The sequence below is a fragment of the Protopterus annectens genome, chromosome 5.part0 (assembly GCF_019279795.1).
Source record: "Protopterus annectens isolate FY-2018-M chromosome 5.part0, PAN1.0, whole genome shotgun sequence".
Lineage (NCBI taxonomy): Eukaryota > Metazoa > Chordata > Ceratodontiformes > Protopteridae > Protopterus > Protopterus annectens.
The window spans coordinates 1,442,645,784-1,442,789,962 of record NC_056735.1 but is presented as its reverse complement, the minus strand read 5'-3'; positions in this window follow the sequence as shown (position 1 = coordinate 1,442,789,962).

Genomic DNA, 144,179 nt, shown 5'->3' with positions numbered 1-144,179 from the left:
CAAAATATATAAATTGTTCCCTAATAGTGTACTCCGTGGCATATCTGGTATGCAGTGTGTCTGTCAATGCTAGTAAAGCAGAACAGAGTTATCAGAGATGATAGAGATCAATGCCTCTGGGCTTAGATGTAATACGAACCCTCGATATTGCAGTGATCTGTGATTAAGGAGAATATTAGACTTCAGGGACTTTATGTTGATTAACCAATATTAAATCAGCTTTGCTTGCTTTTAACACATTTTTCCATCACCACTTCACAACACTCTGTACTTAATTTTGAGATGATATGTTAGAAACTGACTGGGTTTATATATCCTAATAGTGGCAAACAGCCCTGTTACAGGCAACATGCCAACTGTTCTTCTGCCAATGTAATCTATATTATTGACTTTTCATGTAAATCTGTTTATGTGGATAAGAATTTTAGAATGTTTACAATTCATATTAAATAACTTCAATGTAACAGTTGTATTAATACAATGGAACCAACATTGCAAGTGATATTTGTAGTTGGATGATGTGTAATTTAAAATTTCTTGTATTAAATGTTGTGCAGCGTAATGTATTAGGCAGCAATTTATTCCTTGTAAAGAGAGTCACTGGTTGATGAGACTGGCTACAGATAAACACTGCTTTTTAAATTTTTTATTAAAAACAAAACATGCAAGCTTTTATCAATAAAATAGTTTTATTGGTGCTTATTTTGAGTTTTTTTAAATGCATTTATTTGTAGCTGTGTGTTTTTCCTTCATTTTATTTCTGAAACAGTATACTTGATGAAGGTTTACATTTATGAAGCATTTCTTAACTTTGTATCCGAACCTTGGCCGAGTTATTATTGGTGTTGGGTCAGCAGTATTCCACACAGCAGTACTTTTGCTGATTTTCTTGTTTATGGACTGTCTTAATATATATACATATGCATGGGTTTAGATATATTTATGTGTCTCGTGTGTGTGTGTGTGTGTGTGTGCATGTGTGTGTGTGTGTGTGTGTGTGTGTGTGTGTGTGTGTGGGTGCGTGGGTGCGTGGATGCGTGTGTGTGTGTGTGTGTGTGTGTGTGTGTGTGTGTGTGTGTGTGTGTGTGTGTGTGTGTGTGCATTTTTGAAATTAATACATACTGTATGAATGTAATACATATATCTGTGTGTATGTGCACTACCTGTATATGTATATGTGGTTGTAAGTCATTTATTGACTATCAGATTATGACATATGAAATTAGCTTCACATCTTGACGAATGCTTAAATTGTTGATTTTTGTACAAGAGAAGCTTTCACTTGGGCTGATTGTACTGCATGGTGGTTGTGCACCCACTGAGTATATAAAAAGGGTTGAGGGAGCAAAGCCCCCCCCCAATTTAAAGGTAGTTTTTGTAGGTTCATACTAGGCTAACTGCCCTGAAATACATTTTAAGCCAAGCCAATAACTCTAGATAAGAATCACAAAGCTGCTTCCAGTTTAGCTCAAGCTCTACACATATCTTTTAGTAGCTTTTTAAAGTTTACCTTGTGCTATGAAGTGAAGACTTGAACCATTATGCCAAACCTTCCACTCCCATTAATCCTAGCCAGTTATCCCATTTACAAATCAAACCCTGCACTTCATGGCTGTAAACAGCTCAACCACTTGGATTTGTGCATGTGTTTCTGTTTTTAATGATTTCTAATGCAAGTGTTGGCTCAAAAGTTCTGCCTTTACCTTGCTACACTTTCCTGTAAGTTAAGCTTCATAGCCACTTTTAATTTTAAGATATTTATATCCTTTCTTTTTCTTGGCTTTACTGTTGTAATTAGTTTTCATGACCTCTTCCAGTCTGTGTCATATCTCTCAACTGTACAGATTTTTGAACAATGTCCACATTTTTGTTGTATATTTTTGTTCCATTTTTCATAAAATTGTTTTTTTTCTGGCAAATCATTAAAGATTGAAGTCAGAAAATAATGACAGATATCTGAGTTTCAGATTTCATACTTTTCAGAAAATCCATGCTAATGCAAAACCTGTTAGTCTATAAGCATTCTAAGTTTGTAAGAGCAATATTTAAAAACTGTCCCTAATTTTGGGTCTTTGTCCACCCCCCCCCCCCCATTATTTATGGCTTTGTGCAGATTTCCTGTTCTAAGAGGATGAGAGGTATTGTCTGTCTTGCTCCTTTTATATTTCCTTATATGACATGAGGGTTTGAAATGAATGCAGAACACAGTAATTGCACAGTGTAGTACGACATGATATAGTATAGTTCATTGCCATTCAGTTACGCACAATTTACTAATTTTTCTATTGCTTCTGACTTACTGTGTGTTCAGCTAGCCATGGTTTAAACATACCCAAGTCTGTCTCAGATACACCTTTGTCAATCCTTCTAGTGTTATCTGAAACAAGGAGCCTTGCTTTTCTGGCATGGTTTGTTTTATTATTCTTATTCCTTCTTGCATTTGTGTTAAAAAAATCACTTGACCAAAATACATTTTGTCTCTTTTCTTTGTGGGAAAACTGACAAATATTTACTACTACAAGAATTTTGCCAAAGTAAGTTCCTTTTTGCCTGAGTTGTTTTACTGCAAAGAAGAAAATGCCTCTAATTTCAAAGTTTATTCTCACACCTGTTTTTGCTTACCTTTTAGACTGCCATAGCATAAAATGCTGAATACGATTTTTGCTCAATTTGGTGAACATTTTCAGTCTGCTGTTCAGTGGATTTATGGTAATGTTTAACTTCAGTGACATCTACCTAGAAAAAAACTGCATCATGAAGTATGTCAGAAATATTGTACGAAAATGTAATTGAAAAGGAGGGAATCAGCTGATTAATTATCAAGGGATGACCCACAAAGAGGGCTGCTAATTAGCATTCTTACTGTATGGAAGTACAGTTAGCCAAATGATCTCAGGTCACAGTACGTATAGCTACTTGGACAGACCAAAAGTTCTGTCCCTCTTGTCAGTATCATACAGACTCCTGCAGGGTGCTCTCTGCTTAGCTATCTGTTTTATGAATGCTCAAACACTCTCTGAACTCCTTCCCTGAACAGAAATGCTCACTGTAGAGTCTTAAACCTACATCCAGAATAAGAGATGATATGGCAGGTACCCAATCCAGAATATTCTTCGCTTCTGAAATAAGCTGTCTTGCATATCAAGCAGAATAATTCCCTAGAAATCTTTAAAATGACTCAGGATAATTGAATGGTTGATCAAAAGGTTTCATATAGATATACGGGGAATATCTGCTAATGTGGGGCATTATTAGTCTCTCACAAGTACTGGGTGATGTGGCTGAGAACTGCTTAATACTGGACATTGTTAGCCTCCCACCCATATTGTGTAATGTAGCTGAGTTTCTCAATAGCCTCCTTGTTCATGAGCTTAGCAAGAATCTATGAACCTATGAACCTATGTGTGTGTTACGATTATAGTATAGGTAAGATCAGGTTTATTACAAACTTTTTTTTTCATTGTCAAATTCATTTTCGCTCTTAGTGCTCCCTACAAGCCAAGCCAGATGCTCGGCTTAGCTCTGATGTAGCTCATCATCATCATGAACCCCTTTTTCCCATTTTTCTACATGGGGTTGGGGTGTCGTGTTAACTGTCGCCATCTCTCTCAATTCAATGTCATACTCCTGGCTTCTTCAACACTCATGCCTGACTGCCGCAGATTTGTTTACCATCAAATGGTCGACAGTAAAATGCTCGACAGCCACCTGCTCGACCATGGTAGGAGTGACTGTAGGAAAGTCGACGTTCATTTGTATGTCCATTTAAAAAGACATACACAGGCAGGGAGTTTCAGCATGTATGTCAATGGGAGAGTTCCACCTTAAGGTTGACAAAATTTGTCGACGTTGTTGCGTCGATCATACAACCTACTTCATATTCATGAGTCAGCGTTATTTGTCATGGAAATCACCGTTCGTGGACATGATTTTTGTCCTTTTGATAGTAAACCTTGCAGATCTTCCCTCACACAATCCTTCCACCTCTTTGCTGGGTGCCCTCATTTCCTCTTACCTTCTTTTTGTCTGTCCCAAATCTTTAAAAATCCAAGGCTTGCCACCAGGTACAAAAGTTATGCAGTTGTCATAACAACAGAGCTGGAAGAGCAGGCTCATTGTCTGTAACATTCCCTTGCTCCTTTCCTCACCTCAGGCTTGAACCTCAGCATTTCCAGTGCTGACACTCTGCAGCTTGGCTCAGATCTGGAAAGATTAAGCACCATTGTGCATTATGGGAAAGAAAGTGGGTCTTCAGCAGCCTGGAAACATTTTACCTGCTGAGGGATTCTAATGCCTGTGGCTTTACTCCTACTGTTTACAGGGATTGGATCTATGGTCTAGACTCTATCATTATGTTAAGTATCTAATTTCAATTTAAAGAAAATGTATGTTTACTTGTTCTTTGTTTTCTTGTATGATGGAAGTTTGCTTAGGATAGAATCACAGTTTATTGTTTCAGATAAAGCTGACATTGCAGTAATAAGACAGGCTTGTAAGTAATCTTGTTGTCTCTCCAAGGTGTGGTATTCCTTAATTTTCATGTCTAAGAAATAGAGTTGTATTAATAACATTTTAATGATAAATAATGTGCTGTTTTACTGTAAAGAATGCTTATGTTTATCCTGAATACTGTTACTAGGACCGTGTGAAGAGTAACTGATAAATATAACACATTGCACTTGATAAAATTATTACAAACAAAACAAGAAAGTGTAAGATGCTTGCTTCATTTTCTGCCTTCCTGATGGGTAAAGTATAGTAAACTGCTGATGAGCATTTTTCTGTGGTATCCACCTTCTCCATATGATTCTTTGCTTCCTGACTTGTACTTCATTGGAGTCAGTTTTAATATCTATGGCTACATATTTGGATACCCTGCATCAGCAGGCATGAACATGCAGTCTGACTCCCTGGTTTAGCTCTTAGCTGTCTGTTTTAATGTACTCTATACTCTTGATCTTCCTATGTGTTGACTTTGAATGCAGATTCTCCAGCAGCTGCATGTTCACACTGCTGGACTATCTAGTCACACAGCAATGTGTTAGCAGCAGTCGCTGCTGCTTGGAATGGTATTTGCAGCTTGAGGCAGCCCACGGGATCTGATTTAGGCCCAAATATCTTGACATGTTACTTCTGCACTCTGACATTATTCCTTGTAGCAAGTGGTATGATGAAGGGCTTACTTGCAACAACAGATTGACTCAACTACTTACCGACTTACTTCCCTCTGACGGCCAGCTGAGCAAAACTAGGGTTACTACTCCAGAGTCAAACTTAAACTTAACAAGTGCTATAAAACGACTGCTGTATGTCACCTTTGGGGTTCATGTGCTTGATGAAGGTGTGAACTAATGACCAAGTGTTCACTAGACAAATGCCCATAATGGAGCTTTAGAAGTGGCTGAATTTCTGGTTAAATAGTCTTTGAACACAGCATTTTCTAATAGGTACTTTGCTACCTTATGACAAAAGATAATGCAGACTGCAGTCCACTGGAAAAGACTTTTTTTTGGCTGCTCTTAGCCTTTCTCTTCCCATTGCAAAGGAGAGAAATAGCTGTTTCATCTTCCTAAAGTCAAGTACTTGTTTCTGGTAAAACATAAGCTGGAAATAGTGCCCAGAATCTGAAGGTCTCTCTTTTTTCCATGGTCTGCCCCCATGAAGGAAATCAAATGATGAATGAACTGGTTTAGGTATAGGTCTGACACAAATTTTGTAATGAGACATAGGCTGGTCCTAATCAAATCCTTACATAAGATGAAATGTGGCTCTGCTCAGATCAGGATCTGCAAATCTGAGATCCGATGGGCAGATGTGATGGCCATCAGATAAGTGCTTTCCTAAACAGCAACTATACATTCATACTAGTGGCTTTAGATGGGGGTGGTGGTCTCCCCTTTAGATCATGATCTTCATGCCTCAATGAGAGGGTTACTTCAAAGGCATAGCTTAAGCTGATTTAAGGGGAGCCTTGTTCTCAGGATGGAGCACTTCTTTTAAACTTTTGAAGAATTATATTAGACTCTAAACCCTATTAATGAAGCATTCATCATCAGGACTTATGGATTTGGTTGCAAAAAAAGTAGATGCACCTTTAGACTGGTGAAGGTTGTCTACTTTTCTAGGGCTCTGTGTAAAGACTGATACAGGAAATGAACCACTAGTTTGTGGTTGCTCTGTACCCACTGCCATCTCACATACCCAGTCTCAGACATGTAAAAGTTGCCATGAAGATCATGGTGGTTATTAGGCCCAAAAGATGCTGGAGGCCTCAATCCTGTACAGCCTGCAACAGTTTCAAATAGGCTGCCAGAGACAACTTTCTGGATTCTGTCCATGCCCAGGAATGACAGGCAAATAAACAGTACTTTGACAAGTTTCTTTTTGGCTTACAATACCATTTTAAGCTTCACCAAGTAGATAAGTCTAGGTTTAAATGTATTTTAATGTAACCAGGTCTGCCCCCATAAAGAAATTCAAAAGATGAACAAACTGGTTTAGGTACAGGATGAAAATGGACTTCTATGTTCTGGTCCACCACCTTGTAATCTAAATTAAATAAAAAAAATGATACTTTGGCCTGCAGAAAGGCACATTAAGTAAGAGATATCCACAGCTTCATTGTGTGAAAAGGCAGTATGGCTACAGTGGGTTAATGGGGACAAATGCACTCTGATGTATGCAGAAAGCTGTAAGGAAATTCACCCCAGGAATTTAATGTCTAAGGAATGTGAAGTCTTAAAATGTGAGATACCTACATCTCCTGTAAAATATTAAGATACAGGTAACAGAGGAAGCCATGGCTTCTTTGAATGTCTTGGTTGCAGATATCCCCCATCACCATCATGTTTAATTAGTTGTTTATTATTAATACAAAGTAATGATCAAGATAATATACGCACTGTTTCAGCATTTTTACTGAATAATTTGCTATACATCTGTTGACAAGCACAGAGGAAATTCTTTTTCACTAACTTAATTACATCTTGAGTGCATGGTTGATTGTCACTTACTGTAATAAACAGCTGCAAGTGCAAGCAGGGCACCTATCAAAGCCCTAGACAGTGATGAAAGGGACCCTTTTAAAGCCCTAGACAGTGATGAAAGGGACCCTTTTAAAGCCCTAGACAGTGATGAAAGGGACCCTTTTAAAGCCCTAGACAGTGATGAAAGGGACCCTTTTAAAGCCTAGACAGTGATGAAAGGGACCCTTTTAAAGCCCTAGACAGTGATGAAAAGGACCCTTTTATGCACACATCAGGATATGTCCACCAAATAGGTCCTGCATTGTGATAGTTTAGGGTTTAACTGAGGCTGCTATAGAAAGGTTTGTTTGACCCTGGAGACTGAGATGCACAGGTGCACAAGTGAATAATGGATGAGTAAGAAGAAATGAAGGCAATCAAGTAAAAACTTTCAGGTGCAGATCTGCAATGTTCTTATAGCTGCAAAATGTACTTTATTGCCTTCACATTGACCTCACACTCTTCATTTCTTCAGTAGGAGCTGTAAAGATATTGATGGCCTTCTTGGGTGATGTGTCTGCTGTTACTTGATCTTAAAAAACAGCATACTGGTGGAACACACGACCATAAAAAACATCTCTCCACCCTGGTCAAAATCAGCCACAGCACCCTGGAGATATAAAAGTTCACAGTCCAGTGTAATAAAATAAGTATTCATTCCCTGAACATAGTCCGACAAATGGCAACAAACACTAGTACGTAGTTCAATGAATAGCAACAATAAATGGTAAGTGCTTTCGTCCACGTAAATCATGGACTTTGTCAAACCAAAGTGCTTCACCATTGTGACTGTTTAAATGTTGTTGTGCCATTTGGCTTTTCCCTGTTAGGGGTCGCCACAGCGGGACTCTGGTCCGCTAATGATTGGCAGTAGATTTTTTACATGCCGAGTTGCCGGCCCTGATGCACAACCTTCAATGAAGGTATGCCCATTCACGCATGTCTCCACACACAGAAGACGTTCTAGCTGAGAATCAAGCAGGACAACGTCTTACTTTGAGGTGACAATGCTACCGCAGCACCACCACCACAGTCTAACACCCCTATTTAACACATTCAATTAAAATCAACTAGTGTTGATTAAGCCATTACCATTAGATTACCATTTATTGTTGCTCTTCATCGGACTACGTTTGTTGCCATTTGTTGGACTATATTCTGGGAAAAAATACTTATTTTATTACACTGGACTGTGGACTTTTACATCTCCAGGGTGCTGTGGCTAATTTTGACAGGGGTGGAAAGTTGTTTTTTATGTTTGTTACTTGATCTCAGATAAATTAGAACTCTCTCCTTTTCACACGTTCAACAGCTAGTATGAGATATTACTGTCAGGTGTAGTATTATTATAGCAATAACCCACGCCTGGGTGTGGGTAATGCTAAATTTACCCACGGTTGGCGGGGTTTGGTCCTGAGGGCGAAGCCCGAGGGACCAAACAAAGCCAACCGTGGGTAAATTTAGCATTACCCACACCCAGAAGTGGGTTATTGCTATTATACCATGACATTATTTAAGAAAAGAAACTATTCCTTTTCTTAAATAATGGCATAGTATAATGCCTGTTTACTGCCCTTCCGCAGATGTCTGGCATCCACGGCAGTTCTGATGTACTGCGCGCCTGTGCAGTACATCAGAGCTGTGGGCAAAACAGCGGAGAAAGCAAGATCTCCGTTGCTTTTTAGTGTCTCGCTATGTTAAATGAGTTTAACATAGCGAGACAGTTTTAAAATAAGCAACGGACATCTCCGTTGCTTATTTTAAAACTGTCTCGCTATGTTAAACTCATTTAACATAGCGAGACACTAAAAAAGCAATGGAGATCCTGCTTCCCCCGTTGCTTTTTCTTAAACAGTGCCTCGCTATGTTAAATGGGTTTAACATATCGAGACAGCTTTAAAATAAGCAACGGAGATCTCTGTTGCTTATTTTAAAGCTGTCTCGCTATGTTAAGCCCATTTAACATAGCGAGACAGTGTTTTAAAAAACCGAGTTATACTAATGGAAAAAAGTCCGGGCGACCGGACCTTTTTCCATTAGTATAACTCGATTTACAACGGGCACGCTGGCCAATCAGCGTGCACGTTTTGGGGGGATCATGGTATAATATTATTATCAGGTATAGCTCCTATAGCATTTATTTCAAAAATGGCTTTATAATGTGGTTGGCTCACATAGAACTAAAAAACTTCAAAGCATGGCTTGAATTGTACTTCCAAGTGTTTTGTGAGACTGGGAATTTTACTGTAAAAGAATATGACTAGGATTTTCTTTTGTCTAAGCACTTTTTCAAAAAATTCATTCCTACTAAATCCATGCTGGTAGAATTGTGTATATGCAGGGGTGCTTGTTTATGGTTGCACAAGGTAAACTAACAAAGAAGCTACTTAAAGATTTGTTCTCAAACTAGTGGATCAGAAATTTGCTGTATTTAATAAGATTCCTTTATCACCATTAAAGAGTGTGTATGAGACTATGTTTTAAAGGTGGCTTGTAGCACATCTTGCTGTGTGTGTGTGGATCATTATACATTAGTGCCACTGTCCTCACAATACAGAACATCTGTGATTATGGAGGTGAATATGAAATTGCTGTGCGGTAACACAGTCCTGATTGGCAGGTGAGGAAGTAGGCAAGGAATCCATTGGCTGTATATAAAGCAGCATGTGATACTGCATGAGATGATGTTTTGTAACCATCCTTTGGATCTTATATACCCTCCCATGTATAACTGGCATTATTTCATGTGTCCTCCCTCCCTACATCACTGCAATCCCCACACCACTTTCTGTGATGTAGATGTTTAAGTCCCTTCAAAAAAAATAAATAATACTAATAACAGGAGAGAAGGCAAAAGAAAGGTATAAGTTTACAGCAGTTTATTTATTTTGGATGTTAATGGAAACACAGGTGTGTTCTGCTCAAAAGCATGCAAAGGGTTTCACAGACATTCAAATTAATAACTCTCCCGTTATGTTCCAGGCATGGTTACAGTTGTTCTGAACTCTGAAATTCCTTGTGGCAGACACATAAACCAGCAAATCTGTCTGTTGCTTAGCTCTATTAATGTAATTTTAACCACTGCTTTGGCAACACTGAATGCACCAGAGATGTGATAAAATAAAAGATTTCTTCTCATGGCTTTAACCTGCCAGGACGCAGACCAGAATAACTTTGGTGACAGAAGTTTAATCACTATGTGCTTCAGTATGACTATAAGGATTTTGCTGATGTTTTAGTAAGAAAAATATCTTACTGCGAATCAGGCTGCATATGAAAGAAGTAACATAGAAAATGTATGATGTCCATGGGAAACCATCAGATATAGTCAACAGTTTCTACCTATACCTTTCATCTTCTTTGATTAAGAATTCAAGACAAAGACAAAGATATTTGGGGGAGAAATACCCAAAATCATGGACAGATTTTTAATATTGCTGTTATCATATCAGAGGTTGCAAAAAATTTTTCATTAGCATGAAGTTTCTCTAGACTATGAAGTCTGTGAAATTCAAATATCTTGTTAATATTTAGTGACTTCAGTCCTTGTTGTTTTGTCAGAAAACCACAAATTGAGCAACAAACCAAAAATACGAAGAAAAATCTTGACATTCTGCAAAATTCTGGTCAGTTGAGAAGTAAGCTTCTACAAGCTCGAGCATAATTCCAGACAAATGCAACACCAGTCAAAGTGTATTAATGCAGGATTTATGCATTGGCCTGAGTGGTACAGACAGTTTAATTAAAAAAATTAATTAGTAAAATAATGAAACATCGCTGTAAAAATACCCAAGGAAAGCAGGAAGCCAAGCTAGATCCACAAATGTGTTTATTTAGCGCTTTCGTCAACAAATAACACTGGACTTCATCAGAATAACATCCTCACTCATTCCATGAATTTTATATAGTAAAATACAATTAAAAGTCCCTCTCCAACAAGCTCCAAAATTACACAAGCGCAAGCAAATTCCATTTCAATTAAAGAATCTGTCCTACCTAAATACCTTATGTTTTTAAACAAACAACCAAATGTCAGGCAATCATGCAAAACATTACATATAAAAGTACAAATAATGGCATACAAACAACTATCTATGAACACCATGCATTTAAATTTTAACTTAAAACCACTCATTTTAAAAAAATATGCTGCTTTTAATTTCAGGAAGCTACTTAAAGGCAGAGCTTCATTAAGACCTGGACTAGCTGTGGCATTAAGGTTTAACTGCCATTTGAGCTCCATAAATTCAAGGAACTCATCACAAGGACCCCCTCTTTCATCAAGATCTACTTGGTCTATGGCAGTAAATCTAAACTCATGCTGTGGATTATCTTTCCCTGGGTGTTTTTACAGCATTGTTTCTGTGTTTTTTTTTTTTAATGAAACATCTGAACTGTGGGCTTAATCATTTTAAAATATTGTTTCTCAGAGTTGTGTATGCTAAATCAAAAGGTATATTAATGATAAGAGAAACAGATAAAAGCAAGTATTTTTATATATCTGTTTATTTATCGATGTACACATAACTGCTTGATCTACAACTGCAGAATGATCCGTGTAGACTCTTTCTTTCCTTTTGTTTTATATTGGCACTACAAAATCATTAAGTAGAAGGCCTGGCACTCAAATTGCTAGGTTAATACAAAACAACTCAACTTCTGACGCAAACATTTTTGATCATGGGGACACAGCTACACTCGCTAAATCTCAGTCATTCGGGTGTAGCGCGGCATATTCGACTTATCAGTTTTCTGAGGAGGGTATTACCTAAATCTACTCTGAGGAGGGCAATACTAAAACCTACTCTGTTGGTAAACCAATGTATTGACTTACACAGACTCAGCAAGCCAGCATAAAAACACAAATCTAAAACACATTAGACGAAGGTATTGTGTGTAAGGTGCAGTGATTATGTTTTCATGTTTGTAGAAGTATGAAACGTAAGTTCTTCTTTATATGCACCATAATCTGATTTCCTAAAACAATTTCTTTGTACTGATGTTCAGCTATTACAACTGCTCACTACTAAAAACATTCCATGCGTTTTGTTAGTAGGAATAATTACCATATGCTGAAAACATGGAAGCTATGGTTTGCTTATTATATACTTTATAGCATTTTACTCCATTTATTTAAACTTTCTAGCATGACCTAGGCTTTATCATGTAAAAATGCACTGCATATACAGGGATCATAACACAATATGATAATTTAATCAAGCACATGAAAAAAATAATTACAGTGTTTGCCTTTCCCTTCGAAGATGTTTCCCAGAACTTCTAGGATAGGAAATGTTATTTACTTAATACGCATTTTCTGAAACAAGCCATATATCGATAAAATTAGTGAATTGCTCATTTTAAATATTTGTTTTTAGAGAAGTATTATAACCTTTATTATCAGTTTTTCGGCTGCTGGAAACACGGTACATGTTTTTGTATTCAATGCTGAGCATTTTACTAATGTTTACTAATGTTTATTAATTGTTTGCAGGCTTTTCAAAATTCCCAAAAGCCTAGTAATCAGGGATTCTCTGTCTGCGACATTGCTTAATACTAGCATGTTACATGTTACGTGCAGACAGAATGCCAACTAGACTGCCCCTATTAAGCTATAAATCAATGTTAACTCTCATTTGTGTTTGACAGCCTTTTCCATTCATTATATTAACCAGTTAGGAAATAAGTTGTATAAAAAAGTTTTATATTTACAAGTATTTACTAATATATTAATATAAAATGCATATCAAATTCCATAGTAATGCTAATGCTTACTTTGGATACAAGAAAAATCTGCACCATTAATCTTACGAAGACAGCCTGACACAATTGTAGCTGCTCATTTATTTAAATACTGTGCCGAGCTGATCGAAGATGCATTTAGCTTTATTAAATGAGTTCTTCCCTCCATAATGTTCATGTCAGACAAAGGAAATGGAGACCCTGAAATAAACTGTATCAAAAAGAAATAAAGACAACTTGTGACTGATGTAAGATTTGATCTTAGCTTTGAGTTTTTCATGTTTCGCTACTCCAAACAACAGAAACACTGTGCAAGCAGGCAGCCATACACAAGACAAACAAATACTTCATGTCATCTAGATGTCCATAAAATTACTGACCGTTAAGTACATGTTTTGTAACAACATACACATCTTTCACTGTGCTTCAAAATATATAATGGAACTGTAGTTTATGGTGGTTTTAGCCTTTATTTATTCACAAATGAGGGTAATTTCGACAACAGTAACAGGCTGAAAGGCTATAGCATGATTTTCTTAAGCATAAGATTTTTTTCAGTATTAGTTCAGCTGCACAAAAGTATTGTCTGAATCTTTTAAAATGGTCTGCAATTTGTTAGTGTGACCAAAGCTGACTGGATGTTCAAAGGAGGACAAAGGCATCAGAAGGCATGGAACCTGTGGAAATCTTATGTTTGCTAGCTCTGCTTCATAGCCTTAGTGTCTCAGTAAAATGTGAAGAACCGTGAAAAGAAAATGGGACTGATTACACTGTTACTCTAGTTTCTGATGTGGTAGGGCACAGAGAAGGAAAGCGGCCATGCAGAAAAAGGAGAAAAACTAAGCCTACAGCATGACTCCTGAGTAACCTTGGTAGTATGTACAACAGCTTGCTGTCTTTTAGTTAGAACCAGCAATGACCTTATCATATAACTGATGCTGCCTGCGTAGCTGTCTGTTGCGATATAGTCCCAAGCTGTAATACATATACTGACAGTCATACCAATTGGAACCATTTTGTGAGGCTGTGATGCTGTGATGGAGTACAGGAAGAACTTTACAGAGTCAGTAATGTACTGAGTAATGCTCATGGCTACAGTACTCCCACCCGCAAGACAACACAGTGAATATGCTCATTGCAAAGGGGTCCTGCTCCCACCCCATCCCTTAGACCAAAGTGAGTATTATTATTACGCAGTGTCTATAGGCAGACAGTCTGACCAACTAATTCTTAGATTAAAAATAAAAGTCCTTGTTGTCAAGAGTGGCTTCCCTCTTTCTTAGAATACATTTTGGTCTCCTCATTGCTCAGGGACCCCACTTCCCATTCCCCACTTTAGATATTGTGTTACATCTTTGATACAGCAGGCCTTGAAGTCAAGCATCTGGGCAGTTTATGCAAACACTGCTTATGCAGCAATTGTCCATGCAATTTAAATTTTGTCAGCTCAGCTCAGCTCAGCTCAGTGTATATATGTGACATTAAAGCCACGTATGCATTTACAGACCTGCGAGAGGCAAGACAGAGCAATGCATTTACACCTGTCTGCAAGAGGGGTAATAGAATTGCACACAATAACATACGCCCTTCTCAGATATAGCATCATGTATGCCACTTTGACTGGAAGAGAGGCTAGGATAAGGCTGTAGCCCCATCAGAGTCCCAGGTGCCGCTGTGTTATGGAATGACCTTCAGAATTCCAAAGTCAGCAGGATGAGATGTTCGTGAGTTAGACATTCTCAGCCTTCTTTATGTAGCACAGCACAATAAGGTATAACGGTGTCTTGCTTTATCAATCTATAAGCAAAATGTTGATAAATTCCACCTTATGACTTTAAACAGTAAATGTTTTACTCTGGCAGAAAACAGCATTGTATAAAAATGCAACACAATGCTTAGCATACGGGTATCAATTTGCTGATCTCAAACACATTTCACCGCAAAGGGTAAGACCTATTGGGGTCTATCTAATCCATAAAGTAAATTTGAATAAAATCACTTCAGGAATAGTACATTGATCTACTTTCATTTTGTTGTCAAATTAATCTTTTTTTGATGGATGTGTTACATATGTCACTTTTTATGAACTTACTAGATATCATAGTAAAAACTGGACCTGTCCCAGCAATTTAAAAGTATACCAGTAGTTTAACTTGACAACAAAATGATTAAAAATAGTAAACATTGTGGGAAAATCCACCTAGAAGTTAAAAAACACAATAGAGAAATGCATTCTGATACACAAGTTATCAAATTTCAAATTGATATCTTCATTATTGAAGGACATTATCAATGTGTTTATCGATCTTTTCTAAATATATTAGAACCTGATAAGATGCATATACTTAATGCTGACTGAATGATTTATGACTTTACTGTTGATTAGAAACTAAATGACAGGCAAATTACTTACATCTGTTAATTTAAGGAATACTCAAATGGATTAAAAAGGCTATTAAGTAGTTGAGGATTGTTAATGTAAATACCCAATGAGTTAGTTTTGTAATCATTTTAATAATAAAATCCACAGATTTGATACAAGAATATTTGTTGTACCTCCCTATGGCTGGTCCTTTTGAGTAGCGCAGGAGAGCAGGATTCTCTGTGGTTTTGTTGCTTTGAACTGTATCTAAAACATGCTTTTTCTTTTTTATGTATACAGTTCAAAGTGTTATGTTTTGTGAAATATTGTTTATGTGTTATATATACTGCAGAAAAGATGTGAATTTCATTTTACCTAACATGCTGCTTCGTGAGAGAGGAAGTCACTGACTAGTGGGTGTAACTTTCCTTACATTTTAACTGATTTCTGGGCTCATTTGTAGAACAAAATGGATACAGTTTCTCAAAAGACTCTCACACTGTGTTGTGGAAAAAAATAAATATTTTTTTCATAAAATGGGTTTAGAATAATTTTCTCCTCTGAAGGAGACACAATGAAATTCAACTAAGGGAACTGAATAAGTATGTCTTCTTTCTATCTGACATGTTTTTTGATTTTTATTTCTACAGTGTTCTTTCTCCTTTCTGCATGCTGCCAGGCACATTGTTACTTCCACTCCTATCAGCATTTGACAGAGTTGGTAATATTCTAGTGATTAGTCACACAATGACCTAGCTGCAGGGAAAAGTATTGTTTTCCTAGTACTCCATGTGTGTAAGATTTATAGCTCAATTGCTTCCAACGAATAATTACAGTGAAATTCAGCTTTTAGCCTTTTATCAATGGACAATCATTTATGTTAAGTACATTCCAAGTCTGTGCACTTTCTGAAGTTAACATAAATGAAAACATTTTAAAGTTCATGCCACCCTTTCTCAAGCATTGTTATAATTATCTGATTCTTAACAAAGCATATGAATTGCTTGAGTTAATTTTGTTTATTGAGTATGTCCAGTAAGGGCAGAAGACTTGTACATTTGTGACCTAGAGTTAACTGTAATATGGAGTGCTAGCCATTGTGATCAGCAATTAGACTTCTATCTGCTGTCTCAGCAGCCTTTGTTTGGAATTAGACCGGGGTGTTTGGATGTTATCTTGAGGAGACAAGAACTTAGTACTGGAAGGATAATTGTTGATTATTATGTAGTCAGAAAAAGGTATAATCCATTATAGTAAAAGGTTTGGACAAGCATTATCAACTGTGACATCAGTTAGAGCAATGACATCACACAACATTAATGCACATTCCTTCTATGAAAATGACAAAGCAGTCATTTAGTTCAGCTCATCAGCTACTTCTTCCATCCATCCACAACCACTTTTCCATTTTTACACAGGGGGTCGACATGTCCCATCAAAGTACTCATTGGCAAATTAATAGTCGTTACACTGTTGTCAGCCTTGCAGAGTACAATTGCCATCCAGTTTAACCGCTGATATGCCAGTACTGAAGATGCAGGTAACAGTAGCATTTTTTCAGGGAATGAAGGAATTTCACCCACATTGAGCAGAAGGGGGATCCTATGGGATTGACACACTAGCATTAAAAAAGCAGCAGTTGTGCACGGCAGAGGCACATTGTAGCAGGTAGAAGATGCATGTGTTACCTGAAACAATAATGAGACAGAGCAATCATTGTGAAAGTAAAGAACAGAAGGGAGAAAACAGATGGGAACAGTAATGTAGAGTAATAACAGATGTACAAAATACAAGGCATAAGCTACTGCTGAGGGTAAACACATCCGCTGTCTCTTATTTTTCAGGTAAATGTAAGCTGATTAGATACAGAAGAATTGCAGTCCTTACTGATGACATTAATTTGCTCCAGGAAATGATGATAGAAGGCAAATCTAAGGAGAAAGTGCTGCTTAAATGCATAGAAGATGGAAAAGGACTGCTAACTGTGTCAGCGGTAACAAAAGTTTAAGCATCGCTCTTGAGGTGAATTTCTTGGCATCCATATCTGGAACACATAATACGCAGGTTATGATCAGTGGCCCAATCATGTTCCTTTATAATAATAATAATAATAATAATAATTAATAATAAATCCATTTTTAAAATCTGGCAATACTCATTTTCTGGAGCACTACATGGGAAATATTTAGAAAATAATTGTGTCACAGAGTAATAACAGAGAAAGTCTTTAACACTGCTTTCTAATAACATTTAACAACAACATCACTCGTAGCAATCTTTCTCAACATCTTCTGAACTTAAAATGACTGACCAGGCACTAGAAGAGAGAGAGAGAATGGTGATGCTTTCCAATCAAGCGGAGCAATTTTGTACTGATTATCAGTATTTTAGCTTGTGTGCTGCCTCAGCTGCTTTAAATATACAGTTTTAATCAGATGGGATGGGTCACATGGCTGACCAAATCAATTTCAAGCTGTTGATTGAATAGATGTTGTCCTTCAAGCTAAAATGCTGTCAAAAGAAAAAACGAAAGGAGGTGGAATAAAGACAGTATTCTCTTTAGGATTATCTTTTAAAATGTGAAAATGTAAGACCTGTAAGGTGCCTTAATGGACACACCAAATGTTGACATATAAAATATGACATGAACATATGTAGGACATTTCAAGTTAATACTGTTCCAGATTTTTGTTTATATAGAAAACCTAATCACTGAAAAAAAGACATTAAACCCAACTTGTATTTTATGTTAATGTACAAATCCAGTCATCGTTAGCTTATATGTGATAATTATGTACATAAGATAAGAAAGTAAAATGTGTGGAATGTTTTTCTTGAACTGCATTAATTTAATTTTATATGGTAACTTTGATGATTGGGCACAACTTAATGGTTAGTTTCTCAGTGTTGTAGTTATAGTTTCTAATCATAACATTCTTACTTTATAAAAACGTTTATCACTTCTAGAAATAATATTGGCTTTCATACTAAAAAGTATTACATCTCTTTATAACCCATTTAATTGTATTTTCCATTTTTATTTTTGCTCATAACTTTGCACAATGTATATACAAATCTCTCAGTGTCTCTAGATACAGATGATATTAATTGCTCCTCATAGCTACTGTAAAAATAATTTTCAGAATCACAGGTGGAAAAATAAGAACAGCAGAATTTTTCTCAGTTTATTACCAGCATGGTGGTACCTTTCGTGAAATGCTGTCACTGTACATTTCTGACTAGTAGTTCTTCATTCTCCCAACAACCAATACAGCTGGAGTGTAATGTAGCAGTTGTTATCTCAAAGACAGTACGACCAACATAGGTATGTGGAGCATTAGTGGCAAGGCACTGATGGATACTACAGTTAGGTGTCTGTTTACTGTTCAAAGGATCTGAAGACAGAAACCAGGGACTATAAGAACTCTGCCCCATCTTAGTTGTCTTAATTCTGTGCACTTTTTCCATCTGTAATTTTACTCAGAGCTATTAGAAGTTAATGAAAAATACATTTTTTTTCTTGTTGCAAAAGTATGGGAGTTAATTTTCTCATGTATATAAGCTCCTCAGTTAGCAGAGTGCAGCTAGTCACCAACGTGTATAGGAACAATTGTTATCTTCTTGCTGTAAGATAAATTAAAAAAAAAAGAATGTCTAATTCTTAGCAGCTTATCAGCTCAGTGGCATGCATCAGATCTCCAACTGCAGTTACTGAAAGAGTATTACCCCAGGGCATTTTTTTTAATGAGCTATGTTTAAAAATTAGTAGTTAGCTTGTTACTGATCCATTGCACTAGAGGATCATCTGAAAGAAGGAAGGGTGGGTCCAAATGTTAGTTATTCCTCATGTTGAATGGTCAGTACTGTTTAAATCAGGAGGAGCTCTACTGTAGTAGCTTTAAACACTTACTTTGTGAATTGTGAGGATTAAGGCATATTAGAATATGGCATCAAAATAATTCCATAAATATATCAGCAATAACATTTTATTTTATTATGGAAGAATGGAAAAAACACTTGTTGGAAAAACCACTTTAATACAGAGCAAAGCTTTCGGGCAGAACCCTTCTTCAATACTAATACATTCAAGTCTAAAAACTGAAAGCTTATATATAGGTCTAGAATCACATGACCAGCAGCCAAATGAAATCATGTGATATCAAAAACATAATAAAATACTTATAATGCAGATAACATATAAAATATAAAAATAAAAATGCAAAATATACAATAACAAACTCAACCTATTTTAGTGTTACGTAATTTAACTAATATAGGTTTTAAGCTAACCATGCTGTTAAGACCAGGAGGTGAATCAGCAGCCAACCTCAGAATCCATTCAAATTCCTTAGTTTCTAGATAATTATTAATATCCCCACCCCTAGCATTAGGGCAAATTATGTCAATAGCTCTAAACTTAAAAGAGTGCTCATGACCACAAGTACTAATATGCTTAAATAATGCATTCTTATCGCAACATATCCTAATTTCGGAGTTATGATCAATAATACGTTCTTTTAACTTACATGTGGTTTTACCCACGTAAAACGAAGTACAAGATTTACATGTGGCCAAATAAACAATAAATGGGGTGTTACATGTAGCTGAAATTTTAAAATTAAAGATTTTGCCATTAGTAGGGTGTATAAAAACATCACTACCATTACCAAAAATCTGCGTACAAACGACACAGTTAAAACACTGGAAAGTACCATGCTTAACAGCTGTAGTCATATGCCTAGGTTTATGAAAGTCTTTAAAACATAATAAACTCTTAATGGTCTTCATATTTCTATATGAGAAATGAGGTTTGTCACCCAATATGGCCTTCAGTTCATCCAAGGCCATTAAAATTAAATAATTCCTTGAAATAATTTGTTTTACTGAATTAGATCTTCTATTATAGGTTGTAATATACCTAATCAAAGACAATTCTTTGTCCATATTATTACTCAAAGGAATTGGAGAACTATCCATATCTTCAGGAAAGGTAGGTTTCAGAGAAGTCTGCCTTGCTTCCGCTATATCCAGTTTTTATATTCCCGTTGTATATTTCAGTTTTTAGACTTGAATGTATTAGTATTGAAGAAGCTTTCTGCCCGTAAGCTTTGCTCTGTATTAAAGTGGTTTTTCCAACAAGTGTTTTTTCTATTACTCAACGTTCTGCAGTTAGTTTATTCATCTACTATTGTTGCTGTTATTGGGACTACCTACTTTTAGATCTACCTCGCAGCCTTTAGTCTTTATATGGCAGTACAAATGGATTTGGGTTCTCTCAGATCCTTTATTAACGTGGAGACTAATTCTTTATTGAACTATACAGGAACAGTAAATACTGTGACTGAACTTGCTGTTGACTCAGAGAATATAGCTGAATTCCACAGAATATTACAACTACTAGAAAGAAAGGTAACTGCCTTTAAGCGGTTGCAATGGCAACGTTTCAGCTTTTTAGCCTATATTGAGAAAGGTATTGCTTCACGTGGACTCAGAATTCTTAAAATGCCTTCATATGGCAATACCTTTCCTGAACTGCTTAAATCATGGCAACAACTCAATATTAAGTTATCCCTGGACTATATGTCCCTAATGAATGATTTTTTCATCAAAGTGGAAGAAGATTATAAAAGTGAGATTTTTACTTTGGAGAGTTCTATTATGGAAATGAGTGTGTTTCCTAAAGTTACCTCTATATATCAGCGAATGCTTGACAGACTACAAGCTTTTGAAGCAAGAATGGAAGCTACAAAAAACGGAAGCTTCAACGCGATATTGGCGACTTCCAGAGAGGACATATCTTCTCATGGCCTAAAATAGAGAATTTTTCTATTGCTAAATATCGTAAAAATCCTGAGAGAGAGGCGCTAGACACCTTAGACACCTTTAATAATGAAACACCAACTATGAACCTTCCATTAACACCGATAGTAAATGAAGCTCCCCTAATTTTGGCAACAAATGAGTCACACCAGCTGATGTCAAGCTCTTTAGCTAAGAGCGCATGCGCGCCTAACGGAACTAGGAGTAAGCATGATGGCGGTGACTGTGCTACTGCTGTCGGCACAAAGAAAACGCAACAACTTACTTTAAACTTAATGCATAAGCATTTTCAATTGGAACATCCTGAAACTGTTGTGAACAGGCCGCTGAAGTCCAGAGGATCGCTAACAACACAGGCTTCACAAGTAAACAAGCGCAAAAATGACAGCCCTTTAGGGTGCAACAAAGTAAGTCGTAAATAAATGTGGCATTGAATTTATCCGCATTTGAGTTAGAACCTGCTCATTTCTCCCTTTTTAGTAAGGGACTTAAATTTGTACCTTCTTGCAGTGACGATGTTGTTTCTGCTCTGACTGATTTGAAGCTATTTGTTCGTAATTTGAACTTGAGACTTCTTTTTGGCAACTCCAGTATTCTTGGGGACAATTTAAAATGCAGTAGCATCTTTATTCCAGTTAGTGTTCCAGTATTGAATGCTTTTCATGAAGTATGTGAGCTACAGATAAGAGAACTTTATTCACGACCTTTAAAGAATAAAAACTATAATCTGAGTTTTGCTGAATACAAAGCACTTAAAAGCTTACAGGTTTCTAATGATATTGTAATAAAGCAAGCGGACAAAGGGGGTATCCCTGTCATTATGGATCATGAAAAATATCTATCAGCTGTTTCTCTGTTACTCGATGATAAGATTGCATTTAAAACTATTACCCCTTTAGATGTAAAAAAATGTGTGAGTTATGTTAACATGGTAATATATGATCTTCAGCTTAATGGTGATATTGATTTAGATCTTTTTCATTTTTTAACTGTATCATGCCCCTTGATACCCCACCTATATGGTATTCCTAAAGTACATAAATCTTTGGACAACCCACCGATGAGACCTATTGTATCTGGTAGAGGTTGGGTTACAGAGCCAATTTCTGTTTATTTGCATAAACAGCTGCAATCATACCTGTCTAACTGTAACACTATTTCAAAAGATACTTATGATTTGTTATCCAAGTTACATCGATGGTGTAGTAGTGTGAAAACTGAGATAAAAACTAAGGTACATTATTTGGTTACACTTGATATTGTATCTCTGTTTACAGTCATCCCTAATGATGTTGGATTAGAGCTTCTGAGAGAATTTTTATCATCACAACCTAATCCTGACCATAAATTTATTGGCAATATCTGCTGCCTTATGGATGTTGTATTAAATAACAATGTCTTTATGTTTAATGACACCTTGTTTCTTCAACTCACAGGGGTAGCTATGGGCACTTCTGTAGCAAATACATATGCCAACTTAGTTCTTTATCAATGGGAACAGAATTATTTGTTTAATAATAGGAATTTGTTTGCCCATAATATTAGCTTTTACCAACGGTTTGTGGATGATTGTTTCCTTATATGGAATGGCACACTACATGACTTGGATGCTTTCGTTGATTATTTAAATTCTACAACTAATTTTTTGAAGTTTAAGATGCAAGTGTCTGAAAACATGATCTGTTTTTTAGATGTTAAACTCCAACTAAAAGATGGATTATTGAATACTAGTATTTATAGGAAGAAAGTCAGTTGTTGTAGATACCTACATCATAGTAGTATGCACGCACCACACATCTTTAAAGGCGTGGTAAAATCTCAATTTACTAGGGTCAGTAGACTGAATACGGATAATGAAGTTTTTGTGTCACAGCTTAATGATATGATAGGTGATTTTATTTCTAGTGGCTATGATGCCCAATTACTCTCTAAACTCAAATCGGATATAGCGGAAGCAAGGCAGACTTCTCTGAAACCTACCTTTCTTGAAGATATGGATAGTTCTCCAATTCCTTTGAGTAATAATATGGACAAAGAATTGTCTTTGATTAGGTATATTACAACCTATAATAGAAGATCTAATTCAGTAAAACAAATTATTTCAAGGAATTGGTTAATTTTAATGGCCTTGGATGAAATGAAGGCCATATTGGGTGACAAACCTCATTTCTCATATAGAAATATGAAGACCATTAAGAGTTTATTATGTTTTAAAGACTTTTATAAATCTAGGCATATGACTACAGCTGTTAAGCATGGTACTTTCCAGTGTTTTAACTGTGTCGTTTGTACGCAGATTTTTGGTAATGATAGTGATGTTTTTATACACCCTACTAATGGCAAAATCTTTAATTTTAAAATTTCAGCTACATGTAACACCCCATTTATTGTTTATTTGGCCACATGTAAATCTTGTACTTCGTTTTACGTGGGTAAAACCACACGTAAGTTAAAAGAACGTATTATTGATCATAACTCCGAAATTAGGAGATGTTGCGATAAGAATGCATTATTTAAGCATATTAGTACTTGTGGTCATGAGCACTCTTTTAAGTTTAGAGCTATTGACATAATTTGCCCTAATGCTAGGGGTGGGGATATTAATAATTATCTAGAAACTAAGGAATTTGAATGGATTCTGAGGTTGGCTGCTGATTCACCTCCTGGTCTTAACAGCATGGTTAGCTTAAAACCTATATTAGTTAAATTACATAACATTAAAATAGGTTGAGTTTGTTATTGTATATTTTGCATTTTTATTTTTATATTTTATATGTTATCTGCATTATAAGTATTTTATTATGTTTTTGTTATCACATGATTTCATTTGGCTGTTGGTCATGTGATTCTAGACCTATATATAAGCTTTCAGTTTTTAGACTTGAATGTATTAGTATTGAAGAAGGGTTCTGCCTGAAAGCTTTGCTCTGTATTAAAGTGGTTTTTCCAACAAGTGTTTTTTTCTATTACTCACCGTTCTGCAGTTAGTTTATTCATCTACTATTATGGAAGAATGGCTGTTTGCAAATGAATGATGACATTTGTAAATGCAAGTAAAATTTAAACTGAAAAATTTGTTGACCACTTCAGGAATGTTTTAGACTACTATTTTAGCTGTTACTATATTGCATAAGTATAATCCATAATATTTCATAAAAATCAAAATTCATACCAACCCCAAACTTGTACTGAACACAAATCCAGATAAAAACATCAGTACAAGGCAACAGAATTAAGCAAACCCTTTCATTTAATTAATTTAGGAATTTGTCTGAATAATCCTGGACTTTCTCAGAATACTGAGCACCACAAGAGAATTGTATTTTAAAATATTTGTGCATTTATTCACTGCCTCTTTAAATGTATTGTATTCTCACTAGTTGTCATGATTTCTTTAGTATTTAATTGTCATATGGTGCTCAGTAGATTTCATTCTGAAGTCTAGGATTGTTTAGATGAGAGCGGTAAATAAAAACTGAATTTGCCTTATTCTGCTGCCTTGGACTGACATATAGGTTCATAGGTTCATAGGTTAGTACTAAGCTAACTGCCCTTGCGAGCCATTGTAAGCCTAGGCAATTATCCCTTGTGAGACTCAAACCCTGCACCTTGTGTTTGTAAGGCAAACACCTTAACCATTAGGCCACCCTCTCATCCCTCATACAATATTGTATGAGAATACAATACAATATTTTCATCTATATGTGTGTAGTCTTTCGGCTTTTCCCGGTTAGGGGTCGCCACAGCAGAACTCCGGTCCACTCATGATTGGCAGTGGATTTTTACGGTGCCGAGCTGCCAGCCCGACGCCCAACCTTCAACAAAGGCACGCCCATTTACGCTCACACCTACCTGAATGTCTTTAGCGTCACTCAACTGCGGGGAGGACATGCAGACCCCACACAGAAGGTGCTCCAGCCGAGAATCAAACGGGAGAACCTCTTGCTGTGAGGCAACAACGCTAACTGCTGTACCACCACGGCAATGTTTTCATCTGTATAATTTTGCATAAAGTGTGACATCAATGCAATGCGTTTATCAAACACTTTGTCCAATTTTACTATTTTAACTTGAGTTGCGTTGTATCCCTGTCTCTGCTGCAATTTTATTTGTACCTACAAGTAATCATTTATGGTATGATGTAGGTGGTAGGAAAGAATAGCTGTCCAGAAAGGAAAAACGTAATGATTGTGTTTACACTTAAGGTCACCTTTCTTCTCGTCACATTAAATAGAATGATTGTGATACAAATGTTAATTTATAAGAAGTTAGCTGAAAGTAGTTAACTTATGTTCTTTTAGGCATTGCTTTTTGTATTTTTAAACCTCCTTTCCAACCACAGTTTCATCACACCAGGTCACCATGGATTCACAAAGCACTCTTGAAGTTCTACACATTGCGTCTAACTACAGTGATAGATACTCAACAGAAGAAATATTTCTGGATTTCTCAAAAGCTTTCACTGTTATGGACTATTACCCTAACACCAAAAAACTGAAGGTAACTGGCTGCAGTGAAACAGTTATACCTTGGATAAAATATTATGTTCAGCACAGAACATCGCTGGCATAATGCACCCTCTGCAACATTCACAAAATAATGGTAAGGCATAGGGAAAAGTATCAGGATAACTCCCCCTTGTAATCTTCATAAACAGTATGCATAAACATTATCAATGAGAAAAAAAGTTATCTCCAGAAAAATAAAACTCAGTCACACACCAAGTAAGTCTCATATTAAAAGGTAATAAAATCAATATAGAAGTCATACTCTAACTAAAATACCTTGCTGTCTATATATTAACATATCAGTACTATGATAAGGAAAACTTGAAAAGAAAAAAACCTCTTCTAGGTAAGACCTGCTCTTCATCCAACACCCAAAACAAAACTGGCAGAAACTTTACTGTGAAAACTGTCATGTGGATCTATTGCTGTGGGAGTTCTAAAACACGTATTAACTTCAGCTTGTCATCAATTAACCAGATTTGTCAGAAACAAACTTGGCCAGTCTCACCACAGTGATGCTTAAGTGGATGTCCCTAGAAAATAAAAATAAATACTTACAGGGTATGATCACCCAGAAACTACATTTCCAAAACCTTTTCCTTGACGTACAAACTATACTCTCCTGATACTCTAATACATGGGACCTAATGTCCACTGACCAGCAACTACTAATACTAGTAGCAGAGCTTGGAATCGCACCCTTAGAGCTTAATTACCTACCAAAGACTCTGAATTAGCTACCCCCCACCACATTCACAGAAACCAAGCAGTTTCCACATGTAAATCTCAATATCAGACACTGTCCCAGTCACACCTGAACTGTAAGTCACGCTCTTTAACATAATCAAACTAGCACATTCATCTCAAATGTTCAACATGCACACATGGAGACGTCAAAGCACTTTGACTGCTTCTATATTCTTATGAACAAAACATCTCTTTGCAATGGATGACTTGCTGAAAATCAGTGATTTGTTTGCTATCCTATTTCACCTTTTGCTTATGAAAAATATGTAACACTGTTTGTATACTGCTTCATGATCATGCTTTCTCTCTTCTTATTTATTTATGCATTTATTGAATTACTTATTTACTCAAGTATTTACGTATTTATTGCATCAGTTGTGTTATCCCCCTCTCCTTGCATTCTCATATCTTTGGTTTCTTATTCGTCCGAACTAATTATAGAGACTCTGTTGTTGTTGTTGTATCCATTGTCATTATAATCACATAAAGTCTTTGAGGTGTCTCTCCCCCTGGCACTGCTATGAAAACAGGCCTGCACCTAGTAATGACAATCATAAAACATTTAATAATTAAATAAATTCAGTTATGTTACATGAATAAATAAAATGTATAAAGCAATGAAACTGTAATCTGGTCATTTAAAACACGTTTACTTCATTATCTGATAATCTACTTAATGCAGTACAAGTTTGTAGGGAAACCCGGTCCCATCCCTGCACTCTGTGAATGCAAAGCAGAGAAACAGCTCCCGAGTGGGCCTCATCCCTTTGCAAGATGCACACACACTTGCTCACCTACAGGCATTATGGAGGATCACTGATTTGCCTACAGTACATCTCTGTGATGTATTAGAAAACTGAAGCATCTGGTAAAAACCTATGTTAACATTACATAGAAGCTCTGCACAGAAGTATTCCCAGCCAAGAATCAAACTGCAGAACCAAGTGTTGTGAGGTCACACTGTTAACTGCCGAGTAATGAGCCTCCTACTTTTTCTTTTCTAGTCATAGCGCAACAACTATTATAAATTAATAGATACTCCAAGACCACCGAGTATTATGACCATTTATGCCTCGTCTGTACCCCTCCTTAGGTCAAACCTCCTTTCTCCAGGAGCCAGAGATCTTCCCTCAAACGGCTGTAAGACGCTGAATGAAGGGCTAGAACATACAGACTGTCTTGGCAGCTCAGGGACATTTGACATTGGTTTCTAGGTCCCTAACTATATTTTCATTTGGTAGTGGTGTATACCTATACAGTATGATGGGGGAGGGGTTTTCTACCAAAAGCGATGATACTACACTTTTTAGCATTTAGGTAAGCCTGTTTTTGGGACACTAAGAGTTGACTAGGGACAGGGTGCCAGAAAGTGACTTAACAATGCCCCCCCACCCCCCAGTTTGTAATCATCTGCAAACCTTGCTAGTTAGAGTTCTGGGGTCTTTGCTTGGAGATATGAAAAGAATGGCCAAAGAGAGATCCCAGCACCAAGCCATGAGGGGCACTGATGGTCAATTTCATATTTTCTGATGACTCACACTATGGGGGGGGGGGGTCTGTTTTTTTCAGCCAGTTTGCTGTCCCTCAACACATATGGATCAATTTTGAAAGCATTTAGCATTTCATGCTGGCTTGCGGAATGCTGTTGAACGCCTTGGCCATGTCAAATTATACCATCTATAGACATTAACCAAAGTCATTAATCAGCATGTCTGTTTCACTGTGTCAGAATGAAACATGTCTTCCGAGTTTTTTTTTTTCTTTTTTTTTTTCGCTTAGCCTGATATGGCCATGTCATAAGTGCATGAAGTGCCATTTGGGTATGACAAATAAATTTCACAAACATGCTTTGGTTGGACATTTGCCAAGTAAGGGCCACCTTTTTCTTTTTCTCAAAAAGACCTATGATGTCTTGGCATCTTACAATGAGCATTTATAACAGCATTCCCATGCATGTGCTCTGTATGCCATACCAGTACCTGGTTTACAACATTTATCAGTCATACAGTGGTTCCATACATCCTACCATGTGTTTGGATACATGAGGTAGATGTGTACAATTTAACTGTCCACATGTCATCTGAGTCATTGGTGACCTGTGCAAACTTCTGATCATAGTTCACTGTAACACAGAAAACTATCATGTTTGTGCCACTAGACCAGTGAATCTAATATTTGGGGTAGAAGTTTCACTGATCTTCTGGCATAAACATGATAGTCTGCTGTGCTGATGAAAAGTGCTATATATGGCATAGAACTGTAGTTTTACTTATAAGTATAGTAGAAGAAGAATTTGATAAAACACATTGTTGAATATTGTTGTGGTTTGCCTTTCCCTCTTTAAGTTACCAAGATATTTTTGTTTCAAGTTATAAAGGCAGTTTTATAGTTCCTGGTAATATTAATTTTAGCAAGGAATGTAGTTTCTTCTTTGTAATGTGCATATTTTAAGAAATCTTGAGGACCATGGTTTTAATAAGAAATAGCAGAGCTTTGTATTTGAGATGTATATCTTACCAAGCAGAACTAATTCATGTATTTATACTTTGGGACGTACTAAGTAGCCGTCTGTATAAATTATTCTGTAAAAAGTTTCTGCAACTGCAGTTAACAATGTGATTATTTGGAATGATTTACATGATTTTTGAATTAGCATGTAGAATTTAATAAAATGTTATGACTAAAAATTATACTGTTCTTGGTTATAGAGCTGACTCACATAAAGAAAAATTGGGACGACAGCTGTGCACTCTTGCCAGGATTTCAGGGTCATTCTGTATCTAGTTTTTGCTGAACTAGTGATCCTGGATCTACAGTCATCTCATTGGATAACTAGCATTACTCATAGGTAAAAACTAGGCCATCAGCCAAGCCAATAACCAGAGGCCAGAATCAAACCCTGCACCTTATATCTATGAGGCAACCATTATGCCAACCTCTATTGAATGATCAGCAATAAATCTTGCTAAATTAAAGCTTTTTATAGACCATTGAATCAAGATGTGAAACAGTCCAGTTTTAAGAAAAAAACAGAATATTATACCATGGTCCACAAAAATAAAAGCATCTTGAATGGCTAAATCACACACTTCATCCATTATCTATTCCTTAGTCTGTCATGAGAAGAGCACTAAAGGAAAGAAAAAAATCAGTGCTTTTAGTATGCAAATATAAAGATGGCTATTTGTATTTCTTTGCTAAGTTGCATATTTAAAATAACCAGTAATACCACAGCAGTGTGCTAATTCACAGCTAACAGAATATCTGCATATGTCAAAATTTGCTTTCCAAAACTAAGTCAGTCTTTGAAGAAAGAGTAGTTCCAGCTCCATAGACTAGGGGGAATAAATCCCTGACTGTAACCCTGATTACCTTGGAACTATTAGCAAACTGGGTGCTGGATAATGTGCAGGAAGGAGATGTGAGAAGCTGATGCTGGATCACAATCCTCTGGGGAGAGATGGCAACTCTGCTGTAAAACTGACCCCAAAGGAGACTGTATGTCCTAACAAATACACCATAAGGATTTGTAACACATGCCAACCAGGCATAGGGTAGACCAAATAGCATGCAATGCTGGATGGTTGCAGAAGCACGCATGCAAAAAGGGGCCTGCATTACGGCACATCTGTTGCTCAGGCTGCAATGATGGGTTGTAGTGCACAGCAAAAAAAAAATATTCTGGTAATTATCTAAGTGATAACTTGTCATGACTAGATGTTGCACACAAAGAATGAGCCAGTAGGGAAAAGCAGGGGTTAAGGGTCATGATGTGGGGAGGGAGAGAAAGACCTGATTAAAAAAGAATAGTAAGTGCTTTCTTACTCCCATTTCTTGATTACACATATGCACCATTGTTTCTTCTACATTGGTCAGTGAATTAGCAGCGCATCTCTGCAAAATACAACATTTGCTAAACTATTTCCTGCAGGAAGAATTCTTATCCTCCACACAACACAGCTTCCCTCCCTCCCACAGTACTAACACTGCATTTCTAACCTTTATAGATACTATTGATAAAGCTAGAGATGACTGCAGTCTAGTCTCTTCCTTATTTCTAGACTTGTCTAAAGCCCGTGACACAGTTTCTCATAGCAGACTTCTACTTCAAATGTCTTCAGTAGGTCTGTTGAAGCCCAATCTTTAATGGTTGAAAGGTTACTTGTCCAATAGGTATCATTCAGTAAAATGGCACTCTGTCATCTCTCCATACCTCCCAGTCACCACCGGTGTAACACAAGTGTCTATCCTTGGTCCCCTCCTCTTTGAGATTCCCACCAACACTATCCACAAATCCATATAACAGGCCTTCTAATACAATACGCAGATGACTCCACACCCATTTGTACATCAGACAACCTGGCACATTTCAAAAAGAAAAACAATACTCAGGAAGCTTTAACAACCACTGCAAAATGGCTTAGTAACTCACAGCTCATGTTCAACCCCCCCCCCCCAAAAAAATTATTTTTTCCTTCAAATCCCTCTCATAAAAAGACATTTAAAATCCTCTGTCTTAGTAATACATTGAAGTCACTTTTATAGCAAATTATTAGGGATGATAGTGTTAAATTCAACCTGCATATACAAAATTGAACAAAGAATCAGTAAAAATAGGGATGCTTTATACAGCCAAAATGTTTCTCACCAGCACATCTAAAACTGCACCTGTCAGTCCTTACCTCCTCCTCTCACTACTTTTTGGCTTCTCCATCCTTCCTAACCTCCAGGCATCACAAAAAACAAAACTTGAACAATGCTATAGTAAAATGGCTAAATTTGAAGGAAATGCTTCTTTTAGAAGCCACCACTGTATAACACAAAAACGCCTAAATTTGTAAGAACTACCCCATCAACTAACATATATATACAGCTTCTTACCACCTATAAAATTGTCCAGCATCCATCTGCTTGCTCAGCACTAACTACCATTCTACACAACTATGTTCCCCCTTAGTCATTACGATCCAGTCAATTAAAAATTCTCTGTCCACAAACCTATCAGATCTGCTGGGCATGATCTGTACTTACACCATGTTGCGAACTTCTTACCTATGTCTATCAGGTCAATACCCTCCTTCCAGTTTTTTAAAACCATTCCAGAAGACTTCCTAGCCAAAATCTGTCTCTGTTCTTGCTCAACGCCAGGATAAGCTATATCCCTATGTGTGAACAAGTACCTAATCATACCTTACAGCTTCTTACTCTTCCTGTTTGACTCACTTTCTGACTTCAATCAGTTTCTCTCCCCTGGCTCTCTATCAAAATGTGCCATAATCCTGTTTTTTCTCTCTCTTTATAAGGCAATTCCTGCTTGTATTTTACTAACTTATTCTTAATTTCTGTCATATAAGTTTCATTTATTTTAACCAATGTTGCCACATTATGTCTACTTTGGTATAATTATTTTAACTGTAGATGGGTTGTATTATTTTTGAAGATTATACAAATATTATTCTTAAAATCTTGTTGTAATACTTCAGAGGTATTCTTCTCGGGCTTCCACTGAAAATGGCCACCTACCCATTTATACTTTCCTGGTAACCAAATGTCAGTAAATAAACATATGCACACACTACAACGGGAACTCAACAACTGGATGACTGAGAATACTGATAATGCTTAAGATTGAGGAGACTGTAAGGATTTTTCAACAGCCTCAGAATCTGCAAACGCTGAGTTAAAATCTAATGCCCCAACATAATTATTACAAAAATAATTTTTTACAGCACCCCAAGGTAGAGACTACTCCCCACATACACCTTAAGCATAATCCACATTATACTTTTCTCTTTACTCCTTTCAAACATGCACAACAGTTTTATTAACTATGACTTACTCTATTGCCCTGTGCTGGTATTAGCTGAACAGAGCCCTGGTTTGTTAGAGAATAGTTGTATTAAACAAAAGAATAAATAATAACTTATTGATTTCTTATTCTTTGTTTATTTATTATTGTATTTATTTTATTTTACATTTGTTGACAGGGAAAGTCCGACTGGATACATGTTCATTTTAGCGGAGGCCCGGGGAAGAAAAGCTCCACAAATCAATTACAGTATTATGTGGTAGCTATGAGCTGTTGCATACCTCGTTCTGATACCACTCCCCTTTTATGAGCTGTCGCATACCTCGTTTTGATACCACTCCCCTTTTATGAGCTCTCGCATACCTCGTTCTGATACCACTCCCCTTTTATGAGCTCTTGCATACCTCGTTCTGATACCACTCCCCTTTTATGAGCTGTCGCATACCTCGTTTTGATACCACTCCCCTTTTATGAGCTCTCGCATACCTCGTTCTGATACCACTCCCCTTTTATGAGCTCTTGCATACCTCGTTCTGATACCACTCCCCTTTTATGAGCTCTCGCATACCTCGTTCTGATACCACTCCCCTTTTATGAGCTCTTGCATACCTCGTTCTGATACCACTCCCCTTTTATGAGCTGTTGCATACCTCGTTGTGATACTGCTCCCCTTTTATTTGGCAGTCTTTTCTTTCTTCTTTCACAGATCTTTTCATTGTTTTATGTTACGTGTATTGTTTTTTGCTAATTGCATAATCCGTTTTAATTGACCAAATCTGATTTTATTTCTCATCATCTTGTGGTATTTGATCTCATTGTATTGTAGTTTTTATTATGTTCTTTAGTGCCTTCCCTCTACATATAAGAACATACCAGCATGGAAAAATACCTTTTCTTTTTATTTGAAAACATAGAAGATTTATAACATTATTTGAGCTGTTCCTTGTGGATGCAGATATGCAGTGAGTGTCAGAATCAGGGATTACAATGTAAAGTGGGGGAGTGAAAACTGAAGATTTTAGTGGATTAATTAGCCTGAACATTTTTTTTTTTACATTTTCTTGCAAATGATTAGCTTGGCTCTGTCTGGTTATGTTGATAATTTGTGAAATATGACATTTGGCTCCTGCTTTCAAATGATTTGTGGCTCTGTATTCCAGCAGTTACCTTCTAGATTTATTACCTCAGAAAAAATAACTTGATTAAAAAATCAACTACAGAGCTACACATTTTGTATCTGTTTAATGTAACAATGGAGAAAGTTGTAAGCCAAAATATAAATGAAAGAAGAATAAATTCCAAAAACACATGCTTGTTATAAAATCAGTATTAGTATTTTAGCTTTACGGCCTGTGTATGGTTCAAGGGAAAGAAGGTATTCTTTTAATTTCTCCCTGGCAGTGACGTTGTGGAAGAATTAACAGCGCTTGATAGAAATTACCGATCAATGCATGTTCATGTTAGTTTGCATGTCCTAACATAAATGGAAAACAACACTGCTACATCAGAAAATAAGTTAGAGTAAGGGGGAAACAGCTGTCATGTCTAATCCAATTAATTGTGAACAGCTGTCAAACAATTGCTCCTATGCAAGCTGATCTGATGTTAACTAGTATGCATAAAAGAAAATTAGATTTTCAGATTAAAGATAAGATGCTTGCAGAAACCAGCAGGGCTGTTTGCTTCCATCAGTGACCTTTGAATTTACTTCATTGTATAAACAGGGTAAGCCTGCTAAGTACTTTGATCATTTTTTTAACGATGGACAGATGTAGTATTCATAGAGATTAAAGAACATTTGCTCAGGGTGACATGGAAATGCCCCTACTTTTTCAGTAGGAGGCCATAGAGAGCCATAGAGGTACATGCCAATGTTATTATGATATTGAAAGAAGGACAGGGACATTGAAGTTGTTTTGGACAGTTTTACAGTAAATTTCAATGTTCTACATATAGAAGTTATTTTGAAACCTGAAATAAAAATGAGTGAAGATATGAGTAGAGCAGCATTGATTTGATGCAGTGAGAGATTGGAGAGCAAACAAAATGTTATCTGTACAAAATTTTGCAAGTAAGGAAGCATACCTCTCAACCTCTTAGAGCAAGAAATCTGGACAAAGCTGCAGATAATAGGGTGACAAAGGCCCAAAAATATGGACACTTTTTAAATATTGCTCTTACAAACTTAGAAAGTTGATAAACTAACAGGTTTTGTACTAGCATTACTTTTCTGAAAGATATGAAGTCTGAAACTCAAATGTCTGCCATGATTTTTTTACTTCAGTCCTCAATGATTTGACAGTTATTTGCCAGAAAATGATAATTTTATGATAAACAGTCCAAAATATGAGGCAAAAATCTGGACATTCTGCAAAAGCTGGACAGTTGAGGTATGTAAAGAACTGGTGCCATGAACTGAATATTTATAGGAAAGTACTTTGGAAGAGATAGAGTTAGGAATGTAGGAATAGAAGTCTACAGTAGAGATGATCTGGAGGAAGCCCAAGGAGGTAAAGGCTCTACAAATACAATGGATACTACACTGACTAGAAAGTTCTGTCAAATTCGATGATTGGGCAACAAGACAAGAAGAGACATGGGATCTATAAACACAAGAAAAGAGCAGCAAAATACATAAAAAATGCTAAAGAATTTCGGATTAATAAAGTCTGTAGAAACTGCAGCCAATATAAGAAAAGTATTAAGGTGTACATGAATAAAGCAGGCCATACTAAAACTTTTTCAGGCCTCTTCAATGAAAACTGTAGCATACAGTATACTAAGTGCTTTTAAGAGTAATATATCGTAGAGCACTGCAAACGTTTGATGTTAATTTTTTTTTATAAATATCTGTGTACTAGTAACATAAATACGTGTTTTAATTTCATGGGTAGTATGTGTATGTTATAATGTTTGTACCCTGTGGATTGGCTTTCACTGCATATTTCTACACACCATTAATATATAGAAGAATGTATATCAAACTGTTATCGATTTATTTATGTATATTGACATGTATTTTGTAATTGATTGTCTAAGTCAGTGATTGTTTTGAGGGCAGATGCACAAAGGGATAGGGAAATATACAGACAAGATGGCGAATGTAACACAGAAAAAAACGCTTAGAATTTCAAGTTCCAAAATCGTTAGTTAAACATCTGCAATCCGGTACAAAAACAGGGAAAATTAAAACAGGAAATGAGGTTGGAGAAATTAAATGATAGTGAATAAAGAGTAAATACAAACATAACTTCAGCAGGAAGTATAGCTGAAAAAAAAGCTGAGACTTCATCAGAAATGGCAAGAAGAAGGTAATCAATAGAAAAGACAGAAAACACTTTCTTCTCGTTGCTAGCTGCCATGTCATTGAATGTTAGCAATGAAAATGCTATAATAAAACAGTAGCTGTTTAATATTTTAGGAAATGCAGCACAGGCAATGTTCCTTACAGATGTTGCATCTTGTACCTGTGAAGAGCTTTACAACAGCCACTCTCATGTTAGCGTTTCGGTTTCCACCTGACCAGTTTGTAAGGAATTTATTATGGATTTTGGTAAGAATGAGTCTAATAAAATGGAAGATTTTGCAAAGCTGATGCTGAGCCTGATGGTTGTCATAGATAAATGGATAGAATTTATTGTTGAAAAATCATACTATATGCTGTTTACAGCTAAGCTAATATATGTATGACAGTTGCATTTTCTTGTATCATTGTATTTAAGTTAGTTGCATTTTGCTTTGGATGTTATCTCAGTAAAGTCCAAAATTTAACCAGCAGATTGACTTTACCGAATGCTAAGAATTCAGGCAAGTTGATAAGCAATAAATAAATACAGCTTTGGGTGCAGGACTTTTTAACTGCATGGAATAGAATTAGAATTACAAGTCAGCAGCTCAAATTTACGAAGAAATAATAAGTGAAAGATGCTGATTTTGCAGCATAAACAGAAGTAAATACCAGCAAAAATTAATTAGCTTTTTTTTGACTGGTAACCTAAAATGTAACTCATATTTTCCTCACTTAGCTACTGTTAATTATGTGGTAATAAAGTTGGGTGTGTCAACAATGGATTCCATTTCAGAGAGAAAATAACATTCAAGATTGTGCAGAGAGCTTACAGGGCAAACACGAGAACGCAATTGTGCAGAGAGCTTACAGGGCAAACACGAGAACGCACTAATAGCATAGCAGAGAGCATATGGCCTTAGGGAGTGCGCTAGAAGTTAATATGATAGGATATTAAATGTAGAAAGAAAACTAAGAAAGGAACAAATGTATAGAGCATGGGAAATAATACAATTTAAGAAAAAACAAAGGAAAAATGACAACATGCACATAATTTAAAGTGGAAATAAACTGGAATTTGAATAACATGTTTAGATGGTTAGAGTGTTTGTTTTACTGTGAAATAATAAAAATAGACACCGTTTTGAGGCATACAAACAAAACTTGGTGCTGAAAAAGGCATATATTAAAGGAAATAATTTAAGAAAACACGAAAATACACTGCATAGCAAATAATCATGGCATTTTTAGAAAAGCAGGTCATATAGCCATTTTCTTAAAAATGAGTGGAAAAACTTATGAAGAAATTCCAAGAAGGTAAAACATTTCAAACAAAATGTTTGTGTAATGTGGAATACCATTAATAATTCAATGAGACAAAAGTTATATTTAGTTAGAAAAATAAATAAAAATGAGGTTTTAATAACAAGGACCCCCTAAACATAATTAACACGAATGATATAATATTGCCAGACATTGTCATGAATCTGGTAATAACCTACAAATATTTAATCTTCAATACATAGATTATTGATTAAAAGATTGTATATCTTTGTTGGTGTAAAACAAGAGTTTTGTATGGGTAGCACTTCCTCTCACAATCTGTTCATTATTAAAATCACTTTAATTTTAACCATTAGTGAGAAATATGCAGAGATTTTTAAGCAAAAATGAAACATTTACTTTTCTTCTTTATTTAGCAACTTCAGAATGGAAAAAAATAACTCTTGAAATACTACTCAAATTTCTGTTTTCAGCAATCAGTTTCACATTGTAGTGTGTAATGTCTTGATAATGTATTAAAGGATGTGGATAAGCAGTAATTGACAATAATCCAATGTGTAGTTTCAGGAATGTTTGCAAAGATAGCCTTGAATATAGCAAAATTCAAATGTTCACAGACAAAAATAGAGGTGTATATGTATGTGGTGGTTATAACCTGTATAGAGCTAAGAAAGTTGCATGATTTTCTTAATCAAGAACTGAGTTCAAAAGATGTGATATAATCGGTAACAATGATAACTATATATGCTTACTATATGTAGGAGTGGTTTACATGCACTTGGTTGCGCTACTGAAGGTCAGTCCATAGGAAAGCTGAACCTGAATGTCGAATCTCGTATGCCCGAATGCTCGGAATGTCACACGCAATGTCGAATTCGAAAGTCCTGATCGCACAACCACAGCAACAAGCGCTACCATGGGTCGAGAGGGGGGAATAATAGCCTGGCCGGCGTTTGGTAATCTTGGGTTTGACATCCACGGCTTCGACATTCCACGATCCTGGGGTTCTGCTGTTGACATGTTCGCATTCGCACATTGGTCGTTCGCACAAATGCATGTATACCGTAAGAGTATCTGGCAAATGTACTAACCTAGACATTACTGGGCCACTAATAATAAGTCAAATATATTCGACTATATTATTGTATGGATTTTTTACTGATAAATTAATAAGGAACAACATTCAGGCTAGTATTTCTCAAATTATCATGATCTTAAAAAAAGAAAGTTTTCTTGCATGGATGACTTGATGTTTGAGTAGCCATAAGAACAATGCAGCAAGAGTTTGGAGAACGATCAAGTGTTGAACTAAACAAAACAAGATAAGTATATAGGGAAAACAAAAACATGGAAATATGAAAATCAATGCTATTAACCATTTAAATATTATGGTATAAGTAAGCAACATTAGACATGAAAAGCAAACAAGACAAAACAGAGTGCATTGAAAAAGTTAAGTCTGTGGAAAACTTGGAGTTTGATCAGGAAGTAAGTAGTTAATGTAACTGACACCTAGATTGCACCTGTATCCTTCTACTTGTCATATTTTATTGTATTTGTAGAATAATTGATTACTAGTGTATGTTAAAATTGCATGTGTTTTTATCTTGGTCTAGGTATTTGGAAAAGTTGCCTTGCAGTTTGATGAAACCTTTTGCATACCTTACGCTTTTTTAACTACCTGAAGTCGGTGGAGAAAGGAATTAAAATTGCTGAAGGATAGCTAGATGGATAGCAAAATATGAAGAAGTATGCACCACATATAATCACAAGATAAAAGGATATTTACTATAGAAACTAGGCTAGATATTGCAGAGGTTGCTATGTTCTGTAAACAGAATTTATGCCTAAATAATATTTGGGGGAGAAATAGTAAAGAAATCTGTATGAATATACAATATAATATGGAACTAGAAAAGAAATTATATAAAGGACTGAAAATGGTCTACTTTAAGTGCTCCATTTTCTGTTACTTGCAGAGCACATTCTTGCAGCCACGTACTCGTGTGGATTGCCAATTGAACTTGTTTGAGTTTTAATAAAGGGGAGCAGCCTAGGAGAGGGAGTTTGTTTGCTGTTTGAACACAAGCAGAGTTTCAATGAGGTAAGTGTGGCAGTCATAGAGAAGAGAGTGGGAACACGTGGGAGTTTAGCAGTTATGTTTAGGGGTAACTGGGATATTTAAGGTTAGGTATAGGGAGCATTGTTTGTGATTAGGGTTAGGGAGTGACTGGAAGGTTTATAGTCAGGGTCAGGGAGCATAGTTTGGGATTAGGGTTAGGGAGTAACTGGGAGGTTTATGGTCAGGGAGCATAGTTTGGGATTAGGGTTAAGGAGTGACTTGGAGTATGGTCAGAGTCAGGGAGCATGGTTTGGCATTATGGCTAGGGAGCAGCAAGGGAATTTTAGGTTTAGGGAAAATTGCTGTTTCTAGTTTAATGAGGGGAGATGAAATTATGATAAGGGAGTGACTGGGAGCCTTAGGATTAGGGAAAAAGTTTTGAGATTGAGGTTAGTGTGCACATGGGAATTTTATACTAAGGGAATAACTAGGGATTAAAGTTTTGGGTATAGTGTTTGTAATTAAAGTTAAGGAATGGCTAGGAGGTATAGGATTAGGATTAAGTATCATAGTTTGGGATTAGGGACTGGGAGGGACATATAAAATTAGAGTTAAGGTTTTGAATGGGCTATGTATTCTGATTGTATGACTGACCTAGTAGAAGGTTGGGCAGTTAATATTCCAGGCAAGTGGCAATGAGCAGATTAGCCACACACTAATAACATATTAGCACCCATAGAATACCTGTTGGAAAAGCCAAAAAATTGGCAACAATTTCAAAATGACTACTGAAAAGAGAATTCCTGTAGATTGCTAGAGATTTCCTATTAAGGTCATAGCTTCATAGGTTTAGAGATTATTAAACTAATGGTTTAACAGCTCTTACAATTCTAACTGATATGACCTGATTTTACCCAATATATGCCCCCTAGGGGCAAGAGGATGGCATGCATTTGTGCCTATACCTTGAATATCTTAAAGATGGCCCCTACCCATAAGCAACATAGGCACTACCCCAGGTGTGAATTTGCGATTCCTCATCCATTTATCCAAATTGTGTTTGAAAAGGGCCAAGGAAGAGGTCTGCTTAATATGAATAGGAAGCCTGTTCCAAAGAAGGGGCAGTGTATGAGACATATCTGTCTCTCCAACATGTTTATTTTGAGTCACTTACTAAGTTTACATCTGTAAATTAGATGCCCCTCATGCTGTTTGACTTGCGGATGTGTAGCAACTCCATCACAGCTGGATTTATGAGTGTCTTCTAGGTCAGGCATAGGTCACCCATTAACAGTCTGTACTAGACAGAGTAAAAGAATAGGGCTTTTAGTCAATCTGCATACGACATGTTGGTTACACCCTGTATTGTCTTTTTGAGGAACCCCTGAGGTCACCCCAGCTGCTGTAACTGCCTAGTCAAGTACATGCTAAATAGTGTGTTATATTTGATTATTGGTCTAATGAGGGCTGAGTTCAGTGGGATTATAATTTCCTTTGAGTTGGATGCCATACCTTTACATATAAGTTGTGCCACATAGAAGGACTTTCCCACCACTGTGGACACATGGCGGTCAAAGTTCAGGCTATTATCTATCTGAGTAGCTATATCTCTCACCTCTGAGTTTACTCATAGGGGTGTGCTATTGATGTTGTAATTTGCAGGGGTATTTGACTTCACAACGGGTATGATAATGCATTTTTCACATTTAGGTTTAGGCCATGGTTCTGGCACCATTCATTTATCTGATCTAGACCCTTCAGAAAGATATCTAAATTGGTGGGGGATTCAGTGATTGCCCCCAACTTGCAGTCATCAGCAAACTTTGCCATCCAGAGGCCTTCCATATTAGCCTTGAATTCAGAGTAGTATATTCCAAACAGCAGTGGTCCCAGTACTGAGCCCTGTGGCACACCACTATTAACTGACCTCTTGCTGGATCTGGATTCACCCACTTAAATCAAGTGTCCTGTCAGTGAGACAACTGACTGTATCTGGTGATGTAAGGATTTATGCTCGGTTTTGTAAGTTTATTTATAATACTTGAGTGGGAAATTGTGTCAAGTGCCTTGGCTTGGTTGAGGTAGGCAGTATGTACTGTTTTATCATCATCCATGGCCTTAGTGACTTTCTCAAAGAAATCCACCAGATTTAGTAAGCATGCCCTACCCTTGATAAAGTTGAATTAGGTCAGGTTCAGGGTTTGGAGGTTCCTATATCATTATTTAACGGGTCCGTGATTATTCTTTCCACGGCCTTACATACAAGACTAGTCAAACGTCTGGTTCTGTAATTTCCTGGGTCAGTAGATGGTCTATTGCTGTCCTCCAATCTATTGGGAGAAAGCCAGCCCAGAAGCTGGTTAAATAGAGCTCCTAATACGTCTGATAAGTCTTGATTTAAGCTGTTTAAAATGCAACCTGATATATCATCAGGCTCCACTGCAGCTGTGTTTTTAGCTTTAGAGAGCACAGTGTTAGCTTGCTCTTTGTTGATAGTTGACAGTGTAGTGGTGGAGGGTATTTCAGTCATGGTGGTGCAGCGGTTAGCATTGTTACCTCACACCAAGAGGTTCTCTGATTTGATTTTCGGCTGGCGCTCCTTCTGTGTGGAGTCTGCATGTTCTCCCTGTGGTCAAGTGAGTTTTAAAGACATGCAGGTAGGTGATTGCGGGCGTGTATGTGTGTGCCTTCTGTGAAGGATGGGCGCCAGGCTGGCAACTCAACACCGTAAATGCACCACTGCCAATCAGTCTGCAGACTGGTGATCCACTGTGGTGACCCCTACCCAGGAACAGATGAAACACACTGCTAGTGGTGGAGGGTATTTCTTGGGGGAGAACTGGGGCTGATGGGGAGGTGAAATTCCAGCTGAGTATAAGTGATGTCATTTGCAACTAATTACGCACATTATTGGGTGTCTCCCTTACAGACATAAATGAAAATGCCTTTTGGTTATCCTTACCTTTGGGCACTATTTTTACCTCTACGTCTGCTTTCAGAGACTTGACTAGTTCTCTGATTTACTTGTTTAGACTAATGTTCTGTGGGGTCCACTGAGGTAGCTTATTTTTGTGGTTTAATCTGGGTTTATTTCAGTCTGGTACTGCTGTTTCTGTGCAGTTGTTTATATGTGTGTGCCTCTGCATAGGTTTCTGTGTTTTCTAGATTAGAGGGATGTGGGAGAGCTTGAAAATGAGCTATGCTGTCCCTAAACGCGGGGGGGGGGGGTAATTTACCTTAGATAAGTTCTTAAAGTTTTTGGAGTTAGGTGGGGGGACTAGTTTTACCTTTATTTCAATGGAGACCACTTTGTGGGGACATCACATGGCGGGGGGGGAGGGGGGATGCATCACTCTCCCATATTTGTGAGTACCAGATCTAGGATTTTTTTGTGAGAATGCAGACTAGCTGCTCCAGGGCATTTGAATTTAAAAATTCAAAACATATTTGAGTCTACATGTTAGTTGCCATGCATGTTTTCCACATAATAGAGGGATAGTTAAAATCACCCATTTCTATGGTATTCGGTGGGATGGTAAGTGATTCTAGTAACTTCAGGTATGATGTATGGGTTTCCTGTTTTGTGTGTGTGTGTGTGTGTGTGTGTGTGTGTGTGTGTGTGTGTGTGTGTGTGTGTGTGTGTGTGTGTGTGTGTGTGTGTGTGTGGTCAGCAGCTGCTTAGTCATCCACATATGGTTGACCAGACAGTGAAAGCACATAAATTCAGGGGTTGAAAAATTTGCCCTTACCCCATGTTTGTGCAATCTTGGAGTTAGTATGTATAATTAACAGGGGTGTGTGGGGTGCAAGGGGCTTGCACCCCTACAAAAATCAATTTTTTTTAGCATTTTTAAAAAATAAAAGTTTGCATGCAATGAAGCTGGCTCTCTGTACACATACTAGCATGTGAGCGATTTTTGATGTTTTGACATCAGCAAAATGCCACTCAACTATATTTAGTAAAACTACTGTCTAATACTAATACTGTCATTAGGTCGAAGCCCACAATCCTGAAAGGCACAACACCAAAACAAGACCACAATGTCTAAATATCTTGAATTCTGAATATTTTTACCAATGTAAACCCAGGAACAAGTGCTAATATTTCTCCTGTGGGGGAGGGGGAGAGTCCAGAAAACTGACATTGTGGTCTTCAGTGTTTTGGTCTTCTATATTATATTAACGGGATAGTGCATTTCATGATTGTGGACTTCAGTCGAGATAGCAAACCTATATCTATATATATATATATATATATATATATATATATATATATATATACAAATATACATTTTTTGTGTGTACATTATGCTGTAGTCCTGTAGAGACTGGCAACAACTTGATATAGTAATGATTCTTGCCTCATTCCCCCACTGCTAACCTTTTTTTCATCTCAAATGGCATCCAACATGTCAGATAGGAGACTTCAAGAACTTCAGAAATTCAGCATTGCCAAGTTGATTTTATTAAGTGCTTTCATCCTACAATAGCAACAGACTTCATCAGAATAACATTGTAACAACTGAATTTCTACTTATAAAACCCTTCCAGATCCCAAAGCATCTCGATGACCTGAATATCATTACACTTTACATCATTTTCTCTGACCATTGTTTACCCATGCTTCAGCTGTGTGACCTGCGTCAGAATTTATGTGGCACTTATGCTAACTGTCTTGGTGAAGTCTAAACAGAAAAGTCCAAATGAGTATGGTCTAATACAAGTTATGACAGTACATTTCTAAGTAGACCAGGTATACACTTTGTTCATGTCTGCTGACCTTGCTACCTAGTAAGAGAACTTAGTGAGTTGTATTTTTCGATAACATGACCTTCTGTTGTGAGTCCATACTCCACTGAGACCACTGATCCATTGGCTTCCAAATATTCTAAATCTGGTGCATTTAGCAGCAAAACAAAGATTTGTTCTACAAACTGATAATTTGATAGTTGTGAATCTCCATCCTGCTCTTTGCTCCCAAGCTGTTCAAGTCTTCATTAACCTTACCATCCAGTCACAATTTACCAAAATGGTTAGTCAGTGGCATTATGGTTACACCATTAGTTTTCGAAGAGTTCCAGGATGGATCCATTTTGATCCCACTGCCCTGTCCACCTTTTGTATTTTGCTCTTTGTTCTTTTTCAATACCTTCTTCTGTTAAAATACCAAGACTACTTCTGTTTATTCATATAATTTCTTCCACTAGTATATGGTGGAATCATGTCAAGAAGTCACACCCCAGCTTACTCACTTTACTTAGCTATAAAAATATAACTGAACAAAAAAAAACAACAGAAAGAAAGTAAACAGTTAAACAAATAAATAAATGTCTACTGCACATTGGATTGCACATCCACAGCTCTTATTTGGGGGTTACTCATTCCCACGCCTCTAACTTCCATACACTAACTCTATGTTGATATAAATATAGACAAGTGCTGTTTAACAAAACAACAAACAACACTGAAGTTCATATTTCATTCCATCACATGACATATTCATTTTGTGAACTGGATCTCATCAAAGCAGTTCTAATAACTTGAGGTCTGATATCTGAAACACTGACACACTTTCCTGCTTCCACAGTTGATATATTCCATCAACTTTACTTTTGTTTACTGGCATAAATGTCTACTTTCTAGCCTTGTTTTTTCATCAGCTTTTTCTTTCCATTTTTGGTCCATTTTATCAAGCTTTCTTTTGCTCCCTTATGCTTTCTTCTGCTGTATTATGCTCTTGTAACAAATGTATTCCTCTCTGTTTCCAGTGGTGACATATGGTTATTTTTGCTTTTTTTTTTAGATGATTTGGAAATATGTTTTATCTCATTTCTTTTTGAAATTGTCTATGTTTTCCTCAGTTTCTATACTGACTGCATTTTATTTCACTTTAACTTATGTCATTTTGTTACTATTTTTGTTTCAAGGTTTATAGTCGCGTTTATGGCCTGTTGGCTTTCAAGATGCATGGTTCTCATTACCCAGTGATGATATTTTCTACTTCCTATTATGGCAGTTGGCAATTAATATGAAAAAGTTCAAGGTTTTGATGGGGAAGTAAAGAAATAGCATACATTAGTAGGAATATAATTAGGGTATATACAGGAAGAAAATAAATTGAGTGTTGTATTTACTCCAATCAGTGGGAGCAAGAAGCAAGAAATACCAACATATTTTTTTATTTTATATTTGGTTACTGGGAAAGTCTGACTGGGACAGAGCCCATTTTCAGCAGAGGCCCAGAAAGAAATGCTCCACGTGCATGTCTTTTGAATCTGGGAAGAAACCTACATGAACACAGGGAGGATGTGCAGACTCTGCACAGAAGGCACCCCAGCCGAGAATCGAACTGGAAAACCTATTGCTGTGAGGTGACAGTGCAAACCGCTGCACCAACATATGTTTGAATACATTATCGGGAGTCTGGGTTTTAGAAGTTTTGGTGTCACCCTCCCCTTACATGGTAATGTAGTGAGACCACATCTTGAAAACGTTGTCAATTTCTGATGGGGGTAATACCAAGAAAGAAATGTCAAGCTGGGTGACATCTTACAGGGGACAAGACTGGGGATATATATAGTAGGAGTAAAGGCCCAGAACATTGGGAAGGTTCATACTAGAGGAGATATGGAGAAGGAGGGAGCAGCTGGATCATTTATACTCTAAAGAGAAGTGGCAGAGCACTGGAGAGGATAAATGCTGGGAAAAGGTGAAGCATAACTGTTATCTCCATCAGGAATATTTTAGACTGCCATCAGAAGATATTACTTTATGGAGAGGGTAGTGTAACAATGAAATGCACAGCTGGGGTCAGTGGTGCCAGAATGTAATTTTAGAGGTTAAAAGGTACCTTGACAAATAGATGTGCATGTGGTGAGTAGGGATCTGCTTAATGGTTCTTCACCCTGGCAGACTGCATAGTGCAATGGTCTTTTGTAGCTACATATGATTGGAGGCTTACTAGGAAGAAAGGCTACTTACACAGTTGTAGCTAGTGAGCTAGTAGTCATATGTGTCTATGTTAATTTGTGTTTTAATGGACTTTTGAGAGGTGTGATCTGAAAGGAGTAAATGAAGTGGGACAGTAATCAGAAATCTTTAGAACACAGAAAAAAGCTATATTGTGTCAGTCAGTGTTTTTTATTTTATTCTTTCTTAGATTAATGGAACATGGATAGATATGGATGTTAAATAGATGTTTTGTACTGATTTTTTTTTCTTTTATTAAATAATAAATTTAATTACATGATATCAGTATTAAATATCTTAGATTCTTATAACCATGTGGCCTTTTAGAAGAAGTCACAGCCGGTGATATATTACCTCACAGGCAGTGTGATATACCTTTTTTTTCAGAAAAAGTTATGCGCATGTCAGTCATACATAGTTATTTACCTACTTCCTCAACCATTTCCAAAATGACTGTAATTTTTACAAAATAAACAGTGCTAACTGCATTTCAAATTGAGACCTCTTCCATAATGCAGGGTGAAAAAAGTACATTGAAAATTCAGAAATGTGGCATTTATGTACCTACTCAATAATGACAAGGTAAACATTTATCACCACTGTCACTCTTTTACTGAGGTGTGGAAGTATTTACTTTCCTTTTTGCAGTCCACAACTTTAAATTAGCAAATGTTATGTGATGAACACAAGAGAGTTTATGCCTTGCAGATTTTATTCACTGAAAAATCCATTGAGAAAAACTCTGCCATCCAAATTGTTACTGTTTGATGAAAGCAATCTTTTCCCACTTAAGAAACTGACCAATGCTAAACAAATACATTACTTGAGCTGAAATATAACCATCATAGCTGCTGTACAGTATAATACAGCCTGCTCTTTCGTAGATGATTTAACTTTTTAAAATGGTTTACTTGTGAATCAGTGTAATTGCTAGAGCAATAGCAGTATCTGCATGCCTGTAATTTTAGTCAGAGGAAAAAAAGCACATACAGCTGACAGCTCTGAAGTCAGAATGACATAGGGAGAGTAATGTTAGTATTTTTACTTGCAACTACATCTTTGTTTGTCGTTGTTTGAATCATATCCTTGCTGACAGGAAAGAATATGAGTGAAGCACTAATAGGGAGACAGGCCAACAAGAGACAATTTTGAAGAAAAGAAATGCTAAGGAGAAAGAGTGAGAGAAAGTAGATTATAGTAGTGGAAATCAAAATTTAACAGCAGGGCTTAGGGTTCTTTTAATTATCGCTGCACAGCTGTATTAAGACTCACCACACATTGTGTGAAAAAAGGCCTTGGGCGACTTATGTTAAAGATGTATGTCGGATTTCTTCATGGGCGACTTACGAAAACATTACCAGTTAACAGGCAGTGTTTTTGGTGGGCTGCAAAGGAGAGCATGTGTGAAGCAGGGACGTGTTTTATCTGAATTTGGTGCACTGCAGCAAACTCACACTCTGTCTCTGCTAATACAGTGTAATTCTTGGATCATACCACCACTCCGGAGTAGTGATACGCATCCAGTTCGTTTCTTTAAAAAAACTGCATTAGCCTCTGAGTTTCCAGTTCATCCATCATCGCTGGCAACCCCAGTGCTTCTTATTGCTCCATTTTTGTCTTTGTAGCTATAAAACATTCTCATCATTTTTGCTGACCCTGGAAAGCTTTAATCCCTAGTTTTGCTGTTGCAGCTTTTTTTATTTCACAGTTAGAGGGAGTTTTGAGTTCTTTTGTCTCTGTTGTTTGTCTTATATATTTGTGGATAGAGTTTTAGATGTGCAAAATGATGCTCATAGTTTGACTGCATGTTTAACGCTCTTTTTCTTAAACTTATTAGACCTACTTTCTTTTCTACATTTGTGACTTATCCCATATTAACGTGTGTTCTTACGTCATCAGAATATTAGAAAGTTTTAGATATTTGTATTTCCTTATCTTAAATTCTGGTCAAGTGTGAGCATGCGTGAAGTACTCCCTGAGCATCTCTAAGTATACTGCGTTTAGAAATGTCATCCTTTTTTTGGTGATGATGGAGGATGGATATGGCATTGTACTGAAACCAACTTGAAATCACACAAATATGAAGTAGCAACCTGGTTATGTGCTAGTGGTGGGACTCTGAGGAAGGATTTTTCCAGAATAATGCTATAAGCAGTTTGCGTATTATTTGCTAGTGAATACCAAATTTATCAGTTGTGAAATCATGTGTCTCCCAAATTCCTGCAAAGCTTTTTGTTAAGTAAATGTAATGTACTTGTGAAGTAATTCATCATTGCTTACACATGTTCTTCTCTTCTCTGCAGAATTACAGTTCATTTCTGAACTGGTGCTACAAAGACTGCATTTGTGTTGATAACATCTGATAATGCAGTTTTTTTTTTTTTTTTGGAGGAAGTCACAGATAGCAAGCAGATACACAGGAAGTACACTAATGGTTAACAGGCAATCGTGTTGGTGCCTGCATGCCACAGAGATGCCATAAACAGCTAACTGCTATTGCCCTAAACAGACATATTATACCTTGCGGTCATGTCCAAGAATGTGTTAGGCAAGCCAGCTCAGAACCCTCCGTATATTCCCTTAAAGAAGGCTACATAATAGGACACTACAGGCTAGGAAGTATCATAAAGCAGTTTGTTTCTTCTTCTTGACCAAAACCAGGCTCATTAGGCCAAATTCAAGTCATACATGCTTGTTAAAGTTCGTGTTCATGAGCTGAGTTTTAATTGCGCTAATATCTCAAATCAGGTTATTTTATAATGCCTACATGGAAAAGCTAAAAGTAAAAAAAAATGTACAATAATGTGCTAACTCTTTTCTTCCTTTCTTTTTCCAGTTGCACTGATGTATAAAAAATAAAAATATAAACAAAATGCTTCCATTCATGACTCTCTGACAAGGAGGATATGTGTTACTCTGTCTTCCTAAATGTATATCGCAAGTTTTGCAGTAAAATAGGTATTGATAACAATGTAATCTTATCCTCTAACTTTACTGGTTTATATACTTTTGTATTACTAGGATCATACAGTCTTTTTGTTTTTTTTTTCACTGTCACTTCCTGTTTGTGTTATCGTAAGTATGTTGTCAATAAATAAATAAATAATAAATAACCAATAAATATCCATGATTTTAAACACTTACTGTTGACTTACAGCTGACCTTGGACATGTTAGTAGCACTTGGGATCACTCAGTATATGTGTTGCTGTATCATTGAGGCACAATTTGCTACAACCCTGTCCATCATGGAACTGATCACTATATTGCATGGAATCTATAGTTGTGTGATGTCCAGGGACACTGTCCTGATTTGTGTCATGATTTATATGGTGGCAGACACTGTTTCCGTCTCCACCATCCATGCAAGAGATTTCCAGTGCTTCCATCACTGCTGGCACTGTCAGTGTGTTGTCCAATTTCATAGTAGGGCAAATAACAGTGGTGGCCATAAAGGGGGGGGGGGCATTAAAGAGCACGCAATCCTCTCCATTGTCTGAACACATTCAATATTCTGCCAGTGCTTGTCATAGACAGCCATGACACTCAGCTTCCATTAGCAGAACTCATCATGACCAGACCCCATCTATGTCACAGTTCCAGAGTCACAGACCATCCCTGTCTGGGTTTATCCTCAGTGGTAGTACAACAACTATGTTTAGTAGCTGGAGGTCAAGGGCATATAGTGGTACCCCCACCCCGTTGCAGGCGGACATTGTCTCTATCACCTTGAGACTCATACTGCTGTTTCAGGCCAATTCACATAGCAGCACTTCCTTCTAATCATAGGAGAAAATGGCTTAAGATACAGAGTACCTATTACTGGGAGACCCCCATCTTTGCCTCCTATGGTAAGCCACCAGATGCAGAGAGACATGTGTCCCCATGTCCCCAGCCACTGTGCACATGATGATGACTGTGACTCAATCCACCCCTAATCCAGTGAGGCAAATGTGAGAATGACTGATGCACAGCTTGGCTTGACTATGCCACTGTGTGCATCATGTTTGTTCTGTGTGATACTGTACCAATACTGTGTGTTTGTCTGGTCTCATAACTCTTGCACAAGATATTGCTGCTTCAGCTACTGTCTGGTGGGCTTGGTTTTACAGCTACCAGTTGCTGCTTTTCCACCACATTCTTGTCAGATGACAGTGTTGGCATATCTTTTCAGCTGTCCTTGTGTGTGCTTGGTCCAGGCATTCCAGTGTCTTTGTGTTCCACAACCTGTCCCATCACCAACATATATAGAGCATGCTAGGAACATGCAGTAGGCTTTAAAATGATCATACAGGAGTACAGTCAGACATGTCAAGGCAGCAGAAGCAAGATCTGAGTGGGCAAGACACATGCTCTATGATATTGAATGTTTATACATGTATGGTGTTGTATCAGCTACACCAGGAGCGGCCTTAGGTCAACTGGTGCCCTAGGCAAAAGGGTTCCACAGCGCCCTGCCATCACACCACTCGGTGCCCCCATCCTGGTCTACTTATAGCAAATAAATACTGGAAAAGTGCCCCTGCTACAGCGGCATCCAAGGCAGCCGCCTAGTTGGGCTATGCCTAAGACAGGCTATGAGCCACACTCTGGGGGTTTTGTATGGGCATCATAAGCCAGACCTTCAGTGGGTATCCAGCATGACTTGCAACAGAGTGTCAACACTTGCGGGGTTAATATATTTGCCCACACTATAAATGCAGATGCATACCTTAACATTAACCACAATCCCTGCACTTACTAACTTGATGGCTCTGTGAAATTTCACTGTGCAGGAAGTAAGGATATAGCAGAGATATGTTCTGTGTATGTGAATCTTGCAAACTACCAGGACAGACACTGTTATGATCCCATGCATGTCTCAATCTGTCTGACAGTTCACACAATGGTTACTATTCCTGTTCACAGACCTTTGTGATTGAAGTCCAGGTGGACCTTTTTTTGTAATGGGATTTTCTCTTAATGTGTACTGTGCATTAATAGGAAATTAATGTGTAGTCCCATGGATTCCCTTATTGGTAATTCATGTAGATGATAAACTGGTTGTTTTATAACATCTGCTTCTGTACTGCTATTTTATAAAATATGTTAGTTCAGTATTAAACTGCCCATTTGAATAGTGTGACTCATACCAAGTAACTTCTGTAATGTATCATTGACTCTTCCATTATCATAAGAGACAGAATAGTGCAACTTAATAAGAAAGGATTTTGTAAAATGTCTTCCAGTCACGCCTGTTTTACTGCTAAGGAGACAATTATCCTCATTTCCCAGAATCCCTTGTTCACTCTGATTCCCTCCAAGTATTTGTAATGCGAAATACATTACCAGCTTCTGCATCCAGGATTGCCTTTTAGAAACAATCTGGCACTCTCGTTGATTGCATTCGTTGTGTTATTTGTTTCACACTGCCGGCAGATTTAGTATCCTGCATAAACATGTGCACTAGGTAATTTTTTTGTCATCACTGTATGAGAGAGAAGGCATTTTTTTCAAACCTAACCCATAGCAATTTAATGTTTCTACTGCAGTATGATTGCTATTTTTTAACAGAAAACACATACCTTTGAAGATTTACAAGTTCCTAGTGTTTTTTCTTTTTAGTAATACACCATTTTAATGCCAGTATGGAGAACCACATTTATTTTTAGATTTTCAAACTGCTCATTCTGCCAACTTGCTAATGTATCTTTTAGAATTCTCTTTGTAGCTGTGTATACTTTTCAGAAATGACAGTATATGGTCATACAATGCTGCAGCAACATTTCTCATTGCTTTTACATTCTTACTCCTAGTGTTAAGGATATTAAGTAGCTCAGTAGTATTTCAAGACAGTTGCACTATACTGTGAATAGATACTTTGGACCCAATTCCAAAATACTTCCTCTCAGTATAAATGCCCACTTACAATGATTGCAGGTCTTTTGAAATCTGGCCCTCAGTGTAAACCTATTTATAGATTGACCTTACACTGAAGTAAACCAGTTAAACTGAGCACAAGTCGTTCGGAATCAGGGCAGGCTTACCACGAGAACAACTCTTTTGTTATATGTCAATTTATGTAAAATTCTGCTCTATCTTGGGGAGACTGCACCTCTTATTTTCAAACTTATGGCTACTTCATTATTATACTTGATACTTGTTGGAGTCCTCAGCTTTATTATTCATGTTGTTTTGTTGGTGATGTGGACTTTATAATACTTATAACTATCTACCAATAGCATTGGGTGCAAATGGATGAGTGTATCTGCATGATTATACCAGGTCATGTTCAAAATGTCCACTGCTTTTTTCTTCTGTACTGCAATTTCTTTCCCATGCCATACACCTAAACAGGTGCATCCTTCTAGGATCACCTCCATGATCAGTCCTCCTTGGCTAAGTTTACACTTCTATGTTCCATAATGTGGTGTAATGAAGTGAGAAAGAGGATTGCTTCAGTACTGTTACTTTCAGACTATGCAGTACTGTGTAGTAATCAAGATCACATGATATACATATGGGATTTTGATGCCAGCTTGCTAAGCATGTGTGTGTGTGTGTGTGTGTGTGTGTGTGTGTGTGTGTGTATAATATATATATATATATATATATATATATATATATATATATATATATATATATATGTATATAAAACAATAAGAATAGTAATGTAGTTCACAGGGTCTATATTATAACATTGAAGTTTTAAAACTTCGAATGTTATAATATCAAACCCTTTAGGGAAAAGCTAGTGAAGCCTTGGAACATCAAAATTTTACCTAGGGTAAATTTTCGGTGGTCCGTTCCGTGGCTTCCCTATTTACAGCACTGTGGTGCGATGGTTATGGACCGGGTTTAGGGAAGTGAGCAAATGGAGGTTACGGATTGGGTTCAGTTAAGTGTGGTGCGATGGTTACGGACTGGGTTAAGGTAAGTGAATGAATGGACTGGGGTAAGGTGAGTGTGCGATAGTTAGGGACTTTAGGGTTAGGACGCGGGTGAGATGAGTATACGGTAGTGACAGACTTTAGGGTTAGGGGCAGGTAAAGTGAGTTAGGATTAGGGCACGGGTGAGGTGAGTGTGTGATAGTGACAGACTGTAGGGTTAGGGGCAGGTTAAGTGAGTTAGGGTTAGGGCGCTGGTGAGGTGAATGTGTGAGAGGTACAGACCTTAGGGTTAGGGTTTGGGTTAAGGTAAGTGGATAGATAGTAGTGTATGTACAGTTTAGTGTAGGGTTACATGTAGGATTTTAAGTGTTTGTGGATTGCAGTTGTTTTGATGTGCTTATGTTGTGTGTGTGTGCGTTTCTTGGAACAGCAAATTTTTTCCCTGGGAAAAAATTTGCTGTTCTGAGTGTTCGACTGAAATGGGTCAATATTATAGCATTCGAATTTTTGAGCATTCGATGTTATAATATAGACTCTAGTTCACAGTACACAAAGAATAGCACTGTAGAAAGTAGATACAAGTCCAAAAATATGCCATTGCAATCACCACAGCTGTAGTCATAAAATGATTTTATTCCATATATAAAAGAAGAATGAGTGCTTTCGGGTGCCTTCCACCCTTCTTCAGATTTCTCACTATCTGAAGAATCTGAAAAAGGGTGGAAGCCACCTGAAAGCACTCTTTCTTCTTTTATATTCTTCAATAAAATCGATTTATAACTACAGTCATGGTGACTGCACGGGTATATTTTGGCACTTTATATATATATATATATATATATATATATATATATATATATATATATATATATATATATATATATATATATATATATATATAAATATCAGATATGAGGTTCTTTAACAAGAGTTTAACTCTTACTTTTCTACAAAAGTTGCAACACCCGCCGACATTTAACATGTAATTAACAGCTTCTTTTCATCATTCAGTTTGCTACATGCACAACAGGTATTTTTTCTAAATGTATTAGTTTATTAACTGGCTAAATAAACTGGTCATCATGGACACATTTCGTCTAGGACCTAGGCCACAGGGATATAGGTGAATGGAGTAAATGTAATATATAAAGATACTTTGGAATAGCCAATCAACTAAAGTATTTTGGGATTGGTCATGGAAACTGGCATAGCCAGAGAAAGCCCATGTAGACAAGAGCAGAGCAACCATACTCCACTTTGACAGTGATCAGGGCACTGACTTTAATCACTAAGGCAGCATACCACCCCCAATTAATTTGATTCATTTTTTTTTTGCTTGTAGGTCCTTCAGCTTTCTCATCTAGTTACAGCGTGACAATACTTTACTAAAATTCAGGTTTACAGTACTAGCTTCCTGCTCATTGTTTGCTGACTCATTGGACAATGTTGTTGTTTGTCTTTCGGCTTTTCCCGGTTAGGGGTCGCCACAGCGGAACTCCGGTCCGCTAATGATTGGCAGGAGATTTTCACGAACGCCGAGGTGCCAGCTCGACGTCCAACCTTCAATGAAGGCACACCCATTTATGCATGTCTTCCGAATGCCCACCCAACCATGGGGAGGACATGCAGACTCCACACAGAATGCACTCCCCGCACTCCAGCAGAGAATCGAACGGGAGAACCTCTTGTTGTGAGGCAACAACGCTACCGCTGCACCACATCAGATTGAAACTCATTGGACAATCTAATTAGTTAATTAAGTATGACTGAGTTAACAGGTATCCATATTAACACTCTTTGTTTAGTCGTCTGGCTTTTAGTTATTCTGGAGCACAAAAAGTACTTTCTCACTGTATCCATGAAGTGTGATTACTTATTATTACAATTACAATAATAATTATTATTATAATTGTTTAGAGAAGAGTAAAACTCCAATGTCTTAACTGTAAAGCATTTAAGGGCATACTTTCAGTTTAGGTTTTTAGTGCATAACTGATTTACTACTTTACTGTTCATATACTGGCTAATAAAGTACATTTTACTGAAGGTGTGATGTGCAAATACCTGCTTTATTAAAAACAAAAAATACGGAATTAATATTAATATTGTCATCTTACATACCTCACACATTGAGTACAACCTCTGCATGTTTTCTGACAATATTATGGAAGTGCTGCACTGGAAGAGAGACTCAAATACCGAATGGGAGAGAATGAAGCTGCGTTTCTTGCCTACAGCCTGTTTCTAATTAACTTCCATTTCAGAAAGCTGACAGCATTTGTTTTAAAGCGTGCATAGATTGATTTCAATACTATTTAAACCTGCAGGGCATAGAAGAAGAAGTGAGTCTGGGAACACATGCTTGTCATCAGACATGTTGTTTTACATTCATATTTTCCTGCTGCCTTAAAATTACATTTCAGAGAAGATCTGGAAGAGGGAACATACAGTTCAAACAGGAAACTCAAAGGTTGGGAACCTTGCTCCAGTGCATCATTCAGTTCTGCAAAGGCATTTGTAAAGCATAATAGCTCCAGGCCATTCCAGGCAGCCTACATGCTTAACTTTCAGCATCTTCACTGGCATCGTCCTTTAAAAGTGAAAAAAAGATAGATTATGTTTAACTGTCTGCAGATTTTAAGTGCTTTATAGTTTTATTTAAAAGAAGCAAATACATGAAATGTAAAGTCATTGAACAAGACTAAAACGATTCTTACTATATTCATTAATAGTAAGTGCTTCCTAGATCAGGAGAAAGGGTGTGTTATAGTGGATATCAAAGGTTATCAAAAGATTAGAAGTCAAAAGTGGAAGCTCTTTGGTATTTTACTAGATCAGGAGCTGAAATCTGATCTTTATATCAAGAAGGCAGTGCAAAGGATACGTCAGTAGTAAGGCCTACTCTACAGAGATAGGCATGTTTTAACTGACTAAGAACACATTTGCAGCGCCACCCACCTACCTACCTATTGCCAATCTTTCTGTAAACATCTGATGTTCAATCTAGGCTTTGTCAGCACAATTCTCAGAATTACAGCAAGCATAACACAGGGACAGCTAATCTTGCATGTAGTCATCCAGTCAGAATTCAGCACTGCATTTCTCATCATTCAGTGATTACTGCTTTGTCACTAACACCAGTCTGTCTAATAAATATGCTTAGCGTTCTGTACTCCTGAAAAAGGAGCAGTCTCCTCTCAAAATCTATGCATTCCAAACAGCCGTCAGAGTTCTCAGCATGTCTAGTATAGTGTTATACTGTCAAACCTGCGTCCTAACCTACCTACAAAGTTTCAGCGAATTTCTTATAAATTTGGTTTCAGGAGAACCCCTGAAAAGTAACTTTACTATAAACTTTGAGTACATCTTTAACTCTGGCATCCCTTGACTAGACATATCATTCATACTGCTTTCTATTCCTGACTTGACTTTGTAGCACTTGAATGTTTCTATAACATAGTGATCCTACTGGTATCATCTGTGTATTCTTTATTCATCTAATTATGATAACAGTGTGCCAGCCTAACGTTGTCTAGCTTTCTACATTGAAATCAGAAGTAAAAACATGCATACACTGTGTTACTTCATTTTGATTCATTTGTAAACGAAATTGTATGACTGGCTGCATTTATGTCCACAATTGAATGATTTACAAATCCATGCATAAGTTTTTCTTCTTTGTAAGTTTCTATAGGCATATTGTGTAATCCATTTAAGGTATATTATGTTATATTTAGAACCACTGTCCAAGAAAGTAAAGGACTCACAAATTAAGTATACATCTGGTGTGCTACGCAATAACAGTTTGCAGATATATTATTATGTACTTGATAAATCCAGAAAAGGACATTTTGGTGTTGTGGAACATTTTGAGATTGTTTCAGGCATGTTTGGGATATAAATTTAATTAACATAAAACAAAAGTTATAGTGATGATCTATGAACGCACACATAAATTGGTTCAGTAATACACATATTTATAGAGATATGATTCCAGGTTTAGGATTATCTGATTTAAATGGATATTTCAAAGCTACACAGCCAAAGCTCGTATACATAATGCAAGCAGAAGAAAATATTTTAAGAACTTTGCAAACATGAGAATGGAAAAAGGAGATTTTGCCAACAGGGATGACAGAAAGTTGGGGTATCGAAAATAGGCAAGAAGATCTGGAAGTTACTGAAGAAAACTGGCAAAGGAAACAAGGTACTGGGAGCAAATAACTACAGAATGAAAAGTAATAGAGTGGAGGAAGCCAAGCAAATGTTTAGAGCGCAGGTTGGAGACTGCCTTCCCCACCAAGGATTGATATTAGAGTAAAGCCAAAGAGAATGGGCTAGTGAGGGGGTAAATGAAGGATCAGCCCTGGTAGAGTTTTCAGTCAAGTCTAGAGCAGAAGCTACTGTCAAAAAAGGGATAATTAATAGGGCATATAAAATATTGCATCATAATTGTAAGAATCAGTCAGATGAGGTTAGAAAAGATTATGAAGAGTAATTGAAAGGCAAGTTACAAAGGAACTATGGGAGAACATCTCTATGTCTTCAAAGTATGTAATAAAAAATACAGATTATTTAGGATTGTTGCTTGGAGGTGTTTGCAGAGATATTTTCAAATAAGCAAACTTTAGAAGAGAGTTTTTGCTCAGGTAGATAGAATATACTGGAAGTGTGAAGGAGAAGAGAAAGGTAACTGGGAACATGTTTTTGAGAATGTAATGAGTTGGCAGATTTTAAAAATTCGAAGAGAAAAAAGGTTCTGCCTCAAGATAACCAGTCCTCCACTTCAAAACAAATTACAAAAACAGCAAAAGAAGCAGACTGGAACACAGTCTCACTGTGCAGGTTATAATTATTTAATCTAAACTTACAACACCATATAGAAAGAAAGAAAAATATGTATAAAACAAGGTAAGAGCTTTCACATCTACAAACAGATGCTTCATCAGACCATGAACTAACTGCTACACAGAACTGATTTAAACATGCAGTTAAGCTGTATAATCTCTCATGAGTTACCTATGCAAACTCCTGGAACCCAAAATAAGACTTTAAAGAGAAACACTCATTACTACCATGGCCTTTGTCAGACTGTAAGGAAATGATCCAACATTTTTCGACCTGCTCTGTCTTATACATGATGTCTCCCAAACATCTATTAAAACTCATTAAATATATAACATCCAATGAACCACTCCTTGAGCCAAAAACCTACGACCACCATATAACAAACACCTTTATTCAGGCCACATAAAATGATCCACTGTACACAAAACGAGTCAGCAATCCAACAATCCAAAATGGTAAAATAATCCACAGGATAGGTCAAGCGCTTTCGTAGATAGACATCATCAGAACAATCGACGAAAGCGCTTGACCTATCCTGTGGATTATTTTTCCATTTTGCATTGTTGGATTGCTGACTCGTTTTGTGTACAGTGGATCATTTTATGTGGCCTGAATTAAGGTGTTTGCTATATGGTGGTCGTAGGTTTTTGGCTCAAGGAGTGGTTCATTGGATGTTATTAGTGGTTGTTGCCACTCTTTTACACACCTTTTTGGTTTACTCATTAAATATATAACCTGAAAGGCAAAGACGTGACCTGTACTGGTATTGCTGACATGCTTAGCTAGTGCATTTGTAGTTACACCCCTACAGATCTCACTGACATGTTCACATATTCTTTCTCTGAGAGAGTGGTTGGTCTTCCCAACATAAATTCTGGACTTTCCTGCATCTAGCAAGATATACCAAATCCCTACTTGAACAGTCAGCATATAAAGTAAAACTAAACAGCCTACCAGAGTATCGATGTAGAAAAGTATTCCTATTTTCAACATAAGTGCAAACTGTACAGTTCCTACAGCTAAACATGCCTGTCCTCTGTTAGGCCACCTTTTTGGTAGATGTCTGATCATAGCATAACATAAATTTCAGATTATTTTTATTCTTAAAAGTGAAAGACAGAACTCTGCCAACAATTTGTCTTATCTTGTCATCTACTGTCAAGATATTCCAATTATTCCTCACAATATTGCAAATCTGAGACATCTGTTGTAAAAGTAACACATAATCTACAACTACTATTCTCAGTGTGCCTAACCACCCTGGATACAACAGTGTTATGTTGCATATAATGCTTTCTAAAATAGGGATTGTTTCCCCATATCCACTCCTTCCACTGTTGACTTAACAGTCATATCACTTTCCCTATACCCTCCCTGAATAAGTTCATCTCTGAAAGAACTCATAGTTTGAAAAAAGTAATTGCTCATAACTAATCAATCTGTAAAATCGCATGGCCTGTCTTTTAACCACATTCCTAATTGAGTAGCCCAGGTGCATGCTGGTCCTTTGCAATAGTATATTTGTTCTACACGGCTTTCTATGAAGGTAACTAACAACCACACTATCTGTCCTTTTAACCAATTTAACATCTAAAATAGTGATTTCATCCTTGGAAAACTCCATAGTAAATTTAAGAAAACTATTAGTGCAATGTAAATAATCCAAAAAGTCATACAGTCTATCAGAGGTACTTGTCCATAGGAGACATGTATCATCCACAAATCACTTGTAGTACTTGATATGCTGACTAAATTCAAGATTATTAAGGACAAATGTTATCTCCCAATACTCCATCAATATGTTTGCATAAGAGTTAGCATGGGACATGCCTATAGCCACTCCAAAGCCTTGTAAATAGCATGTGTCTTTAGAGATGAAAATATTGTTCTGTAATATTAATTCCATAAGCAATAAAATAAAAGAAAGAGCACTAGAAGAATATGTACTGTTGATATCAAGATACAGCGTAACAAAGTCCAAGCCTATGTCATTAGGAATACTTACAAAAAGTGAACATACATCTAATGTCACAATGAAGTAATCATCAAACTTACCAATACCATCTACATAAACTATTATAGACTCCAAGAAATCCTTTGTGTCTTTCAAGACAGTAGTAGAGGCAGCAAACACTGATTTCACCTGCGATTCAACGTAGATAGAAAGTGGCTCAGTGAGCCACCCCCTCCCCCACAGAGTACACTATTAAAAACATTTCAGGAACAGATATCTGTAACTAAAGAAATTATTCTTTTGAGCTGTGACACAAGATCTGAAATGTTTATATAGTACTACTATGAAACACTGATCTAAACCAACTGTAAGTACTGAATATTAAACCTCCTTGTCTACACATAGCAAGGCCTTACTAAATTTAATGTTACTGGCTGCCAAAAAGATATTACTAAAAAATGGAAATCAAGATCAAGCCAGCTATAATCGAAGTACTGAGTATTAAACTTCTCTCCTCCTTCTGAACACTAGTCTGCATGTATTGCTCCCACAAATTTCATGCTATATAATTTGTTCATTCCCCTTTCTAAAGAACACACCTCCATTTCTTTTTTACCCTTTAAATTATGCATGTATATACACACTCACACACAGACACATACAGACACACACACACACACACACACGCACACACACACACACACACACACACACACACACACACACACACACACACACACACATACACACACACACACACAGACACACATACAGACACACACACACACATATATACACACACACACACACACACACACACACACACACACACACACATACACACACACACACACACACACACACACACACACACACACACACACACACACACACACACACACACACACACACACATATATATATATATATATATATATATATATATATATATAGTATAAATATCATGTCACTTTAAAAAGTAATAAGAAATTAGGGATGCAATATAAAAGAAAAGACTCTCTAACCAAACAAAACTTCACACTGTTTGAACCTGTCTAATACCAAATCTCTTATATTCCAGAAATTCAGACATGGCTCTAATAAAATAGCTACATTTACAGCATTATCTACCAGCAAGATCACACAATGTCAAGCTGCAGAGAAAATACTTTATTTCAACTACAGAATATATTAAATTTGATTAGCTCAGTGTGGGCCATGCTATCCTAAAAAACAAACAGGTATCTACCAATACCAAAAGAAAAGAACCACAAGTAGTGAAGGTAGAGGCCCCAGGAACTACACAAATCAAAGTCCAAACCACAAATCCAATTCATTTACAGCAATGAATTGGATTTGTGGTTTGGAATTTGGTTTGTGTGGTTCTCGGGCCTCTACCTTCACTATTTGAGGTATCTACCAATACATGATTTCACTGTGATCTACATTTCTAACAGACCGCTAATATATTTAAATAAAAATAAAGTAGGAAATGACAAGACCCATGATCATGTAGGAGATTCTGTATACTATGTAACAATGTCAAAACTATGCAACACCCTTCCATTACATACTAGAAACATACCTAATTCAAATTATTTTCTAACATCTCTGAAACCCTATCTAGCTATTTCTTGGATCTGTACATGCAATAACCGTTGATAGTTCTCCCCTATTTAGTCCACGTAAACCATAGATTTTAATTACTTTTTCTTTTTTTTCCTTTTTCTTACACTGTGTCACTTCACTCAGATTACATGTGTACTGGCTAAAAGTTGTATAAAACCTGTTTATAATATTTGTATAGTTGATTATGTTGTGTATGTTTATAAGTCAGATTGTGTAAATGGGGAGATGTTGCAACTTCTGATTTAAATAACCACTTTGCTTGTCTGGATTTCTGATACCAGTGCTTACTATAAAAAATATAGTAGTTCCCCCATGGGAAATAGTTATATAAAACCTTTAAATTGCCTATTGTACATTAATATGTAGTAAGGAGTGTATACTTGAAGTGTGATCACATAGTGTGTATTTGCAAGAAAGGGTGGCTTTGCACCTTCTGCTTAGAGTGAGAGTTTAGTATATTTAGAGCACTGTTCTGTTTTGGGTGACACTAGTATGTCTGAAACTCTGTCTGTACATACTGTAGTAATGTAGCAGCCTCTGTGTTTAAAACTCTGTGTCCAGATGTACATAAACTGGCAGTAATGTTTTTTGCTCTTTTATTCAACTACATTTGTATGTCCAAATATGTACAAAGCTGGCTATAATTTTGGTTTCTTTTTCAATCCTGTATTAGACTGCACTTGTAGCTAAATAAATAATATAACAGCATGCATGTTGCTACAAAATGGCATTTATGTTCAACCTTAGCCTGAACAACTCCTTAAATATTGGTGAATGTGTGCAAGCTCACAAAACTTGCTATTCTCTGAAGATTTACTACCTAAAGAAGAATTAAATAAGTGTCTGAGTGTGCTGTTATATTTTAGATGTGGCAGTCTGTTATAAAATAGATGATGAAGCCCTGAATGCAGTAAGGATGTCCTATGTTTGACTAGCAGTATGACTTGGAACTCAACAGGGGAGAATGGCGGTGAGTGGTTGATACCAACTTAATAATTATGGGGGAAGGTGGTTACTCACTATATATATATCGGTAATACCCATAGGAAAGCATGTAAACTGCCCATACAAAGAAGCCTAGCATGCACACTTTAGAAACTCTGCATGTCTAGTCACATTAATACACCTCCTGGAATCAGTCCATAATGTGGCATGCAAGTCACTGAAGTAGTGCGTTAGGAGACTCTGTAAGATCTGCAGACTGGCATGTTCCCTGGCTGGCCCCCAACTGTCTCCCTCAAAAGGGAATAAACTGGGCTGATAAGCCTCACCTCTAAGGGAAGAAAAAAGCCAGAGAGCAATCGCCCAGGCCACTGATGCCGGGCTCTCACTATGATGGAGGATAACTGAGCCAGTTGGGTGCAAGAAGGGGGAACCATTGGTTCTATCCTACAGACCTTCCAAAATACTGTGATGCCTGCTGGTTGGTTTAAACAAAAAGATTACATAAACTTCTATAAAAAGTGGACATCACTGACAGGATATACAGCTAGAAAACTAATATGAAGAAAATGGATATTAGATAGGTAATAATAGAAACTTGCCTCAAAATGTTTGTATAAAATGGAACATATAAGGTTAGGAAAAGGTTCACACAAAATGCAGGCAAGGACAGAAATGAACATCATGACTCGATGCGTTTTAAACTTGAGTCAAATGGAAAGGAGACATTACTTGACTCACTCCATTAGTAAAAGGAGTAGCAGGAGTGAAACTCACTTTGAAATGGACACAACAATTGCTTTTTCAGTAATTTCTATAAAAGACTACAAAGCATTGAAGTGCTGATAAAGAAATACTGATGAAACGGTTACCGCTGTGGACAAATTATTTGAAACAGTAACAGCTGAAGATAAAACACAACAGTTGATCCCATATGTGTGTTGCTGTTGTCTTTCGGCTTTTCCCGGTTAGGTCGCCACAGCGGAACTGCGGTCCGCTAATGATTGGCAGTCGATTTTCACGAACGCCGAGGTGCCAGCTCGACGTTCAACCTTCAACGAAGGCAAGTCCATTTACATATGTGTGCGATGGTAGAAAAACAATAATGATTTGTAGATAACAGATAAAAGGACTTGAGTTAAAGTAGTGCTGTATTAAAAATCCACAGACCGAAACTACAGATCGTAAAAAATCTTCTGCAGATAAAATTCATTTACTTGCTGCAACCACATATTTACAATATTCATGGGTTAATGGCATGTCCGAAAGACAAAAACTAAGCTGCAAATAAATAAATGCCAGCCCCGAAATCTACTGAGGCCAGCGCTGCGTCTTGTGATTTAATATTTCATGTGGAAATTGAACTGAACAGACTGCAAATTATGATGGATTATCTTAGGTGAGTGGTCTAAATCCCTTAATATCAGTACGAAAGCTTCATAGCTCAAGGGAAGTTTGTATAGATATGGAAATGTAAGGGTTAGTCTGTGATACATTTTCTGCAACAAGAGATATTCACATCTCTGATGGGGTGGAAAGCAATTTTGAAACGTTACTATGTTGTAGGCACAACTACAGATGGAGGTGGAACTGACTTCTAAAAAGTTCGTTACAACTGATATACACAAATGTTCCAGTATGGTAGAATGAGTTTTGGAGTAGTGCCAGATCTTTTGGCAGCAGACAATGGAACAAGTACTCTGAGGAATTCCAAATATCACAGTGTTAAAGAGGTGTTATACAAGAGACAATGGTGAGTGATGAAGAACAAAGTGTATGTCACACTGGACAATATGGAAGGTCAGCCTACTTGTTTCTCCTCAGTTGCCAGCCTCATAACATTAGGTATAAAGCAGTGTAGCAACTGCCTTATGATCACAGATAATGAACTCCTAAATGCAAATAACTCTGTTAGTGATAAGTGCAAATATGTAAGAGATACAGAAGGGTCACTCGCTTAAAAAAAAAATATATATATATATATATATATATATATATATATATATATATATATATATACAGTCTTGAACTTTGCACTTACGCACCACACAAAATGCACCCTATCCTGACATATAAAGTAATGTTGTATGAGGCTGCTTTAAAAAAAATCCTTACCTAAGTCTCACAGAACCATAAGGATCAAGTCTCAGCAAAACTCAGAGGGTTTCAGTTCCAATGCACCAGATCACTTGTTGTGTCTTGCGGCTTTTTCCCCGGTTAGGGGTCGCCACAGAGGAACTCCGGTCCGCTAATGATTGGCAGTAGATTTTTACGCGCTGAGTTGCCGGCCCTGACGCACAACCTTCAACGAAGGTACGCCCATTCACGCAGGTCTCCGCACAGAAGACGCTCTAGCTGAAAATTGAACAGGACAACGTCTTACTGTGAGGCGACAACGCTACCGCAGCACCACCACTGCAGTCCAATACATCAGATCACTCTAAATGTTATAAGAAACAGAATAAGCAAATAAAATGCTACAAGAATAAGCATCACTACATAACTAAAATTATTCTATGGACTGGTGATTCTATAGTGAAACAAACAGATTCCCTATTCACCGTGCTGGACAAAGACAGGGTAACACTGAGTTATCTGTCAGGTGCCAGGATCTCAGAAATCTCAAGGGCCCATAGGACCCCTGCACAAGTCAAATATTGCTATGACATGGTAGTTTTGCATGTGGAGGGGAATGATTTGGGCTAAAAAACCCTGAGTGAGATGCATAGAGACATGTCTGAGCTCTTGGTTCATGTTGCAAATGCAAGCAAGACCCCAATTCTGAGCAGAATCCTCACTTCTTTATGAATTATAGTGAGACACAAAGAAAAGGTAACTGGCTTCAACAGCTGGCTAAAAGTTGGTACCATTCTAGGCAGATTCGTTCTGTATCAGCATGGAATAAGATGCCCATGTCCAACATCCCTACATGCTTTGCAAAGGATAGTCTGATTCTCTCATTCAAAGGTTAAAACCTTTCTTGACTAATACCTTTTTTAGGCAAAGCTTAGTTAGTGAACATTCCAATAGAAGAAATATATCAATATCAAAACAGGATCAAATTACGGTGGCTTGGCACAGAGCCAAAATTCTAAACAACAAGCTGCCCTGCCTTGAGGCATTTCTGCATTTGAACGGCATTTGTACATGTATTATCACTGAAACATGGTTTAAATGTCCAGAAGGCGATCCCTCTATACCTGGGTTTGGCATCTACCACACCCTCAGACTCAGTGGCAGCTGTGGTGGCATATCCATACTTGTCAGAGACCTTATCACCACTAAATAGATTTCCAGAGACCCATAAATTTAATTTATCAACACCAAATCACTTTAAACAAAAACAACTATCAGATTATTGCATGTTACCGGACCCTTTTCATGACCCTGGAAGTCCATGTCAGGTTCTAAATGTCAGGGATGAAGTCCCCATTGATAAGAACGCCATCATTCCAAGAGACTTTAACTACCTGTCCATTGACTGGAGTACCTACACCACTAACATAAAATATGCTCAGATGTTTTTAGGCCTAATACATAAAAATGCACATAGCAAACCTTGATTTGGCTAAGACATTTCATGCTAGCACCCATACTAACATAATTATTAAACTAAATGCATAGATCCCTATGTAGTAATATGAATAACAAATTGGATAAAAGGCAGAACCCACAAGGTACTGGTGGTAGGTGCAGTGTAAGAGAATATGAAGGTGACCAGTGGTGTCCTGCAGGGCTCAGTGCTGGGTTTAGTTTTGTTTGGTATTTGCTTCTCTGATCTATAACTAAAAAACAAGACTTGTGGCTAACCGAAATTTGCAGATGACTGCAAACTGGGACCCATTGTCAAATCTCCATCTTACTGAGAAGCCCACACACAGGTATGTACAGTTATAAATGTCTGGTCTATTGAAAGTTGATGTAAAAAATTGTGCTGAAACCTTCAAAACTGCTGAATTTGGCAGACAACTCCTAGCCAGCATATAGCATTAACAGTATCCCACTTCAAAATGAAAATGTATTTCAAGACCTGAGAACTTCGGTAGAAAATTCCCTCTCCTTTGACCACCATGCTGCAAAAATTCTTAGGAAATCCTTCTACTTAGCACAGCTGATCACTAAGAGAATATACAGATTTTCTTTCTTTTTTTTTGACATTTGTTTACTGGGAAAGTCTGTCTAAAAAATCGTATCCATTTTCAGCAGAGGTCTGGTGGAGAAAAGCTCCACAACTAATAGGAAATAGATATACATAGGTAAAAACTGACATATTACATTATATTGTAAATAGATAAATGCAAATATTAATACATATATGATGTGGTAGAATAATACACATATACTATCTTTAAAACAACATAAATACAATATCATGTAGCAATGAAACATGTTGACATGTTTGAAGTGCAAGCATTTAATAGTCATAATACAAATGTAGAGTGAAAAATTCAAACAGTGGATAAGAAAGAGAAGAAAAGAAGGGAGAGAAGAAATTAATCGTTGGAGGTAATAAGTCGAGTAGATATGGGAGGCAGGAGAAATTATGATTAAAAGCAAGATTAAGAGTTGTTGTTTGTCCTTCGGCTTTTCCTGGTAAGGGGGTCACCACAGCGGAACTCCGGTCCGCTTATGACTGGCAGTAGATTTTTACAAAACGCCAAAGTGCCAGCTCGACGCCCAACCTTCAACGAAGGCACGCCTATTTATGCACGCATGTCTTTCGAATGCTACCCAACTGCGGGGAGGACATGTAGACTCAACAGACTCAACACAGAAGGCACTCCCAAGCCCAGCCGAGAATCGAACGGGAGAACCTCTTGCTATGAGGTAACAACGCTGCCGCCGTACCACAGGAAAAGGAGAGAGAGGATGTATATAGGTATCAGAGGAGAAGGAGAGTAGCAAGTGAAAATCCAGGAGTCAGGGAGGAATTCTTTTAGTGCAGCTTAAAAACTAAATAAATACTTTTATGTATTGCCCTGATTGGTGCAAGGATCATATTCTAGGCTTTTGCTACATAGTGTGAGTACATACTTTGACCAAAGTTTTTGTAAGACATATAGATGTCAGGTAGATGTTTCTCAGAAGATTGAAGTTAATGGTTTGGGATGTGGTGGTGGAGAATTGTATTTATAGCTTGACAGAAAGTGGGATTAAATGTAATTTTGTGTGTTGAGAGACATTAGGTATAATTTAGTTGGTGGGATAATTCTAGACAAGTTAGAGTTTTTAATGCAGAACAGTGATGTTTTCTGTAATCTGTACAAGCTGCACATCTAGTTACTTTGTTGTAACTGTGTTCCAGTTTTGATTTTAGGGTGGCCTGGAGATAATAAAAAGGGGAGTAGGTTTGTAGTGCCAAGAGTGACTGAGAGATGATGCAAGGATTTTTTGGCTCTGTATTGCACTCCAAGATTTTTGTGCTTTGTTTCTTATATTGCTGTGTATGTGCAGGTCATATTTGAGGTTGTCATATATTGTCGGGTTTGTATGGGGCATTACTTCAACTGGTGTGTTGTTTAAGGATTTAATGTTAACGTTACTTTCCTCATGGATAATTTTGGAAAAAATAAAAGGAGTTTGGTTTTCTTTAGATTAGGAAGGAGTTGGTGGTTACAAAGCCAGTTTTCAGTAGAGTTAGAGGCATGTTGTGTAATCTCTTCTAAATGATTGTCTGAGAGGTAAATAAGGCTGGAATTGTTTGCATACTGTACAAGGGATGCTTGCTGTATAGATATATGAAGATGGTATATAAAGATATTAAATAGAAAAGGACCAAGGATTGAGCATTGTGATATATCTGTAATAATGGCAGATAAGGGAAAAGTGTAGAATTCCAACTGACTGCCTGGCAGCAACCTAACAAGTAATTATTAAACCACTGAAAAGTAGGTTGTGAGATACCCATAGTGGATAAAAGTATCAAAATAGACAACTGTTCCTTTGTATTCAGCACTGATCAGACCAGTTATCGAATACAATGTCCCCTTTGGGACATGCCTTACCAGACTTGTAAAACAGTTGGAAAGATCCCAGATGTTCCTAACAAAGAAGATCATAGGATTTAAATTCCAAAACTACCAAACACTAGAACTACTGTACTTGTTTACTGTGTCTTATAGGCTCCTCAAATGAGACCTAAATCATAAATTGAACGGTTTTACAAATAAAAGAGCAAGAGATCTAAACCTGCTTAAGCAGATCAATAAAAAAAGTGGAGAAATGGATTTTGCTCAACATCTCCCACATCTCTGGGATAGATTCCCTCTGCAGATAATGATACACTATGTTCCTTCAACGCTACCTGCATAATTGAGTGGGTATTCATACGTTCACACCAGGTATGACTTACATAGCTTTCCTTGAGAAGGGGGAGGGGTACAGTCTAGGGTGGGAGCTAGCAAGGAGTAATGGTTACAAGAGTCTGTAGCTTTGAACTTCCTATGATTTCTATGATTCCCATCAGCTCCTAGTAAATTTTGTGGAAGGTCTGATATAGACTGAATGATGATGTGATTAGAGTGAACAGAGCTAGATGTGAATGTTTCAGAGATTAATTTATATACTATAGGCATACGATTAACAAAGATCATCTGTAGAAGTTGCAGGGTGAAGGTTGTGCTAACGTTATCTAGTCTTCAGAAAGTTTCACTAGTGAAGTCATTTCTAGGTCATGTCTTGGACTGGTAATATGCAGCCATATATTTCTTTAGAGACTCTCAACAGTGCTATTCCCACTGAAGTGTTGCTTTAGGATAGATCTGAATAGAAACAGATAGCAAGTGCAAACGTGCCTTTGGTGATTCACGCTTGTTCATTTTTGCGTATTAGACTGTCACAAGAATTTTCTTATGGAATTGTCATTGTGTTGTATCGACTTCATAATGTTACTAGAGAAACTAATAGTACTTGTTTCAAGGCATGTGTCTAAACCTGGTTATAATAAGTCCATAAAGACTAAGAGGCCCTTTACTTTGGTCTTGGGAGTGTATAGGATTATCTAGTCCAAAAATGAAGAAGTGTGCATTAATTACAGATCATAAGTCTCTACTACCTGAATTCCAGATGATATGTCTCTATTACCACTTCAGGAAATGTGGTATCCATGTTAACTGCAAAGTGGTTGCAGGACTAGGCCCTGCTTATGTGGTCATGTCTTTGAAACCAAATGTAAGCAAATAACATCAGCACATTCGTGTTATTGTCAGAGCTGCCTTAACCGAGAGCTTGGGGAACCTACAAGCATAGAGACAGTAGATGTTCATTGCCTGTTGGCAGTTGTCTGGATATGTTTAACAGGAGCTGTGTTGCAAAGGGAAATCAGAAATGACCCAATACACTGTGTGTACGTGTGTATGCATGTGCTTATGTATGTGTTTAGTTTCTTATAAAATTGTCCCAATGACAAAACTGACTTTTATTCAGGAAGAACCAGAGTTGTATTCGTACTGAATATTAGAAATCTAACCAGGGCACCAAAAATGTTCCCCATCATTTCTTGAAAAGCACTTTAAAGTACCCTTATAACTGTTGGGTTCAGCGTGACTCTGTCATGGGTGCTGTAGTATCCAGCATCTACTTTTCAGAAGTGGAAGCAGATGTCAAGGCACCCAGTGTGGCTGACTAAGATTGCTGGGAAATACAAACTGGGCACATTTGTCAAATGCTTAGATACTCCAGCAAGTTTGGACCAGAACAACATATTACATATATAGGACTACACAATTGAATGTACTCTGGAAGAGTGAAAGTTCTACCATCTACTCTGTTTGAATAAACTCCTGAGGGGCAATGTCTGTTTATCCCTTTGAGCACCAAATGTATTTGCACTTGTTGACGTCCACCACCTTCAGAGAATCAATGGTCTATCTAATGCTTGTGCCAAAGATGACAATGTTCTCCAATGATCAACAACACCTGCTGCCATAACAGATTTGTAAAACAATGCATTCATTGTCTTTAGAATAAATGCCCTCTGTATGTAAAACTAAGTACTACCCTCTCTACTTTCAACACTAGACTTGATTGAATGGGCGACCATGGATTCATACATGGGGTATATAATAGCACTCTTCTTACTGGGGGTAACTAATAAAGTCTTAATACCAAGGGGTATCACAGACAAGTTTCTTTATGGTCTGTTCATTGTATGCTTAGTATGAATCTATGAACTTGTGCATTAATGGAGTTTCAGAAGTTTCCATACAGAAATTATGGAGGAGTTGGCTGATTATACTGGAGAGGTACAAGTTCCTCATTTCAAAGAGAAAATGAGTCTATAAAGCTAATGTACTGTGACTGTGACATTTGATTGATTTACAAGGCATGGAATCTAAACCATTATAGAGTAATATAATGCAGTGCAAGTTTTTGCAGGCTCAGGTAGGGAAGGAACTTTATGATCAGTGAAGTAATGCATAACTGACCAATGAACAAGCTGACCAGTGCACTGGGACACACTTTTGTAAGGACAGTAACACTTGTGGAAATACAGAGGGTCTGTTACAGAAGGACATTAAAGAGGAAGACATCAAGAGAGAATAATATGAAGAGAGGTGGTCATTTGCCATTGTGGCGAGTGAAGAACTTAGGAGCAAAGGGAATGTTGAGGATGTAGGACATTGTTGCTTTCAGCTACACTGAGAATGCTACATTCAATTACATTGGTAGGGAAACACCGTCAGAGAGATATAGATTTTGGAATATTAGCATGAAATACTTAAAAATAAATGTCAAGGCTGTATATGCTTTCATTTTGTTTGAAAATGAAACCTGCTATGATATGAATTATGAAAAGCAAGGGACCTTGGACAAAGAAATAGATGCTTTTGAAATGAAAAAGTATGAGTCAGTATAAACAAAGTGAAAATGTAGGCCAAAGCAAAAATAGTGTAAGTATAAATTAAGTTATGGAAAAAGATACATCTCTGAATATGTTATCCCTAAAGCTTAATAGTATACAATTAAGCTGAGGAGATAATACAACAAAGAAAGGAAATAATTTGTTTACAGGATGTTATGCTTTTGCAACAAGGTACTAATGAAAGTAATGCTAGTACTTAGTGCTGGTTAGTGTACAGGAGCTGCTATATTTGACTTAGTACAACACATATAGCAATATTTTAATACCATAATAAACCAAAAATGGTATTTTGTTGTGATATTTCACATTATGAAAACTGTCTTACAATATATGTTGTGTTTGCTCTAACAAATGAAAAAAAAGGCATGACTTGCATGTGAAAGTGGAACATTGTTCAGATAAGTGCAAGTGTGATCTGGGTTTGGTGATTTTTAATTATGCAGTTGGAAAACAGGGAAGGAGTAAAACAGATAAGACACAAAGGAATGTTGTAAGAGATATGAAGTAGCAAATATGAGAACTGTTTAAGGCAGAAATTTACTTACAGAACAGGAGAACTAGTCACCTGTTGGAGTAAACACTGGCTCTGTGTGATTTGTTTGACTTTCACTATTGTTGTGACATCACAGCCCCATGGAAAAATGGGAAAAGGAAGCTGATGAGTAAAGTGATGAGTATTTGCTATGGTAGATTTTTTTAATGTTGTTGAGTATATAGAGATTAGAAAAGAAAGTATAAGAAAACAACCTTTTCAGATCATAAGACCTGATTGTGTAAGACATGGAGAAAGAAAGTAAATATATATCTATATATATAAAATGTGGAATACTTTGATGGAAACTGAAGAATACTTGTATGTGTTATTGAGAAATCATTATGTTAAGTGAGTTTCTATCACAACTGATCTGAGTGGCGGCTTGCGTTAAAAATAACATTAAAACTAAAAGATAAGATTCAAGTTAGAAGAATGAGTGAGTGCTGTAAAAGAGAGAATGGGACATTTGTAGAATAAATGTGTTAGCATTGCCGCCTCACAGTAAGAGGTTCTCTGGTTCGATCCTCGGCTGGGGTGCCTTCTGTGCGGAGTATGCATGTCCTCCCTGTAGTCGTGTGGGTTTCCCCCAGGTGCTCTGGTTACCTCCCACATCCCAAAGACATGCTGTAGGTGGATTGGACACTCTAAATTGGCCCTAGGCATGAGTGCGTGGATGTGTGTTCATAGGTTCATAGGTTCATAGGTTCATACTAGGCTATCTGCCCTAGGGCATTTATAAGCCTAGCCAGAATGTGTTTGGCTTTCGCCACCCATTTTAAATTTATTTTGCTATGCCCTTTTTCGAGATTAGTATACTGTGCCTCTGTCTAACAGTGACACAGAAGTGATACCCGGGGTAAACCTACGATCTCCCATCCACTCATCAAGATTCCTCTTGAAGAGAGTCAATGAGGGACTCTGCCTAACCTGAACTGGGATTTTATTCCAGAGTGAAGGGAGCCTCTGGGTTATGAATCTGTCCCTCCAGCATGTCCTATTTATTTCAGTGCTGAGGTTCAAGTCTCTGAGCGTAGCTCGATGGCATTTGGATTTTCTGAGGTGCAGCATGTCCATTAATTCAGGGATGGACATGGCTTTATACGTCAGGCACAGATCGCCTCTGAACAGGCGGTATGCCACTGAGTAGAGCTGGAGTTTCTTTAACTGGGCAGCATATGGCATCTGTTTGAGCCCTTTGATCCTCTTGGTGAGGTACTTTTGGGGTCTTTCCAGTTGCTGCAGGTGTCTGGTAAGGTACATCCCAAAAGGGGCATTGTACTCAATTATGGGCCTGATGAGGGATGATTAAAGAGGCACGATGACGTCCCCTGATCTAGATGTGAATCCCTTCATGATTAGCTGGGCTATATAAAATGTTTTTCTAACCACTTTGGCCACGTGGTTGTCAAATGAGAGATTGCTATCAACTTGGGTCCCCAGGTCCCTAATTACTTCTTCTGTACTTAATGGATTACCACCTATGTGGTAATTTGTGGCACTTTGTTTTGCCAAAGGGATGACTATACACTTTTGGCATTTAGCTTGAGGCCATGGCTCTGGCACCAGTTGTCTGTTTCTATGAGGCCCTTTTGGAGGATGCTTGTGTCGACTGAAGAGTCAATTATGGCGCCCAGTTTGCAGTCATCTGTGAACTTGGTCAGCCACAGTCCTTCCGTGTTGGCCTGTACCTCCAAGAAATATATACGAACAAGAGAGGTCCCAGGACTGAGCCTTGTGGGACACCACTTGTAACTGGTTTGGAGTCTGACATGGCTCCAGCAATTCTAACCATGTGGGTTCTGTCCTTGAGCCAGTTTGCAATCCATCTAGTGACATAGGGGTTTATATTTAAGCTGGTGAGCTTATCTATAATGCCCGAGTGGGGTATTGTATCGAAGGCTTTTGCGAGGTCCAGGTAGGCTGTGTGGACCACCTTCCCCTCGTCAATGGCCTTGGTGACTGTTTCAAAGAAATCAACCAGGTTTAAGAGGCAGGATCTGCCTTTAACAAAGCTGAACTGGGTAGGATCCAGTGTTTGTAGGTCCCCAATATCTTTATTTATGAGGTCCATGATGATCCTTTCCATAGCTTTGCAGACCAAGCTAGTCAGGCTTATGGGGCGATAGTTTCCAGGATCCGTTGAGGCACCACCTTTATGGAGAGGGACCACTGTTGCTGTAAGCCACTCTTTGGGCACATGTCCTGTAGTAAGGCTGAGATTGAACAGTAGTTTTATGTTTGGGTTTAGCTCTTCTTGGAGTTCATGTAGGACGCAGCCTGGGACACCATCTGGTCCCATTGATGCTGTGTTTTTTGCTTTGGAGAGGGCGGCTCTTACCTGAGCATCTGAGATGTCAGGGGGGCAGCACTCTGCTGGGATAGATATTTATCCTTTTGGTGGGGAGGGTGGGAGGGAGTTTGCGCTGAACCTGTCAGCTAGGATGTTGGCAATGTCTGTGGGTTCGGTATATTTTTTGTCATTTTGGACTAATTCTGAGCATATCTGGGAATTACCACCCAGGTTCCTAACATAACTAAAGAAAGCCTTGTGATTATCCTTAGTGTTCTGTGCAATTTTTCTCTCGAAGCTAGCCTTAGACAATTTTATGTGTGCCCGTAGTTTTTTGCTAATACTGATCAGTGATGCCTTCCCTTTTTGGGATTTTGCTCTATCATTTAGTAGCTTCCTCCTTCTATTGTATAGTTTGTTTATGTGCCTTCTGTGGAAGGTTGGGTGCCAGGCTGGTAACTCGACACCGTAAAACTCCACTGCCAGTCATGAGCAGACAGGTCATCCGCTGTCGCGATCCCTAACTGGGACAAGCCGAAAGAAGAAGAAGAAGTTTAGAGGAAAATAAGTGTTATGTTAGAAAAACATTTCTTATTTTCAAAAAGAAGGGAAAAATAATAAAGGGTTGTAGTAAGTGAAAAAAAAATAAGCTGTTGCTCATTTGTTTAGTGTTAGAGGAATAAGGAAGCAGTAGTGCTTATTTCTGTTCCAAGTGTAGGTTTCTTGCATAGACCAACAACCACAGAATACCCCCACCCAATTTTCCCATGCCTAATATTCCATTTTTAAGCATTACCCGAATGAACAGCAGATGTTTTGGACTGCTGCACTTTCTCCTTAAAAAAAGACTTTTTGATCACAATCCATTAACAGCGATATTTGCTTACTTCATTACATTTTGCTACTGCGACTTTTAGTATATTCAACTTTACTTTCTACCTATTTTATTAATACAGCACAAGAACATTTCAGTAGTAGTACTACAAACACCATTAGCAATGTTTTACAAATTGTTTAGAGCAGATATAATGTTGTGCCACCACAGAATTCTTTTTTCAGTACTTTAATACCAGTTATTACTTCAGTTTTTAAACTGACTACTAGTTCACACTTTGCATATATTCACCTTCAACACATTCTTCAGTATATATTTCCAACTGCAAGAAAATGTTCCTGATGGATTTCTTTCAGCAATGTAGCACTTGTTACGCTGTACATGTACTATGTCATACCACTGTTTTCCAGCAATTCTTTTAAACTTGTTTGAGCAAAGATTATTTCACCTGTATCATTCTTAGAGGTTAGCTTTTGTTTCTGGCTCTGTTTGGATGTGGCAAAAAGATTGTTATTGCTTGTATAACTGACACGGTCTATTTCAGTGCAATCCTTACCATATATGGATCCTGTAACAATATGTAGCAAATGTGCCCTCCCAGCCCTTTAAATGTAGTGTCCTCCTTTAGTGGACTAAAACAAATATAGAAACTGACCGTGTTATACTAGCCAGTAATGAATTGGACAAGACCACCAGTCTCGCTTAGGATGAGCACTTTTGTTTTTAATAGTAAAAGCTTCTTCAGATTTGAAGAAGTTTTTACTATTAAAAATGAAAGCGCACATCTTAAGAGAGAATGGTGGTCTTGTCCGATTCATTACTGTCTAACATAGCACGGTCGGAGTCTCTGCATTTAGTGTTTCTATATTTGTTTTAGTCTATTTTAAGTTTTGTTCATTTTTTTACAAGTTTGTCCGCCTTTAGTGGCACATATGCTTGCATCCCTCCCTACTCTGAACTCTGCACAGCTTAAAGGCATATGATAAGCAATACACAATACCAGATATTCTCTATTGCTGCTGCCCCTCATTCAGATGATGTTTCACCTCTTTGGAAAGCTCAGCATATGTCATACATGTCAACAGCATGAATCATTCTATTGGTAACTTGGCCAGCTGCATTTGGCTACATAGATCATGGCTACCTAGTAGACAATTTGATGCTAGGTTTCCAACTGATGTTAGGCATATAGCAAATATGGAATAATAAATGTTTAAAAGTACTGTATAACAAAACATGGAGCAGCAAAAAAATTGCATAAAGATGTGTAAAAGAAAAAGGATGTGGTAGAAAATTTTGTGATGGCTTGTTTTTCTGCTTTCTGTAAGTGAATAGTGTAATGCTTTATAATGATGACTGATTATTATTCTGGAGGATTTAATACAGCCTGCTGTTACTGCATGTGAAACAGGATCTTTAACTTTCATCTAACCTACCACAAACACAGGCAGATCAGACCTTCACTTAATGTCTCATGTGAGGAACAGCTCATTGGGAGTACTGCACCCCCTTCACTAAGCACATGCTGAACTGTTAATGACAGTACTAAGACATGAGTTCCAAGCACCTGGTAGGAATAAAGACCTTACTGACTTCTAATCTTCCTGGTGCCAGAGGTGAATGTGTGACGTACTGAGACACTGATGCTGACAAACATGAAGTTGTAATACACAATGTGATAATGAGGTGCAGTGAAATTCACTGCATCCTGATTTTTTTGTTGCAGAAGGGTTGCTAATTCTGTGATACAGAATCCTAATGTATGGTTCCAGAGGAGCAATCACTGCCTAGTTGCATTCTAAAGTGCTGGTATCATATATAAGGGGCCAGGATAGCAGCAAAGATGCAGGTCCTTGTTCAGCATTTCCTGTAGTGCTCTACTATTGATAGAGAAGCTGAAAACATGTCTGGGGACTGCATAGCATTTCGAATGGTATGAAATGTACCATTACCAGCATCTCCTCGAATGGTCATCTGTAAAACAGTCATGTGCTTCTATTGACATTTAAAGTGTCCCATAGACTTGTTTACAGTTAGAGTGGATACACACTGCATGTGGTCAGAAATAAACTGCAAGACGTAAATGATAACAGTGTAAACTAAAATCACTGTTGTAAACAATGTCTGCAAGAAATGGCTCGTCAAGACAAATTATCAGTGGTAATTGTCCATACCTGACATCAGAGGAATATACAGTGAAACACATAGCATTAAAGATCATGTAGATATTCACAAAATGGAGTCCATTGTCTTGATTCCATTTATTTATTTATTTAATATTTGTTTACCGGGATAGTCAGCTGGGTAAAAAGACCATTTTCAGCAGAGGCCTGGCGAGAAAAGCTACAGAGACAATTATATAATGTTTAGAGAAAAAACAAATTATATACATCATAAGAATTATATACTTCATAAAATACATTGGGTAACATAGGGTAAATGTTGTAAATAAAAGTAGGATACACTGATTAAATTAGATTACAATGTTTAGAAAATAGAGTAGATTGGGATAAGGGCATGTACGTACACTAGTGTAATTAAAGAATGTGAAGGTTATGGACAGTATGGATGAAGTGAAATAGAATAGTTAGAGTAAGTGGTGAAGGGAGGAACTAAGACTGGAGAGCAGAGTAAAAGGGAGGGGGACAGAGGTTAGAAGAGGGGATTAAGGGTAGAGCGGGGATTAGTGAGTAGCAAGGAGGGTAGAGAAAGAAGCAAGAAGAATAGGGGAGAGGTTAGGCAGGGGTGAAATGTAAGGTAAGTATGTGAGAAGTTAGGGCAGGGGTGAAATGTAACGTAAGTATGTGAGAAGGTAGGGCAGGGGTGAAATGTAAGGTAAGTACGTGAGAAGGTAAGGCAGGGGTGAAATGTAAGGTAAGTACACGAGAATGTAGGGCAGGGGTGAAATGTAAGGTAAGTACATGAAAATTTAGGGAAGGGGTGAAATGTAAGGTAAATACATAAGAAGGTGGAGCAGGGTTGAAATGTAAGGCACATACATGAGAAGGTAGAGCAGGGGTGAAATGTAAGGTAAGTACATGAAAATTTAGGGAAGGGGTGAAATGTAAGGTAAATACATGAGAAGGTGGAGCAGGTTTGAAATGTAAGGCACGCACATGAGAAGGTAGGACAGGGATGAAATGTAAGGTAAGTACATGAGAAAGTAGTGCAGGGGTAAAATATAAGGTAAGTATGTGAGAAGGTAGGGCAGGGAGAAATGTAAGGTAAGTACATGAGAAGAAGTTGGAGGAAGTTTTGTTGCAGGACAGGAGGTAGAGGAAATGAGTAAATAAGTGGGTTGGATGGAGTGGACATAGAATGCTAATTCAAGTATGAAAAGGTTAACCAGGTCCAGTACATGGGCAGAGCCAGTTGTTGCTGAGGAAGTCTCTTAGTTGGTTTTTGAAGTGGGTTTGGTTAGAAGTAGTTATTATGCTCTGAGGGGTAGAATTCCATATTTTATTGATGTAGTTGGAGAAAAGAGAGTTCCCAGCTTTGTTACTGGATTTGGAGATTTGTAATAAGGATCTGTTAGAAGAAGAAGTGTACGAGTGTTTGCGTAAGGTAAAAGCACTGGCTGAAGAGCAGTGTTTTTTCTGGCTGATGTACCAGTCTGTGTGTGAGGGTGAGTTGTGTGTAGGTTAAGTAATGGGGTAGTTCAAGTCAGTTTAGTTGATGTGAAGCTGAGCAGTGGACCTGTGTGGGGAGTTAGTGGTGAATTTGGCTATTTTATTATAGCAGGTTTCAACCTTGGTTAGGTTAGTTTTACTAATGTTGGTGAAGAAGGGGGTGGCATATAGTAGGATGGGGTGGAGATGAGTTCTGGCTATTGCTTGTCTTGAGTTGTTAAATCCTCCACTCAAACTAATTCCTTGACTCGATGGAATATATGCACCCAACAACAACCCATCTGTTTCTAACCAAGTGTCTATCTCCTTGGCTTCTAGCTCTCTATTGCCAACTCCTAATAATCAAAAATGTTTTTCCTGTGTCAAGTATTGTAAATATACCTTTCCTTATTGGAAATAGTCTAGTATTTGTATTAAGCATATGTTGTATATTTGTATCCAGCATTTTATTTTTTACATTTTACTTGTATCATAAATCAAGCTGCGGTGGTGGTGTTGCGGTAGTGTTGTCACCTCACAGTAAGACGTTGTCCCGTTCGATTCTCAGCTTGAGCGTCTTCTGTGGGGAGACATGCGTGAATGGGCTATCTTCGTTGAAGGTTGTGCATCAGGGCTGGCAACTAGGTATGTAAAAATCTACTGCCAGTCATTAGCGGACTGGAGTTCCACTGTGGCGACCCCTAACCGGGAAAAGCCGAAAGACACAATGACTTGTATCATAAATCTTTACTGCATTTTGCTTGTTGGAGCTTTTCTCCCCGCGCTTCCACTTTAAATGGGCACACTGGGCCCAGTGGACTTTCCCAGTCAACAAACTAGAAATAAATAAATAAATAAATAAAATAGCCAGGAAAGGCTTAATTCTATATAATGAACCATGTTTCATGTGTCTTCCTGATGGACTGGCATAGTGGTCAATAATTTCTGTGTGTCAAACAGTTGTTCGTGAGGAATTGCAGTTTATACAAATTTAGCACTAGTTGCTAAATGAAAAAATATCCATTTAAATAATAGTAAATGCCATGAACGACCTCTTCTGCCCTCATTGGTGCTGTGCAGAATGACTTTTTTGGTCAATGTGTCAATGCCATCTCATGGTTGGAATGAGGAGAGACTATAACTCAACCAGTAACCACGTCTCCCCAAGACAATCAGGACAGCAGATCCAAGGAAAAAATAGCCTTTAATGTTCACCAACACAGAAATAGCAGACATCCACAAAAAAATCAGTTTAGCACGCTTTCACCCAGTAAAATACTAGGCTTCTTCAGAACAAAGAAGCATCCCCATCCAGTACATTTAAATAATGCAGCACAACCAATCACATGTATAAATCAATTAAGTGTGCATACCATCAATTAATTACCATGGAATAACCTAATTAAAAGCATAGTGAAGATGAACTGCAGCTCTAGTATTCAGAAAATGCATGTTACATCCACTCTAAAATAGAGGTGTATGTGATTTAAACCTTAAAATCCAGTTCATAAAATCAATGTCAAAACCCTACTATAACAATAAATATCCTATTAAATAAAAATAGGAAAATACATATATAAAATACATCAATCATTCAGAACAATAAATACAATACTAATAACAGCAAAATATTTAGTAAATAAATAAAAATATAAATATGTTGTTCTTCTTTCGACTTTTCCCAGTTAGGGGTCGCCACAGCAGAACTCTGGTCCGCTAATGATTGGCAATAGATTTTTTATGGGTGCCAAGGTGCCAGCCTGACGACCAACCTTCAACCAAGGCACGCCCATTCTACGCATGTCTTTCGAATGCCACACGACCGCAGGGAGGACATGCAGACTCCACACAGAAGGCGCTCTAGCCGAGAATCGAATGGGAGAACCTCTTGCTGTGAGGCAACAATGCTACCGCTGCACCATTTTACAATTTAGCAGCCCTAAGGTTTAGAACATTGTTAATACTAATATGGTCATCGAGACCAGGGGGTCTACCTGTGTCTAACTTCAACTGCCAAAACAGTTCTCTGTATTCCACCTTGGACTCCCAGCTACCTCCACGGGGATCGACTAACACTTGCTCTAGCACAAAACAATTTTATTCTCATGTCCTTACATGTTAAAGAGTGTCTATAAAAAGCATTTGATTCCTTTCCTCTAGAAACCTCGTATAAATGCTCATAAATCCTTCTCCTAAGTGGTCTCTCAGTCTTACCGATGTAAAAACTCTGGCAATTTTCACAAATCCCAATATACACCACCCCTTTCATACTACAATTGTAGTATTTTGATGCTTTCAGCCTAAAACCCCTAGATGGACTATATAACTCACCCTTGTCCAAAATGTATCCACATTGTTGGCAGGCTCCACATTTGTGAGTCCCCCATCTTACTTCATCAGTAACCTGTCTAACAACCCGTTTCCTTTCAAGGAGTTCTTTAAGGTTGGTGTCCCTCCTTCTAACAAAAGTAGGATGGTTCGGAAGAAATATTCACACTTTTTCTACTACATCCACCCAAGTGGAAGACATTATTAAAAAATACTGGCATATTTTAAAGCTCAGTGATGACACTAGAACAATTCTTACCATACCCGCCTGGGCTACATATTCCGAGAGCTCCTCCATGTCTCTTTTTATGTAGTTCAGAGAGGTACATCTCTGGTCATTCACACAAACATGCACAGTGACAGAGTCATATTTGTACCTGTTCTTGAGAGACCTGAATGCATGCGTTATGTGGTGGATCCTGCCGCCTGACAGGCAGCTGACAGTTACTTTCTCCTTATTCAACCTAGTGAGTGGGACTAGTGTGTTGGGCATGCTGTTTTGCCTTAGGGGCTTTGGTTGAGTGGCACACTGTTTAGGAGAGTTATGTGTCTCGTGATTAATGTTGTGTTGTGGTGGCTACGTTCATGTCTGTCTTGGAGGTCTCTACTGTTTGGGTAGATTTTTATTGAGAGCCTCCATGAACGTGGGTATGTGGTTAGTGTTTTTATGTGAAGGCAGTGCTGGTGTGTGTTCTGGAGGGCTATGTGTTCCATGTGGTGTGGTGCAAGTGTTGACCTTCTCCTCTTAACCAGCTATTCCGGTCTTGGCTGGAGAGTGCGTGGCTTCCAATTTGGATATATAAGTGCATCTCTTGCAAGTCTGAGTGTTGGGAGGTAAGAGGAGAGGGTTGTCAGTGTACATGAGGCAGTTGCTACATTGCCTCAGGATGCCCAAGTTCACCATGTTAATAGTTGAAAGCACAGGGAACTGACCTTTAGACATGCCTGGAGGGGTGGGCATTAATAATAAGTACTGGAGCTGTTTCCTTGTAGAATGTTTAGTGCTGGTAGCACTTTTGTGTGCTACAATAATTGCTACAAGAAGTCTGGTAAAGTGCTAAACTAATAAGCTAGTAAAAGTGCAGGAGAGAAGAGAAGTAGCAGATCTAAGGGAAAAATTGAAGAGCAGACTTTGGCACCACTCAGAAGCTTACAAACAGTCCTGGATACAGCAAATCTGTATCTGGACTAGACTAGTTACAGTAAAGGCAGGAAACAAGTGCAAATGTGGGCTTTTAAGCCAGAAAGTTGAAAGAGATAGAAAAACTGCCCAAACAGCCAATGAGCTACAATTTCTGGGCCAAAAACTACTCCTCTTGTGGTAGATAGGCTACCTAGTGCTTACCACTCCCATTGATAAGCTAGAAGGCTTCCCTCCAACACAGAAAAGCTGGGGGGGGGGGGCTGAGAAGCTTACATACAGTCGTGGATACAGCAAATCTGTATCTGGACTAGACTAGTTACAGGAAAGGCGGGAAAAGTGCAAACGCGGGCTTTTAAACCAGAAAGTTGAAAGAGATGGAAAAACTGTCCGAAAGGCCAATAAACAACAATTTATGGGCCAGAACCAGTGGTAACAACACTCCTCTCATTCCTAACCTCAAGGATTGTGCTTGACCAGATTAGCAAATGATGAAGAATTATTCAGACTGACCTTGCAGGTCACCTATAAGTTAGATGCATCACTGGAGATGACAAGTCAAGCTATTGTCCATAGTCTGTTCCAAATGGGGACTGAACAGTGTCACACTCATAGATGTTTCTAATGCATCAGGTCTTGGTCAGAGAGTGATGGATCCCTGAAGTCTGCCAAGACTGCTGAGTGACAGGTTGTACTGCAAAATCAGCTAATCAGGTCACATTTCCAAGTCCACTGAAGCCAAAGATGGCCTCTTGAGTACCTGAAATGATTTCCTTAGCGGCTAAGATTTCCTTAGAGGCTAAGATTTCCTTAAAGGCTAAGTCCAGCAGGAAGGAAAATGTATTTTTGATAAAGAAAATACTATGAATGTTACTACAATGATTATAAAGTGTATTTATCAGTAAGCATACACTGATTAGTAAGCTACTAGTGACATATGGTGGAATTCTGAAAATAGGAATCGTTCATCCTAAGACTATGATAGCTAACAGGGGTGCAGGGACATTACTACAATCACAATAAAGCTAACCCTAGCTTACCAATCTAAGTGTTTACAAGTAACTTGACACATGTATTGTTAAACAGCTTGCCTCTGCTCACATCTATAAGTAAGTTATGAAATATAAAAGTCTTGTTATTTTTTTTCCACATTCTATACCCTTGATGCTTATTTTATTGCTTCACTAATACAGTTTTTCATTATATGCTTCTAATGTCATTAATGCCAGAAGACATCTGCTGCACATCTAACAGTGCCTTTTATGATTTATTGTGCCCTGAAATGTGTTACACTAAGGTCTTTAGATGTGTATTATAAAACAAAAAGATGATTGGTGAACTACTAACAGGTAAGCAAGTTGTTCTGAGGAAGCACGCTATGTATGTGACAGAATACGTGTAAATGGTAATTGGGAAACGTTTCTGTTATTTTCATTTCTTGCTTTTTTCCCTTGAAATAACTATTGTTTTACAGTTATGGAGATAAACCATGTTTAATTACTTGCTCACATCTCCGCAGTGGATTTAAGTAGCTCTTTTAAGGCTAAACATTGTGTGTGTGTGTGTGTGTGTGTGTGTGTGTGTGTGTGTGTGTGTGTGTGTGTGTGTGTGTGTGTGTGTGTGTGTGTGTGTGTGCGCGCACGCATGTGTGTGTGTGTGTGTGTGTGTGTGTGTGTGTGTGTGTGTGTGTGTGTGTGCGTGTGTGTGTTTGAGGATGTTTAGTGTAAATTTGGCTAACACACCTCCATTGTAGTAGAATAGAATGCTTAATTCTGACTTTGAGATAATGCAGAGAAACACCGGGAAATTGTGTAAGAAGTTACATGTCACCTCTGGAAAGTTAATTTTGTAAAATTATATCAGTTTCCCTTTCACTATGTAGCAGTTTGTTTAAGCTGTTCAGGTCGTTGAAGTGTTGATTCTGGGCATAGTTTCTGGTTGGGTCAACTACAGGTGCCCATGTGCTAGTAGCTCGCTTCACACCCAATGGCTATCACTTGCTCAAAAAAGCATGTGCTGTAACAATCTCCTGTAACTACTTAGCCCACCCAACACCCGACACTATCAAACTGTTAAGCCATATGAAAGCCCTAAATCTAACCCTAACACTCCCACCCATTGACTAACCAGGTCCTTGTTCCTTTACCCTAAAACTCCCTTCCTTCTCCCTAACACCCAAACTCCTCTTCTGCTCCCTACCCTTAAATTCCTTTCTCAGTCTCTGCCCTAATCTGCACTCCTACCCCATCAGCACCACTTCTGCACTTATCTCACTCAAACTCAAATAGTGTGTTTGGGAATTAGTGGCAACTGCTTGCGTGACCTCCTATTTGAGATTAAGCACAAGCAGCAGACTACCCACGCTTCAGGACACTCAGGTCTCTTGACTTTGTGACCGTGGTTTTTGAGGGCTTGTAGTAAAACCATTGATATTTAGATACTGAAACACCATTCATAGGTTCATAGGTACGTACTAGGATATTGGCCCTAGGGCCTATATAAGCATGAAGTTTCAACAGAGAACTTCACTAGTTAAGAAACATGATAAAACACACACTGTTATTATTTTTTTTAATGTAGATAACTTGGAGAAAATATTAACTATATAGTATAAATGAAACAGATTTTATTTCCCAAGCTTAATAAATGCTGATTATTTCATGTGGCTTGTCTAAGCAGAATTAGTTGTACAGTACAGAAGTGTCCTGCTGTTCTCTCCCAGTATGTTTAAGTGATTGAAGGCTAAATACCTGACTGACTGGCAGATGACATCTTCACTTTGGATGTCAGCAGACTGTTGGTTTAGAGCCTGAATATTTGCTTTCTTGTTTGTTGCATGCCCCATGCGTATTCATTTCCTAACACAGGATTATGTGTATGCAATCATGTTAATAAATGTCCCAAGGCACTGCTGTTTATGCCAAACACAGTACAAGTCCCAGAACAAATTAATTCTGCATCTGGAGTCATCTCCAACTGTGTTTTATACATGTAATTAATGGATGGCAGGAATTATTTCTGCACTTACAACAGTTTCAACAAAGAGAAGTTATTTTAGTATGATAAACATCAGAAGTAGTAGAATGTTTGCAATGTTTTTTTGAACTTTTACAATAAAGTATTGCTTGGGGAAAGGTGACACTGCTATAAACGTGCATATAACTAGGAGATACAAATGTACATATTCAAAAAAAACATAAGTACATATCCATTCCACACTTTTGTCATGTAGCTATGCCCTTTTGTCCATATATATATATATATATATATATATATATATATATATATATATATATATGTGTGTGTGTGTGTGTGTGTGTATACAGACAGAATTATGAGTATGTTTCTATACAACATAATATCTTTGATTACATCTGAGATTGTACAGTAGTACTTTAGACTTTTAAATATTTACATTTTTGCTTTTATTTAAAAAGAAGACAAAAAATTAAGTTGAGAAACCCAGCTATTCCTTTAGGCAGCAGTTATTTCTTAGCTGTTCTGGTCCTGTATGCTGATGACTTACTGTCTAATTAGTTTAAAGTTTTTTAGCTCTGGATGCCTAACAGTACCTGTAGATAATTAAGTGCGCTAACATTTTTTATTCATTATCAAACTATGATAAAAATAAATAAATAAATAAATGAATGAATGAATAAATAAAATCACACCTAAAGATTGGTCAAGCAGGATGACTTGCTTGAGCTACTCCATTTTCAGCTGACTGCAGGCAAAGTCCCCCACCATATCATCACTAGGTACAACTCCACAACCATGACACATGAAAACCACTCCACATACCTGATGTTACTAGAATCACTTACCATTCTGCACAACACACTACTCATGGGCAATTTTAACTACCCCTCCATAAATTGGAAAACATACATGACCACTAACATGCAGACTCAGAAATTAGGTTCATAGGTTCATCAGTGTGTACTAGGCTAATGGCCCTGGGGCCTTTACAAGTCTAGTCCATAGAAGTCCCCTGGCAGCATGCCGCTCAACGTTAGTTCCCAGTAGCTCTATCAAGTAGAGCCACTGGAGTGATCCCCGGGGTGAACTTTCTATTTCTCATCCACTCATCAAGATTTCTCTTGAAGAGGGCCAGTGAGGTGCTCTGCTTGACATGTATGGGAAGTCTGTTCCAGAACATGGGCAGTCTCTGGGTTATAAACCTGTCCCTCCAGCATTTCTGTTGATTGTGGTAATGAGGTTGAGGTCTCTGGAGCATTTGGTCTGGAGGGATTGGGATTTCTTTAGATGCAGCATTTCTAACAGAGCTGGGTCAGACATGTAATTGTAAGTCAAGCAGAGTTCGACACCATCCCCCACTCTGGAATTATAGATAAACTCACTAAACTAGGTATAAATCCCTATGTCACAAGATGGGTTGCCAACTGGCTTAATGACAGAACCCATACTGTGATAGTAGCAGACTCCAAATCCGACTACAGACTAGTGACAAGTGGAATACCACAAGATTCAGTCCTGGGTCCTCTCCTGTTTGGTATCTACTTCTCTGAAGTACAGGCTAACACAGAAGGTCTTTGGCTAACTAAGTTTGCAGATGACTAGGAGCCGTAATCAAAACTCCTAACGATGTGGACATCCTACAAAAGGGCCTCACTGAGACAGATGCCTGGTGTCAAAGCCATGGCCTCAAGCTCAATGCCAAAAAGTGCATTGTCATCCCTTTTGGTAAAAACTCTGTACCCATGAACTACCACATAGGTGGTAGTCTACTTAACACTGAAAGTGTGATAAGAGACCTTGGGACACAGGTGGACAGTAGTCTCTCCTTTGATAATCACATTGCCACATTGGTCAGGAAATCCTTCTACTTGGCACACCACAAAAGGTTTCTCATCCAGAAAAAAAAGAGGTCATTGTTCCCCTCTACTCATCACTCATTAGACCCATTATAGAGTATAACGCCCCTTTTGGTGTGTACCTCACAAGACATCTACAACAACTGGAAAGGCCACAGAAATACCTCACAAAGAGGATTACTGGCCTCAAACGTATGCCCTACGCAGACCGTCTCAAAAACCTCCAGCTTTACTCCATCGCATATCGCCTATTCAGAGGTGATCTCTGCCTAACATACAAAGCTATGTCAAACCCAGAGCTGCTGGACATGCTCCACTTAAAGAAATCCCAATCCCTCTGAGCTACATGCTCTAGGGACCTAAACCTTGTCACCGCAATAAACAGAACATGCTGGAGGGATAGATTCCTGTCCCAGAGACTTCCCATACTCTGGAACAAACTACCTATCTATGTCAAACAGAGCTCCTCATTAGCACTCTTCAAGAAAAATCTTGATGATTGGATGGGAAATAGGAAATTCACCCTGGGGATCACTTCTGTGGCTCTGCTTGACAAGGGCACAGGAAAATAATTTTCTTGGGTGGCAAAAGCCAGGGCACTTTTTTTGCTAGGCTTGTATAGGTCCTAGGGCCAACAGCCTAGTACCTACCTAAGAACCTATGAACCTAAGAGATCGCCTCTTAGTAGACGATATTCTTGGACTTTGCTTTGGAACAGCTGGTCTACACTCCCACTAGGGGCTCAAATGTCCTTGACATAGTACTTACAAACATGTGAGAGCATTGCAACCCCCCCAGCATAATGTCCTCATTAGTAAGATTGGAACATAAATCGGTCTCCTTTGTAAAAATGTAATGGTAGAATCCCCATCTAACCCTAAAACCCTAAAGAATTTTTCAAGGCCAATTACCTCCTATTAAGTCATAGCACAGGTAATTTTAAAGTTCCCCTAACCTTGAAAACATGGAGGCCTATGCAGAAGTATACATGAATGTCCTGTACAACCAATTAAACAACTGCATAGAAACAGCAGTACCTGACCAAACTAAACCCAGGTCTAGCTAGACGGACAAGTCACCTTGCTGGACCCTTGGCATAATGACTATACAACAGAAGGAAGAAATTCCTGTCTAGACATAAGAGGGAGTGTACACAACAGAGGAAAATATTCCCTTGTTAGTCTCAACAGGCAAATAAAGGAAATAATCAAGTCTTCAAAATGTAAATAGAAGACTAAAATAGCCCCCCACACAAAGGATAACCACAAAGCATGTTTTAGTTATGTCTGAAATCTTAAGGAAAACAATCAACAATGCGCTGAATTGGCTGTAGATGGCACTACCTATACTCATCCAGAAGAAACAGCAAACTTACTAACAGGTAAATTCAGCTCAAATTTCATCCAATACCCCACTCAGGCATTACAGATAAACTGAAAAAAAATATGGACATAAACCTCTGCATTACTAGGTGGATATCTAAATGGTTCACTGATAGGACACGTTATTAGAGTGGGGGAATCCATAGCCACCAGGAGACCAGTCACCAGAGGAGTACAGCAGGACTCAGTGCTGGGTCTCCTCTTGTATGAGAAATACTTCTTAGCTGTCAAGGCAAATGTAGATGGCCATTGGCTGACCAGGTCTGCGGATGACTGCAAGTTGGGGGCAATCACTGACTCCCCAAACAATGTTGATATCCTACTGAAAGGACTGACACTTTGGTGTCAAAGCCATGGCCTCAAATTACATGTGAAGAGTTGCATAATAATACCCTTTGAGAAATCAAATACCCCTGCAAATTACAACGCTGATAGCACTCCCCCAATATTGGACACAGTGGCGAGAGATCTGGGCAGTCAGATAGGTAGTAATCTGAACTTTGACCACCGTGTATCCATGGTGGTGAGGAAATCCTTCTATGTGGCTCAGCTTATAAGTAAGAGCATGGCATTCAAATCTAAGGATGTTGTCATAGTATCAGTGCACTCAGCCATTATCAGACCGATAATTGAATACAATGCACCCTTTGGCATGTACCTCCATGGGCACCCGCAACAGTTGTAGTGTCCTCAGACGTTTCTCAACAAAAAAATACAGGGTATAACCAACATGTCATATGTGGAGACAGATTAAAAGCCCTATCACTGTACTCACTTTCCTACTGATTACCGAGGGGTGATCTGGCCTGACCTACAAGGCAGTCTCTGACTCAGCACTGATGGAAATATTGCATATTTGCAAAACAAACTGCACGAGGGGTACCCACTCTAAAGATCTAAACCTGATGTCTTTAATGAATAAATCATGCCAGAGATACAGATATGTGTCCCAGAGATTGCTCCTCCTATGAAATATGCTTCCTAATCATGTGAAGCAGAATCCCCCCATGACCATCTTCAAGGGCAGTTTGGACCAATGCATGGGAAATCAGAATTTCACTTCTCGGGTGGCACCCATGCCCCTTATGGACAAACCAGCTTGCTATCCCTTGTTATCTTTCCTCTAGGGATAAAAAATTGGGTAAAATCTGGTTAAAACTGGCTAGGCTTTTAAAGGCTTTTGAGCTATTAGCCTAGTAATCTCCTATGAACCTATGAATAAATGAATAATAACATAACTGTTCCATGCTGTCAACAGACTGACATTTTTTATGCCTCTCTGTTAATCATGCTAATTACCACTGCAGACTAGAAGGACATACTTTGTAGCTTATTTTTCACTGCATCTTTATTACCTGTGAAGGTTTAAGCTATATGAGGAAACCCCTGTCTTTAACAAGAAAAAAAGAGCAAACCCCCAGCCATTATTTTATATATGTGTATATATATATATATATATATATATATATATATATATATATATATATATGTGTGTGTGTATGTATGTATGATCTAATGGAGAAATATAATGCTGCTGTGCATGTGTATGCATTCATAGAGGTTATGTTTATATCTGTGTGTATTTTTCTATCTGATAGGCATAAGATAGTCACATAAAAAACAGACATCAACAAAACCCTTTTTGATAAAAATCAGTCAACACCAAAAGTAATAGGAAGCAGAAAGAATCAAACTAAACAATCTTGTGCAATATAAAATTAATTTGATATGTGAAAACAAGTATTTATCCCTGCAACCCCTTATTTACTTATAACTCCACAACCATAGTAATAGTGCAATACTCGTGCATGAGCGCACGCGCGCACACACACACACACACACACACACACACACACACACACACACACACACACACACACACGCGCACACACGCACACACACACACACACATGCAATGACCTAGTGCCAGCTACAATACAAATCACACTGGCAGTGATTTTCCCACGCTAAACATAAACAAAGAAACAGAAACAAATGTTTATACACCCAAAAATATGGGATGCATTATCTCCCTACATCAATCACCCCTTATGTGTACTGACTCCATGGTTACACAGCCATGGGAAAAAGCCCAGTCACTACCAGCACAACATATACATTGCAGTGACTCTCAATAGAAAAGCTATAAGCTGCATTCAAATACTTTTCTCAGTTAAACAGTATTTAGCTATAGCTTACCTCAGTGAGTATCTAATTTGACAAAAAAGTGTGGTGTACATAAAATATTTATCAACCATTATTTGGTCCTACACATAATTTGTATATTTTATAAGGAGATCATTTTGTCAGTATGCACTCAGATGAACTTAAATTGATGAATGAAATACACTGAATCAAGTGTATATTGTTTGTGTCAAGTTCAGGAAACACTATGAAATAATTAATGTTTTTAATGTAGCATGGGTGTGAGAGGGGTGCACTACGGCTTCAGCCTGGTAAAACACTGGCTTCAGTGTTTTTACTAGTTTTAATGGGTTTAATTTATGTCGGTGTGTTTTCTGGCTGCAGTTCCAGTATACGAATGTATTAATGTAGTGCACATCTGTCATTCAGTATAGATCTAATATATATGTGGAATATGGAAGAGCAATGTGTGAAATATAGTCTGTTAAAGATTTAGAGAAGGAGTTTCACCAAAATGCATGAGCTGAGTTCCTATTCCTGCAGTACAAAATGTTGTGTATCATGCAATCCAAAGATCCATTTATCTACATTGTTAATGTTACAATAGTGCTTCCCATTGTCTTCAGTGGAGTATATTAATTGGTGATGTTTATAACAAAGAGGGTTTAATACAGCTTGAAGTTCTTTTGTAAATTGAATTCCATCCACATTGGTGACTTTATAGTTTAGCTTTGGGTATTTTTTAATCTTTTTTTTGTGGGGGTCAGTTTATTATTTAAATACGTTTTAATAGTGTAGTAATAATAATGTTGAGATTTGTTAGTTTTTTAGTTTAGGTACATTTTTGTGTTTTTAGTTAGTTTAATTTTTATCTGCATAGTTAGAATTGTATTTATTTTTCCAGTAATGCAGTTTTCCTATTGGCAAGTTGCATTCAGAGTGTTATTTTAACTTTTTTTTTTAGCATTTGAAAAAAAAATAATTTCTGGGGCATACATTTAGATTGGCAGTATTTGTTTTGGGGGGGCGGGGTCTGTATGTATATTGTTTTTGTATGCAATGTGCGAAGGTCTGTTTTTTACATGAGAATTAATTTGGAATGTGGTCCATGGTCTTACTTTGTTTTTTCGTTTATTTTAGTTTTTCCGTTTAATATAAGCATAGATTTGATTTTTGCAAATTATTTAATCTAGTTAGGGGAGTTCTGGGGATATGTATGTGCCTGTTTTTCATATGCAGTGTGTGTAAACATTTAATTTCATTTTTAGCAACAATTATAAGTATAGCATATTTAGCAGCATTTCAGAAGCTTTGATGACATACCAGTGATGCATTTAAACTTACAAATACTCAACAATAATGTATATAAACCTCTGATAACTTATCAATAGTGTAGTTTAACAAAGTATGTCTACACTGCGGTCCACCTCCATGTTTGTATCCTGTTATGCGTAACTAGCATATTACTTCTGTTATTTATAATGGTAATTTTGTCATGGGTCGATGCTTGTTTTAAAACTGAAATGTGTTTTTGAAACATGTACAGTGCTTTTGCGACTGCCGCTGTACAAAAACTGTAAGTCTTCATTGAATATGATACTTGAGAGGTAGTTTTGAAAATTAGTAGTAATTGTGGTCATCTTCCATTGTTATTCTTTTCCAAAAATGGCGATGAAAAATATGTGCCTGGGAGGCTTGAATGAGTAAACAATAAAACAAGTCAGTAATGTTGTTACTTTTATTCACAGTGGTGCCATTCCTTTGTTATTTTAACTCAAAAGTTGTCATGGGCAAAGCATTTGTTAACATTGTTTTTCAACAAATGACAGTTGAAATACCACTTCATGCATATTACCATACATTTATTGTAAAACATATTTTTCTACAACTGTTGTATAAAAAAGATACTTTAAAATTCTGCCAAATGTGGAAGTTTTATAGAAATGCTTCCAAGTGCCAAGTATTAATTATAGTGTAAAGAATGAGCAGGGTCAATTATAATATCTAAAGACTTGTAAAGCAGTTAACAGTTTGGGAGTAAATAAATAAATACAGCATCAGTTGCACACCCATAAGAGATTGACTGCAGCCAGTACTTAAGTATTTACTGACTCTGCAGCCTGACTCAGTGACCTGATTTTTTTTAAAGTTGCAAACACCTGAGGTGTAGCTACCTGTCTGAGCCAACCAGACATTACAGATGATTTGGTAAATCCCAGAAAGACATATCAAAGACTTTACAAAAATCATACTGATGCACACAGAAAGCTCCTGGCAGAAATCAGTGAAACTGCTAACTGGATTATGTATTCTTTGTATACAACACTCTTGTGGTTGAATTAAATGTGAGGAAGTCATGTGAAACAATGTGACATCTAGTTGGTGTGGACATTTAAACCTGCTATAATATGATGAAACACTAGGCAATCGAGAGTCAGGACAGTTCTCTAGCCATCAAGACTTTTATTTATTTATTTTTATTTATTTATTTAACATTTGTTTACTGGGAAAGTCCAACTGGGACAAAGCTCATTTTCAGCAGAGGCCTGGGGAGAAACTCTCCAGATGCATGTCTTTGCAATGTGGGAGGAAACCAGACTACCTGGAGGAAACCCACGCAAATGCAAGGAGGACATGCAGACTCTGCACAAAAGGCACCCCTAGGCAAGAATTGAACCAGAGAACCTCTTGCTGTGAGGTGACAACCTAACTGCTGCATCACAGAACAGGAATAAAAATTTATATTCCCTTTGCAGTGAACATAAATAAATAATGAAGTCAGACAAAACAAATCCCTAATCATGCACAAAGCTCCTTTGGGGTGATTGCTGATTTCTGACAGCACTACTCTGGCAAACTATATAGGGCCTTTCTGAAACTTTTAAAAAGAAAAATGTATTTAAACAAAACTTGTTTGGCCATACTACAACAGAAAGATTATTGCAAAGATTTTCTTTGCCTACTTGGCTATCAGCAGGCAAACCATGGTATAAAAAAATTGGCAAAAGCAAATACCATACATAAAAAGAGTATAATTAGACATTTTAACTGAAGGAGACATTGTTTAATGCCAACACTGACAATACTGCAACAGTTGCTTACTAGATACCTCAGTACTGCAGTATTGTCAGTGCTGGCAACAGTTACTTATGCAATACCTCAGTACTGCAGTGTTGTTAGCATTGACAACAGTTACTTTTTACATACCTTAGGGCTGCAGCATTGTCAGGGTTGACAATAGTTACTTATTAGATACCTCAGTACTGCAGTATTGTCAGGGCTGGCAACAGCTACTTACTAGATATCTCAGTACTGCAGTATTGTCAGTGTTGACAACAGTTACTTATGCAATACCTCAGTACTGCAGTTTTGTTAGCATTGGCAACAGTTACTTTTTACATACCTTAGGGCTGCAGCATTGTCAGGGTTGACAATAGTTACTTATTAGATACCTCAGTACTGCAGTATTGTCAGGGTTGGCAAAAGTTACTTATTAGATATCTCAGTACTGCAGTATTGTCAGTGTTGACAACAGTTACTTATGCGATACCTCAGTACTGATATGACCCATAACATCAGTATTACTAACAACTTCTAAGTAAGACAGAAAACCCTTTGAAAGTAAACAACTATTTGATCTCAAATGATCAAGTTTTACCTTCCCACACAAAACCTTGAACACAAGTTTCTTGCAGGGGGCTAAACTTCATCCTGCACCCCAGTGTGGGGGACTTTAATTCCCACACAATTACTTAAATATATTAACTCTTGTTGCACTGCTGGGAAGGATAAAACATCCGAACAGAGCAAACAGAATACTCACATGAAGTGTTGTCTCACACCTTCAGTATTTTATAAGCAGATAAAATCATGAGCATACAAAACCAGGATAATGGGGTTAGGGAGTTAGTGATCAGCTGGTAAGAAGTTATCCATTCTTTGAGGGAATCATTAACAATTACATGTGTAACCATACGAATTACATTGGGAAATACGAGGCGTCATAAACGTAGCTGCAAAAAGATGTTGCAGTCGCCATGTCATGGTAGTACAAATGGCACATGTCAGACATCCGTGAAGGTAAAACAGTCATGCATAGTTTTCATAAGCTAATGCATAATGTATAAGGGTCACTGTGGCGATCACAGTAAAAATATAGGGTCTCAAAAACACCTGTCAGAGTATATTCAGCTTGATACTTTGTTGTTTTTATATTGTTCAGGACCAAACATGCACACTTTTACATTCCATCATGTTTCTAAAATGTTTTTGCAAATGATGTATGTACTAGTTATTCTAATAGCTTTAGTTATTCTGTTTTTCCTGGAAATTATTTTAATAATTTGATAGTTGCTTATTGTTATGCTTTTAGATGTATGCTATAGTACTCATTCAAAATGCATTGCTTTGTGCACAAGTTAGCTGAAATGTTTTCTTTGACAGGTAAAATGTTTGAATTGCATTCAGAATGTGTATGTCATGCTTTAGTTATTTTCTCTTGGCCTTTTATTCTTTGCTGACTATTTTTGACTACTTTTGCATAGAATCATGTTAGATTTAGTCATAACTTTATAAATGTATTATTTATTTTACTTTAACTTGTAGGTGTGTTTACAGCACAGTACAGTAGCTATTCAGCAAAATGCCTGATTCAAAGCAGGGGCATAGTGAAACAAGGGTACACGGTAGTATTTCTTGCACACTGTGCAGTGCAATAGTTGTCCTAAGTGGTTGGTGAATGTTAGAGCTTATGACGTCTGAATGTACCTAACATCCCATGTCATCTGCAGTGTATGTGTATCAGATGGGGAGGGAGTAAAGTATGTGCATATCTTCTATAACTTAGCACATGCCTCAAACACACATGCATGCACATATATATCTATCTCTGCCATATATATATATATATATATATATATATCTATCTATATATATATATATATATATATATATATATATATATAGATATAGATATATATATATATATATATATATATATATATATATATATATATACACACACACACACACACACACACACACACACACACACACACACACACACACACACACACACACACACACACACACACACACACACACACACACACACACACACACACATACACAGACACATATACATACACACACACACACACACACACACATATATATATATATATATATATATATATATATATATATATATATATATAGATAGATACAGAGAGAGAGAAACAGAGACAGAGAAAAACAAAGGCAGACAGAAATATGTTGTGAATGTGTGTGGCCATACACTTCTGCATAAGGAGGACAAGGAGTGGATGCAATTCATTTTTGGCATTTTTGTGTGAATGTGTGTATGCGTGTGCCAGTACACCACTGCTAGAGATGAAATGGACAGTTTGTGTAGCTATCAGTATCACATATTTGTATATGTGTGTAGCAGTACACTGCTGCTATGACTTATCTGTATATTTTGTGTAAAGTTTAGCTGTGGATGTTTGCATAATTCAGCACTGAAGCTAGATCTGGCATTACTCATAAGCCAACAAGATGACCTAGGGTACCATGCTTCTAGGGGATCTCACTTCATATTTATTTGTTTATCTTTTAGAGCAAAGAAATGCATAATTTCTTTGATCTAAAAATAAATAAATAAATAATAGGCTTGTGCCACCGTTAAACAAAATGAGCCTCTGGTGTGATGGAGCCCTAGGGGGTGGTGCTCCCCTTGACTTGACCATTCAGGTCAAGCCATATCACATTATACTTGAACACTGTAAGGCCAAAGTGAGGAGACCTTATGCAGTACTCAGATATGGGTGTGAAGTCATGTGCTCAGACAGGATGCATATGTGCTCAGGCAGGATGTATATGTGCTCAGGCAGGATGCATATTTAAAAAAAATAAGAAGTATAAATCACTAATGTCTAGCTTTTCTGAGTGACTGTAATCTTCAGAAGTTTACCATAACATCAACATTTTTATGATGGACAGATTCAAAATATGAAACAAAGTCAGGGACATTCTGCAGAATTCTGGACAGTTGAGAAGAATGGTGCAATTTAAAGACAACTTCAGTAAGTTAAATATTATTATTAGTTTACAATTATGCTGGCAGTGATCAATTAGATATTTTTGGCGATATATCTGTCTTTGTGATTTGTGTGGTGCAACTTGGAGTGCTTTAATATGTCTGTGACAACTTGTTTGTGTGGACTCAGAGCAAAGGTGAAATATATTACAAAGCCATCAGATGTCATGGCTTTAACTGCTGCTCATGGTTAGGAATGGCTGGATGAAAGTAACTTACCCTCTTGTCATTTGTTCAGTTTTACGCAGTCACTATCTAGCTTTGCTGGACTGGTGTGCATTTGTGAGAAGTAAGATTGACTACTTAACTGGACACCTCATTCAAACAGATAATATAGGAATAGTTGCCGGGGCTGTCTGTGGAGGAGAATGATTACCTGCCTGCTGTTTGCTTATTATTCTGTCTTTAAGGACTAGTGCGATTTGTGTGAAGCAACCTAAAATATTTTAATGTTTGGAAACTGTTTGGGACATAGGCAAACTTTATTACATAACCATTCCTCTTTTATCACAATCAGACATCAAAATTGTACATAGAATTGGCCTTGACTGCTTGGTGGGGGTTGTCCGGATGACATTTATTGAACCTCTTGTCACTTGCTCCATTTAAACAGTCATCTCACCAAATAAATAAATAAATGCACACTAAGGAATACAATAAATAAATAAATAATAAGGATAAAAGGCATCATATAATACCCATACATTCAGTGCTTCTAGGGGCCGACTGACCCCAGTATAGTAAGGCTGTAAAGTGGATTTTGATATGGGCTTAGTTGTGTCCATAGCAAGGAACCTTACAGGTATCAAAGGTATACACAAAAGGTCTTTGTAGCTTGTGTGGGGAACTGGAGATAATATCATTATTTCTTTAGCATTCCTCCTAAATCTCAGAGGTCACTTTTCTCTGTTTGGCTATATACAGTGAGATCTTTATTTATATAACTTTCTTCACTAATATCAGAGTGGTAGACAGAGGGTCACTAAGCTTCAGTAGGACTACTGCACTGTCTAAACATTACTGTAATCATTATTATTTTTTTATTTCCATCACTATCAAACATCAGATGCATACACAGGTGGCTATCTCTTGGGGGAGAGTAAAGAAGCATTCTCTTTGTATATGTCTTACAGCGCATATGCATACTGTGTCTTTATAGTTTTTTCCATGTCCGACATCAGAGGGATACACAGAAGGTCGCTGCATTTTGCTGGTAGGAGTAGGGAGGCATGCTATCTGGGGTCTATATTAGAACATCGAAGTTTCACAACTTTGAATGTTCTAATATCGACCCCTATTCAGCGAACGCTGAAAATAGCGAAGGTGCGGAACACCACATTTCTTCCTAGGGAAGGAATTCGGTTGGCCATTCCTGTGGCTTTGCTATGTTCAGCACTGTGGTGGAATGTTACGGGTCGGGATCAGGTAAGTGTGCGATTGTGTGGACGTGAGGGTTAGGGTGCAGGGTAGGTGAGTTAGGGTTAGGGCACGGGTCAGGTAAGTGTGCGATTGTGTGGACGTGAGGGTTAGGGTGGGTTAGGTGAGTTAGGGTTAGGGTGCAGGTGAGGTGAGTGTGCGATAGTGACGGACCTTAGGGTTAGGGTTTGGGTTAAGGTAAGTGGATAGCTAGTGGTGTGTGTACAGTTTAATGTAGGGTTAGATGTAGGATTTTAGGTGTATGTGTGTGGATTGCTGTTTGTTTGGTGTGTTTGTGTTGTGTGTATGTGTGTCAGAACAGCAAATTTTTTCCCTTGGAAAAAATTCACTGTTCTGCATGTTTGATGCTGGCAGCATTCGCTAAATAGGGGTCGATATTAGAACATTCGACGTTTAAAAAGTCGATGTTCTAATACAGACCCTGCTGTATGTATGTGTCTGTGTGTGTGTGTGCGTGTGTGTGTGTGTGTGTGTGTGTGTGTGTGTGTGTGTGTGTGTGTGTGTGTGTGTGTGTGTGTGTGTGTGTGTGTGTATGTATATGTGTAAATATATATATATATATATATATATATATATATATATATATATGGATGTCTGTCAAAATAATGAATTACCATAATGTCGAGTTGCAAAACAGGAGATGGAAACGATGAAAGTTTATATTCACAAATGTCAGATCGTTGTAAATTTCCCCTGTAAAGTAAACATGAGCATCCAGAGCATCGTAAAATTTCCACTGGTAAGTAAACAATCTGCCACCAAAACTTAAAAAAATAAACTGAAGCAAATAAAATCAACCCACACTCCCATTGTTGGGGGCTCCATCCTCTCACAGCCCCCCAACTAAATATACCAACTCCAAGCTCGCACTACAGTAGAAGTGCAAAGTTCACCGCACTGGCCATCTTACTCCTTATGTGATGAAAATGTACAATGATCTTGACGTTCATGAATGTAAACTTTTGTCTTTTTCTTCTCCCTGTTTTGCAAGTTGATGATTTTGGTTTTCAAGAGTTTAATGTAGTCCCATATATATATGTATATGGCAACAACATGAAAAATATAACTTTGGCCGTATGTCCCTTAATCTTCATCCCAATTTAGCACCAGAAGCAAATACATAGAAATAATTACCTTTTAAGGTTTGGTAGGGAGGCAGGTACTATTTCCAGATATGATTTATATATCATTACAAGCATTTCCCTTATCCATTTATTGTACATTGCTTTTTGGTCAACTTAAAGCATTAAGCCTTGGATACATCTAATTTATTTTGGTCTATATCACAGATTTCAATGGACACATTTTCGAACATATCATCTCATTGACAATGTAGACCATTGAACCATTTTGACTGAGATCATGTTATGGTAGGGATCAGGAAATGTGCCCTTTTCCCCAATGTAGTGTGATCTCAGAGCTGGTATATATAATTAGTGGAGGGTGGGGGGGGGGGGCAGTCCCCACATGGGGAGGTTTGACAGCCTGCATTGTCAATGAGATGATGTCCGACAATGCGGCCATTCGATTATTTGACATAGACCCAGATTCTTCCTTGAAATAAAAAAATAAATATTGAAATTCTTTCTTTATGCATGATTTTTGTTCAAGCCTTAATTGGATAAAATGGTAGGAAAAAAATGCAGCTCAGAGGATCAGTAACCTCATGACTTGTAGGTGCCTAGCAGCCCTAAGGCCCCCAGCTCAATTTAATTATTAAAGTGCAGTCTTAGCCAGTTTGGATGTGTTGAAAAGATTTAGGGAAGAAACAAAGTTGAAAATCAGCAATTGAATTTCTTCCCTTAGTCATAATTTATGTTCAGGCTATTATTGAAATTAAAAGTTATTTAAAAAATGTAAAATGTATCTCGGAAGCATCTAGAACCCCATGGCTTGTCCCGAGATCCCTAGCTTAATGCAGTTGCTTCCTCCATAGTTATCAGAGTGCAGTCTTGCGTACTTAAAATGTGTGGAATGAATGAATAAAGGCCGGAAAAAACTGAAGAGCATTTTTATTTATTTATTTATTTATTTATTTACTTACTTATTTATTGACATTTGATTATTGGGAAAGTCCAACTGGGTAGGTGCCTATTTTCAGTAGAGGCCCAGGGAGAAAAGCTTTAAAGTATTACAAAAGCATTTTAAGAACATTAATTTTCTTCAAAAATAATACAAAAAGCATCTATAGTTTAAATAATTTTACCTAATTAGACATATACATTGGTTAAGATTAGATATTACGTATATGACAATAATTTAATATTTAGAGAAATTTTAGCCAGTTTAGCAAAATTAAACATAAGCTAGTATAATACAAGCAGGAACTGCAGTATGAAGTGGGAGAAAAAAAAACATGCAGCACAAGACTCATCGTACCCCACTGATGTGCGTCTTTCTCTTTAGCTATGTATGTGTGTACATGTGGGGGCGGGGGTTGTTGTGAGCACACATGCACACATGTAGAGCTTTATCACTGATACCTTGCTGCCTCTGTGTACGTTTGTAGAGAATATATGCCATAACTATGCTAGGCTATGATACAGAGTCCACGAAGGAGTGTAAGATGTCTCAGGATTAAACAAAATACTGCTAATCATTCACACAGAATATGTTTTAGAATATGGAGTTCTCTGTCACTTCATTTCCAGTTTCGCTTCCTCAATCTCGTAAAGAATATTCTTTTCCTTCAAATGTTATTCCCAGTTTGTTTTCAGCTGTTTTGTTTTTTATATTTAATCACACTGGCAGATCATACATTTTAAGGTTAAATCAATCCTTCTCTCTAATTTACAGTATTATAACATCTAAATATGCAGCTGTCAAAAGCTGCCACTACTGGGGAAAAATATTGTTATATAATATATAACCACAGCTCAGATTATTGTATTTTTATTAATTTAATTTTATTTTAATGCATTTATCAGAGTAGAATGGTGATTCGAATTGTCCATTTTCAGGTTCAGTTGAGAAAACACAGGAATACAAATGTAATAAAATATAATAAAATACAGGATAACAAAGATGAAATGTTGCATGCAAAGATCAGTATATATAGATATTGTATCATGCATGTAAATCTAGGAGGGAGGAGATAGAGCTGAGCTTTGAAGGAAGGGGTTGGGGTACCATAATAGAGAAGCTGTGATTGGTGCTATGAAGTTTGTTCTTGAGGTCAATAAGGAGGGTTAAAAAGGAAATGAGATCAGTTTAAGCCAGAAAGAAAGACATACAGTTCTACAAACTTTTATTCCTAAGCCATTCAAAGCCTGCCCTAGTTGTGATTTTTCTGCCTGCATTGTGATCCTGACCAACTTTTTTGTGTGCCCACTTTCCCTCTCGTGGTGGTTGTTCCTGTTTACCATATCATAATCTTGCACAAGTACATTATTATAATAAACATCCTGTCTTGCTTAATGTAGCATTATAGCATACATCTTTCCTTCCAACAAATTCTACCCACTACAACAAATTCTGCTACCAGGAGACCACATTGCTGCTATGATGGAGGCAGTTCAGGGCATATTGATGGTGCTGCAAAGAGCACTCTAGCCTAACATCAAAGAGTGAAACAATACTCTTTCCATGAACTATAATCATACCCTTACTTATGAATAATGTCTTCTTGTCGTGATATTAGAAACACAAAACATGTGGAGAAATTAAACCCTGACAGTTAACTTGTACTGAATCCACTTTGAAGTGGTGTAAATGTTTACTCAAACTGAAAGCTTACCTCTCATGAGCTACGGTTATCAGCAAACAGCACACTCCCACCCTTGTGCAATCCAGCATCAGCACTAAAACCCATATCTTCATGAGTCTCCACTTCTTTGGAGTAATAGATCCACACTTCAACAACATGCCCATACCTTTCTAATGATACATATACCTGTGTCCAGTATTTCAGCCCCATGCATGGATCATCCAAGCTGCATGTCGAGGCCTTTAAGGCTATCAGAGTATGTCATCACACACAACTCCTGGTTATCAGTGACACCATTGTAAGGATATAATGATGTTCTACTCACAAGTTTGAGCAAGGATAGGGTGATGGTTAGCTATCTCCCAAACACTACGATCTGTAAATGTCACTAGGACCCTTAAATTTCTTTAACCAAGCTATATGTATAACCTGCTCATTGACCATATGGAGGTGCATGACCCTAAATACTCCACCACAGAGGACATGAACAGCATATATGTGGCCAAGGCGGGAAGAAGCTGGTCTTCAGGTGTGTCTTGCTTTCATCATGAATGATGCCATGACTCAGACAAAAATAACTGAATTGGTTCAGTCATTGACATAATTCTGGGTGGATCCAGTCTACCAGAGCATTTTTTTCTGCATATCAGCTAGGACATTTTCCAGCAGTGCAGTACCTTTTTTAAGCAGTGTCAACATTCCAGATCTTCTGACTTAACAAATTCTAATCTGGTCTGTATCTGCTTAAAACTGCTCAACTCTGGGTGTATTAATAAGGAAATGCTTGACCTTGAGTCTGTATAATTACTGATAATGTATTTCAGTGTGATGACAACACTTCATTGTTACCTGAGTTTAGCGCTTATCCTTCTTTCAGACTATCCTGCAATAGCTGGGACCATATTCATATTCATCCTCAGTCCCTTTACCTCACAGTAAACTTTGTATGACTGTAACTTCAAACTCCTTGATGTTCAAGTGTCAGAAAGAATGTCCAATTATCATATTATTGACAATTATACAATAACGGCTCACTGCCATTCAAAAACGTGCATGCTGATTGGACAGTCCATATACCAATAGAAGAAAGTCTGGCTGCTGAATTACAATTGAGAGGCCAGACTTTTCAACTGGCATAGGCTTAGAGGACAGAGTAGAAAACAAGAAAAATCAGGTATGTTCTGTAAAATTAAAGAAACAGAAACAGACCTGATTTTCCTTGTATTTCTATGCTGTCCATCCTAACATCTCAGAAGAGTCTCGTAACTCTCAACTGTCCAGATTTTTATCTCATAGTTTTGATCTTTTCCTCATAAACAGTTTAGTTTTCTGCTAAGCCAGTGCTGATTGAAGTCATTAAATAATGACAGACAATTGAGGTTTGTGCTTCATATCCTTCAGAAAAACACACAATAACACAAATCCTCCTTTCCCTTTAACTTTCTAAGTTTGTAAGAGCAATAAAATCTGTGCCTGTTTTTGCACCCTTGTTCTGCTCATTATGTTGGGCTTTGTCTACGTTTCTTGAATAAAAAGCCCATAATGGGTAGGTGGGTGGGTGAGGTTGCAAAAAAAAAAAAAAAAAAAAAACAGCAACAGAGATTCCCTTTTGTCTATTCCATTTTCTAAACAGCACTGCTGCACTGTGTAAGTGTGAGAATGTAAGTCCCTTACACATGGGAAGATGTAAGCAAAAGAAGAAAAACACTACAATGCCATTACACATAGACATTATTTAAGGAAGATAAGCAATTTCTTTCTGAAATAATGTCATTGCATAATAACAATGCCCACGACTGGGTGTAAATATCACAGGCTTTGTTTAATCACTAGGGTACCACAACAACCGTGGGTTAATCCTGTGATACCTACTCCCTTCTAAAATTATTCAGTTTTTTCTTAGCCTTTCAAGTGGGAATGTGCCTGAAGCTCATAGACTATAGAACAGCTGTTGTGTTCCCCCTGCACAAGCATAGCCTTGCCACTGACCTAGGGAATTATACATACACACACATGTATATACATATATTTCAGGGATGGGCATTAGTACCCCTCTTGCCTGCCAATATACCAAAACAATTTTTCACATAATAAGTGTTCAGGCTATTCTTACAGATATCTAAACTAGTACTTATTATAATGTAATTTGGTAGTCTATTCCATGTATCAGCTGCTTTCACAGAGAACCAATTAATATACTTCTCATTCCTATAGAATCTTCTACATAGGTTGTCTGGTGATTCTCTACTACTTTTTGACAACCCAAACAGTCTCAGAGGTAGTTGTCTCTAAATACCCTATATACTTGAATAAGGTCTTCTCTTAAATATCTACAGCATACACTGTACAAGTTCAGATATTTTAATCTTTCGTTATAGCTCACATTTTCACATCCATGAATGCCCTTGTTATATTTCTGCTGCACCCTTTCCAGTTTACTCATGTTTGTTATCTTATAAGGTTTCCATATTGTTATTCTATACTTAAGTTTAGGTCTAATGTAATTAACAAACAATGACTTTGTCATTTCTGATTTGCTAGACTTTATAAATATTTTTATACAACCCATAACTAGTTCTGTAACTATCATTAACCAATTGGTGATATGATTAGAAAAACTCAGAGTTGGATCTACCCAGCTATCCAGCTCTTTAAATGAATCTACAGTTTTAATCATGCAAGCTGTATTAATATTTTTCTTTTCAATTTAGACCTGCCAAATCTTATATGCTTTGTTTTTGATATATTTATAAGCGTATTATACTCCTGTGCCAAACTTGTCAATTTAGTTAAGTTCTTTTGCAGACATGCCCTATCAGTAACACATGTAATCAATTTACCCAATTTCAAGTCATCAGCATACAGACTGTAGAACACCTCAGATGACAAAGATTGATCTGAAAGATACAATCTAAACAAAAATGGGCCTAGGACAGAGCTCTTTGTGACACCATGACTGTTACCAAGAATTTTGTCTGTCTAGTTGCTGTATGATACTTGCCATGTGCTATTTGTAAGCCATGCAGCTATCCATCTTATCAGGAGTACATCAATACCTAGTTGTATTTATTGATCAGTGTTTTGTGTATGAACCTATCAAATGCTGAAGTTAAGTCTATATAAATTATATCACAGCACAATGTATTAATTCATAACTGTTAATATATTTTTATAGAACATCATGTTACATGTGGTAATAGATCTATTTGCAACATATGCATGCTGATATATGATTTCACGCCCAAACCTTTCCAGTTCTGAGAATAACTTATCCAATATTACCATCTCCATTATTTTTCCACAACATGAAAGTAGAGTTAAGGGTCTGTATGACCGGATTTTTTTCTACTCCCCTTTCCTTTAAAGGCAGGTTTAATAAGTGTGTGTCTCCAATCTTGAAGTAATCTCCCCATATTTATATGACCTAGTAAATAATAAATATAATGGTAGTATAATTTCATTCTGAGATGCTCTTAGGTCATTATTACTAATTCCATTTCCTTCCTGTGCCTTATTTGGATCCAGTTTGTGCAGTTCTTTTTCAATGTTATCTAATTTGATTGCAGTATCTGAGGTTTCCCAGATATCACTAAGACAAATTATCATACTCTTTGTAGAGCCAAGCTGTTTTGTATAATAGTTTGTAACTATATCTGTAATCTGTCCTGGCTGAGAATACATTTTAAAATCTACACAGTTTATCAATGTGTGTGTCTTTGCTCCTTTCACATCTTATGTATCTTTAAGATGGTTTCCTATTATGCTCAATATCTTTATATGAATTTTCTTCAAATTCTTCTTGATCTTGAATCACACTATGCTTAATTTGTTTGTCCAGCTTATTTCAGTTTTCAAAGATTTAGTTTGACCTGTTTTTTTATTTCTTTTATTTTCTGTCTCTCATCTTAATCAAGTATCTTCTTATGGAAATATATCCTCCTGAATGTGTGAGCCTATTTCTTGATGTTTAACTTTTGTTTTGATCTTTTTGCATTGAAACAATTTCTCTTTCAAAACATTTCACATTTCTTCTGCAGTTTTTCCACTGAATGCATCATGCCAATTAGTCTTACATATTGACAGCTTTGCTTCTATATAATATGTAATTATACTCTTTTGCGCATTGGTTTAGATTTCAGTTTGGCAGAATTATCTAGAAAAAAATAATATTTCTAACTGTGTGATCACTGTACATCAACTGTAGTAAAACTTGATGTGAATTAACAGTACTTTCTTTAGGAACACAAACAATGTCTAGCATGTTATTTTCCCTGGTAGGTTTTATTACAACCTGAAGCAATTATTGTTCCTGAACCTACATGTGAATAATTTCCTTACTAATGTTGTTGAATCTGTATTATTCCAGTCTGTTTCTGTTAAATTTAAGTCCCCAGTCATTGTTATTCTTCCCACCTGTGTCTCATGCAAGAAATGTATGAATTCCTCTAGGTCATCAAGCCTTTGGTGGCCTATACACTCCAACAATTGTAATGTGTTCCATTGTTGTCCTTATTGTCACAGTTATGCGATGTATAGTATTGCCATTACTATTGCACATGTAATGATCCCAGATCTCATAAATATCTTTAATTCCTATCATGACACCTCCACCTGATTTTTTTGTTAAAATGTCTGTTACAGTAAAATATTCATACCCTGACAGAACTGGTTTCCATGCATTGTTTTTAAACCATGTATTACAAACAATAACAGCATCAATATTGTGGGAATGTAGCAAATTTTCCAGTAAAAAAACATTATTATTAATACTCCAGTCATTAACAACTGGTGGAGATTTATCAAATGGTGCTATCTGTGAACTGTTAAGTTTTTGATCTGGCAAAAGTCCTGTCTTGTGTTTGTCAATACTGCAAAAATATCTGCTTCAGTAATTCTCTTCTCTGATCTTGACAAGTACATGTCATCCTTTCTGAATACGTGTGCCCAAATGTAAGCTCAGATGCTCTACATATTTACATTTTTTAAAGTGGGACTTTTTTTATGTAGATATTTATCAAAAAATATTTTCATTCACAGTGACTTGACTCTCCTTTCTAGCTTTGCTAAACCTAACACCTGTACAAGCTCTGTTATCTAAGAGGGCTGGAAGTTCCTACTAACAGTCAGAGAGTAGGGCTGGAAGTTCCTACTAACAGTCAGAGAGTAGGGCTGGAAGTTCCCTACTAACAGTCAGAGAGTAGGGCTGGAAGTTCCTACTAACAGTCAGAGAGTAGGGCTGGAAGTTCCCTACTAACAGTCAGAAAGTAGGGCTGGAAGTTCCTACTAACAGTCAGAGAGTAGGGCTGGAAGTTCCCTACTAACAGTCAAAGAGTAGGGCTGGAAGTTCCTACTAACAGTCAGAGAGTAGGGCTGGAAGTTCCCTACTAACAGTCAGAGAGTAGGGCTGGAAGTTCCTACTAACAGTCAGAGAGTAGGGCTGGAAGTTCCCTACTAACAGTCAGAGAGTTGGGCTGGAAGTTCCTACTAACAGTCAGAGAGTAGGGCTGGAAGTTCCTACTAACAGTCAGAGAGTAGGGCTGGAAGTTCCCTACTAACAGTCAGAGAGTAGGGCTGGAAGTTCCTACTAACAGTCAGTGAGTAGGGCTGGAAGTTCCCTACTAACAGTCAGAGAGTAGGGCTGGAAGTTCCTACTAACAGTCAGAGAGTACTTGCAGATGAGACCATCTGTACCAACATGAATAAATATTGATCCACACTTCCTTACATTATGGCGTTCTAAGGTCTGTCTCACATCCTCTATTTTTGCTCATGGAAAGCATAACACTATTCGATGTTCATTATCATCTCTGCAAATGTAAGTATTAACTCCTGTAATAATTAAATATCTAATTACAAGAATATATTTTCTGACCAGATCTGAAGAATCTTTAACTTCTAATTCAATAATATGTGTTGCAGCAATTGTTCCAATGGAGTGATCTTCATCACCATTAGTCTTATTAATCCCACTGTTTTCATTGGTTATTACATTTGCAAGCATACAATTCTCATCCAGCTGGTTTTGTACATCCACAGCTTGAGTCATAGGTTCATAGGTTCATAGGTTCATACTAGACTATCTGCCCTAGGGCATTTATAAGCCTAGCCAGAGTGTGTGTGGCTTTCACCACCCCTTAGGATGAGAATACTATACCCATTAGTTTGTTGTGCCTCTGTCCAGCAGTGATACAGAGATGATTCCCGGGGTAAACCTACAATCTCCCATCCACTCGTCAAGATTTCTCTTGAACAGAGTCAGTGAGGGTCTCTGCCTCACATGGACTGGGATTCTGTTCCATAGTGTAGGGAGTCTCTGGGTGATGAATCTGTCCCTCCAGCACATCCTATTTATATCCGTGTTGAGGTTTAAGTCTCTTGCTCTCGTGGCTCTGGTGGATTTGGATTTTTTGAGGTGGAGCATGTCCATTAATTCCGGGTTGGACATGGCCTTGTACGTCAGGCACAGATCACCTCTGAGCAGACGGTACGCGACTGAATAGAGCTGGAGTTTCTTCAGTCGGGCATTGTATGGCATATGTTTGAGCCCCTTTATCCTTTTGGTGAGGAACTTTTGGGGTCTTTCCAACTGCTGCAGGTGTCGGGTAAGGTACATTCCGAATTGGGCGTTGTACTCAATCATTGGTCTGATAAGTGAAGAGTACAGGGGTACAATGACCTCTCCTGATCTGGATGTGAATCCCTTCATGATCAGGTGGGCAATGTAGAAGGTCTTCCTAACCACTTTGGCAATGTGAGTGTCAAAAGAGAGGTTACTGTCAACTTGGGTCCCCAGGTCCCTGATAACTTCTTCCGTGTTTAATGGATTACCACCTATGTGGTAATTAGGGGTTACCTTGTTTTTCCCAAAGGGTATGACTATACATTTTTTGGCATTTAGCTTAAGGCCATGGCTCTGGCACCAGTTATCCATTTCTATGAGACCTTTCTGGAGGATGTCTGTGTCTGATGGAGTGTCAATTATGGTGCCCAGTTTGCAGTTGTCTGCAAATTTTGTCAGCCACAATCCCCCTATGTTTGCCTGCACTTCAGAAAAATAATTGCCGAACAAGAGGGGGCCCAGGACTGAGCCCTGTGGGACACCGCTCGTGACCGGCTTAGAGTCTGACATGGCACCAGCAACTCTAACCCTGTGTGTTCTGTCCTTGAGCCAGTTTGCAACCCATCTTGTGACATATGGGTTTACATCTAAGCTGGTGAGCTTTTCTATGATGCCCGAGAAGGGTATTGTGTCGAACGCTTTTGCTAGGTCAAGGTAGGCTGTGTGAACTGCCTTACCCTCATCAATGGCCTTAGTGACTGTTTCGAAAAAGTCGACCAAGTTCAAGAGGCAGGATCTGCCCTTGACAAAGCCAAATTGGGTAGGATCCAGTGTCTGTAGGTCCCCAATGTCTTTATTTATGAGTTCCATTATGAACCTCTCCATAGCTTTGCAGATAAGGCTCGTCAAGCTTATGGGGCGGTAATTTCCAGGGTCCGTAGAAGCACCGCCTTTGTGGAGTGGGACCACAGTTGCCGTACGCCATTCTTTGGGTACGTATCCTGTAGTAAGGCTAAGATTAAACAGCAGCCTTATGTGTGGGTTTAGTTCCTCATTGAGTTCGTATAGCACACAGCCAGAGACACCGTCCGGTCCCATTGATGCTGTGTTTTTTGATTTAGAGAGAGCAGCTCTCACCTGGGCATCTGAGATGTTTGGGGAGGCTAGACTCTGGTGGGATAGATATTTCTCCTTTTGGGGGGGAGGGAGGAGAAAGTTGCACAGAACCTGTCTGCCAGTATGTTGGCAATGTCTGTGGGTTCAGTGATTTTTTTATCATTTTGGACTAATTCTGAGCATATCTGGGAGTTTCCACCCAGGTTTCTAACATAGCTAAAGAAGGCTTTATGATTGTCTTTTGTGTCATTAGCGATTTTTCTCTCAAAGTTGGCCTTGGATGATTTTATGAGTGATCGTAGTTTTTGCTAGTATTGATCAGAGATGCCTTCCCATTTAGGGATTTTGCTCTGTCATGTAGTAGCTTTCTCCTCTTGTTGTAGAGTTTGTTTATGGCTGGAGTCCACCAGACCGGCGCCTGCCTTTGGTGGAAAGGGTCTTGATTTTATTAGGGATTGCTTGATCCATACATTCCTGGAGGTGCTCGTAGAAGGCATTTGTAAGGGTTTCAGCAGCGTGGGTTGTGGTTTCCACTGGCTCGGGGGCCTTGAAGGATACCACTCCAGTCTTAAGAAGTGTGAAGTTTGCTTTTGAGAAGTTCTTCACTGTGGTCTTTTTGCTGGGGTGGGGCGGGATGTGGATCTCCAGTGAGATTAATTTATGGTCTGATCTCACCAATGAGGGATATACTTCCGGTGTGGAGCATTTTGTCCCCATGTTTGTGATGATCAGTATATTTTTTCCTCTTGTGGGAATGGTGACTAGTTGTTCCATAGCATTTGAGTTTATGAACTCAAGGAACCTTTGGGCTAGGGTGTTGGGGCTTGAGTAATGTTCCCAGTCTATGTTTGGGTAGTTGAAGTCACCCAATATGATGGTGTTTGGAGATACATTCATACTCTCCAGTTTCTTCAGGAAGACTGTGTGGGTTTCCTGAGTTTGAGAAGGTGGTCTGTAGCATGTTACAAACTGTAGGGCAGTTTTACCTATGGTTAATTGCACCTGGATGGTCTCCGATGCTTCGTGCATTGCCACTAACCTGGAGGTGTGGGTATCCTTTATGAATATGGATACTCCCCCTCCTTTTGTGGTGCGGTCCGGATTTTGGGGCCGGAACGCATGATATGAGGTATAACCTGATAGTGCTGGGGTGCTCTCAGGAGCCTTGAACCAGGTTTCAGTCACAGCACAGACATCGATGTTCTCCATACTGAGGAGGGCTTCGAGGGCGTGCATCTTGAGGTTTAGACTTCTGGCATTGAGCAGTATTACCCTTAGTTTTTCTCCATTTTTGTTTTCTAGGGTGGTAGGTTTATCATTTGAGCCTTGCCTAAAAAGGCACTATGGGGGTGGCAAGAGCCTTTGCCAATATCCGGAAGCCCAGGGGTGACAGGTGCAAGCCGTCCCTTGCGAAGCAGCGTGGCTTGTCAAGCATGTCATCCCAGGCAGACAGACATTGGATCCCCTTAGAATGACACCAGTAATTAAGCTAATTATTAAAGCTGATCATTTTGTCTCTGTATTGTGGCATCATTCTTGGTGAGGGTAGGATACTGCTCAGGGTCAGGGTCATACCGGCATGGACACGCTGTTAAGAGATCCACAGAAGTTTATTTCACAAATGTTAAAAAATGATGAACCACGCTGCAACCTAGTCTCCGGAATTGCCAGACCATAAAAGAATCATCTTTTATGGTCTGGCAATTCCGGAGACTAGGTTGCAGCGTGGTTCATCATTTTTTAACATTTGTGAAATAAACTTCTGTGGATCTCTTAACAGCGTGTCCAGGCACTTTTTTGGACTTAACAGTTTTTCTACGAGTGCTGTGATCGTTTTAGCAGTTCATACCGGCATGGGCTACATAATCTGAGAGCTCCTCTATGTCTCTTTTCATGTAGTCCAGGGAGGTACGTCTCAGGTCGTTCACACCGGCATGGACAATGACTGAGTCATACTTGTACTTGCTGTGGAGTGACCTGAGTGCTTGTGTTATGTGGCTGATTCTAGTGCCTGACAGGCAGCTTACTGTGATCTTTTCCTTGTTCAGTCTGGTGAGTGGGACGTCAGTGTGTCTGACTATGGAGTCACCTATAACAAGTGTGTTTGGCATTGTGTTTGGCCTTAAGGGCTGTGACTGTTTAGCACATTGACTTTGAGAACTATGTGTTGCATGTCTTATGTCTTGAGGTGGCAGTTGCTTGGATGTCTGCTTTGGAGGCCTCTGTAGTTTTGGTAGATTTTTGATCAGTGCCTCTGAGTATGTCTTTGTGTGTTTATGTGTTTGTTTTGCAGTTGTGATAGTTCTATGTGAAACTGGGTTTGTGGTGTGCATGGTTTCCTTCTCCTCCTGTCTGGTCTTGCCAGTCCTGAGTTGAGAGAGCTCAGCCTCCAGTTTGGCTATATAGTTGCATCTCTCACATGTATTTGTGTTTTGTGGGAGAAGGAGTGGGTTGTCTGTGTACATGAGGCAATTGTAACATTGCCTCAAGATGCCCAGATTCACCAGCTGAACAGGAGAGGACGCTAGCAACTGACCCTTCGACATGCTAGAAAAAGTGAAAAAGTTTGCTGTGTAACTGAGTCAGAAGGGACCTATAGGGAAATGGGTACTCAAGGGGATTCTAGGCTAATTTGGTACTTTGTTTAGTATACAAGTACTTTACCTATATAAAAATGCTTTAGGAGCAAGTGCTGAGCTTTACCTATATAAAAATGCTTTAGGAGCAAGTGATGAGCTTTTGAGATAGAGAATAGACTGTTTAGATTGCAAGTAGAGAAGTTCTAAGGGAAAAATTGAAAAGCAGACTTTACGGAGCCAGAAATAGTTTAACCTTGTTTAACCGGCACTGCCCGATGGTGCTCTATGGGCAACTCCGCGCTAAATCACGCAAAAGCACGCTAAAGCGGGCTTTATAGCAGGGGGTTGAAAAGAGCTAGGAATTGACCCAAAATGGCCAATAGACTACAAGTTTCTGGCTGGAACCACTGCTCTAGGGACAAATAGGCTGCTCAGTGCTCCCCACTCCCACTGGTGAAGAAAGAAGCTTCCCTTTATCCAAATAAGGATATGGAATAGCACAGGAACCAAGCCAAAGCCCAGAGATCAGCAAACTCTGAAGACTGGACTATTCTAGTTCAGTAAGGCGGGAAAACAAGATTTTTTTTTTTTTTTTTTTTGCAGAAAACAGAGGAAAAACAGACAGTAAATGCTATAAATGCTTTTAAACGGCTAGCGCACTTGAGTGTGTTAGCCTACAGGTAAAATTAAACAACAAATAACTTTTTTAAAAGTGCAAAACAATTAATCAACACAAAAACAGTTTAAATAGTATGCAGAGCTGTATAAACAGGCGAAAATGCAGTCGCTAAGCAGTAAATAATCAAAAAGCCAGAAAAAAAATGCTTAAATCAGGAAAAAGTCACTCTTTTGCTCTCTGCTGCTTGTAGAACTCTGCAGGACACCACGAGGAGCTGTTTTGAGTTGAATACAAGCGAAAAAGCTCGCTAAAGCGGGCTTTATTACAGGGGGCTGAAAAGAGCTAGGAATTGACCCAAAATGGCCAATAGACTACAAGTTTCTGGCTGGAACCACTCCTCTAGGGACAAACAGGCCGCTCAGTGCTCCCCACTCCCACTGGTGAACAAAGACGCTTCCTTTTATCCAAATAAGGATATGGAATAGCACAGGAACCAAGACAAAGTCCATGTTGTCAACGTCTGTCTTTCTCCTCTTTTTTTCTTACATCCTTCCACGTTCAGTTTTAATTTCTTCCTTTTCACCTGCCCCTTGACTGTTTTTTCTACCTTCTCTTTGGAAAAATAATGTCTTTTTCTTTAGACTATAGGTTTTCTGTTAGAAAAATGTTATCATTCCCTATAATCTGTATGCTACGTAACAAGGCGGTGTCCTTTTTACTATGTATTCTTTTGCATTACAGACTTTTATCAGTTTCTTTTTCTTCCTTGTTATTTGTTGTGAGCTTTTTCCTTTCTTTCTTTGTTTATTTTGTTCTATATGCTCTTAATCATCAGATTGCTGAATTCTTGTATCCAAAATTCCAAAGTTGTCAGTGGCATTATCTTTTTTCATAGGGGTAGAGTGATCTTTACAAATGATAGACGCTTCCTTTTCTAAATGGGATCTGTTTGCTCTTTGCCTAACATTGTTTATTTCACCAGTCCAGTCATTAATATATGAAACAATTCTCCAAGCCATGCCAGTTGTACAAGTGCAATCGTCATCTGTATGTCTAGATTTACTACTAATAATGGTAAGCAAATATCCAACTTTTGACATGAGGAACACAAATCACCAGTGTTATCAGCTGTTACCTTTAAGTATACATAGCATTTACAGTGTACTAAATGTTTGTACTTTAGCAAATCGATTGCATACTCATATAAGGAATCCATTTTCAGCTGCAAATAAATAAATAATTCTTAAAGAAAAGAATAATCAAACTCAATTACCACAGATTTCAAAGAGAATTTAAATGGATGTTTATGAGACAAATCACACAAACAATATATGGCTAAATATTAAATTAAGTACATAAAACGTTTTGCTCTGACTATACAAGTTGTGAGAGTAACACAAAAACAGGAATTCCATTACTCACTATTGCTCACAGTTGCACATCTAACAGTAACAATCCAAACCAAAAAGCTGTATATTGTCCTGTCTGTAGTCTGTGAGAATTTAAAGCTGACTAGGCCCCTTGGGATGACTAGAGTTTGCCTGTCTAAAGCCTATCCTTTACAGCAACTAACAGCATACCTCCCAACTATACCGAATTACTCGGTCCAAATAATGGGGTGCCACAATTCCCATGTGGCACCCCTTCATTCCCGATTTTTTTTTTCTTTTCCCCGCTTTGGAGCTGATGTCATCACGTACATGATGATGTCAGCTCCGTCAGCCTGTTGGAAGCTGCGAGCACAGAAACGTCTGCTTTTCAACTTCCGTTTTTGGACTAGCTGTGAACGTGTAATTTGAAGGAAATGGGAAATGACTTTGGAGCTGGACTAGCTGTGAGCACTTAAGTCTTTGGAGCCGGAACGAGTGCGGACATTTTCTTCTGTTGTGAAAGTTACCGAAGGAAGCTTTGGAGCAGAATGCTGGTATTTGCTTGTGGGATGGAAATAACTGCTTTCAGGTATTTTACTTTACTGAAGAAAGCTTTGGAGCCAAGTGTGTGTGTGTGTGTGTGTGTGTGTGTGTGTGTGTGTGTGTGTGTGTGTGAAAATGCCCCAACTCAATACACCTAGTCGCTAGCGGTACCTTGGGAACAGATAAAAAGAGCCTAAAGTCCTTAGCCACCACCACTTGTGAATTTATGCCTGATATGTTTGTTCTGTTGCTCATTAAATCTGTGTTTTTTTAGTATTTTTGTGGCAATGGCAAATCACTGAAGGATTTAAATCACTAAATAATGACAGGCATTTCAATTTCAGACTTCATATTCTTCAGAAAATAAATGGTAGCACAAAACCTTTTATTCTAGCAATTCTCTAAGTTTATAAGGTCAGTATTTGAAATTTGTCCCTATTTTGGGGCTGTATGCTCCCATTATTGGCTTTGTCCAGGTTTTTAAAGTTTTTTTTTCAGAGAGGTGAGCCCCCTAGACCCCTAAATTTATCTATACCAACTCTTGAGTTCACCGTACCTTGGAAAAAAATGGACCACTCCAAAACACCATGGTCTGGGAATTAATATATGTAAGTTCACATTTTTGATTGTTCAGTCTCCCTGTTCTGGACTTGATGTAACAAGTCTAAAAATATCAAACTGTTACCATAATAATGACTTCTCTACATCAGAATATATCCTTGATGTTTTGTCAAAGTCCAGCACTACTCAAAACTGCTTGCCCTTTAAGTAAGGGCTTTAGTGACATCAGAGTGACTGAAACATCTTTGGAATTGCACTGTCTGTGCCATATGAAAGGTTTATGTGTATCTGAATGGTAGTGCATACATGATGTAGTTGATAACATTTTGTGTCATATATCTATTGTTATTGCTAAGAGAGATATCGCTATGTTTTGTAACCATTAATGTTGTGTTTTAGTTAACATTTTGGCTAATATTGTATAGCCAGAATTATTTAAGATCTGATGCAAGTGTCCCACACAATGAGTTGTTGCAATATATTTTAGCAAAACTCTCTGAATATGACAGAACCACCCCATAGGAGTGTTACACATTCCCTCTGAAATAGATTAAAACTTACAGTATAGAAAAGTAAACTGCTTATGAAGTCTGTTTATTGTCTAACACCCATCTCAGTGATCACACAACTTGGTATTAGACCTTTCATTCTGGAATGCAGCCACCATCCAATTTACTAATTTGTAACACTAAAATATTCAAAAATGTAGTATTTAATGTTTTCCTGTGATACTACGTTTTTGTTAAGATCTTTCAGAACACCCTAACTGTTGCTGCTCTATACAAATGATGGTACTGCAGGAATCCATTCTGAAGGGTAATTATTTGCAAAGATGAGGACAAAGATAAGACTTCTTTTACTATGAATAATCCTAATGCATTCAGTGAAACTTGACATGGGGGGGGGGGGTTCAATTGCTTGCTACCTATTGAGATTAATACTTTGCAGCAGTGATTTTGTTTAACTCCACCGGGATTTTTATAAAGGCTATTAGATGCACCATGCTAGATGAAATTCTACATAGTTTGTACTTCTTTGGGTATGACACAATGACACATTTTCATATTTAAACATTATTTGGCTGTATTTCTGATCTTTTTTCTAAAGTTTCAGAATTAAATTGTAATTTCTTGGAAGCTGCACCCTCTAGACATATAGTGTCAGGACACTTTTATTCAGTCAAACATTCAGCTTATATTCTGCAGCATCCGACAATTGCCTTACGAAGCTACACACAATCCATATATACCCTAATAAATTATAGTTTGTTTTGTTTTGGCAACATGCAGCAGCTTGCTTTAAACCACCAAGTCCTGTCTACAGGCTGACATCACTCAGCTCACAATAATCTGTCTTTCAGCTGTGGTTGGGACTTGAGGGCCTCTGGCACACAAAGCCTGCCCACCATTTCACCTACTAAAATGTTTGAGACCCTGAGGTGTAATCCTGTAATGTTGCAGCATGGCTGGTGGGCTTAAAGTGGATGATGTGCACTGTAGTGTTTATGTAGGTGTTATGAAGAATGTATTTATTTGTGCTTGTCTGAGTATGTGTGTGTGTGTGTATCTGCATTTTTCTCTCGCTATAAATATATATATATATATAAATATATATATATATATATATATATATATATATATATATATATATATATATGTTTATCCTTTATCAAAACTCCTATTTTTTCTCCTCTGTGTGTGTGTGTGTGTGTATGTGTGTGTATATATATATCTATATATATCTATATCTATATATATCTATATATATATATATATATATATATATATATATATATATATATGTGTGTATATATTTTATTTTTTTATTTTATTTTATTTACATTTGTTGACTGGGCTAGTCTAGCTGGATACATGTCCATTATCAGTAGAGGCCCGGGGAGAAAAGCTCCAAGCATACGTAAATTACAAAATACAATAATTTAAAAAAATGACTAGATTCAAATACATTGTTTGTTTGTGTCTTTCGGCTTTTCCCGGTTAGGGGTCGACCACAGCGGTCCGCTAATGATTGGCAGTAGAGTTCTACGTGCTGGCTTGCCAGTGCACAACCTTCAACGAAGGAATGCCCATTCACGCATGTCGCCACACAGAAGACGCTCTAACTGAGAATCGAACGAGCAACGTCTAACTGTGAGGTGACAACGCTACCGCAGCACCACCACCGCAGTATTAGATTCAAATACATTAGAGAGAAAAATGCTTGGAAGAAAAAATAAAAATTGTTTCTGTGAACAATAGTACAGAGTCTTTATGTAGGTTTAAGATACAATTAAGTACAGAGTCTTTGTGAAGGTTTAAGATACAATCAAGTACAGAGTCTTTGCGTAGGTTTAAGATACACTCAAGTACAAGTTTACGCAATATTTTAAAACGATCATTCATTAAGTCAAAGAAGGAGAAAGAAAAGGCAGGAAAACACAAGGGCTAGTATAAAGTTAGCTTCTATTGATTAATGCTGCAGAGGGGCCATAGCCCAGGAGGAAGGGGTATAGCAAGAAGAGAAATAAGAGGCTTAGAGCAGAGACAAAGCCAGTGTATTTTTAGATGTTCTTTGAGATGTTTCTTGAAGAGTGGTGTAGATGAGAGAGATGTGAGTGTTCTAGGAAGCTTGTTCCAGATTCTGCCCACAACATTGGTAAAAAGTGAGTCCCCAGCTTTATTATCAGATTTAATATTGGAAATTAGTAGCTTATTAGCTGAGCATAGTGTTGTAAGATTTTTATATGGGGAGATCAGGTTAGAGAAGATAGGGGTATTATTTGGGCTATAAAGATGTTTTTGTGTGATCACAAGTTGATTATATAGTAGTTGGTTTTGTAGTTCTGACCATCCGAGTTGTTTAAGGTTGAGACAGTGGTGGGTTCTAAAAGGGGTGCCAGTGGCAAATCTGACTATATTATTATAGCTAGTTTCAAGCTTGCTAAGATTGTGTTTTGATAAATTGGTATAAACGGCAGAAGCATAGAATAGGGTAGAAGTGAGATGAGTCTGGGCAATGGTGGTTCTAGCTAGCGGTGTGAGGAAGGGTTTGATTCTATACAGTGAGCCTAGTTTTTTATTGACAGTTTTTATAGTATTGTTGATATGATCATCATAGCTGAGGTTATGATCTATGGTTATGCCCAGGAGATGTGTAGTAGTATCAGGGGAAATACTAGTTCCATTATTAGAGGTAATTGTGAAGTGGATCTGTGGTGACTTTTGGGTAAGAGCAAAAAGTAATAATTTTGTTTTTTTGGGGTTAAGGAGGAGGCAATGATGGGTGAACCAATTTTCAACAGAGTTAAATACAGTTTGAGTAAGGGTCTGGAGAGAGGTTGTTGACTTAGCAGTACAGATTAAATTAGAGTCATCAGCGTATTGTATACAGGTGGCTTGAGGAAAAACAGTATAGAGATCATTAATAAAAAAGGAAAAAAGAAGAGATCCTAGGATAGAGCCCTGAGGGACTCCAATGTTCATGGGGAGGGGTGTGGAGAGATTATTGTCCCAGAGCACTGCTTGTTGTCTATTTTCTAGATAGGATTTGAACCAAAGAACTGCTTGTGGGTCAAGAGATTGGGCTTTTAGCACACTGATAAGTAAGTTATGGTTGACCATATCAAAGGCTTTTGATAGGTCAATGAATAGTGCAGAAGAGAGAGAGTTATTGTTTTGATTCCTGTTTATACAGTCAGTAAAAGTTAGCAGGGCAGTAGTTGTGCTAAAGCCGTGCTGGCAGTTGGCAAGTAAATTATTGTGGAGCAGGGCTGCATAGGACATATGTTTGAGGCCAGTAATCCTCTTGCTGAGGTGCTTTTGCGGTCTTTCCAGCTGTTGGAAGTGTCTTGTGAGGTACATTCCAAATGGGGCATTGTACTCTATGATGGGTCTGATGAGTAATGAGTAGAGGGGCACTATAACCTCTTTATTTCTAGATACGAACCCCTTAGTAATTAGATGGGCCACATAGAATGATTTCCTAACTACTTTGGCAATATGATTGTCAAAGGAGAGATTACTATCTACCTGGGTCCCCCAGATCTCTTATTACCTCTTCTGCATTAAGGGGGCTGCCACCTATGTGGTAATTCGTGGGTGTTTTGTTTTTCCCAAACAGCATGAATATGCATTTTTTGGCATTTAGCTTGAGGCCATGACTTTGACACCAGGTGTCTGTCTCAGTAAGGCCTTTTTGTAGGATATCTGTGTCAGCTGGACAGTCAGTTATGGCTCCCAGTTTGCAGTCATCGGCGAACTTGGTTAGCCATAGTCCTCCTGTGTTTGCCTGTACTTCTGAGAAATATATGCCGAACAGTAGGGGTCCCAGTACCGAGCCTTGTGGGACACCACTTGTGACTGGTTTAGAGTCGGACCTGGAGCCCGCTATTCTTACCGTGTGAGTTCTGTCTGTAAGTCAGGTGGCAACCCATCTTGTGAAGCAGGGGTTTATGTTCAGGCTGGTGAGTTTTTCTATAATACCTGAGTGAGGAATGGTGTCGAACGCCTTGGCGAGATCAAGGTAGGCTGTTTGAACCACCTTTCCCTCGTCTATGGCCTTGGTGACTGTCTCGAAGAAGTCAATCAGGTTTAGTAGGCATGATTTGCCCTTAAGAAAGCCAAACTGGGTCGGGTCAAGTGTTTGGAGGTGCCGAATGTCTTTGTTAATGAGTTCCATGATGATGCGCTCCATAGCCTTGCATACCAGGCTAGTCAGGCTTATGGGGCGATAGTTACCAGGGTCAGTTGTGACCCCATCTTTTTGGAGTGGAATAACCGTTGCTGTGCACCATTCTATGGGCATGTAGCCTGTGGAGAGGCTGAGGTTGCACAGCGTGTTTAGGTGGGGGGTTAGTTCGTTCGATAGTTCATGCAAGATGCAGCCTGAGACACCATCTGGCCCCATTGATGCTGTGTTTTTGGCTTTTGAAGGGGCTGTTTTTACCTGTGCTTCTGTGATTTCTGGGACACTACACTTTTCCGGTATTGTTGTGGCCTCTTTTGAAGGTGAGAGGGAGGTGAAGTTTGCACTGAATCTATCTGCCAGGATGCTGGCAATATCAGTAGGTTCAGTATATTTTGTGCTATTTTGCACTAGCTCAGAGCATATATGCGAGTTGCCACTTAGATTCTTGACATAGCTAAAGAAGGCTTTGTGGTTATCTTTTGAATTCTTGGCTAATTTTCTTTCAAAGTTAGCCTTGGATGATTTTATGAGGGACCTTAGTTTCTTACTGATACTGATCAGGGATGTCTTTCCTTCTTGGGATTTGCTTTTTTTCTTAACTAGTTTCCTCCTTTTGTTGTATAACCTGTTTATGGCAGTGGTCCACCAGACTGGTTTCCTTCTCTTAGGGGAGTGAGTCTTGGTTTTGTTAGGGATGGCACGATCCATGCATCCTTGTAGGTGCTCATAGAGTGCAATTGTAAAGGATTCTGCATCTTGGGCAGTGTTATCCTTTAGCATGGGGGCTGTGAAACTTACCACCTGTGCCTTAAGTAAGGTGAAGTTTGCTTTAGAAAGGTTTTTCACTGTGGTTCCCTTGGTTGGGGGTGGTGGTGGGGTGTGGACATCCAGGGTGATTAGTTTATGGTCTGAGCTAACCAGTGACGAGTTGACCTCCGGTACGGAACACCTGTCGCCCATGTTGGTGATGGCCAGGTCCAATATGTTGTGGCCTCTGGTAGGGGAGTTTACCAGCTGATCTAGGGCATTTGAGTTGATAAATTCCAGGAAGCATTGAGCCTGGCAGTTTGTACTCAAGTAGTTTTCCCAGTTAATGGTAGGGTAATTGAAATCGCCCAATATCAGGGTGTTCGGTAGGACTTTCATGTTTTCCAGTGTCTCCAGAAAGGCAGAGTGGTGGTCCTGGGTCATGGAGGGTGATCTGTAGCAGGCCACAATTTGCATTGCAGATTTGCCCAGTGTTAGTTGCACATGGATAATCTCAGAGGTATCATGCTGCACTACTAACCTGGAGGTGTGGGTATCCTTGAGGAATATGAATACACCCCCTCCTTTTGTGTTTCGGTCTGTGTTCTGTGGCCAAAATGTGTGGTATGAGTTGTAGCCCAGTATGCTGGAGTGCTCTCTGGAGCCTTGAACCAGATTTTAGTTACTGCATAGATGTCGAGGTTCTCCATACTTAGGAGTGCTTCGAGCACATGCATTTTGAGATTTAAACTCCTGCCGTTGGGTAGCATAACCCTCATTTTTCTACTTGAGCTCTTTACGGAGGTGGGTTTGAATTTTGAGCCTTGCCTAAAAAAGGCACTATGAGGGCAGCAAGAGCCTTAGCCAGTATTCAAAAGCCAAGGGGTGACAGGTGCAAGCCGTCTCGTGCGAAGCAATGTGGCTTGTCGAGCATGTCATCCCAGGCTGACAGACACTGGATCCCCTTTGAATGACACCAGAAGCTTAGCCAATTGTTGATATTGATCATTTTTTCTTTATGCTGAGGTATCATTCTTGGTGAGGGCAGGATGCTACTCAGGGTCAGGGTCATACCCGCCTGGGCTACATAATCAGAGAGCTCTTCCATGTCTCTTTTCATGTAGTCCAGGGAGGTACGTCTCAGGTCATTCACACTAACATGAACAATGACAGAGTCATATTTGTACTTGTTCTGGATTGACCTGAGTGCTTGTGTTATGTGGTGGATTCTGGCTCCTGACAGGCAGCTAACAGTAACCTTCTCCTTGTCCAGCCTAGTGAGCCTGACTATTGAGTCGCCTATTACTAGTGTGTTAGGTATGTTATTTCGCCTTAAGGGCTGTGATTGTGCGGCACATTGATTTTGTGTTTTATGTGTTGTCTGGTTTGTGACAGGAGGTGCAGGTTTTGTGGGTGTCTGCTCTGGAGTTCTCTGACGCTTTTTCAGGTTTTTATTTAGAGCCTCCAAGTATGATTTTGTGTATTTATGTGTATTTTTTGTGAGCGTGCTGGTTTAGTATGTCTATGTGAGGCCGGAGGTGTAGTGCAAGCGTTAACCTTTTCCTCATGACTGTCTGTTCCAGTCTTGGGTGGAGCGACCTTAGCCACCAGTTTGGCTGTATAATTGCATCTCTCGCATATGTTAGTATTTTGTGGAGGAGAGGGCAGTCTGTGTACATGAGGCAGTTGTAACATTGTCTCACGATACCCAGATTCATCAGCTGGACTGGAGAGTATACCTGAAATTGCCCTTTGGTCATGCCTGAATAGTAGGGTGGGCTGCTTAGTCACTTGGTTGGTGAGGGGTGGATAAAGAGCCTTGCCCCTGCTGGGCAGTAAGGTGTCGGGGTATATTAGTGCTTGCTATTAGGTCTGAGCAAGTGCTGGACTGTAGGATGCTTTTTGAGTGCTTAGGTTGAGAGTTAGACTAGTTTCAAGTTAAAAACTGAAGAGGAGACTTAGTGGAGCCGGGAATAATTTACCCCTAGCTAACTGGTGCTGCCTGGCACACAAAACCGTGCAAATGCGGTTTTTAAACTACTAACTTCTGGGCTGGAACCAGTCCTCCAGGGACAGATGGCTGCTCAAAGTTTCCCTCTCTCACAGGTGAACAGAGAAACTTCTCTCTATCCAAGTAAGGTATGGGCAACTCATCAACTTATAACACAGCCCTGAATTCAGCACTAGCCTGCACCTGGACTATACTAGCTTAAAAAGGCGGGAAACAAGAAATTTTTTTTTGAAAAGATAAGGCAAAAATAGTAAAAAATACACTTAAAGCAGCTTTAAACAACTACAAGCGATCAGAATGTGTAGCCTACAACAGTTAAACTATTTATTTAAATAAAAACAACTTTTTAAAAGTGCAGGCAGTCAAATAAATACAATATGTGAAAAAAACAAGCTTTTAAATCACAATAAGTCCTGGAAAAATCAGCATTTAGGCGGAAAACAGTTAAGTACAGCAAGAAAATACAGAAAACTGATAATCACTCCAAAGTCTGTCTTTTAAGCTAGAAGGCTTGTATCAGTTTAAGGCTTTCTAGTGCTTTCCGGTAGGTTAGTTACAGGAAAGATGGGAAACAAGTGCAGATGTGGTCTTTTAAACCAGAAAGTTGAAAGAGATGGACAACTTCCCGAATGATCAATAAACTACAATTCCTGGGCCAATAACCACTCCTCTTGTGGTAGACAGGCTACCTAGTACTTATCACTCCCACTGATAAGCTAGAAGGCTGCACTCCAACACAAAGGTTGGGGGGCTCAAAAGCTTACAAACAGTCTTGGATACAGCAACTCTGTACCTGGACTAGACTAGTTACGGGAAAGGTGGGGATCAAGCGCAAACACGGGTTTTAAAACCAGAAAGTTGAGAGAGAGATGGAAAAAACTGCCCAAACGGCCAATAAACTACAATTTCTGGGCCAGAACCACTCCTCTTGTGGTAGATAGGCTACCTAGTGCTTACCACTCCCACTGATAAGCTAGAAGGCTTCCCTCCAACACAGAAAGGCTTGTGGGGCTCAGAAGCTTACCAAATAGTCCTGGATACAGCAACTCTGTATCTGGACTAGGCTAGGAACAGGAAAGGTGGGAAACAAGTGCAAGTGGAGCTTTTAAACCAGAAAGTTGAAAGAGATGGGAAAAAATTGCCCAAACGGCCAGTAGCTAAAATTTCTGGGCCAGGAACCACTCCTCTTGTGGTAGATACCCTACCTAAAGCTTACCACTCCCACTGATAAGCTAGAAGGCTTCCCTCCAACACAGAAAGACTTGGGGGGCTCAGAAACTTACAAAGAGTCCTGGATACAGCAAATCTGTACCTGGACTAGACTAGTAACAGGAAAGGCAGGAAACAAGCACAAACACAGGCTTTTGAATCAGAAGGTTGAAAGAGATGGAAGAGCTTCCCAAATGGCCAATAAACTATAATTTCTGGGCCAGAAACCTCTCCTCCTGTGATAGATAGGCTACCTAGTGCTTACCACTCCCACTGATAAGCTAGAAGGCTTCCCTCCAACACAGAAAGGCTTTTTCCCCACTGTAGTGCAATTCTATAGTTATTATATATATATATATATATATATATATATATATATATATATATATATATATACATAGTTGGGGGGTGTGGGAGTCATAGCTCCCCACATTGGGGGGTTTAGAGGACGTAGCTTCCCACTTAGTTTGGGTATATACTGTCTTCTGGAAAGAGTTAGTCATTGGTGTTGTAAGTATGCATGTCTATGGTTTAAAATGTTTTGAAGCTTTCAGTGAAATATAATATAAAACCAAACTAGGTGGGGGGCTACAACCCCCAATGTGGGGGGCTATGATCCCCCACCCCCCACAACTATATATAATAACTACAGAATCACACTACAATGGGGAAAAGGGCATATACCTTTACTTGCCTTACAGTACTCTACACAGTGCCAGTACTTCACTTCAGTGAAATGAGATTCAAGGAAATGAGTTTTCAGCGATTTGAGCTTTCAGCGATTTGGTCAGGGTGAATTCGAATTCAGTGAAATGAGCTTTCAATAAAACAAAGTATCTCCGGATATATATATATATATATATATATATATATATACACATACATATAGATATGAGTCTAAGACTAATGATTGCCTGCACGTTTCTAAGAAACTGAAACGGATGAGCACAGATTCACAAAAGTGCTTTTTCATTTCATGAAACTAACTATGCTAAAAAAAAAGAAAAAAACATGAGAAAATGACTTTTGCTGAGATTGCGGTACAGTGGGGATAAGGGAATATTCCCTTTTCCCCACTGTAGTGTGATTTCGGAGTGAGAATATAAATGTGGGGGTGTGTGGGGGCATGCCACATGGGGGGTGCAGGGTGGCTTGCCCCCCTGCATAAACGTGATTACTGTTATCTTTTAATTCTTGTTTTTTTTTAGCAGACTTTCGCGAAAGTGTGCTCGGCCGTTTCAGTTTGATTGAAATATGTTATCGGTAATTAGTCCTAGATCCGTATATTTATATATATATATATATTTTATCCTTTATCATACACCTATTTTTTTCTCCTGTGTTTTTGTGTTAGCGTGTGAGTGTGAGTGTGTGTGTGTGTGTGTGTGTGTGTGTGTGTGTGTGTGTGTGTGTGTGTGTGTGTGTGTGTATATATATATATATATATATATATATATATATATATATATGTATAGAATATTTTTTTACATGTAAACAAATAACCAGGTAAATGAAACATGCACAAGCCTGAGGTGAGACCTAGCAGCAATCTCAAGTAAAGTGACTTGCTCAGTCATAGAATAGGCAAATGGAGACTGGGAGACATACCCAGATACCCCCATTACATAAATATATGTATTTGTCACAGGATATCCATATATTTTTATTTATCTATATCCTATGAGAATTAAAGAACACATTTGTCTACATGTTATGAATGTTACCAAATCCCAACCAGTCTGAGCCTTTTATCTAAATTCTTATTCTTACCCATAGTTAATCAAAGTCATGATGAAAGTATAAAATACACTGTGTGCTAAATATGCTCTGGAATAGAGGGATTAAACCAAGCGGGATGGGATTGAGTGAACTATGTCAGCTCTTCCTGGGAGGGTGGTACAGTGAGGGGCACATGCTAAGGCACACCTCTGCAGTTGATCCTTGGTAGAGATCAGCAATGTGCAAGGATGTGCAGGGCTTTGGAGGATTTGCATGTAGTGGCATATGTGAAACAGCACAAGCTCATTGTACATAACCCTTGGACAGCACATATGCACAGGGGGTGGGGGAGGTTGGCCTTCAAGGAAAAACACTCCTGTGGTAGCAGTGTGATGCTGCTCCAGGACAGCTCAGTCCACTCACTGGTCACTAATCTGCAAGGAGTTAATCTGGGGAAGAATTCAGGTTTGATGGGCCCAGTATTTTAGCAGAGGTACTGGGTATGGGAGATGGTCTGCCACTGGAAGCCAAAAAACACCATAAGTAAATATATACACTACCCCTCCCCCCAAAAAAAATATTGACACCTTATTCACATGCTTTAGAACATGCATCTGCAGTTGTTGTTTTAAGAAATCTGTATAACTAATACAGAGTAAAACAAAAATAAAACTACAACAAGCCAGTCACAGTGTAACATTACTTTCCTGACACATAGCCACATAGAAAACCACCCACAAAGACAACCTGTTCATAAGATCCTCTCATGTAGACCATAAAGCTCTTTTCAGGGGAGAGTTAAGACCAGGACATTGTTAGTGTATCCAGAAGAAATCAATGTGAAGCAGTAATTCATACAAAAATGTAACAAGAAGCTTTCATTATGAAACTAATTTTCCATTCTTAGAGTATAGATATTTTATGTATTGTATTCCAGATCCCACATACATCATTATATACCACTACAATAAATAAATAATGATTCGGTTACTTGTGCAGTTGATGTGATTTGCACACGTGACAGAAGATACTGATGTCGCACAAGATATGGTCCGACAGTATACCTTTCAAAATGAACACAGTAAGGCTCTGACTGATCACATGTTTCATCTTTTATTTCATGTTTATTTGGGGAAAATAAGGCCTGGCAAGCCGGTACGTAAAAATCAACTGCCAATCATTAGCGTCCCGGAGTTCCACTGTGGCGACCCCTAACCGGGAAAAGCCAAATGACACAAACAAACAAACTTAGAAGGATGAACGTTTTGCTATTATATTTTATTATTTCTATATGTTACATAACATTTATATTTCATTTTTATTTCTGTATTTTGTGCAGTATGTTTATGCTTCCCCCACAGCTGTTTTGTTTTATGTGACTAAAGGTTGTAAGGAATGGCAGAGATTTTATACATAATTAAAACATTTATATATGGAGCAAAATGATCTGATTCACAGGATTCTTCTCAGGACAGGACACATGGCAAATTCTGGTGCTTCACATGAAACATATCTCACCTTTTCAAAAATCTGTTTTATTTTGTCAGTAGTACAGTGATGTCTGCAAAACGTCCAGATACAGGTGTATTACACTTCACCCCACAAGTTAGAAACTAGTTTATTTACTTCTCTTCGTAGATTCATAAGTCCATTGGTAAGCACTGAGCTGGCTGCCCTTATGGGACATTTTAAGCCTAGCCAGTTTCCCTTTTGGTGATGGAATTAACTTATCATGTTTGGGGTTAGATTTAGCTTAACACATTCCATGGTTGATAATTATATGTTACCCCTAATGAGAATATCTGGGATCAGACCATAGGCAGTTGGAGGGGACCCATGCATAAGATAAAGCATTTGGAAGCTGCCTTTGTCCATTAGTATGATGTTTTAATGTTTCCCAGCTATGTGGATTGAGAAACTGACCATTCTCAGAGGTGACATTAGCTCTGCTCAAAGCATGATCCAGACACGTACAATCACAGTGCTTTTATTATTCTGGAATGTTACACAGTCTTAACGAGGATCTTTAGCTGTTTTCTGTTTTCACCTATATGGATGCAAACCTAAAAGCAAGTCATATGCTACTCAGAATATATCATGCAAACAAAACTAAAATGAGTTATTACATCCTGCAAGTGGAAAGTAAAGGTTAAAATTGGAATTCTGCCTATAATGCTTCCCTACAAATAAACCTGAAAGATAAAAAAGCTTAAAGGCTTGTAGCACAGGAATATATAATTGGAAAAGAGCATCACAGAAATGAGATAAGATACATTCTTGTGAATCATATTACAGATGCAGTCCAGTATGCCTCTAGCTTTAGGTATGCCCTAAGGAAACACTATTGCAAGAATTTGTTTTGAACTCTAATTTTTCAGTTTGTGAGAATATGCTTAATGATGAGTTGTGAAATTGGGCAGTAGCACACTCATGAGATAAGAGATTTACTTCTCTTGTTATTCAACTCATTTACAACAAAATGGCACAAACAGCCTCAGCTCGCAAGCTATCAACACCTGCAGCTGATGTACTGCTCACCATAAAATTCCCTGATCCCATCAACTCAAAGGTCGAACAGTAACTAGAATTATTCAACTTAATCCTTTGCATCCTTTTTCAAGATATTACACATGATATTGGTTCATTACAAGTTGTAAAAGCAAGCAGTCCAAGACAACCATGATGCTAGAAGGTATTACTTGGAAAATACAAACTCAGTAACTATCAGCTGCTCATTTTACAAATGAGCACAGCACATCTTTTATATAGCATACCAGAAAGCAAAGATATTAAGTATTCAAAAACATAATTAAAATATAAGTATGGCAAACCTCCTGGCACAGTGGGCAGACATAAGGCCTTCAGTGGTATATTAAGAATGAAGTCACTGTGATATTGCGATATTGCTTTAATTATTGAGAAAAAACTGTATTTAAAATTATAATCAGCCAGTGACTTGGTTTAATAACTGGATTATGATCAGTGCAGCAAACGCATTTTACATAATTTTTTGCCTACTCATATTTTTATTTGTACGTATTTATATTTTTACACACAACTTTTTAGCTGAACTCCATACTGCTTACTATTAATTGAAATTAGTTTTCTCTTTTTCTAAGCTTTGTTTTCCTTACTTCTGTATAAAAGTAGTGCTGTCTTTAAATTTTCATTCGGTACATATTTTACGCACTGTGCTAAGCACGCATCACACACACTGATTTCTCTTTCACCTTGCAGAGGTCATTGAGCCTATTATCTCTTCTTTATCTTGGCTTAAAAACTCAAGCTCATAAATAAAAAAGCATTTGTTTTTCTGTCATGGACATCCCTGAAATGGCAAAGCATTAACATATTAGAATGTGTAAGTTGATTTATGTGTTCTTGCATCTGTACTTTGGAGTTTGTTCACCCACTACGTAGCAATGGAAATGCGTGCATATTTTATTCAGTAAACAACAAAACAGTTGCTATACATTATTAGCCTTTCATTCTGTTGCTGGATATCACAAACCCTTGTCACAGCAAAAAAAATGCATTTATATTGCATGTACCAAAGCCACAGTAAAATAAGACATTAAAGGAAACGACTAGATGATTTAATTCCACTTAGAATATATATTATTGTATTATTATTATTCCTCAGCAGTTCTTTAAAACCTAATGAAACAATCTTTTATTATGATCCAGCCAACCTTAACTATTCATTTTTAGTTCTAAAACTATTTCAGTTGTAGCCCATTTTCAATTTTAATAGCTTGAAATGTTCTTTTTTCTTTGTTTTGCTGATCCTAACAACCAGATTTTCAGGTATGCTCCACTATTGTGGATCAAAAACATTATGGAAGTATTATTCAGATTTACCTAATCTCTTCCTGATGTCAGGATATCTGGATAAAAGAAATTAAACAAATCCTTGACTGGATATGAGATATCAGATTCTGAATTTGAAGCATGTCAATGTTATATATATGTTTGTTTATGTGTGAAACAAGGCTTTAACACATTTTCTGATCAGGCTCATATAAAATTTTAGGTTCTTTAGAAATCCGTCTAAACAGCTGATTATTACAACCATATAAATTATTTCAAACAACCACATGCTTAAACACAAAAAAAGCAGTAAATATTCTGGATTATCTTCCCTACCCTGCTAAACCCAAGTATTGAAACTCTACCAGATATCATATCCCAGCCCTTCATCTTTATTTGCTGAAGAATTTGATAGTGTTTTCCAAACCATAGTTTTCAGCTCTCTCAACAATAGAGCCACTCAGTGTTTTACTTCTTCCACTCCAGCATGCAATCAGGTGTTCAAACATTGACAATTAAACAAAGTACAATACTGAAAAAAAAGAAACCTTAAATTGTCCTGGAGCTGAACTCATTTCATCTATTTGAATCAAATATCCCACTAATCTACAAAACAATACCTTATTATAACTATATAGTAGTAATTAACAATGTCAAACTTACTGGACTCCTACCACCTCTTTCCAAGCTCCTAGATAATTTTTATCTTATGGCCCTATCACAATCTCTTCATGGGGCAGAAACAGCAGTCTTACTCCAGAGGTATAAGTTATACCTAGGTCAGTCTGCTGCTGCAACTCTCCTAACCTGTACAAAACCTTTGCTACTGTAGGTCACTCCTTACTTCTCATATGGCTTTTGAATATAGATGTTCATTCAGTGCTTATTGACTGCTTCACAAACTACCTTCCTATAAAATTAGAAAAAATGGCTCCCATCTGACTGTAGCCGTTTCATTCTTGTTCATTATATTTCTTTACTATATGAAAGTCGAATAACCACATTCAACAAGTATTCATTTTGCAGATGACTCAGAAATTATTTCTGCAGCAAAATTGGAAAGTGAGTCAGAATCAAAATTACATTCTACCTTTTACTCAGTACAAAGCCGGCTGAATAACTCGTTCCTCTAGCTCAGTCCTGCTACATTCAAATGTGTGTTATTAACCCCAGCTATAACAATGGTTACCTTCCATTTACTATAAATATGCACAACAGAAGTATCATGTCTCACAGTAAAAAACAACATAAAATAAGTTAGTATTGTTGTACAGCATGAACTCCAGCTCTATGCCATATCCAAATGCTGTAGTCAAAAACTGTAAAATGTTTGAGGTCATTCTGCCATACAAAACAGTTCCTCTCGCTGCCATGCACTACCTTACTCATCACTGCTAACCCTATACTTACCCCTGCCCTTAACCTCCAAACATCCACAGTAACAGTCCATAACAGTAACACTAAACAAGACTAAATGCATAGTCACAGATACACAACTCGTACCACTAACAAGAGAAAATGCACAGAAATGGACACACCTCACACACACAAACACACAAACACACACACACATGCACACACACATATATATATATATATATATATATATATATATATATATATATATATATATATATATATACTTTCAAATAAGTTTATCACCTTACGTAGCCCTAACCCATAAACATTCACACAAGCACACACAGACACACACAGACAGATACACACACACACACACACACACACACACACACACACACACACACACACACACACACACACACACACACACACTCAACCTGAATGCTGAAGCTTTCAAAGTTTCAGCATTAATGTTCAGTCCCATCCTTATCTTCAATATTCATTATTCATCACATTGACAAATGTTGCCTGTGGTCATCAAACCATTCAATCAAATAAGTCAGCAAAGATTTGCTGATAAAAGTTAAATTAGTTGAAATGCAATATATCTATATACATATCATATGTCTCATTTGATTATAATATATATATATATATATATATATACATAAATATAAATATATATATATATGTATATATATATATATATATATATATATATAGAGAGAGAGAGAGAGAGAGAGAGAGATGCATGAATACATGCAAACACATGCAAACATTGAGAAGAAATTCGATCTCCCAAAAGACCCTGACTACCAAATGTGATGAACTATTTCTCCCACACAAATCATAAAGGTTTGTTTTAAAGGCCTCTGCAAATGACTTTTTCTTAATGTATGTGGGGAGATCATTAAAATTGGGGCCTTACTTTGCACACAATATTTCATCCTTATTACAGTATTATGGGATTCCATCTTAGCTTAAGTTTACAACATTTAAGATACATTTGTCCAGGTACCCTTCAATAAACACACCACACCAAATGACATTTGACAACCTTTATTAAACTTCCATAAACATAACTTTATCAAACAATATTTTAGTTTATTGATCACAGCAAGAACATCCATATAACCATTTAATAGAGCGGTGTAACCTCAATCACCCTAACCAAATAAGTAGTGTTCTCACCTCTGCTCGCTTACTTATACTTATCAAGCAGCATCCCATCACTCACTTTCATTCCCCAACTCATTGATGTAAACATCCAACACCAGAGCAGGAACAGAAGAGGAATGAACCTGCCCCTCCTCTAAACCAGCCAACCTGACACAGGCTGTTCCCCCTCATTCACTCCAAGACCTTCAGCAACCCTCCAAAACAAACATAAGTGTACATTAAAGAGGTCCCACCAAAATCATTCAGGTGCACTCCATCCTCACTGAACCAAACTGGATCCCTGTCATTGACATGCCAATGCCCTGTCATATAAATACCCAAAGCAGGCAGTTGCCTAACTAGCCTAACATTAACAAGCTGATGAGCCCTCTGCAAAGTCACAATAACTGTGGTGCTACCTCCGACCACACCGTACACATACCTGAGTATAACCTCTTTAACATAAGCAGATCCTCGCCTATCCAAACTACCTATTGTAGCTTTGAAATTATACCCAAATTGTTACCTGCCAAATGTACCACCAGGACTCTAAAGAGCTCAATACCACCCGAGAAAATGCCAACCCAGTTGCGTGCCATCCAGCCTAAACGCAGCCCACTTTTGCCACCCAATGTATATAAGAATGACCAAAATTAGATTTCCTTTCCTAGAAAATTAATTTAATACTAGGCCAGTCTCCGTACCCAATTATCTAATATAAGACAAGAAAGCATTTGATGGCCAACAACCCACCCTCTTAATGACTTCAATTAATCGATACACAAAGAATGAAAGGAAAGTGTCTCTCCCAGAAAAACAACAGTGAAAAGCTCTCCTCATCATATATACAGACTGAGTACGTCTTCACCTTGCCCCCTACTGATCAAAACAACGTCCTGAGGAATCCCAACATGAGGCCACAGCAACCTCTTAGCCCAACCCAATGGTCAAAAATAATCATTCCTGTCCTTTTGCAATACTATCTGCCTGCCCTTCCCTAACTGATCCACTTTTAGATCTACATAACCAAGGACGCATGGAAGCAAACAACACTGAAACATCCCCCAAACTAGAGACCAAAACAGCTCTCACATCCTAAGTGATCCATAATACATCCATAACACAAACGATACACATAAAGTATAGTGGAATGAATCTCTATTTACCAACGCTAATTCCCACAATAAAACCTTCAAAACCTGTCTTGTCAATTGCTATTGTCTGTCCAACTTTACACTATCATTCCTACCTCAACCCTTCAACATATGAACCACAGTCCAAGATTTAGTAAAGTCACGTAACCCTGCCATTCATGCAACTGTACTAATCACAGCTAAGTCAGCCTTGACTGACTGAACTGCCTTATCCTGTTCCCAAGCCTGAACCATATATTTCAACAACAATCCTGACCACCAAACTCCTTCCCCCTCAAGCAGCTGCAACACAAATTTAACAAAATCTTGCAATGCCCCATCATATACCTTCCTTTTAAAAGTTGCCCAGGATTTGTATACCAAACATCTGATTCTTCCAATGCAACCTGGCACACTTCATCTAGCAACACCAGCGGCTTGTACCACTGTTACATTGTCTGACTGAAAATTAACTGTTTCTCCTCTCAGCTTTTGCTAGACCTTCGATGCCAGCCAAATTGGAACTAACTCCAAACAGTCACTATCCCTCCTCCAATCATCCTTCCATCCTGCCAGCCAGCAAACCACAAACCATTCCCCCCCAGAATATACCTCCATCCCAATACTACTTGCTGCATCTGTAAACAATTGCAAATCCTCTTGTACATCCCAATCCACCTGCAAAAAGCCATAACATTAAACTGTTCAAAAAAAAAAACAAAAAAAAAAAAACAACCACAGTGCTAAGCCAGCATGCACTAACTTATTCACCCTCACTAGGTAATGTTTGCTTTCACCCCCATTCAACAAAAAGACCACGGACCCACAAAAGGAGTGAACCTCCATGACACACTTAACCCACACCCTGCCCTTGGATTTCCCCACTGATTCTTTTTTTCCAAACATGATATCTTCACATGTCGTAAACAGAACATACCATGGCCTGTATCCACTAGCAATCCCAGAAAATAATTCCTTGCTTGAGCCTTCTAACTTCTGCCTAGCCAATGGAATACCCAGTTCCTCACATACCCCAAAAACATCCACATACCTTCCAATGTTCCATTAAACCCTACACCTACTCTTAAGAAGTCATCCAGGTAACATACCACCTCCTGGCAGCCCACCAGCTGCTGCCAAATCCAATGGAGAGCACAGGCCACAGAGCATCAAATCAGCATAGCCTTGCCAAAGTAAATCTTAAACCCAACTACTCTGTCCAACAATGGCCACTCTTCCTCCCAATGTGTTGGTGATGTCTTTTGGCTTCTCCCATTAGGGGTCACCACAGTGGATCACCAGTCTGCAATGTCCATAAATTCCCAAATACCTGCACTGCATTATTCAATGATGCATAACTGACTTTACATCATCTCCCAAAATAAAATCATAAACAGAATTCCCCTCGGGATAAGATCAGTGGTAAATCAAATGAAATTCCCTGCTGACTTACTAGGAACCAACCCCAATTGAGAAACCTTAAAACTGTTCAAGGGAGGAATATCCAATGGACCCAATAACCTACCCTCCCAGCATTCCTTCCCCACCAAGCCTTCCAAAATCTCTTCCTTCCCCTGCAAGGAATGCATATTCCTACAAGTTGGCTCTTCCCAACCCAACCCAATTTAATAGAAAATCCCTCAGAAAACCAATCTATTAATTCATCTGCAACTACTGAATCAGGAAAATGCATGAGCAGCTGATACAATACCTGTACATTATTGGGAAAAATGCTTCCCTGGTCTTCCCCTTGGACCCACAAAAGGACACCACCCCTGCCCTTGAAATTCCCCTTGAGACAACTACCCTGAAATCCAAGAAATGGTAAATGTAACCCACCTGATCAAGGCTGATTTCCACTCAGATTTACCAACATGCCTTCCTATCTGCTACCTGCACACTTCAAACAGATGTGCAAAAACCTACACGCCACCTAGGAGCAGCACCCCACATTAAAGGCCCAGCATATTCCCCCCATTCTGACCCCCCCTAACTTAACCCCTAGGCTAATAGCTCTAAGGCTATCTACTATAGTGGACAGTCAAATGTCAGGATGTCTCACATCGCAATGCAGTGACTGATCCACAGCCTTCCCTTTCCAAAACATCTGATCGTACCACAACCAGGCCTTCCCTGCCCACAGATGTGGTGCCTCACAGATCATGAGAAATTAAGCCAAGAATGATAAGGCCAAAGGTGGTATCCTTCTCCACCCAAACGCCCTGTAATAAATGAATCCTAACCCAGTTGTTCCATGTCCTTGGCAACAGTCTACCTAAACCTGCAAAAAGGCTTTACTGTTTATGGTTTCCAAATCCATCAAAAGTTGAACCCCATTCACATCAATTAATTCAAAATATCAACAAACTCCACCTTCAGAGTCTTTCCTTTAACTAAAAGAGGTATGTGAGGGGGTCAAAAGACTCCCCCATCCTTGCCCCAGGGCCTGCTTAGCTAACCAATCACCCATCTCAATCCCAATGTCCAACTCATCCTCATGCTGTTGTGACTCCACCCCACCTGTGAGTGACCCCAAACTCCCCATAATCAAATGTAAACCCTCCTCATTGCCAAAAGCCTCCTTGTGGAACTGTCACCTTCATTAAAAAAGGGGACCCCCCCAACCTCTGTTATTTTTCAGCCTCAACACCTGCTTTACCCTGTCCCTGACATACCTCATCCTCACCTGTTCCCACACTACTCCTAAACCACAACAAATCTGACACACCTAAATGAGCACCTATCAGTGTATCATTACCTGTGACCTCATTGTGCACCACTCCAGTGGCCAGAACATCAACTGCAGCAGCATCCATCACCTGTCAAGTCCACTTCCCTCGGGCAACCGGCTGATACAAACTCTGTGCTTCCACCATCTTTGCCACTGTCTTGATCCATTCCTCTGTTTGTGCAATGATAGCTTCCCATTTCTACTGCAAATCTCATACTCCAGTCATCTGTGGGAAAAAAAACAAAATAGTATTGAGATAAAAAAAAGCCTCCTGTTCATCAGTCAACCAGCTTGGCTCCCTACAAATGTCACCTACCTGTGACCAACATCTGCCGCAGAACCCCCACATTAACTTAGCTTCCCCACTCTTCTTAGAAAGTTGTAAGATTACCAGGATTTATGTTAACTTGTATATTCCAAGGCTATTAAGTCAGAACCCTCTGTTTGGCTCTGTTTAATGACTTCAATCCCTTACAACTTACCATCAGACAGAAATGTTATGAGAGACAGACCCAAAATTTGAAACCACATCTAAGAAATCCTGAACTGGAGTCACTCTCCGTAGCCTAGCTCCCAACCTTTTAGCAAAAAAAAAAAAGTCTGGACCTTCCACCTCCTCTCCTCCTCCGGCCAACAGTAGCCCAATTTCTGCCAGCACCCTGTTGGCTAACAGTACTGGTGGCGGTCGTTGTTAACCCAAGCCTCGACCGATCCGGTATGTAAATCTTTTCTGGTGTCCACATGAATAATTTGGCCAAATTTTACTCCAGATGCTCTTCCTGATGCAACCCTCCCCATTTATCCGGGCTTGGGACTGGCACAAAGAAATGCACTGACTTGTGCATCCCCCATATGAGTGGAAAAAATATTAACTTCAGACCCATTTCATGAGGCAGAGTGGAGAAGCACAGATAAGCTTCATCTATTTTTTAATGATCACTTTTTAGTTTGTTTGTCAAATGTCTAATTTAAGAGGACCATAGAGGAGGTAGCATATTCAAAAGTGTGCCACCTCAAACTTGTATAAATTGGGATCATAACAGAAGCTGAACTTTTGTACTTAATTTCCTCCTACATCAGGGCACTGTACTCTTGCCTTTTGATGCATTAATAAAGAAATGTTCCTCATGGTAGTATGCCTTAAGGGGCTAATAGTCAATCAGTCACAGTAATCTTTCTGCTTAAGACCTCACCGTAAGTGGTTTATGTACGGTCTCCCCAGTAGATCACCTTGATAACAGTGTTATGCGACTTTGTTGGAAAGTTTAGCCACATTTACCTTGGAATTTCAAAGAAAGCATTTGACTGCCTCAGATCTCCTTATTTAAAACAAAACAAACAAAAAATAAATGAATAAAAGCAATAGGTGTAGTAGACAGCTTCCTCTGAAACTGGATGCCTTTTCACTTTCTTTGCAGGTATTATGTTTACATTTTCCATCTGTTAAATACTTTGTGGAATTGATTATTTTAAAGAAAATCTTTGTAAGCGTAATTTAGAGCAGTCAGTTTTAACTTTGCATTTTGTAATATAGAATAAAACGTCAACATGTGAATCTTATTGGGAGTCGGTGTCATAAGAAATATTTCACAATGTGAGTAGTTAAAATCAGTGCAAGATTACTGACTTCTTTTGCCGTTTCCATTTAAGAGACTTTCAAACTTTTTCAGACTTTTTTTTAGTATTATCGCCTCCTACTAACCAAATAATAAAATGTTTTAAAATATTTTCATTGTTTGGAAAACATGAAGATTGAGCATTATTTCCTTGGTAGGTTCAAAGAATAGTGCAAAGGTAATTCTCTGTTTTACTACTGACTTCAGTAGAAGGCTGAGTACCATTGTAGCACAGGAAAAAAAAATCTTTAACGAAGTCACATGTAAGATACCATCTTCATATTGATCACAAAGCAAGTGATCTAAAATATAAAGCAGATACACAGAAAACAGGGATACAGCCTAAACTATATGCATGTGTATATATATATATATATATATATATATATATATATATATATATATATGGGTCTATATGACTTGGTCGACAGTTCATATGATCGACTGTTTATTTGGTCGACAGTTCATTTGATCGACAAGCATTTGCCCCCTTCCCCAATGTTGTGTGACCCTGGAGTTGATATATATAGTTAGGGGGGGGGGGCACAGCCCCCCACCTAAAATGTTTGTCGATCAAATGAACTGTCGACCAAATCAACAGTTGATCATATGAACTGTCGACCAAGTCATATAAACCCATATATATATATATATATATATATATATATATATATATATATGTATACATTATTTTTACCTTTTTTCTGCTTGTGAGTTTCCATTAATCTAATTTTCCTCTTCTAGACACTAATACCTTATATTCATCATATAAACTATACATTGATCAGACTTTACATTCCTAGCTAATAATCTGATGAAATGGGTGTCTTAAGCAGGAAAGGTTTCATAATGAGTGACAAAGCCACATTGTCATAAATGGATTTATATTATATTGATTTTTCAAAAATGTAATATTCAGATGATTGAGTTTCTGAAAACTGCACCTCACAATACCAACTCCAACACTGCACTACAGTAGGGAAAATGGTAAATTCCCCATTGAAGCACTATGGTATAGATCGTGGTACAATGGGGATCAGGGAATTTACCCTTTTCCCCCACTGTAGTGTAATCTCAGAGTTAGTATATTTAATTTGCATGGGGTGTGGGATGCAGGGGGGCTTGCCCCACTGCAAAAACTTAGATGTGTTTTTTTCACATTTAAGTTTTCAGAAACTCAATCATATTTATTTATTTATGTATTTATTGACATTTGTTAACCGGGTTTGTCCAACTGGGCTTGTGGCCCATTTTCAGTGGAGACCCGAGGAGAAAAGCTCCAGTAGTACATTTTTAAACAAGTACAATTTTAAACAATATTGATATAATAGCAGTTATAGCAAAAAGATTTGCGTATGTTGGGTTACATGCATAAAGTTAAAGTTGCATTAAAAAGAAGCTTAGTAACATAATTTTACATTGATATAGTTCAATGGGACAAAAATAAAATTTGTTTGTGTAAAATTATGCAAATGCATAGTAGACACACTGGAGAGAGAGGTGTAATGAGGTACTAAGTGTGGACCTTTTGAGGGTATCTAAAGGGAAGGAAGACTAGGTGGGGTCATGGCAAGGGCAGGTCCTGGAATTGAGAAAATAAACTTTTAGTTCATTTTTAAAGTGTGAGGTGTGGGAGATTGAACATAAGTCAAGGGGAAGTTTGTTCCAAGCATGGGCAAGGGAGTGTTTGTAGAGTAGTTTGCCTACTGACCTTTTTGGGTGGTAGACATCAAGTAATTGTAGGTTAGAAGTACGGAGGGTCTGGGATGGGATGTAGATGGACACTAAGGAAGATAGAGATGTACAGAATTAGGTTTTATAAAGAATAGAGTGTAACATATGAAATTGATAAGATAGCAGAAATTGGGGAAGTTCAAGCCATTGAAGTGAGTTTAAAGAAATGCAGGGGTGTGAGTTGTATGAGGAGTTAGTAATGAACCTGGCTATTTTATGGTAAGTCTGTTGGAGTTTGTTTATAGTGGAGGACTGGATATTGGTAAGAACTGGGGCGGCGTATAAGAGGGAGTGGAGGAGGAGTGCCTGGCCCAAGGTAAGTCTAGATTCAGGGGTTAGGAATTTTTTGTTCCGATATAGCAGACCTAGTTTCTGGTTTGATTTATTTATACATTGGAGTATGTGTAGGTTGAACTTTAGTTCTTCATCGATAATGACCCCTAGGAGTTTTGTGTGGGTGTCAGGTTGGATAGTTGTATTGCTAGAAAACGTAATAAAAAAGGAGGTTTTGTGATAAGAGAGAACGGGGAAGGAAATGTAGGAGTTTGGTCTTTTTGGGATTTAGGATCAGTAGGTTGTGAGAGAGCCATTGTTCAGTGGATAGTAAGGCTTGTTGGGTCAGGGAGTGTAGTTCAGGAATGTTATTTGAGATGGATATAAGTGTAGAGTCATTGGCATACTGAATAAGGGAGGATTTTTTGCATGAGGTGTAAAGATCATTGGTGAAGATGTTAAACAAAAGGGGTCCCAAGATGAAGCCTTGGGGAACACCAGTGGAGATGGGAAGGAAAGGTGAGGAGGATGAGAGCCATTTGACAGATTGTTCCCTGCCAGATAGGTAACTATTAAACCAGGTAAGTGTGGAGGGGGATAGGTGGAGATTTGCGAGTTTCGATAGTAGTAGAGGATGAGAGACAGTATCAAAGGCTTTGGAGAGATCTAGGAAGAGACAGGAAATTAGTTTATTGTTGTCTAGGGCCTCTGCAGTGATATGAGTGAAGGAGAGGAGGGCAGTGGTGGTGCTGTGGTGAGGACAAAATCCATGTTGGGTAGGGGTAAGTAAGTGGTGCATGAGGAGGTGATTGAGAAGCTGCGAGTGAATACATTTTTCTCGACCATAAGAATTTTGAGTTTCTGAAAACTCAGTGATATAATATACATCCTCATAAACACAGTTTCAGTTTTCTAAGCCTAAACCTTAGACACTCCACACCTCTCACATACCAAATGCATTCCATTCATCTGCATTTTCTATGTTTTTATGTTTGTGCTGTTTTCACTGTTAACTTCAGTGGGCTATATTATATAACCAGTTTTGTACTTAGTGTGTCTTTTGCTTGTTTACATAGACTTTTAGACATGACATTTCTTTTGGATGGTTCTGTTCTAGTTCCGAGATAATTTTTTATATTTGTATAGTGCCAATTCACTTTTATGTATTAATAGTAGTGGAGTGATGGTTATGTTGGGATGTGCTAGTTTTATGATTTATTTGTATTTTAGTTAATTTAGTTATACTTTAGACAACAAAACTGGGTCAATTTTATATAGTGGCTATTGTTATAGAAATGTTATGAACCTCCTAGAAAAACTAATAAACTGATCTCATTCTATATTTTGTTTCATCTAGGATAATATCCATGTCATCCCTAGGAAACATACTCAGTGAAGAAGTTAACTGAGTCACAAGGCACTTGTGATGACATCTGAGAAATTTCATTTGTGATCTGATTATTTAGCAATACAGGAACCTGGAATGGATCTAAATTTTGTAGCAGCTCTTAACCCAAGATGGTTTATATATGTAGCACTAATATGTTTTAGATGGTTACGTGTATTTCTATAACATCTGATGCATAGTTCCTGCATGACTTGTGGTCACTCACATCTCATTTCAGAGACAACATCACCAGTTGAATTTAATTTAACTGAATTTATTTCACTCCTATTCTCTGGAACTAAAAATATAAGTTAAGTGCCTGTTGCCATGCATACAATTTGAAAGACTTGTGTGTCATTCTATATTCAAGAACAAGTGTGCCGAAATACTTTCTCTGGGGAAACCTGAATGTCTTACTTGACACTTTGATGAAAGGAGATAAGGAGATATATAGATATCTTTCCTCAACTGTTTCTGCATTTTTTTCTGGGTCTACTGGCAGGGTCATTTATGCATCTTCTATGTGACTTCACCCACACATATATTAAAAAATATCTGAAAGTTTTTGACAATCTGAATCTTTCAGAGGGTAGTTAGTGTCCATATACATGAAAGAGTCGTGAGTCTGAATAAGAATGGACATGTAATGCGTAGTGGATTCTGGTTTGTTATTCTGACTGCAGTATTAAAGAACTTTGTATTAGGGTGTTCTGAAAAATAAGTTTACTAAAATGCTTTTATTTTTCTGGGAAAATTATATATTGTCCATGGTGTCTTGATAAAACAAGTAAATATGAATCCATTTGGTTAGGTTATTACTGACTCATATATATCTGCTATTGGACTTTTGTTTTGTTCCTACCTTATTTAGTACCTTCCCAGAGACTTTTTAATTAACTGAGTGTTTCAGAGTACCACATGGTGCAATAATTAGTCCAAATAATCTGCATGTCTCTCACTTTGACTTATTAAAGAAAGGTTTGCATATCTCCTTGTAGACCTAATTCTATGCAACAATTTTGGCACTGAGTAACAGCCTCTAAGAATATCTGTAGCAGATATTTTTTCATTTGTTGAACATTATAGTTTTACAAATTAAATTTAATTTTCATTCAGAATACCTTTGTGTCTGTCTTAAGTAATGATTATTGTATATCCATTGCCCTAAAACAAGAAAATATTATTAATTTTACTAAATACTTCCCATTTTGGAGTATAACCTTATAGCACCTAACCATTTATATCTCATTGGCTCCTTAATCAATTAGCAAATGCTCTTATGTCATAACCGTATTGATTCAGACAAATCTTTCTGCATTATGATTATTGCTAACTGTGTATTTTGAGCCTGACAATCTGACTCTAACTGATAACTTGCCATCCATCTGACACAGTGTTACAAAACAGCGTGGTACAGCTTCCTTAACATATGACTATGCTCCTAGCAGCCCAATGGTTCAACATCTGTGATACAAAAACACCATTTAACAACATTTCTCTTTCTTCAGGATATTTGTTTTTACAACTTTTGTAGATATGTTTAAGTAAAGGCTAGGCATTGTTGAGATTTCAGAATCATCATCAATTTCTTTCTCATAACTAAACTAAGCTGTGTGTTCAAGGACTCCCTGTAGAGCGAGGGAATAAAATTCCATCAAAAAGTTTATCTGAGTATGTTAATTCTAATTAATTTGTAATTAACTAGATTGTAATTAGTTCAGGTTATCTCTGTATATAGTTAAAAGTTATTCATCTTTAATGCTGTTTAATGACAGACCTCTGGTACTTTTTTTAGTATATGGAAGAATTTAATTTTACATATTTTGCTTTAGACTACCTTTGCTATACATAAAAAGTAAAGAAAATTAACTAGCTATATGTATCTGGAAAAATATAAATCATCAATCCCTGACTCTTTAACACCTGACAGTTATTTTGGTGATGTGGTCCAAAAGCTGGGCATTGTTTGCCGGAGAAAACAGATATATAGGTTCATTGTATCCTCATATATGACAAGTCTGCTAAGTGACAGTTAGTATGTAGGCAGCCCAGATGGGAGCTGCCCTATGAATTATTAACTAAGTACTCTGCCTAAATAAAGGATGCAACACAAATTAATGGCAGCAACTTTTTTGAAAATCAATTCAACATTAGATGATCAACTAATATAGCTACAAAATAATAAACTGTGTGATGGTACACTTCATAGCTTCATAGGTTCTTACTAAGCTTATGGCCAAAAGAAAACATCAAGAAGCTCAACCACATCACCCAGTACAAGTGGGAAACTAGCAGTACCCCTCCTTAAGTAGACTTTCTCCATATATTCCTGGTAAAAATTTGCAGTCACCCATCAAGTCATCCAGACTGATTTTAAAGGCTGCTGGGGATGTACTTAGCTTGATATGTAAGAGCAGCCTCTTCCAGAAATTGGGTGTATGTTGGGTTAGGTGTGTGCCACACCAAATGCTCTTGCAGTAATATGTATAAACATATGGAGACTGAATGGCCCAAAGAATGAACTTGCATATATTAAGCCCAAGATGCCATTTCTTGGAATTTTACCTTTTGTCTGAGGAAGGCAATCTTGGAGTTGGCATATATAAGTTTGGGGAGGGAGGAAGGGGACACTTGCCCCCACTGCAAAAAAAAGCCTTATAGAGAAGATTCACTCTTGTACTTTTGCCCTTTTTTTCCAGTAATTTCAAGTGATGACATTTCATTAAGGAGCTACGTATATATCACTGTGTAATGACTAAAACCTAGACCGACACAGTGACATTTATCATATTGTCTAGTAAATCTAAAGCATGCAAAAAAATGTGAAGACAGCAGTGAAAAATTGTCAGAAGGAGGCTGCAAAAGCTTTAGTGTGCAAACAGAAGGCTGTAGGGGAGGAGTGGGAGATATATGAGAACTAATTACAGAACACTGGCTTTGTGGATAATGGCATCAGGATAAGGAATCCACAAGGTGTACTAATATAGGCAGATGAACTTCAGTCTTACTCTGAGTGATTTTGTAAGTGGTTTCTTAGCAATGATTCATGGTATGAGTTATACCTACAGTATCATGACTTCCACTTCTGGGTGCTCCTTCCAACTCTCATTTTGTTCAGGTGTCCTTGTAATTTACACTATTTTGTTGTGTTGCCCTCAAGTACTTGTCTTATTAATTAGCTGAGTTTCTTTCACTTGATACATACCCTTACATCGCAGGCACTTACAATGATATGAGATATCTTCTTGAGATTTTTCAAAGTTTGAACTGCCTCTTGATTTCACCATTTAATTGTGTATAGTAATGCTGGGATTCCTATAGCTTTGTAAAATTATTTGAATTACATACATGCATACAGGGGACCATTATTTGATATTAGCACATCAAGAATTTTGTGTCTGGAAAATGCATCTTTAAGTGCATTAATTACACTATTACTTGTAGTGTTTGACTTCATGATCTCAGGAAACTTTGATTAATAAGCTCTAGCTTTCAAGTGTGCACAGTCACAAAACTATTTTATTCCATGGTCTTCCTTGTGTAGAATAAGGATGTACTGCATTTTGAAAAATCTGGAATTGCTTCCTCAATTTTTACTAACATTCCAGACCATTATAATACATTGTATGCTCTTTCTTTACACTCATTTATTACAATGTACAACTTATATATTCTTGGTACTATTTGTTGTTTAGCTGATTAGACATGACAGTCTTTTTATCCACATTGAAGATTAGACCTTGTATTTCTTTCTTAAACAAAAATGTTTACATTTCATCCCCCTTTCTAGATTGTTTGTAGACCTTGTAGACTGTTTGTACTACTCAAAAATTGCATTGCCTTATCTCAACGCATTTTCATTACCATATCATTTTCAGTAAACTGCTTAAGCATTTTTAAGTTTTTTCAGTCTTGGATTAACTATTGAGTTCTAATTTTCTTCCAGATCCTCTCCAAGTAAATCTTCTTGCTGGATTGATTGATAGAAATGATGCAGCATTTCTCCTAGATGCATTTCTTTCCCTGGTTTGTACTTTACAATTAAAGCATACTTCGGTATTCTCAGTGACATTCCTTACAGTTTTGCTTGTGCCTAGTAGAACGGATCCTATAGTTCAAAATTGTTTATGGTCTGTTTCAGTCAACACCATTTTTTATAAATATATTCCTTGAATTTTTCACATCCATACCTGGTCTT